Raw genomic sequence first — 121,896 nt, forward strand, 5'->3', positions numbered from 1 at the left:
TAGACACGAGAACGTTGGCAAGTATTCAGTACGAAATGCAGATTTACTTCTAATACAAACATGACTGTATTGCAGACAGGAAGCTACAACTTATCTCTAAATATCTTGTGCTGAGTGAGGGAAATGCGACAGAAACGTTGACTCCGCTAGCTGTATTCTTTCATGAAAAAGGTATCGAATAAACCATGGCCATTTTTCTATGCAACGCTTGCTCAGGCAAAATTTGCTTCTTCTTACTTTACTGGTGATGACTTTTTATTATCTACTGATATTAGGCTACTATGACTTAGACGGAAAAAATGCTTGAAAGGAAAGGGGGAGCCCTGTAACCTAAAACTTTACGATTAACCCTTCTTCAGGTAGTCTCCTCTTTTAATTGCACGTTTCAGACCGTTTTTTAATTTGCGCAGTATCGACAAACGACAGCATGCAGTTAAGTTAGTTCAAGGTCTGGTTATATATGTTGACAAAGGTTGCACAACTGAAGAGTTTGTAGAGAGACAGAGCTGAAAAAAGCGCTTTGGCTTTCTCTTGTGCATGCCAATACTCAAAGCTCTCCGTGCTTATAGTTTAATGAATGAATCTCGGCGGGCGAATAACATGTTTGTCACAACAGCTGCGATCAAGATTTATGGCGGTCTCGAATCTGCGTGAAATCCTTGTATAGTGTTGAGCTGACGTCATAAATATTTCAACGGCAAATGTATTCAATTAGAGTTCAGACCCGGCATCCCTTGGTACCGTGAAAACGCATTTCCGACAATCTAATCTGTGTTGAATTGCAATATGTGAAAGACAAATATGCATATTTCGTCCTCCTTTCTGGCTCTGGGGCTTAAGATTTCACTAATAAGCATAAAAATTACTACACTTTCAGTGCGTGAACAGCTGTACTTTACAAAAGATACTATTGACATATATTCGAAAGAAATAATTTAAAAGGACGAAGGGCGGTTTATGTTTCGCCGATCCATAAATAACAGCCAAGTAGTTGATTTAGGAAACCTTTAGAAATTGGGGTTTCTTTTACGGGAAAATCAATCAAGTCTCCTATAGTTTGAAAGAGTTTTGCAAACTGATCCAGCGTTTTTTACAAGACCTTTAATCAGTAGCAGCATTACTTGTAATTCGAGTAAAACAAGGCTGTGTATGAAAACAACGATGAAATGTGTAACAAGAGTCTTGCACTGCTCTCACACTCAATCAAGCAAGAAATTTCAGTCGGCCTTCACGCTTAACTTTTATAGTAATGCGTCTTTCTCAAAAGTAGTTTTTCTTCAAAGGTCAAAGGGATACATTTATCATATTTCTAATCAAATTTATCATGGCGATACCACTTCAGCAAAAAGACAGCCAACATTTACCTGTCATGAAAATTCGACAGAGAAAACTTCTTGGAACTAATCTGATTATGTGTTTGCCGTGTACGAATATTTAATCTGTCAATATCTGGAAAAGTACAAAATTTATTGATTAGTATTGTCGGCTATAGTATTTCCATCAAAATTAACTAGTCTAAAATGGAAACTGGTAATCCAATTCAGTTTGTTTAAATTTCCACTTTTGCCTGGCTCCCTGCAGTTTCATTTTTCTTCTGTGTAGGCTATTTATACATTATTTCTGGATTTCAATAATTTTAGCCCGAGGTGCTGTTTGATTTAAATATTTCATCTTTGTAGACGTTCCGGCTGCAAACGTTTTTGTATAACTTTTGAGGAAGCTGATATAGAGTGTTGGTGAGCCCGCCTTCATAGGAAGGGTATTACAATTATGCTTGAGAAAAATATACAAAAACTAAATTGTCCTCTCACTGATAAGCTTGATCGTAGACTGATTCTCGTGTGTTAACGCATATATACCATGCTTTGGCTAAAGATAAAGGAAGTTAAATAACTACAGTTATACTTTCACTGTACGTGTCAGAAAAAGAGATAACTATATGCACACTTCTTGTCAAAAATTGTAAGCAACTAAATTTCGCACACTGTTGATAAAATGCTACACTGGAAATATAATAAAACAGCGTGCTCATCAGAAGCCTCAAATTCACAATCACAGCATGTCATATTTACAGTCGCAGTTACTTTTTTTCTCTCCACAAATTTAAAATTTTGTGTCATTTATTGGACAGAAGTACCATAATAGGTTTTGGTAATGCAATGTACACACGAGTTTACGGGGCCAGACTCGACTATCGCATGGCTACATTGTATACTCCTAGCTCAATAATGCCATTGTATTTGATAATGTTACTGTACGTTTTAAAATATGAGAATAAAATGATGATGATATTTCTTTGAAAGGTATGGAAAGAATCCAGTTTATTTACTTTCATCCTTCTATCAATATCCTCACGATAAAAAAGATACTCCGAAATCTCTCCAGCTTTCATGAACATAACGCCAAAGATACCAGTCTCAGTATTGCCTCGAAATCCAGAGAAAAATTGTCGACCTTTGCACCAGCAGCACTTTCTGGTTTCGAAATCGGATCCTCACTCCAGCGCCAATACACCTGAATCAGGAAGATTTATTTATTCAGCTTTTGTTTTCGTGGGAACGCATATTTTTATTCAGATCGCTCGAATTTTATACCTTTTGCAAAATGCATTAGCAAAATACACAACCTTAGACACGGCTTTACTCATTTCAAGCAAAAGAACGTGTCAAAACATCTCGTACAGCATTACAGTGAAAATAAGATTACCTTTGTGATACTTCCGGCGGCTTTGAAGTTTTCATTATCCAAGGGTCGTGGGTAGTTTTACAATTCAGTGAAAGTGTCTGCTATCGGTTTTAGCCTGAGGGTCATTTATTTCAAAACAAAACAATGTATGTTATATGATGGGATATCGATACGACGATATGCAATATAAAGGGAAAGCAACTCCACACATCGTTCATATCATGGTTGTTTGCGTTTAGTGTATATTGTGTACTTTGTAAGAGTATTTTATGTTTTGCTGTTTTGTGTACGGAACTGATTAGCCACGGTGAGACACAGCTGTATATCTGAGTGTCAGTGCACAGTCTGTACTCCAGAGTGGAGAGACTGTATAGCTCTACGATCCTTGAACGCTATGTTTCGAAAGTTTGCCAGATTTTCATCATCAGTCGCCCAAAATTCATCTTCAGTGGATAAATTGTGTTGAGTAATTGATAAGTTGTATGTATTACCATAAACAGTAGAGAAACCTACTGTCTATGGTATTACTATATGTTGTCCCTCGTGAAGTTTGTTCTTTCACTCGGAAAACTCGGCATGTCTAAACTGTGTTTAAGGTAGTGTTCGTATTGTGTTTACTAAGATTGAAATATACATATATGTGGTCGTCAACATGTATTCCATAGTACGTTTGCGAACTCAAATATGCATCTTTTCAAAAACAACAAACGTCACAAACTAGAACACATGTACCGCACACCATGGTATGATTGACATTCATTCCTTACACCATTTTCCGTCGCGTGGAAAGCCCGATTCTTCAGATGAACGCTACCATTGTTTGAAAACTCACCCTGATTTAATTTGTTGAAAATTAACAAAAAGGTGTCTTTGTGAGATTGAAGTTCAAATGTCACCAGTTTCCTCCAAAGTCTATAAGTACCAACGCCGCGAGCGACTTCAATACTCTATAAGTTAATGGAGAAGCATTTCCAACGAGATTTAAGTTACGGCACGATACGGATAAATTCCGACTGGGCACGAAATACGGTTCATCAAATCTTGAAATTGCTCAAAGGGACCCTAATATACGATTAGACAATTTGCAATAATCCTCGTCGTAATGTAAGAAATAACGACAAAGACATATAACAGATTACGCTCAATTACACCGAATCAAGTCGGACAGAAGAGATTGGTTATAGAATGAGAATAGGCAGCTCGATGATATAGGAGATGCTGGAAAAGATAGTTAAAATTAGGCTAGGTACAAATATTCAGCAAATTGCTCGAATGGAGCTGAACGTCAGAGTAATCCTGAATCCTGGGATCCACATACTGTAACGACTACATCTCCCACGGGTGTGATGTTTGTAACGACCTTCTGATCGATGAATGTGTTAATGGTACATATCGTATCATCGCTGTCTTCTGTTTCGTTCTCTATTTGTTTACACGGTGATATCAGACTCGAGATAAAAGCAGAAACAAATAAAGGAACTTTCGTGGAAATGAAACAACGCCCGAGAGACGCAGTGTGAATGAACGTGATGGAAAGATTTGGTTTCACCACAAGAAACGTGATGTTAAAAAAATGACATCACAGACAGCGGGTCGGAAAATACATCGATGATGCGTTCGTTGGTGTGAAAATATTTGCATAATGTCACACTAATGGTCCTTTCACCACAAAATATTTTGTGCCATATCCCGGACACATCTACTAGGTACGCTTGGCGTACATGCAATTTGCGTGTTTATTTCCCTATACTTACTTTATAAGCAACTGGAAGATATTAACTTAATGCATATGACGACAGCTTAGTATAGGATGGAACCACATATTCCTTGATCTAAGTTTCGGCATTTCGCTTCCAAAATTATATTTCGCATCATGCGGACTGTCACGCAAACTAAAACAATAGAGGTAGGATTGTTAGAAAAATATTTCCTATCTCAGGTTTAAATAAACAGCCGTATGTTTTCGGTTTAGGTTACTCAAGTTAATGTTGGCAAACTGGAACAACACTTGTCATTCTCTACATTTGTCTCTCAATATTGTTGAAGTTTGTTTGTGCTACTCTCTTGAAAGTATGTCGTGGCACGTCTTTAACTTTTGTTCTTTTACTTAAGTAAGTAAGTAAGTAAGTAAGTAAGTAAGTAAGTAAGTAAGTAAGTAAGTAAGTAAGTAAGTAAGTAAGTAAGTAAGTAAGTAAGTAAGTAAGTAAGTACATGTGTAGGTAGGCAGGTAGGCAGACAGGTAGATAGGTAGGTAAGTAGGTAGGTAGGTAGGTAAGTAGGTAAGTAGGTAGGTAGGTAGGTAGGTAGGTAGGTAGGTAGGTCTATAGGCAGGTAGATAGGTAGGTAGTATTTAAGTAAGTGAGTAGGTATATAATATAGAAATAACGGGCGACGCGCTGACCATTAACGTTTATTTGTGGGCAAGGGCGAGAGGAAAGCCAAAAATTAACGGGCGAGGCTTGCCGAGCCCGTTAATTTGGCTTTCCTCGAGCCCGCGCCCATAAATAAACGTTAATGGTCAGAGCGGAGTCTGTTATTTCCATTATGTTATCAACGAACCGGAGAAAACCGTCAAAATTTGCGAAAATTTTCGGAGCGAACGACAACTGGGCCCCAGAACTGAGCAATACACGACGCACTGTCACGCGCGCTGTAAAATATTGGCAAATCCGGAGATATTTTCAGAAAAAAGTATCTCAACTTGGCCCACTTGTGCTCAATTTTATTTTGTGATTGATATATAATTTACGTTTGAGCTGTAAAGTAACGATACTTTAAGTTGTTAATCTTATTATTCATATTCACGGGCATGTAAACAGACCATTACTGTGTATTTGTGGTCAGTCACGTGGTTCAGCTCGACCAATCAAAATGCGACAGGCAGGGCATGGTAATATAATATAAGTTAGTCAGTCAATCAATAAGTCAGTCAGCCAGTCAGCCAGTCAGTCAGTCAGTACATGTAAGTAAGCAAATCATCATGCAAGTGATCTATTGCTCTTCAAGTCACTGCCTGCAAAAAGTGATTTCTAACTCTATGCAAGCAAACAGTTTCGACAGCTCTTTTGTTCAAGTTATGCTTCGAAGCAGGAGACAGTTACTAAAAGTTCATGTCCGAGTATACTTACATCACAGTCCCTGTGATAGGGACTGTGTTTACATGTATGAAAGACAAGTACATGACTGGGACGCCGAGAACTGAAACAATAAGCGACTGACAATCGTTGTCGAAGTGTAATGCCGTCCTTGACGGTAAGTCGGCCATTAGTATTGTCAATCGCGTAAACAATTTAGCACAGTGCTCTCAGACTGCAGAGAGCATAACAAAATCTTCTCGTATTTGCACGCGCTTCATTTGGCAATTACTGTCACCCGACAGACAGCGACTAGGCTGTGGAACCTTGCTCTCCATCCCCTTCCCCTCCACCCCATCATCTCTGTTGGAAGCTTAACTACCATATCATGATTTCCTCACCAAGTGCTCGAGTCCGTAGCGCTATACGATCGTCACGTGCGTCATCCTTTGAACATAGGGCCAAATACGTAACCTTTATACGTTGCCGTATTCCGAGTTGATGAACCCTTGATTCGTGTCATTGCAATCATTTATAAATATTTTTTCCGGACGATATATACTTTATGTATACCTTTGAAATCGGGCTCTCGTTCGTAGGAAGTAGGTGATCGACAAAAGAACACTCCTCGATATTGCAGTCACATGGATCACAGCAATCTGACATAATCATCAAATATCCGCATTTTCACTTAAACGAAAGCAATTTCGTCCAATCCGTTTCCGGGTCATGCATTATCTTTATAAGACACACCGCTTGGGGGAAATTTAACAGTGAAAGCGCCGCAATCAGGATCCCTTGAGGGTGATTTCCCGAGCGCTGTTACCCAGGTGAAACAACTTTTCGTAAAACATAGACATTGATTAACGATCTCTCTCGAAGCACATCAGTGAATGTTTACCGGTGTCGCACATCCGGGCCACAGGTTTAAGACGTTCTAATAAAGTTATAGGAGCTTCAAAACGGCGATGGTTTCAAACGCGCAAAATCTTACCGTAATCATATGGAATTAAATGATACGGCCGTGATGTCCCAAGAGTGCGTGGCAAGTGCATGTACTGTTAAGGTTCAATGAGGCTGCACTTGTGACATCAGCTGGCTCAAGGACGAAATATCTCAAAGAGATTATTTCATTACTGTCAATTCAGAAACTCAAGTGATGCTGACCGACTCTGATCGAATCCTTCAGGCTACTATTATAACCTGCCTCACACATCACACGTGACGCGCCCTATACGATTCAGCGGTAACTCGTCGATGGTGCACAAGCGGTCCGCATATCACTCGAATGAAACTGTCCCGGAACTACTTTCAACTTGACGACAACTGTATTTAAAAATGATCAAGTTTTACAATTTTCCATGAAATTTCCACCAGGTGACACTCTCCACCATGATGGACGCATAGAATCCTTCGTTTACGAAGTTTTGCAAAAAAATCTATAAACTGCATAAAGTTATTCAAATACACTCGTACGTCGGTCACTGACGAAACCTTAATTTTACCTGTTTCAGAGGTCAAGGACACATATGAGTGTCATTTGAAGATAAAATAAATCAATATGTATGAAAATTATGCGGGAAAAGAAGGTAATAAAACATTGTAGCCTCAACAAGGGTCTATATGCCCTCGAGGTAGATTCCTTGTCGGCGCTTTAATATATATTATAGTCCAAACAGGGGACTATATGTGCCCTAAGGCAGGTAACCATTTGCTCGACGTAAGGGGGGCAAATGGTCTCCAACCTCAGGGGTTACATAGTCCAACTTTTTGTCCATAATGTTTTTAATTTCACGGCTTTCCTTCATAATTGTCACTCTAACCTTTGGGTTTGTTTGCAAATGACAATCATATTCTTCATTTCAATGGAAAACTAAGATGTGTGGAAAAATAGAGCGATTTTCATCATGTAACCGAACATCGTTAAATCAATGTTACGCGGTTTATGGATTTTTGTATGCATAGTTTTCTGCACACCGAATTTCCTATGTAAAATATGTAATTTGATCATTTGAAATCCCGATGGATTTAGCGTTCGTTTTTATGGCGATCATAAATATTCACCTTCTGGCTGATTTTTTTTCAAATTCAACATTCATTTTATCTCCATATAGTTACATGGAGGTTGATTTTTGTAGATGCCACTTTAATGCCCTTCTATACCTATAGGCCTGCGACCTAGTCCCCCTTTGCGTTCGCCTAGGAAATTATACTTTTTAATGGCGTTGTAAGATTGGCACATATATTATATATATATATATATATATATATATATATATATATATATATATATATATATATATATATATATATAATATATATTCCTACTCGATAAAAGTAAGTGAAAGATACGCAGTTAATACAATGGCGAACTCATAAGGTCGCAATGTCTCTTTGCAACACGATGTCAGCGGCCGATAGTTGATATCGGCAATTAAGAAAAGATCTCACAAAATTAGCACAATATTGACGCCTGACGACCTTTTCAAAGTAGGTTTGCATTTCGATAGCCAACAGAATTTTAAGCTGTGAAGATCAGACGTTCGTCACTTGCACTTTTGCGATCATCAGCTAGGGATTATAACCGAGTTTTAAACGCAGTAAACGTACATGTACGATGTCTTTGGCACTGTTACGGTGCGTGCAAGCTTTAGCGCCTGGTATCTTGACGGCTCATTTGAAAACATCAATAAGAACATTTGAAAGTGCGTTGACTCCAGTGAAAGAAAACGTTGTTATGATTATGCAACCGCAGACAAGTCATGTGATCCTGCAGACGACATGCATACATAAATATACATTAAAGGTTGGCGGCATGATAAAAATATACATATTCTGAAGAGATTCTTGTTCTTTCATGCTGGGACTCTTAAATTAAGCCACTGATTTTCTGGGCTACCTCTTGTGAGAAGTACACTCATTTTAAAGCTCTTGAACTAAAAACATTTTTGATTCTCTCAGGTTTTTCGAAACGAAAATTTTATTATTCCCTAAGAGTAAACAAGGAGAAGGCGACCATTTTGACCTTGAAATATATGTAAGGCAATCTGTATCTCTGGTATCAAACTTTGTAAGGCGACCCCTGATTTTTATTCGTGATTTTGACTAGAAATGGTCGACAGTTTCATTCAGGAAAGTTTTTGCAAAGGTTTAAGTCTTTCACTTTCGAGGCGCATACTACCTTAAACAACTTAAGGCACGACAACGTGAACTCCCATCGAACCTGTGCACGGAACAACTCTTTACCTCACACGATCGGGACATACATTACGTCGATGAGTTTATGGGCTAAGGATGAATGAAACTAAAAGGATTGCAAAAGCTCGATCGAAATCCAAGAGGATTAAACCCCCATCTTCACTCTCAGTCAAGAATTAAGCATATGAAACCGTAAGTAGTCTATTCATAAATCAATGCCTTTTCAAATACCGAAAGAAGAAAGAGGCAATTTAATAGCTATGCAAATTTCACTGGATTTTTCATTGTTTTTCGTTCCGTTGGTTTTTATTTTTAAAAATTGAAATTTACACGAGTCATTTCTTGTTTTGTCGTTGTGCTGCGACACATTTGAAGGACTTAAGATTTAGTTTGACTGTCTCCCATCATGGATGCACGTGACCCATATACACCAGTAATTTGTACTGATGATCGACAATCTTGGATTAATTCTTTGGGTTAAAGATTGTTGGCTTATGCAATACATATACATAGTGACCAGACAGGCTTGCAGTCAATCTTGGCCACAGTATCCCTTAAATCATAAGATTACATTTCCAACATCTTAGAATAGATTTTTAAAAGGCATAAAAATAACTCAGTCAACTGAATCTCTGTATGCCTCGTCTTATTCACTATACGAGTAATGCACTTTATACCGTCGTAGGCCTAATTGTTGAAATTTCTCATTTCGCACGATTTCACTTAGTTTTTCCCGATGTTCAAAGGATAATGGGCGACAACTGTGTCGAGATCGGGCAGAGTGCCATCAATTTTCATTCACTTAATTGGATTGGGTTTCCTCGTGTTGAGTGCTGTACAAATATCCAGATGAATCTACGTATAGCGAAATCATACACTGATTAAAATCCACTCACAGCGTTTGACTCAGTCATATACCACCGAACGATGCCAACTATTTCATATTGTTTGACGGCGTAGAAAATACGCTGGAATACCAGGGAGAACAAGAATCTCTTAAGAATATGTATATTTTTATCATGCCGCCAACATGTATGCATGTCGTCTGCAGGATCACATGACTTGTCTGCGGTTGCATAATCATAACAACGATTTCTTTCACGGGAGTTAACGCACAACCCGTGTTAAAGGTATACAGTCACCTGTAATCTAAATATGCCCCTATGTAGTCAAAGAGGCGTTCCTCGGTATTCAAAATGCCAATGTGAGGGCGCTGTTTTTAAGAAGCAGCCACCCGCTTAAAATCTGTTATTGGTTAGATTTTCTCTTTCCATGGTAACTGTTGGAAAATTGGAACAGGTGACAGTATACCTTTAAGAGATTCTTCCATACGAATGCATCAATCTGAGCTTAATAAACTAGATAGTTTGGAGTTACTTGCACGCTCTACTATCTATGGGGAGATTAAGTGATGTATACATATGGTCAATTACATGTATGTATGTATGTATGTATGTATGTATGTATGTATGTATGTATGTATGTATGTATGTATGTATGTATGTATGTATGTATGTATGTATGTATGTATGTATGTATGTATGTATGTATGTATGTATGTATGTATGTATGTATGTATGTATGTATGTATGTACGTAAGTATGCATGCAAGTATGCATGCAAGTATGCATGCATATATATATATATATATATATATATATATATATATATATATATATATATATATATATATATATATATATATATATATATATATATATATATATACATATATATCGAAGTATACAGATGTCCTCGTGGGAAATAACAGTGCTCGATGCTAAAGCAGAGCGCTATAAATGATAACACAAAATTATTTCAAGTACAAAGTAATGATATCTGTTACTTAAGTTTCATGCATATATATATATATATATATATATATATATATATATATATATATATATATATATATATATATATATATATGGCATAAATCGCTCTGCCATACAGGCATTGAGTACTATTTTACACTGTATATATATATATATATATATATATATATATATATATATATATATATATATATATATATATATATATAAAATAGTACTCAGTGCCTGTATAGCAGAGCGTATATATATATATATATATATTATATATATATATATATATATATATATATATATATATATATATATATATATATATATATATATTGCCAAATTGGAAGTCTGTGTGATTGTAGTATTTCTGACATGAATATCCAACCGTAACTTCAAGTTTAGAAGCTCTGCAAATACACGGCAAGGCGCTATCTTAAATCATCCGATGTGTTTTTAAGGAAACCGGAAATTCTTTCATCTGTAAGCAACTTTCAGCATAGTAAATCTTGATATATTTGGTTTCTCACAATAACATGTTTGTATTGTAGTCAAGGGGCCGCGACGGCTGTTGTGAGTTTATCGTCATCAAATATTTCGAATAGCACTACCCAACGTATAAATAATGTATATCGAATTTCCTCCGTACAAATTACCTTAATATCGTTTCTCTTCGTCCCTTGGTCATGAGGTGTATACTTAAAGCTGCCACCTTGGTCCTTGGTCATGTTATTGAAATTGGTCTAAGCATGCAATAGTGGTAAAAGCGATTTTCTGAAAAGTAAAAATGTTGGGGCATATATCCACATAAAAACACCAAACTATTTGCTCAAATCAAAAGTTTTACGTTTTCTTATCCAAGAAAATGAATATGAGATTGAACCCAGTTTTAACATATCGCACATCTCACGTGCTATCGCGTCTAAAACTTGCTTTTTACTGTGATTTTAACTTCTGTACTGTAAGTCACGACTGCAAATCAAATAAACTACTGTCGCACCGCTTTGGAACTGCGGAATGCTTCTCCGCACACTATGCGTTAGAGTCGGTGTATCTGTACACAGGCAGCCACTTCGAATTCTGATCAGAACGCCGAGAAGTGAAGCAGCTGCCCCGCTGCAAGACCTAATATACCTAAATTGATTTTTCGCCGATAGCCACCACTAATCTTATACATTGCCCCCGCTAGTATCAAAAAAAAATTTAATGTCCCCAAGCATTATTTATTGCTGCATCCAGATTTTAAAATCACTAGAATATTCCTTTGCCATGATTGAACGTATTGGTATCCATTATCTCGTGCAGGCTGTATTCATGTGCCCCCTTAATGAACACTCTTCGGGTTGATATATTCTGGAAAATAAAACTCAACGGCCCGTGGCTATACCCAAGAAACTAATCTCGGTATATCTGGTCAGCGAGACGCCACAAAGAGAAGAGTGGGTAAATCGTGTACATCATATCTATAGTAATGGTCGAAGAATTTGAATGAAAGGCCGATTAAATGAAAGTTTAATGGTAAAAAAAAGCCGGACCGAGGATTAAACGTAGCATGTGTGTCTGGCTTTTGTAGGGAACGAACATGTCATCGACGATATAAGTTTGTAATACGGTAAAGCTAATTAGAGGTATTGAAAAATAGCGAATGACGCCATGTTGGTTTTACATCGTTTCGTTGTTAGACTTTTGTCGATGCGGGTGCAAAAGTACACGTGGCATGAAAATAATTTTACCTTGAGATAGATTTGGAAATGTTCTTGAAGTTGTAACCGCCATGTTTTGTCATGTTATCTATTCTCTCGGGAACAAAAAAATATGATTACATGTGGCTGTCCGTATGTCAGTTCGATTGATCCATCAATTCATACACCAGTATGTGTTAATGCACGGATGATATGTAAAACAGAACATCGAACGGAAGCTACCGTAATCTGTGCAGTGTGGCTATTATTGTCTTGCTGTACCAACAGTGGAAAAAACTAGTCGTGCCGATAGAGTTCAGTTATGTTCATGCCAATTGTTTGGATACATATATTACGTAATTAATTATCCGAAAACATCTGGCTCATCCGAAAACATCTGAACCTATAGCTTTTGTAATGCTACCAATTAGACAGCGTCCGTCACTAGGGATCATACTGTACTTTTGAATTTCAATTCTGCAAATGTTTATTGAACGTCCATATCCTCCACCCTCTCTCTGCTATAAAGCATCCGATGACGCGATTCGAAAATCTCGCCAGACAAGAACAAGCGATGGCCACGAAGTCACTTACGCAAATCCGCGGCGAACGAAAATTTGAAAATGTTTGAGTTTCGCCTGTGTGCTTCGCGCGGATTTGAATTTCATGAGCGAGTTTGCAATCGCTTGGTGCCGCCTGGAGGTTTACTCTACTTTTAGCTGTCACTGTTGTCCGATGGATTCAATGAAAATGTCTTCAATTTCCATGTCCTACGGTAAAGGACTTACGCGGAAGGAAATTCTCTGGGCGACGAGCTGTGTCAGGAGAATAACAAAACGTGCCAATGACTCGGCGGCGCGGCGTGGCAAAATGCAACGAATGAATGCGGAGACTTTTCATCGGGACGTGAACATGATCGATGGAAATGGGTAGTATATCGCTCCAAACATCTTACGTACGAAGATATGAGCGCGATTTGTGCATTCCGAGCGGGAAGCATGCGGGATGCAGTGAACTGTGAATGTCAACGACATCTGCATTACACCACGACAATTTAATTAGAAACGTCTAAATCGTCGCAAGAAACCAATTAGGGCAGATAGCTGTAGTCCTTTGACGCAGTATTCGTTGCAGTTCTTATCGATAATATCGTTGTTTTGTGCCAGTAGTATGACGAGAACGATTCATAGACTTTGATAGTAAACTTGTTTTCGGAGTATTTTCCGCGCATTTAAGGTAGTATGCGCCTCGAAAGTGAAAGACTAAAAATATTTTGCTCAAACTTTCCTCATAGAATATTTCAATCATTCTCTTTCAAAGTCAAGAATAAACATCGGGGATCACCGCGCAAATTTGGAACTAGAGAAACAAATTACTCAATAGATTTATCGATATTTGAAATTCAAAATGGACGCCATCCCTGTGTTAACTCTATGGAGAAAAAATAAAATTTTCGATTTTCGAAAAACTAAGCCAGTGAAAAGTTTTCTTACACCAAGAGCTTGAAAATGAACCCCCACAAGCGGTAGATCAGAAAAGAATTGAAAAAGTTTGGGAGTCCGAATATCTGTCCCCGAGGCGCGTTCTACCTTAACATACATTGTAAAGGGAAGCTTTCTTCTGTATATTTACAGTCAACGTTGCTTGCATTCTTTGCCCTGCTTCTTTTCCTAAGTTTCTTGGCGTAGCTTTCAAAAGGATTTGAACGAGAAGATTTTGTGCGTTACGCAAGACTGTGAGGCGTGCTTGTTTTGAGATTTTCTTTATGTTTCTTGTGCCTGTACGGTCTCCACTTGAAGCAATGCACGCCTACGAGCCCCGACATTGAAACACCTGACAAACTTTTGCTCATGACAAACTTTTAACCACTCTCTTACCAAACAAAGAATAAAATCTGGGTTCATTGCGCAAAGTTTGGAGCAAGAGATAAACAAATTTATACATGTACCTAATATTTACCGATATTTGAAGTTCAAAATGGCTGTTATCCTTGTGTTAACTCCATGGGGATAAATAAAATCTTCGATTTTCGATAAACTAAGATGGTCAACATTTTTCTTAATCCAAGAGCTCTAACGTAAGCCCCCAGAAGCGGCAGAACAGAAAGGCATCGAGTATTTTGAAAGTCCGAATATCTGTTCCCTAGGGGCATTCCAGACGAATATATGTCCCCCAGGGGCATTCAAGACTATCCAACATCATTTCACATCGATATTTTGCTTTAACTGCGTTTCTGAGCAATAACCGAGATAATTTGTATTACAACTGTCAGCCATTTATTGTATGCGGGGAACATTAAATTGGAATAGGACGACCGTAACGGCTTTCTTTTTGGGGGTAAAAGAGGGTGATTTTAAAAGCTTAAGTGCTTGGGTTTCACAAACTGCAAACCTGATTGTCAACTTATTTGGAAAAGCTATATATCTGATTCGGAAATTCCTGACGGAGGAAAATGTGACGTTACCATGACAACAAAAATCTCGACCATCCCCTCAATTACAGCGTTATCCCCGGTCTGATCAAATCTACGCCTGTCAGCAGGCTAACCTAGCTCTGATTTTAGTTTTTGGTTTTTAAAAGCGAGGAAACCCATCTTGTTACTCAACGCCTCGCACTCGCCCTTATCTGTTGAAGCAAAAACAAAGATAAAGTGGTCAGTAAATCGACGTTTTTTCGCGAGCTTTTCTTGCCGCATGGACTGCTAGCAGTCGCCCTCGCTCAGACATCGATTGCGTTTCACCTGCATAAACCAAGTATATCTCATCTGCCATGTCAATTGAACAGCGTTTCCACCCGTCCGTGCGTTACAAAACCCGGGGATAAAAAAGAACAACAACAACTGAATCAGATCGATTTTAAAGGAGGTTCTCAGCTATCACGAGACACTACTATATCCTAATGGAACACGAAGTAAAGTTATGAGTTCGACACATTTGATAACAGTGTGAATCGAAATTTTTGTTATCAATTCACCGTTGCTCGCTTAATAAATTTACATGACTCAGCATATTCACGCAATGCATTCGGATTGTCAAATGATGGTCATGCAGTTGTACAAAGATTTGAGTCCGCTTATGTCCCGCAGGACATAGGCTGACCAGAGAATTGTGAAATTCGACTTTCTAAGTTTTGAGAGCAAGAGAAAAGTAGGTGAAACACTATAGCTAACTTTTCACCTTCAATAGAGCATTTAAATCTGCACAAAGGGTTCGAAGAGGGTGACTTTTGAGTTTACAAAACATATAAAAAGCTGCATACCATTTTTTTCAACAAAACAGCAATTGTGATTTTATTCTTTCGCTGACGCATTGGTATCAGAGAAGTGACTGTTGGCACCATTAACTTTGCTATGCTTCAAGCGAACATGTAAAAACATACGGAACTGAGAGTTGTCGGTTATAAAAGCGTTGAAATTTTTTAATCGTGATCAAGCAAGAAGCTAATAGGAATATCAGCCCATGTCATTGTTAAGAGAGCTAGTTGATAAACTTTTATGAACATAAATATAAAATTTTTGCCAAGTTACGAAAAGCAGGATGCACATACATGTATACGAAAAAGTATTCCGGGAGAAATGTTTAGATTCCGACGTCTTCAGGGCAGTTACCAGAAGGGGGTAGCGAGAGAGGGCGTTTCCTTGGTCAAGGAGGTGTCAAAGTGTCATCACATGATTTAACAGTGAGGGAAAAGTCGATACAACAGTAAGTAACTACTGAAATGTTGTCATGCCAACATTGATGAACAACGACCATAGAACTACATCAATGGAGTATTCGTTGCCTAGGCAACATCATAAACAAGACAAATACAAATCTTGCATTAAAAACTCGATGAAATGCAAAGTATTTTAATCGTTGACGCAAGTGTTTATAAAACTGACTGAGAGTACTACCCAAGTTGCTGAGGGTGTCGCCGTTTTTTTACGAAGGAAGCCAGAGGGCGTAGTCTTCAGTGACAGACTGATTTCACTGAATTAAAAGTTTACTCAGGGGAAAGTTATTAGCAGCCAGGCCGGCACTTCAACGATTTTCCCCGTGTCGTATCGCTGATTGTTTCTCGAAGGTTAGCAGTGACATATACCTTTAGGGGTATAGATTTTTTTGCGTAATGGATCTTTAGGGAAGGGAGCTCATCCTATTCGTCGGATATATGACCTTCAGCTGTAGATCCCTGTGGTGCACAACTTTGTGTACTTACCAGATCGATGTGACCGTAAATAATCAGTAACGGTAGGCTTTGACGTGTCACTTTGATCAGGAATGTAATTTCACCATAAACAGTACACAATCATCGCTTTAAACCTTGTCTTGTCGATCACTATGGATGAGTAATCAACCATGTGTGAGCATACTGTATGTCATCCCGCAGCGCTACCGCGAGCTTGCACTTTGTCGCAAAATAGTGTCTGAGCTGACCGACACTCGGGGCGCTTGTCGGACCGTTGGGGCAAATTCCAATGTGCAGCGCGGGTGCTTTTGGGCCACAGAAGAGAATAAAGTGCGTCCATGCACTCGCAGAAGGCGATACAAGAATTTTATAGTCTCTGCGATGGTACAACCTGTTGTATTTGGAGGGCACAGGCGCTCGTTCGCTGGGTAGTCTGCTGGATCGATCGATTTTCTGCTGATCTATCGATCCCCTACTCGATCTGCCCGCCACTGCAAACTGAATACTCCCCAAATATTTATAGGTTGCAGTGGCGGCCAGATCAAGTACTGGATCGCTAGATCGAGCAGAAATCGACTGATTTAGCAGACAACCCAGCTCATGAGCGCCTGCGTTGGAGGGATAGTCGCTGACTAGCATACGGTAACACATGTACACGTACGTTCAGGAGCGACGTCAAATTTTAAATGCGCATTAACACGACGATATTCAGGACTCTGTGAAATATTTGTTGTTCCGAAGAACTGATGTAGACAGAGTGCCAGTCAAGCGATCGTACAGATTTTAAATGAAGTCCACGTAACTGCTCAGTTAACCTTTACTGTTACGAGGCAATGGCCACATCTATCTTGGTTAATATGCCAACGTCTTTATTTCCTTAGCTTGAAGATCTCCTTTCACTAAAGGACAAACAACAATTAAGAACTTATGATCCAAAAGTCGACTACTGGGCAGGTACGTGGCTGCGTAGCAACCGAAACACGTGTAGTAAGTCCCCATTTACTTACCAAAAAATGCGAGTTGACGATGTAAAATAACACACACTGAGAATGGGTGTTAAAGAGACAGTTTCAGAGCTGAAAACAAATATTGTGACAAGCACTATATACATGTAAATGCCTGCGCGAGTCACACTAGAAATTGCAAACGCGTTTTTCCCCCAACTCAAACGTTTTTTTAAACCGATTCATGCTCGTTACGTATTCCAGTCTCGCAACCTCAATGACTTCCGCTACGATTGATCTGAGCGTGGCAGTGCGAAAACAGTGTCATGTCAAACCAGCCAAGGCATGCTTCGTTAGTTTAAAGGTGGCATCTGGCCGTACGCCCTATAAATAACCAAGACATAAAAAGTGAGAGTGCTAAAAACAAGGCCATATCGATCCCCGCGGTCGTATTAAAGTAACAACACGCTTAAGCTAATCCGACATTGTAAATGTCCAGTAAAGATAACGTTTCTTTTATTTTTCCTTGGCCAATCATCATAAAAACGCGTGTCGGTCGAAAAAAATGGGCACAGCAGTTGTATGAGACTCTTCATGTCGTGGTAAAACACCGGCACAGAGTACGGAGAAAGAAGGAAAAACAGTAATTAAAATGGAAACACGGCTGACACTTAATCGAGACGCACTTTTGAGTGGCAGAGCAGAGATTAGAGTTCGCGAGCCACGTGATTGGCGCAAGGTGCCTCCGGAAAGAGACCGAAGGACCAGTATGTGTTTTTTCTTTGTGCGACCTGGATGCCAAACACGTTTTGAGATGAACGTTCAGCTGCTATCGTATATGTGCGATACGAATTTAGCCACAGAAGTTGCTGCTCTTCGGGTCCGCGTTCCTGCAAGAGCTTCAGCTGGTGCCAAGATTTATTTTGTACTCTCTCTCTCTCTCTCTCTCTCTCTCTCTCTCTCTCTCTCTCTCTCTCTCTCCTTTTCATTCATCATTAAAACTTTCCAATTGATGCCCCCTCTTTCACTCCCACTCTTTCTCTCTCCCCTCAACGATTTGTTATTTCAATTTCCCGCTTCGTCGCCATTATTTGTCACAGTGCTCAGAACTGCGATTGTAGCTAGACTTGTGACCATTTCTGGCATGTAATCATCTCCAAAATCCGTTGAAGACGACTTGTGCATGATTTGGTGACACGAACGAAACTGCTTCAACGCTTTAAAGTGACCCGAGACAACTTGCTGTAACCTACATGATGTCTTCTTATGTGTCGATTAAGTCAACACCTTCGTCCTTTGACGTCATTGCAAAAAAAAATTAGCGAGGTCATATAAATCATCGTCGCGTGTAATTGCGATCAATTGATGTACAATTCGCTTGGTAGATCGTTATTGCAAATACCGAACTCTGTGAAATCAAAATTTCTGAACTCGCATCAAAACGTTCATGCATAAAGAGATGACAATTTTGTGCAATAACCTTTCCATTGACGCCTGTCGATCAATTTTGCTCCCTGTTTTTCTTTTCTTCCCACGTTTTCTCTTTTGAAATCTTTCCCCTTCTACTTAAGCTGTCCCCGTGGAAAGACCTTATTTCTCATCGCTAAAAGTTTATGGTTGTCTTTGTGCAAATTTCTGTTCACAAAGTTTGTATTGTCGACAGAGTTTAAAACAGCGACGTGACTGTCAACTATGAGAAAAGATATTCGGTACAAAACTGTTCTGTAATATTTAGTTCATCGCGATTAAATGTGTTTTGATACACACCTACAAAACAGCATGTTCTTGCAAGGCATTTACAATTTGACTGTGAGTGGTTCGACGTTTTTTACTTGACATTTAAATGTGTCCTGTGCCTGAACGTATTGGCCCCTTCTGTTTCAAGAATCATGCGACATATCGTTCGTGCAGTCTTTATTTCACTTACTTCCACCTGATCGATCGGTTTCCCGTCCCCGCACACACATCGATACTCAAATTAGAGGGTAAAGACAAACTGTTCACATGATAATGATAGGAGACACACTATTGATTCGGAAATGCTCTGGGGTACCCCCCCCCACACACACACAAACTCGTTTAACAAGGTGAAGGTCTAGATGATGAAACTCGCACGTAACGCCAATATCACTTTCTTTGCGTGTTGTGTCCCAATTTCCGCACCCTTCAAACGTGAATACACGGTCTGAAATTTCGGTTCTCTCGCAACTGTTTTCCGCTGGGTGTTACAGTTGTAATGTCGCACGGGTGTGCTACACTAGTCGATTTTCTTGCGCACTGGTGGGCCACATAAGAACGTGACGTACAGTTTGTGTGCCGTAACTCATCGATGTCTTTTAAATGATTGAACTAATAGTGGGGACTGGGCGTGACAAGTTAACAAAACTAAGATACTGTAGAATACCTCACGTAGCTGAGAGAATGACACACTTAATGATGCACAGTTGCATAACTGTGATGTAAACAGAACCAATTATTCTTATACTGTCTGTTGTATAATGTATGGCATTCTTCATAAGATTAGCACAATATGATGTAATAATGTCATCTTTTTTCTGTAATTGGTGTAAAAAATCACGATGGGCGAGTGGCTCTGCAAAGCATAACAAAAAATTGAGTTTGCCATTTGTTACAGTTGTCGGATACCAAGCCGTTGAAAGAACTTTCTTTTTCCCACGTGATGTTGACAGCTTGCCCGATTTAATCCCCTGATACTACCGTCAACACGTTACAGATTACATCGGTGTGTGGCAAAGCGACAAACAGGTCGGGTAGCAAATGCGTGATGTTGTTTTCACCGGAAAAATTACATACTGAAGGGGAAGAATAAAAACAGACTTCCCCAGTGGCACTTCTACTGCCCCCTATGATGATATATTGCCTCCTCGAGGTTCTTTACGCCTACTATGTATCAGTAAGCAAGTATTATAAGTAAGGTTAAGTGCGTAATTACTAAGCCAATCAATCTACCATTCCTTCAGCGGCGGCCGATAGAACCGGGATCATCCTGATGGTATTTACTGCATGAATATTTAAGTAAAAAAATACTTACAAAACAAATTTTCTGACTCAGTATACCTACATGAATATTTATAGCTTTCAAGCGGAGAGTGATTTATCGGTGGCGCATAACGCCGTAACCCATACACATCGGCAAATTTACAGTTCCTGTGTTCAGAATAATATTTTAAGTGCTTTCCCTTCTGATGGTCTACTAAATCACAGTGTATCAGTTAAACCATTCAGTCATGCAAATTAAAAGTGAATATGATGTGCGCACATTGACAGTTTCTCTATTGAAACAGGGCATGTAGCCACCTCGGCGAAATGTGAGATGTTTTGCAGTGCTACGCCTGTCGTCCAGTGATGTGTGAAGGCTGTTCTCAATTTCAGACCCGATGGGGATGGAGGAGGTGCCTGTGGTTGTCGCGTTCCGCGGGAGCACCGAGTCGCGTCACGGCAGCTTCGCGATTGCGATTGGTGACAGTTTCATTTCTCGGTTCTGGAGAACGTATCTTAGTTCTGAAGGTTAGGAGCGCTTGATGGATAGATACTGACAAGTATGCCGTGCCTGGCGTACTAATGTTACGTTAGGTCATTGAAACCAAATTAGCCAGGGTAAATGACAGAACGATAACAATTTACATTTTTTTCACCAGTTGGAGTGGATTTATGCATTCTGAGACCTCGTACTTTTGCTCTCTTTATTTCCCCTACCCTTGGAAATCAATTTTTTGCGATGCACACACATTTACACAAGATGAAAATCCTGAATCCCTATTCTCTATACCACACGAGCTTCTAGTGTTCTTGTTAATCTCCAAAGAACAATTCCACACTTTCAAAGAAAACGAGATCATCACTTCAGCAACCGTGATGGAGTTTGCCTGGAACGTAAAGAATGTTTTCAAATGTTCTGGACACACAACGGTTGCGAGAGCCCAGCAATCAAGAGTTGTAAATTTGTCATGGATCGCGATCTTCAGTGAACGAGATAACCGGCCGAATTTCAATTCTGATTTGAAATGTACAAAGCGGGGGAAATATGTTAACAAAAGATCGGATGCATTACGCAAGTCAGTGAATTGTCTGTATGTGTGTATTAGCAATACTGAGTTCGGTGCAAACGTTTAACACTGTCTACGAATCACTGATGCAAAGCCTTGACTACAGAGCGTGACGTGACATTCTTGCAATCAATCGCAACACTTGCACTGACATATTTGTCAAGAAAAGATTCTTTTTTTCAACACCACTATGAGGATGTCAGCGAGCTCATCGCACTCTATGAATGTACTCACCCCCAAGAATCGGTGCCGCTTAACTGCAGACAGATCAGCGTCGCCGCAATTACCAGATACTCTACTTGATAATTCGAAAACATGTTCTATCAGGTGAACTGGGTTGCTTTTGTCTCGTTGTAATCTGCGCTGTGTGCACTGTCTAGCCGTCCACACGTGGTAACTTGCACCTGGCTGGCGTACTCGTATCCACGGCTGCCTCGCTTACGCACACTGACCGATCCGGGCTTCAAGCACGGCAATTCATTACGACAAGGTAACAAGGTAATCGGATGCGTGCATACGTCAATCTCTGCTCACGTAAAAAAACACAACAGACAAAGCCGTCGTTAACGCGGCTACAAACCAGCTGTAATTCGTGAAAGCTATACGTTCCACGGTGTAGCCCTACAGTATATCAGCTTCGCATTGCCACGCCCTCTATGCATCATTATGAAAAACGTAAACAAAATGTCAGAGCCCACGATTAAATAGCGAGTTATTAAATTGCAAAATAGTCTGTTGACAAATCACAGGGTAGGGTATGGGAGCTTGTGCGGTTTGTATTCTCACTCCTACGCAATCCTTCCTTACTTCAATGCTTGAAAATGTCTCTGTACACGCATTGAACGATTCATATATCTATATATTAAATAATTGTTTATCGATATGGTAAACGATCATATCGATGGCTCAGAGCGAAGGCCCATTGTTCATTTTATAGTAAAATGGTTTTTTCCCGAAATGTTAATCACTGTTTGCAAATACGCTATTTCAGAATATCAAAAGCACATAAAATATGCACGAAAATTTAAAATGAAATGACAGTGTAAAAAGTCTGACAAGTTACTTGTTTTTCAGCCTTTTTAACCAGTGCTCGAACTGTAGAAGTATGTAACGTCACTCTTACGCATGACTATATATGCACAAGCAGTACCTTATGTGACGATGCATACCTTACATAAAGATATATTTCATAAAGATATATATATATATATATATATATATATATATATATATATATATATATATATATATATATATATATATATATATATATATATATGGAATGCATCGTCACGTAAGGTACCCCTTATGCATATATGGTATGTCTTTGTTCATAAAACCATAACTCTAGTTTCACGCATTTACGATCTTCTGATTGCTCTTTAATATCGCTATTTGTGACTGAAAGTGAACGATGCTACTTGTACCGTAGTCGGGCGGTACCACTTGGTAGTAGGTGGGTCAAAAGTAAAGTTTACATCTCTTACACATGCCTGGGTATTCCCTTGGGAATACACATATGCGTGTTTTCATTGGACTGCCGGTGTTCTACAGTTAAGGTTAAGAACTCGGACACTGGTATAGTACTCAAAGTATCATAGAGAGATATATATATATATATATATATATATATATATATATATATATATATATATATATATATATATATATATATATATAGAGAGAGAGAGAGAGAGAGAGAGAGAGAGAGAGAGAGAGAGAGAGAGAGAGAGAGAGAGAGAGAGATTTGTATGTCAAAAATATGGCGATTCGCTTTGTGTATATTAAATCAAATTGTGACATTGCAATATACGGACAGTTAAAAAAATATGCTAGCATACATACGTGTAAATACCTCAATAACACAGCGTTCTGTCCACATAATTCGAAGGTGATTTTCGGGGAGTTATTAAGGCCATGCCAAGCCTTCTGCCGCTTGCCGACAACAGTGACTCTGAAGAAGCTTTTTTCGTGTGTCTATCGTCGCTCTATAGCCGAAGGACTGCGCAAAACTGTTTCATTTTGTAATTTGGAGAATCGGTATGTATAAATGCCACTCGCGAGTGCGTTCAAGTGGCCCGCATATCTGACGCCGGCCTGCCTTTCAACGACATTAGCTAAGCATTGTCGCGCTGGAGACTGGCTCGGGCTACCTCCATGTTCAGCATACAACATCGGCATCAAATGAACAGTCGGTGTCCATTCACCCAGTCCGGTTCTAGCCTGCCACGGCGATTCATTTACGAACCCCTTTGGGAAAAAAATTTGTACATGTTCTTATCGATTTTCTCGGTCGATCTATTCATGGAAATGTGATAAATGCAAGAAGAAACGAGGAGAGCCAGCCCGGGCGTCTTTATCAGTCCGAGTAAGTTGTTAGTCTCAACAATGGCACAATGGAAACCGACCGCTGTGTAAACTATAGGGTTGCGTGAGAATAGGTAGTATGGTCACACGGGTGATTTATCTACATTGAAAACGTTATTTACACAATTTGATGAAGTCGACATAAGTTTTTCATAGCTTTGCATGTCAAATCCAATTACTCTCTCTTGGTTTGTTGGTCAAACATACCGTAGCATAATCTATTCGCTAGGAAGTATGTTTCCTGATAAAATTTGCCGTCAGTAGTTTCCTAAACCTTGTTCGATTTCGATATACTTCATTGATTGTGATTTATCTACGGTGCTCTACATTACATGGAATTATCTTTGTCTGTGTCTGTGTCTGTGTCTCTGTCTGTCTGTCTGTCTGTCTGACTGTCTGTGTTTGTTTGTCTGTCTGTGTCTTGTCTGTCTGTCTTTCTCTGCCTGCCTGTTTGTCTGTCAGTCTGCCTTTGTCTCTCTCAGAGAGAGAGAGAGAAAGATAGATAGACAGGCATGCAGAGAAAGACAGACGGACAGACAGACACAGAGAGATAGAGAGAGACGGTCTCTCTATGTCTCTCTGTGTCTGTCTGTCTGTCTGTCTGTCTGTCTGTCTGCCTCTCTCTCTCTCTCTCTCTCTCTCTCTCTCTCTCTCTCTCTCTCTCTCTCTCTCTCTCTCTCTCTCTCTCTCTCTCTCTCTCTCTCTCTCTCTCTCTCTACTATAAATCTCCATAATTTCATGGAGTATCGCATCTTGCTCACAAGAACGTTTTTACTGACATCCAGCAGTAATTTTCCCATATAAATTATCACGGGCCGAATGAATTCAATTATCCACACATTACAAGCATCTGATTTAATTGAATCTCCAGCATAAATATGGACTTCAATGAGCAAGCCCCCGACCGTAATGGAAGTCGCGCGAATAGTATTGGAAGCGTCACTAAATGGATACAGCCGTTATCAATTCCTTTTTTTCCTTTACTCTCTTCAAGAAGTTAAGCATGCTCTTTTCAACGATCTAAGACGGCCGTACCGTCTGATGCACTTAATAGTTGCACCTTAAAATGTGTATAAAAAGATTTAAGGGTTCAAGAAACACCGCAAAAAACTAAGAGTCAATGCGACAAGCAAAGAATTAGAGAAAAGAAAAAGACAGAAACGTACATTCAAATGAAGCCAGATAATTTGATTTGCTGTATGTGTCTCTTTCGAAAATCACATCAGGGTCATCTGTGATGTTTGTGATGACTGGGTAAAAATCGTCCTCTCAAGATGTCAAATCCTCGCGCTATCGGATTTTGAATGTGCCATAATTAAAGGTATAAGTCAACTGTAATCTAAATATCCCCATATATGGTCAAATTGCGTTCCATGGTAGTCAAAATGCCAATCTGAGGGCGTTGTTTATAAAAGGCGCCCACCCGCTTAAAATCTGTGATTGTTAGATTTTCTCTTTCCATGGTAGCTATGGCAAAATTGGAATAGGTGACATTATATGCCTTTAATCGCGTAATAACGGTGCATGTTGCGGGATCGCTACAGTACCGTCGTTCGGTATGTGGTTCTCCTCGATCTAATGTTTTACCTTCTGAGACTAAAAATTCAAAGGGTCTTAGAAATAAAACGGTTTTGTGTCAAATTACGCATTTCTAGTAGCCATGGCAATTTGATACATCAAGTAAATGCGTTAAAATGCCAAATTAATTTAGCGAGGTTCTTAACTTTGTTTACAGGGTACAAAAGTCTTGAAACTAATATGAAAAATTCGTTTTACAACTAAAACTTGCATGAAAGAAGGTAAGGGCAGGACATTTGTTTTCAGAATAAGATAATCATGCATGAACAGGGGCTAAGTATGCCGTGATACTAAATACGGCTGTCGCTCAAGGCAGAGCCAAGAGCACATCACAAAACAAAGCTGTATTTTTAAAATAATATTAACTTTGAAAACTGAGTGTATAAAGGGACGTTGGTAATTCGTTTATAAAACTTGAGTTTATTACCGTTACAATGGCGCCTGTATCGATCCAGCATACTCGAGTAGGTTACAGAGGAAAGACGAAACTTTTAATGTTCAATCACAGCATATATTTTACGAGAATTCGCCTACGGTGAGGTCATTCCTATTTTATGGACATCATTTTGCATTTTCATCGGGCTGTAAAAAGAGCGGAAAAATTGCATTTATTGGACAGAAATATGGCTCACTGCCCATCCAGGAATCGTAAAAAGTAACTCTGTTGATCAGAAAGAAAGAAGCGGCTCCGGAAGCCTTGCGTCGATAGAGATCTGAGAAAGTCTCTGTCTTTCAAGCAATGAATGGCTGGTGCGCCAATTCTTGAATCTAACAGGAAGCCCCTGTATCAGTTTATGGTGCATAGCGCTGAAAGATGACGCCTTCAACAATTTCCATTTACACCATTTCCAGCTATGCAGCGTAGACAAATCTCCCCGTAATTGCTAAATCTGGAAGTAAATCATCAAGAGTTCACGGGGGAAATGGGGGAAAACTTTTATCAAGTCCTCGTTCCAAAACAGTTACATAAATCGTTGATTGCTTCGGTCAATTAAGCCCCTGATTGAAAATCCACTCAGCGTAAAAAAGTGGCCTGAAACTTAATAACCTTGTTTACTTAAGCCATCTATCGGCGACTTTTCCCCCTCAGCTATCGGTCGCTCACGCTCCGACGATGACGTGTAAAGTAGTTTCTGACAACTCCGTAAGCTTGCAGCATCCTAAGTTGACATGTTGGCATATGCATATGCGAGATTGAAGATTTTCGAATGACTGGTGTGACACGCTTTGTTGCAAAAGCACTTACGTCATGTCTGGTCGTGTTTACCAAGCGTTTCAAATATTTGAACACCAGTAATAAATGATTAAATATAAAATAACGTATCGACACATCACTGTCCTGTCGCGTATTTGCATTCCACGGAAGCAAAAATGATGTCCATTGAAATTATGAGTTATTCCCTCATTTTTATAACATTTGCGTTGTAGCACTTCGATTTCCAAATTATTTGGATGACTAACACGTCTTGAAAACAAGTACTGGAGAAGTGCAACTAACACAAAGACGTCATTTCGACAGATTTCAATCCATACCAAATCTCAGATCATTGAAATGATCTGATATTACGAAAGATCAACTTTAGATTCGCACGATGTCATTCACCATTATACGGAGAATGCCATGTGTGATTCACCATTTGTGGAGAATTTTTGAATGGGCGGTAACCGTGATTGCACGACTCATCAAGATGAAGCATAGATTACCGACGAATATTTACAAAGCTGTTGTTAAGAAATGAGGAACATTAAAGATGTCATAAAGTGGGTCATGAATATATGACAGATTACCATTAGTAATAATATATTTTGCACAAAATAAAAAACGTCGTTCATCAAGCTCTTCATCCACTGTTCCTTTTAAGTGACTACTACAGATTGTGTTTATAGTAGATACGAGTACCCTGCTTATGTATCAAGGATTCTTTTGAACCAAGACAAGTTTCAAAAGCTTGTTATCTTAGTTTGAATTTGCTAGGTACTAAAGGTAGAATGCCTTTAGCTACAGTTATCAGACGAAGAAGACATATATTATGTGACTTCATATAGTATTAAAAAGAACTGTTCCTTTATATACGTATTTGCATTTTCTTGCATATTTTTGTGAGGTATGTATTATTTTCACGATATCTTTCTGTCTGAAAATTATTTTCAGTAATTCTGCATCTTAATGAAAGTGTCTACATTTGAATAAGGAAATAATTACAGAAGTTAATAATAACAAACAAAGAATGCTAAATATATAGTGAGTACTATATATTTCCAAAGATATACTCATTTATGTGCCATAGTAACTGTCTTATAGGCGCCGGCAATTAAACGCCGCTTCATGAATACGGACCCTTCCTTTATTATCTGATGAAATTCATTTACTATTCGAGTTGATATATATCGCATTATGGCTACAGATCGGAAGAACGATAATGGACATGAAAAAGTCGCGCGAACTACTCTCAGTTTATGCTAATCTCCATCGCATATTTGGATAATTTGTGCATTTCCTTCCCAAGGAGGAATGTAGGGGATGTAGCCCATGCGTAACTTGATTCATCGAATCCCCTGCAAGCTTAGATGACCTTTAACCTTAGTTTTTCGGCGGAAATAGCGTCGTCCGAAAGCTTTTCGGTCTTCGAACCGTCTTTTCAAACTGGCTCGTTACGTTCAATTTGCTTCGTACTTGATCATTATCTCTCCATTGTTTACAGTACATTCCTTAGGCTTTTAGTTTTCCGTCATTAACTTTATGGATTCCAGAGTTTTGTCCATCATTTGCTAATATCCAATATTAAAGATTGACATGATCGGTCAGCGTACAAGTCACCGAAATATGCTTTTAGGTTTTCTTAATAACTTTATTGTCATCGGTTTAATATAGAATATCAAGATATTTAGTTTTTCTTTGATTTCTCTCTGGTCGGATTATTAAGATTGTGACAAAGTGGGGGTCACACTATGCGTTGTTGTATTATAACGAGTTGGAATAAAAATCTATAGAAAAACCTATCTATTAACAAATATACCAAATACATGTACGATTTTGAACACGATTCACAGAAATTGTGTGCATCGATATGGAAGGTGAATAAACTTGATAGAAAGGCAGGCAAGACTTAATTATACTTAAACGCCAAAATAACTTTCAAAGTTTAAAGGGCATGATATTTACTGATAAATCGTATACGGATAAATCGTACTCATATAAATGCATATGCACTACCGTACATGCCATCATGTATACCGTATATACTACTAAGTTCTGTCTTATATATATATATATATATATATATATATATATATATATATGTATATGTATATATATATATGCGCAGATAGATAGATATACAAAATAAAAGAGCGACAGATAGAAAGATAGATAGATAGATAGATAGATAAATAGATAGATAGATAGATTGATTGATGGATGAATAAATGGATGGATAGATGGATGATAATATTATATTTCTTAGAGCAAAGAACATATAGCACAGGATACTCTTTCATCAAAAGGTTTTATTCGTCGTATGTAAAATATTTACGAAAGGATAGGCCTGAGAAGAAGAAAAATGTAGTTACTCAGACAGTTTTGAAAAGCTTTTACTAGACGTCCTTTACCTCTCGATGCATTCTGAGAAAAATATCGACATTATAAGAAAATCACTGTTGCTTAAAGTCAGTTGGTTGTTGTACTTGGGAGCTAGAAAAACCAACGTGTATATATATATATATATATATATATTATATATATATATATATATATATATATATATATATATATATATATATACATTTTGTATACATTTTGTATACATTTTGTATACATCTATATATTTATATCTATATTTATATCTTTATATTTCTTCTTTTTTCTTTCTTTCTTTCTTTCTTTCTTTCTTTCTTTCTTTCTTTCTTTCTTTCTTTCTTTCTTTCTTTCTTTCTTTCTTTGGCTGTTTATCGCAAAGAAGTCATCCTCGGCCTCTATCGATAAGGTACCACTAGGCTTTTCTCTCTATTATTTGAAACGCAAATTTCTGACAGGAGCCATAGCATTGCTCTTTCACTAAACCGTCAAGCAGAGGTCTTTGAATAATGCATTACCCGTGCTCGTTTTTTGTGAGATAAGATCCCTGTCGTGCAGTTTACGTAATTCAAAACATTAGATTGCAGTCTGTTTCCAAGACAGGGTTCGATATGAGCATGCTCTGACATGAAATGCAATTTAAAGTCCCAAGCTTCAATAAGTAAAATTACTTCAGCAGGGTTATCTTTTGTCAGATTCACTTTCCTTTGCAGTGATTACATTTTGCGAAGAGACCAATTTTCCTGTACGAGCCAATAATGTTTTTCTTGTGGCAGCTAATTTACTAGCGAAAGATAAGCACGGACTCAGGAACATGCTAGAATGGAGATAGCGTTTCACGTCCACCAATGTATATATGATTACAGTTCTCACTTACAAAGTCAATTCGGACTTATCAATGATATTTTAGAACCAGAAGCGCAAAGTCCCATTGTCTGTATCTTTTATTTTGTTTTTTGAAATAAAATTACGTACAAAATGTGGCCACGTTTCATACTGAACATTGGCGAAGAACGTGTGACTTACATGTAGGTTTGAACAATGGCCGCCGCGAGCGAATGCACAATAAATGTGATCAAAGCCGTCGTCAAGATTTGAAATCATAGCATTTGAAGGAAAATGTGGCTCAATAACGGGATCCAAAGACATTTCTCTGAAGATTGGATAATATATTTTGATAAACAAGATGCAAACAGACACAGGTAACGAGGCTTTAAAAGGGGTTTAGTTTTAGTACGACTGTTGCAACTTTCACTGCATATAATCTATGCCTACAGTAACAGAAGGAATATTGCGAGAGTGTTGATTGGAGAATTAGGTATGTAGAAATAAGGATCTTTTTAAGAGTTTGCAGATACGTGATGCATTGCGATTTTATTGCATCCGGGGTCAAAATAGAGATGCTGCGTGTACAATATATACACACCTAACTGCCAGCATGAACATGTTAAGTTTGAAAACGAAAATAAAGGATAAAAAATATTCAAGTTTAGTTGAGAAGACAGGCTCATAAGTCTGTTTATTTATATTTGAGAAGGGAGAGTGTTTAATGGGGTAGCTTCTTAATAAGTGACTAATTTCATCTGTTTATTCCTAGATATCAGACTAATCACTCGTTGTACGTATATTTCAGAATGGTTTCAGATAAGCAGCCCCTAGCGACTTAGGAAATGGTAATTCGCTAAGCTCATTATAATTGGTCAATTCAACGTGAAGTATACGAAAGGAATGAAGTCTGTGGAAAGAGAATTTAATGGCTGGGAGAAGACGTGGTTCAATCGACGCTGGCGTATTCAGTTCCTGTAAGCCAAGTGTGCTTGGATGAGAGAACAAGTCGTTGACGGTTAATACTTGTCACTGAACTGGTATATGAAGCTCTTGTAAAAACTCGACCAATGTAATTTCATAAAAAGTAGAAATATCATGTTTTTCCTGAGCTGCCTTTCAACATGATACCATCGGAAGGTCATAGGTCACTAGCTATGCATACGTACGAGGTAACGGAAACTTTTCAATCTCAGAAAGACAATAGCATACATTTCCCATGGCAGCCACGCTTAATGAAGGAGATAAGCTAGCTGAGTGTGATTTCTGTACGTCAGTGCATGGTCAATGTATTCTTACATGTATTATGTTTTCCCTTCAAGTCTGGCCATAAAATGGAACAGAACTTTAAACGATAGGATACGCTACGGGATAGGCTGCATGATAAGATCAAATCTATAAAAGAATGAAATAATATTCATCATAGTAAACATTATTGTCATCATCATAGTCGCCATCGTTGTTGTGGTGGTTGTAGTCGTTATTCAAATATATCATAGATCTTTTTAAATAACACAACGAAAGGTTACCGAAACGGGGAACTATGTCCAGAAGATTTTCCAAGGCTTGCACCCACTCTTTACAAGTGGATCCTCCCAATGAAACACTACACTTATTCTCTTGAAACTAAACTTCATTCGCAAGATTAAAGGACACGAGGTCCATACTGACCTAAGGTAAAAGTTTAACACTATGGTTTTGTATTTATGTGAATTATATAAAGGACACATGATGGTATATCTGATGTGCTGTTATTAACTTGGGAAAACGTACCATTTGGTACTGACGTGAAAAAAACACCAAATAATAGTTATATTGTCAGGTTTTCCACTATCGGTTATGGTTATGATGGCTATTGACTAAATAAACGGAACAATTTACATCTACATGTAATACACTAATTATAAGAAGCATTCCAATACTGCAAATTGAAGACCCTTATAGTGCATAGCTAGCAAGCATTGTGCATGTGCGCCTGGGTGTATACGAGGGTGTCAGTTACTGACAATTGTAGAGTCAAGCTCATATGCATGGCATTCGTGTGAACACGTTGATGGTAAACGGCCATATCTAGAAGACGTCGATTTTGCGTTTAAAGTCTAATCTCGATAATGTCTTAACTGAAGTAATGTCGTCAATATTTCGGTGAAGATAATGGCTGTAGGTCATGATTACCGTGCACTAGTCTCGGAATTAACAAGAACCATCTATGTGTCGCCGGGGCTAGCAAGGCCATCGCTATTGCTGCTGAAGTTGACTGACAATGCCAGAATGTAGCCATGGTCTCAGGTGAATGTAAATCAACACGTTTTCGATCAATATTGCTGCCTTAAATTTCATCGCGTGCCACTTTTATCTTAACTGGCGAGGACTTTGTTATCGAAAATGGGAAACGTAAAATGTAAAAACCGAAAACCATATAAATCTTCATTATATATTTACAACCGCCTGGCAGGGAACATCTATAGATTGAACGGTATTGCCTTCGAAAGTACGAGTGCATTTAAAAGGGACAGTATTTATGGGAGTTCTTGGAATGATGGGGTCAATTTAATGACGGTACTGGAATTCGTGTATATTCTTTTCTTTAGACGGAATGATCAAAGAATTGTGCACTTTACGTTGGAAGTTCGTGTTTCGATACCGCTCTTACTCACTGTCGCTGAAATGAGTCCTATTGTCAATTGGATTTCAGGTCACATCAAAATATTCTTTTGAAACCGGTTTGAATTTATTGCTCTCTCTCTCTCTCTCTCTCTCTCTCTCTCTCTCTCTCTCTCTCTCTCTCTCTCTCTCTCTCTCTCTCATATCGATTGCCCAGTGCAAGAGTGACGTAACTCATGTTTTACGTCTTGTTGAGCGGGCAAAATGTAAAAACAACAGTCTTATAATGATGACGCTATACAGGAATAGTTAGTTCATCAAAATCAGAAAGTCGACCTGCCACTCATGATGCGTTACGTCCTTTTTGCTCAAAATGCTAGTGCAAGATGAACGTAAATCCACAGTTTTTTCAATTTACATAAAAATTACTACATAATTATAACATTCATTTATGACATTTTATACATCTATGACATTACTCTTTACCCATAAAACCATTTACTAAAATCAAATTGAATTTTAGAGTTAGAGGGTTTTTAAAACCTTTATTCCCCCTAACTCAGTTTGTTGAGAAACTGAGTTACGTCTTTCTTGCACTTGGCAATCGATATATCAGTATACTACACGTGCCTGTTCTTTTTCCATGGTGACGGAACATCATCCATTCATGTTCTAACAAAATGAAAGTATGCAATGACTTTGGGCAATGATATGATAAACAAGTTGAAGTTCAGATTAGCTTCTTCACCGGCTATTTTGATTGCTATTTTTATAGTCGGTGTCCCACATCTCCACTTTGCACCTACTCAAAGTTTGTGCAATTTGAATAATGGATAGGCGAGTTGCTCATTTCCTATTTCTGTGCATCAGAAAAGGGGTTTCGATTCCTCCACGGGTAATATGTTGCGTCGATTTACTTGAATTACATTGATAAGAATATCATTCCAATACTCACAAGGGAAAGATGCAAATGGAATTAAAGTAAGGATTTTTCCATGAAACTAATTCATGGGAGTGCCTTCAAAATGTGAAAGATACCATTGGGCAGGTTGCCTCTTGAAATAAGGTCTTTAACCTGATGACCATAATCATTAAGGTATCCCGTATCACTCGTCAAACTTGTGTTCGTAAACAAGAGCAAAACTCATGAAGATAGAAAGATGTTCTGATGATTTTAGAACGATAATATCAAAATATTTTCCCGACTATTATCACTAAACATGAATTTATGGAGATTTGACTCACGTCCAGGAATAATCATATGTATACCCTTTAGATTGGATATTAAACATCCAGTATATTTAAGGTAAACGCATATCGCCATGAGTGACCATCGGGGACTGAGCGTGTATGTATATACGTACGAACATACGTACGCACGTAATATGCTTGTAATAATGTGCAACATACGACCGCTTTGGAAGAGAGTGGAAAATAGTTAGACCATTGCTAAAATCGCAAAAAAGGGCAAAGGACGCTTTAACCTTATTATAACTTAGTGGGTCATTATTTATATGACTCTAAAATTGTGGCTTTACTCTAAAACTCAGTCTACAGTTTTAAAGTTCAGTTTAGTCGCCATGGTTACAGCATTCATTCACATAAGTTATAAATGAACATTGATTGTCATGTATGTATGTATGTATGTATGTATGTATGTATGTATGTATGTATGTATGTATGTATGTATGTATGTATGTATGTATCTATCTATCTATCTATCTATCTATCTATCTATCTATCTATCTATCTATCTATCTATCTATCTGTCTGTCTGTCTGTCTACCTATCTATGTATGTATTCATGCATGATTGAATGCATATATGTGTCGCATTTTTACGAGCTGGCGCTGTTCTGTACTTTAGTTGTTCGTCATTAGCGGTTTAGCGGTACTAGGTACCTTTTGTTTTTACCTTAGACTGTCAGCATTTTCTCTTTTTTCCTTTCAACTGCTGCTCGTAGTGTAGCCCTCGTTCGTAATTCATTGGTTAAGGGTTCGAATTAGCGGACGGTGCAAAGTTGACGCTAGAATTGGCGATGTTGTAGTTGTCTGTCATAGATGCTAAACTAAATACTTACTATATGTGAACTCGTCTTTGTTGTTGATTGTAAACTGTTTCTGCAGTTGTATGTGCTTCTTTCCCACGCTCTGCGCCGCTTCAGTCGGTAGTAATTTACTCATGTCATTGTTGAAATATGAGTATCTGTCTCTTTGCTTCGGTACATCTATTTGTCGCTCTCTGTCTCCCTGTGTACGAGGCGGAATGTAACATAATTAATTTACACAATTAAATGTAACGCTTAGTTGGAGATATACCAGATGCAAAAAGTGCTAAATGTAAACACAGACACGTTTACACACAGATATTATATATATATATATATATATATATATATATATATATATATATATATATATATATATATATATATATATATATATTATATATATATATATATATATATATATATATATATGGGTGTGTACCTATTTTAACTGTTTCGCTTTCTATCTGAGTAGAGGTGCAGTTTGTTTGTCTATACTTATCTACCAGTCTGACATCAAGGTTTCTCTCCCTTTTTTACATCTACCTCTATCGTTTTGTCTTTCTGTTTTAGCTTCTCTTACCCTTTCTAAAAAAACGTTGTCATGCTTTTATTAAAATAATAATTCCATGTAACTTGAACACCTGACAATTACTATTGCTTTGGCGCTATTACAGTAAGTTATAAGTCAAACCCAAGAGAAAAAAATGCTGGTTGTTGTGAAATATCATATCCAGTCAGAAAAGACGGACGTCACTGCTATGAAATTCGATGCGGGTAATTTGGTGCATTTTGACAAGCTATCGATTGGAAACTCTATCCTCAATGACACTTGTAATCACAAATCGCATTACGCGGACGGAGAAAAAAAAATCGCAGTTAGATCAAAGGAAAGTGGTAGCATAAATCAAATTTATCCGGGCTTATGATCGGTTACATTAATAAAGCAGGTCACAATCAGAGAGCGCCAGTGCGTTGGAAGCCGTAGATGCATAACGTATGAAACAGCGTTACCAAAGGTATGTGGGTAAAAGTGGCTCGGCAATAATGTTTTTCTGGTGTAATTAGTCAAAGTGGATTTTTGTCCAAGGACAGGAAATGTTATTGATGGTTTCTGGGTCATGCCCATCTATTGTGCGACTCTAATATGTTGACCGACCCTTAACATGATGCAAACAAGCGAAATTAGACAAATCAGTGACGGGGAAGAGTTGAATCGCCGGTCTTTTCACGTCGTCGTTCCGACACAGAAATTTATTGCCGTCATTAAATATCGTCGCTGCGCTGTCTGGCCCCACGCCGTAAATCACGGCAAAACTCGTAGGCGTAAGGTATAGACCCTTACTACAGTAGTGAGTCGATCTGAAAGCACCAAATCACTTCCATTCACAATCCACTGAATTACAAGAAGCATAAATAAATAATACTGACAGTAGGGTTATATTAAGGACATTGCAATGATTACAATCTTTCGTTATCTTGAAATATGAGGAACATGTTCACACATCTAAACTAGCCTGCATAGTCCAACTTACATACCGACTACTTGCTTTAAGGAAATGTAATAAACAAATTATTCTGTTTCGACGTCTCGTTCAAAATTGTCGGAATTTATAGGGAGTGATGGATCAGTTCCTGGGATCCAATCTTAATCAACAACCAGCTTTAATTTCCCTGAATTATTTGGTACAAATGTAGGGGTTGTGTATTGTTTGAATATTTCATCAAGTTTGAATAGTAGCCATCTAGTATCTCCTTGTCGTTACCTATATCTATTTCAAGATACATGTAATCATTTGTGCCCCATGCTTGTGTCCCCCACACGCCGCAGTCTGTTCTCTTCATCAGTTCTCTGTAATGGCTCCCTCTTTCACTGTGTCTACTTGTCTCTCCGTTGTTGTCGTACTCTCTGTGGATGTAGTTTGTCCGTCTGTCTGTCTGTCTGTCTAGGATGTATGCTTAAATAATATGATAAACTGTTTGCAACTTCACAAACTTTGTTCGATATAACATTTTGATATAAGCTGATATTTTAATTCCTTGACATCACTGGTGGCTGAGTGTGTTTAACTATAAAGCCCTGAGCGGCCTTCATCTTTCTGTCTCTCCCTGTCTCTCTGTCCCTCTTTCTCTGTCTCTGTATCTCTGTCTGACTGCCTGGTCTGCCTGCCTGCCTGCCCGCCTGCCAGCCTGCCTGTCTCTGTTTTTCTGTCTGTCTGTCTGTCTGTCTGTCTGTCTGTCTGTCTGTCTGTCTGTCTGTCTGTCTGTCTGTCTGTCTGTCTCTCTCTCTCTCTCTCTCTCTCTCTCTCTCTCTCTCTCTCTCTTCTCTCTCTCTCTCTCTCTCTCTCTCTCTCTCTCTCTCTCTCTCTCTCTCTCTCTCTCTCTCTCTCTCTCTCTCTCTCTCCAGCTTGCCTGGCTTAATTGCCAATCTCAGTTTTGCATTCGTGATACTGATGAATGCAGAGCTGTATACACGAGTGAAGATTAATAAGCCTTACTTATTTTCCGTGTCACTGATAGGTCAGCGGGATCTAGCGTGCCAAATTGATTCATTCAATCAGTTACGCCATTAAGAAAATTAGCAGGTGATTTACAGCCACCTATTTGGCCGCCTTTTCCAACAAATTCCTTCTCACTCTGAAGTCGCAACTGAAATTAGCTTAAAACAAGTACCAAACACAAATGTTTCATGAAAACTCAACTGTTCAGGGAACACATACACGGGACAGAACGCTCAACACATGCTTATTTCTCACTGCCAGTAGCTCTAGCTGTCCCGTCGCTTTAATTATTTATAAAGACACATGATTCCGAGAATTGAGGGTAAGCATAACCACTCAACTATACCAGATAAACACCATGTCTCAAGGAAAGGGTATCTGACGACCATCTAAAGGTTTATTTAGATGATGACTGTCATGGGGGTTGCTTTGAGCGACTCATGATCATATAGGGTGTTTTTGAGAATTTCGAGTTTAGCAATTTGATTTGGGTTACCTACTTTCAGGTTCTTTTTAGTAATACCTTATGTCAGATTCAGTTGAGGGGTTCTATATACTTTCTGTTATTTTGTAAGAATATCCCTTATTTTGTGTTTGGCGACATTCATCGCAAACAGGGAAGGCGACAAAAATGTCAAGAGTAATGCAAAGTTTTTGTTGAAGGCAGTAGACGGGTTAGCTTTATTTTGTGAGCTTCCTTTATAATTTTACCAGCCTGGTGGAACAAAAGTTGTATCAATTAGGTAGTCAAGAGTGTTTCTAACTGGTTCTAATGAGGTTACAAATTGTATGCACCAGTGTTGATATAGCTAAACATGATCTTGTCCTCTCTTTAAAACAGGTGTAGTAAAAGTTGTGTTCTCCGCAAAGATCATAATCTATGCAAAACGCTAAAGCACGCATTAAGGCGCGTATAGGGCTCTCCTGTCTGCACTACGGCCTTCTTGAATACTCTACACTAGCTTTGGAGAAGCCGTCATCAATGTACACTCTTACTCGTTGATGTCAAACAGCTGCAGCTCGGAACGCGGTGTGCTTTCACTACACCATTTGCATAATGGCCTCTACGCGAAAGTACCTTTTCGGTTATGTATTAAATAAAAACTTTTCAAGAAAGAAATTATTTAGGGTTAATATAATCCGTGTAATGTAAATCCAAGGCCGTATCTCCACAAAGTGGACTGGAATTCAGAATCTGCCTGGAATTAATTCCAAATGATCCAAAAAGGAAGCTGGAAGGGGATGTAATGGAATTTGAGAGTGCCAGTAACTAGATCTGAACCTGAGGTTACAGAATATGTGAAGGAATATGTCATTTTCCCCTTTATTAATGTCTCCGTCAATATGACTTTTCCCAACACTTTCGACGTGAAATAATCTATGGGACCTTCGAAGGAAAGTGTTTTTAATGAACCCTTGCGACAGGGGCCTTTCATCAGACCAACCGTATTTAGTGAAGTTCAACGCGGCCATTCCTTTGCCGGTCAGGGTGAAGGTTAGAATATATAGTGCGCAAAAGCACAGTCCCTCTATCACGCCACGTGGATAGAGGGACTGTGGCAAAAGTAAGTACGGTAAAAGAGTTGTGTCGTGGAATTTCTTGTAAAACAGTTGCCAAATCCAAAGTGACTCTTTAAAAAGAAGCGTTGCACAGAGATGCCGTGTCGGCAATTTGCAAACGGGGTCGCGGTGATAGCATAGGCTCATTCAAGGTAATTTCTCACCTTGCCAGCTTGACCTAGTTGCAGCCAGAGACTTGCGGAGCAGTGTGGGAAATCGAACAAATGAGAATTAAACTTTTATGTACGCGGTGCCGATCGTGAAGACAGATGTAAATTTAGTGCCTTTGATTTTAATGTATTTTCGGGCCATCATGATGAATCAACGCTGATCGTGCATACTTACACAAATGGAAGCTGTGGTGATGTATCGCCGAATATGCAACTTCTTTTTGAAGTGGCGCCCAACAGAGAAAGCAGAAAAGGTTTTTGGCAAGGTGCGTGCAAGTGAGACCGATGAAAAATGCAACGTCGGGACGCTCACGACATAATTATAATCACGCAATTTGAAAGCGAACAATGAATTCATACTTGCTTTCGGCGAATGACGTACATTTCTGATCCACGGCTTTGCTTGCCTCGATTTAGTTTCGGTGTCACGAAAAATGTTGGTATGGACGACGGACTCCCACCGTTCTGCCCGGTTGTGTTAATTGGCGAAAAAAGTACAAAATTAGTCTTTCCTACGACGCGGGAAACAAGTATTTTGATAGGTCGACAAGGCTGAAAAATACTTGGCCCACTCTGAAGTCTTTTTTTCCAAATCACATGAGAGGGCTGCTTTATAAACCTAAAGGGAGTCCCCACTACGAAAACCCTAATCGCAACCTGTTAGTTTCAGCGAGCTATATGCATACGATATCACTCCAACATCCACCGTCCATCAACCCGTGAATGATGACATCAATAAAATCTGCATTCTTGATGAACGCAATGATTGATATCAAAATACAGAGTCACGTATCCCCCGTAATGATCAATACAAGTTGTTTCGACGTTCTGAAGCAGACGAGTGCGGTATTTCCATTTCCGATAGGTAAAAATGGGAACAAAATGTTTAACGAAAGAGAGTTTTGTCGATTCCCGGGCATATTCTGACTCAAAGCCGGGATTTTAACGGTGCGTTCTTTATGCGAACTTGATTTTGATGGAGAATCATGATAATGAATGTACTACGCATGAATGTTTGTAGCCCAACGCATTGCAATGATAACAAATTAGCCGGAGATATTGCAACTCGTACGGCGATCAAGATATGTATTATCTAACTCACAGCAGAGCTAAAACTAAATAGGAAGTGAGATCGTATACTTTTCATTCAAAAAGCGCCGCAGTGATGAAGCACTGTACCCGAAGCGGCACTTGCGTTGAAACCGTACAAAATCGCAAAACGCAAATGTTTAATTAAACGATGTACGACGCATCCACGGTGGCCACCTCATATACTGCGCACTTAAAGAAACATCAAACCCTTTATCAGAAGCACGTTGCGGTCGTCAGGAATTATGCCGCCGTGGATCATCCAAAGTAGCCTATATCTCCTTAATTGTACCTTACTAAATGTGTGTTGTTATCGCTCTTCATAGGAGATTTCGATCGTTCGAGAATAAAATATCCCTCGGTTGGAAACGTGCACACTCGAGTACGGTTATTCTAAATTAGCGAGACTAGTAAAGTACTTAATCCGTGGAAAGATTAAGATGTTAATGTATTGCTGTCGGCGAGGTATATGCTCTTAGGGGAATGAAAGGGGGATAATCTGGTGATGACGTTCAACCACGACAAAGTTCACTTAGCTGAGTGACCTATACTTTCAGAAACTCCGTTCTTACGATTTTTGTGCCCACGCCATTGAAAGTGGCAAGACCAGGGTACGTAAATGATAACGCATAATGAGCGGCGTTCCTACATTGACCTATCGCCACTTTCGAGTACGTATACGCTTTTTGAACAAAAACAAATCGATAGGGTTGTGGTCCGTGATCGATGTCTAAGTCATGTAGGGATATGGGAACGACGATATCTGTCCATAATGGGGTGATACGAAAATCTGACGCGTTGCATACGTGACCAGATTGTACAGTAGAGCGTGCCTCATGTACGAAAGGTAGCCGTCGATGTTAAAGGGTGAAGCCTGGAGGTCCTGAGGCGGGCATGTTTCAATTTTTCTGTTGACAAGCATTCATTTTGCCGATGAGTCAAAAGTGGTTCCTATTCTCACGAAAAGATTCGTGAGACTCTGATATCTGTTCCACCTTCAGACCCTCCTACAGACTTAAGTTGTAATCTCAGTGCTTTCGAACCAGTATCCATTGACTTTGTTGAGAAACTCATAGGTTCACTACCCACTAAATCCTCAAATCATGATCCTATACCAACAGTATTGCTAAAGCAGTGCGTGCATCAAGTATCTCAAGCAATCACATGTATCATCAATTCTTCACTAAATTCTGGTAAATTCCCAAACCCATGTAAATCAGCGATTGTACGTCCATTATTAAAGAAATCAACCCTAGATAAAAATGTTTTGAAAAATTATAGACCCGTTTCAAACTTAACATACATCTCTAAGTTGATCGAGAAGTCCGTTTTATTTCAAATTAATTCGTATCTGTGCAATAATAGTCTGTATGCCAAATGTCAGTCGGCTTATCGAGAGGGACATAGTACTGAGACTGCACTCATTCGAGTCCAAAATGACGTACTACGGGCTCTTGATCGCCGGGATGATGTTGTTCTAATTCTTCTTGATTTGTCAGCTGCCTTCGACACCATCGACCATAATATCTTGATACATAGACTACGTCATCGGTTTGGTATTCACGGTGCTGTCCTCAACTGGATTACTTCATATTTACAAGGCAGAACAATGAGAGTATGTGTTGGGTCGGTGATGTCGGAGGCACAATCGCTTGCTTGTGGTGTTCCCCAGGGTTCTGTCCTTGGACCTGTTTTATTTAGTTTGTATATAGCACCCCTTGAGGACATTATAGATAACCACGGATTACAAGGTATGTTTTATGCTGATGACTCTCAGCTGTACATTGTTTGCTCGCGTGATTGTGTACCAAGTGAACAAATTGAAAACTGTGTCAGTGAGATTCGTCAGTGGATGCATGATAACATGCTTGTACTTAACGACAGTAAGACTGAAGTTATAAGATTCTCCTCTAAGTTTGGTAATGGTAACCAACCACGAGAGTGCGATGTACAAGTCGGAGGTGTCAGTGTGCATTCATCATCTACAGTGTATGACCTTGGTGTCACATTTGATGCTTCAATGACCATGACATACCATGTTGCAAATTTGTGTAAAACAGCGTCTTTTGCTTTATGGAGGATTAGTAAAATCCGAAATATTTTAGACCAGGGATCAACAGAAAAATTAGTCCACGCTTTTGTTACTTCAAGGCTCGACTACTGTAACAGTCTTCTTTATGGACTGCCAAATTATCAAATTAATAAGTTACAGGCTATTCAGAATGCCGCTGCACGGTTAATCACTAAAACAAGGAAAACAGAACATGTTACACCATTACTTAAGAGATTGCACTGGCTCCCTATAGAGAAACGGGTTGAATTTAAAATAATTTGTTTGACTTACAAAGTTTTAAATAATATGGCTCCTTCGTACCTAAGAGAGCTTTTACAAATTCGCTCTTCTGGCCGCACTCTTCGCTCTTTTACAGATGGAGCTTATACCCTTTATCAGCCTATTGTTAACACGGCTTTTTATGGAGACAGGTCATTTTCTACAAGTGCTCCAAGGTTGTGGAACAGGCTGCCTTTTTTACTCCGTTGCAGTGAGAATTTTAACATTTTTAAATCAAACCTTAAAACTTTTTTATTCACCGAATGACTTTTTATATCATACATTTTAAATGCCTTTTCACTTTTTATCAAGTTATGTACAGCGCTTTGAGATGTGTTTACATGGAAAGCGTTTTTTTTCAAGAAATAAATATTATTTATTATATTTATTCCATTCGCCGTCAGTATGATTGTAAGTTTTGATCCCAGTATTATAGAAATTGTGATCCTTATACTGTTGATGGAGATGTCAAACAATCATGTAACTCTTGTCACCGTTAGTTTTGTCCTAAAAACAGAGACAAGGCGCACACATCTGTCCTAGCTGTTCTCCAGGAGTGACGAAATGACGCCATCTTTAGTAGTATAGGCAGGATCAAACGACTGAATAAACCGTTTGCATTGCGAACTTATCAGAAAACCTCCTTTGTAGACAAAACTTTAGTAAAAATAAATTTTGCGAGTCAGCACGTGACCGCAGTTATGCAAATAGTTGCGCGGGACTCGCATCTTGCACTTGACGAAAGGTGCCCTATAAGGGAAGAAAACAGCACATGGTCTTTGTACTAAAATATTCCTCATTAGTGTAGAATTTAGAGATTATAACAGTTGAAAGTAATCTTGGACAGTATCTCATTTGAAATGGTAAATACTTTGGTTCGCATTTTTTTCTCAAATACTTGTATTTTTCAAGCGTTTTGATTCCTGCAGATAAAGGTCAGTTTTACAAGAATACTTCTCTTGCATGAAATGGATAGTGGATGACAACGTGAAGTTTCATCACTTGTCGATGTATCTCCTGTGGAGCCACTTAACGCCCCTCTTCCGGTGAGTTGAAACCTCAACGAGATCATGTCATGGGACTGTATTCCACGACAGAACATCGAATTCTCATGTAATGGAAGAGATTACATCTTCACAAGATGAATTCAAGCCCCCACTGAAAATTGTTCCTTTTGGTTGCACAATAAAGTTCACGATTTCAAAGAATCGTAACGTTTCGTACATTCGCGAGAGAACCTCGGCCACAAACTAGCCATACTGTGATTGGAGCCTGTAAAGAAAAGCAACTACTTTGGCGAAGTTTGGCCGTATATACCTCCATGCATCATGGAAGACATTTCGACTTTCGCTGTTTCCCAAAGGAAGGTGCATCACGGCAAATATACATGAGAGGTACTGGTTGATTGATTGATTGCTTGATTCATATTACACTTTCATTGAGCGCCCGAGTTACTCTACAGTAATTTTCATGCCCGTTGGGCTCACGCAGGGAAATGCATATGAGACTAAAATCACAAAAGCAATAAAAAAGAACATGGCAAATTACAGGTTTATATAGCTCTTTTTATATATACTTTCAAGTCACAATCGAGTAGTGAAAGACTGTTTTTCCTTTAATTCCTGTTGGAAAGACATTTTGCACTTTGGTGCCTCGAAAATGAAACTACGTTGACATGCTTTTGAAAAGACATTTCGGTACTTAGCAACCCTAGTATAAACATCCAGTATATAATAATGATGTGCATATACATAGCAATGGAAGGTAAATAAACCGAACAATTATTGCGGACAAGACCATCCGTTAAAATTGCCTCAGCGAAAAGGTTCGGTGTCTAATCGACATGACATTGACCAAACATATGCGCTACCAGAATCACGCAAGATTTGCCAAAGTTTACATTTTTTATGGGTCACATTCAAATAAAATTAAAAAACAAAAAACAAAAACAAGTTCCCGACCGACCTTCACCATTTCCTTAGGGCATGTGAACGGAGTGATGACAATAAATGTTCAGCAGAGATACGTACATATAAAGTACGTTTTTCGAAAAGTAAAACTCTAGCAATATTCGAACTTTTAAATTACACAATCCGTCAACAATTGACAGCACTCTGACATTGGCCAAAATACGATACTGCTTGGTTATGTGCAAGGCAGTCTTCTTGGAAATACTGTCCACCCACCTAAGTCGTCAGGAAAAAAAACACATTCAATATGGATTTCCATAAAACAAAATTTCATCAAGAGCCATGCCACGCCTAAATAACATTTCCACTTTGAGCTTCGGGGAGCAACACAGTAGATACTTATGGAATGAGCTAGTTACAGATCAGAATACTTGTAAAAGGACTGATAATTCACAATTGTCTATCATACTGGAATATCATACAGGCACATTTTTCCGCGGAAATATAGACGCTATATATATACGTACTGTCATAAGTGCTGGCGCCGTCGACTACCCTCTGATGTTTTTCATACCCTTTTTTCCTACGAGTCAATCATTGAAATCCTTAAAGTCGTAAAGATACTTGTAATTTCAATTGGTATTGATTAAAGTCACTTTGCACGCATTGACCTGCCAAATCTCCGGAGTTAACATTTTCTCTGAATCAGTAGCTCCCAAATGGAGTTTTTGTGTGTTGCAGTTGCATATTTAATCCGGGGATATTTTTATCACAAACCTGAAAATATGGCAAAATCCAACCTGATGGAATACTTGAAAAGGACTTCAGGCCGGTTAAAGGTTTCAAATCGTCTTACATTCTCGCGAACCAAGTAACATGTACTAGGCTGTTGATGGGGTTTCCACTTAATCTTCACCGGTGATCCCTGCTGACAAAGAGCTCCTTTTCCGGCTTAAAATATAAACAACCAGTCTAGAAAGGAAAATTGAGTGCCCAAAACTTAAAGAGATTTATTAACAAAAAAGTGATCAAATGGGCGAGCGTAGGACGAATAAACCTGCTGTCATGGTAACCACGTTACTTCTATATAGGCGTTGGAGTCGCCATCTCTATGTCTAGTCCAGTGTCATCGAATTAGATGCAGAGGTCGTTTGGCTTTCTTGAACGCTGGTTAATGATTGGTCAACGAAGTACAAACACGGTACTCTGGTCTCATACGTTACCGTGCATTGAACCGTCCCAATAGCTTCAGTGGAAATTACGAAAAACAATATCTGTGAGGGAAAAGTTGTGAACAAGCATTTGTGATAAATAACACTTTAATACTATTTAAGCCAAGGCAGCACCAAACACCGTTGCCATACTATGCGCATGGCAATTACATTACATTACATTACATTACACTACACTACATTACATTACATATTCCTTTCCATTGCCACTATTCATGCGCTTCTTTAGTAAATATTAGATTTACGAAATGACGTCATACTTTTTACAAGTCAACACATACCTAATACTGATATCCATATTCATATGAGACCAAAACAATTTCATCACTAGTTTCAATATAACTACAGCGTCAGTAATTGAAAATGTGTGAATTTACAGGATAGCATTTCCGATTGGTTAGTATCACATTTCAACATTTGATTTCCTTAGTTGAAACCACTGAAAGATATATTGTTATGTTGTTGCTTAAAAGGGTCAGCATGAAAACCTTGAAAATGGTGGTATTCCATAAACGCTGATATTGTTCAGTTTTGAAGTTCAGGTTATCGACCTTTTGGGGGGAAGGTGGGGGCACTGGGGGGCTGTATCAGCAATCATAACATTTGACATGAGAGAAAAAAATTCCATATAGCACAGGGCATTCGAAATGTCTGCGCGATATTTCCGTAATAGACCTGGACAGAAAACTGGCAGATTTTTAACTTAAACTGAATTGTTTATTCATTACCTATTCCCTGACCACGTCATCATATGTAAGATAGACGGCGTAACGCTAATACACGATAACACTAGAGAACGTCTGCTAATCGTATCATCGCACTTGTTCAAATATCATTGCTTTGTCAGCCAAACACTTTACAATTCTATTGCACACATTCCTATATATGTGAGATGGGCTGCATTTTGTTATCATTTACAAAGTACAGTGTAACATGCGTAATAGGTGCATTACGTCTGGTATTTGTGACTTTTGTGTGTGTAGTTTTTTTTACAGCTACTGTGTAGACTTCTTGCGCGTCCCTGTAGTGTATATTCCGACATTCTTTCCACGAGTGAAAGTCCCTCCTCAGCACATGAAATATATTCCTAATCATAATCATTATGATCATCATGATTTAATGAAATGACGATCATACTATATATATACACAGTATATTCACAATAATTTGCATGAAATTCCTGAAGCAAACGGTAGCACATTATTAGGAAGGCATTGAAGTACACTTTTGTTTATCGTCGCCTTTTATAAAATCACCTCAACTGTCACAATTTCTCTGCACGCACCAATGTATTTTTGTAAATCGAATCCTTGCAGTCTTTCGTGCATTAAGGCTTATACCCCGTGGCAGTCATATGTCTCGTCTGCTATCAGTGAGCCCGAGAGCATCATTTGTTCAGCGGAAGACAAGTTGCTTTATCTACAGATAACCCACTTGATCCTGTACAAACAATTCCCTACTTACAGTATGGGCAGCAACAGAGAAGTGGATCAATAAAAAGAGTCTATACGCCCACAGATAAATGTCTCTCCCTGGTAAAAACACATCAGAGACGACCCCTTTGAAAGAAGACAGGCGCGTTTAGGTAGTTCGTCTAGCCTGGCGACATGTACCGAAGCCTCGCTTTCCCACCACTGTGGTTGCCTGTCATGTTTTTTCACCGTAACCGAGGAAACTTTGAGGTAGTTCTTCGTTTGGTTGTTGACTATGATCAACCATGCTACATAAGCGGTCTACAACCATGAGTGGCGCAGGCAACGTAAGGCTGCCTTATTCAGATTACCTGCTCACTGTGTCCTCGAACAAAAAATGAGGGCGTGAGAAACGCCTACTATCAGGAGCAAATAGGACCGGCAGTTGGTTATTTGAAAGCAGACCTTGGACTTGTTTTACTTACTAACGGAAATAACTATTCCTGAAGTAAACGCAGATTCCTTATACGTTATCAAATATTGTATGCGTTTTTGCTATCGTGAAAATCTAGGGAAAATCCTAAGTTAAGAAACCTAATGCGCCACTTTAATTTTACATACATGTCTTGCTTGGTTCGAAACAAATAATGAGATGGGGAAAGGAACTGAATGGCGTTGATGTATTTAAATAAGACACTCTGCTTGACACGGTATCTTCTTTGCAACAACTTTGGCATGTTTCCAATAGAGCTTGAATGAATCACATACTTCCTTTCTGCGGCTGTTGGTCCCTCTGTTGACTCGATGAAAACGGAGAGATAGCGACATCGATATTCGTCCGTTCACCCGCAGACCTCTTTGTGCCATTCGTCCTCTGCATCAGTCTAGTCAATCGATCGATAGTGGAAAACGTTATATCTCAACAACACTCCCGTGTGTGTTCAATCTCGACGGTAAACGAAAGTGCCCCGGTTGAAAGTATCCATCAACAAAGGATTGGCGACTTGACCAGACTGCCAATATTGACTCAGATTGAGTGATAGCATAACTGACACCCGCAAAGCGTCATTATGCATACATATTGACCGATCTTCTGAAACAGAGAAGGGTTTTCCTGTTTTTGTTCACATAGATCATGTTCCGTGGCAATCATGACAATAGTGATACAAATGGTGAATCGTAGATTCGTCCAGACTGGGTTGAAAGCGCAAATTTATGGTTTTCTCGCAGTGTTTACATGACCCTCACATTTTCTCTGAATATCCTGCCAAGTTCATGTTCGAGTAAATCATTTCTCCCGTAGCAGTATCCTAAGTCAAATACCTGCAGCCTATAGGTTATCGACTAGAAATTGTCACTTTCACGCAGCTAGCCAGGTCAGACCATCGACATATAGAGAAACGTCAGACGAACAGATGATAAAACACTTCACCCATAGCGTTATCACAAATACAGAATCTCTGCTTCATTTCACGGACAGAAAGGTCAGCCTAAAAATATTCTTTAAATGGAAATTCAAAACAAAAGTGAAAAAGTGGAAACAAAGCTTGAATATTAAAACTCTGACCAGTCCCAAGCCCCCAAGCTCCAATGATCCGTCCCGTACTATGGTATACCAGCAGATTTAATTTGCAATCTTTCGAATGTATTTATGTATTTAATATTGAAACATTCCATGGAAGCATTGTTCCATGCTCCACAAGGGAACTTAGTTCCTTTAATTTATAAACAAACAATGAATCTACAATTATCGAAAAGCTGTGCGTTTTACCCTGCTAAGTTGAATTTTAAAATCTTACGTTCATGGTTAGAAAACAATAAATACTACTTGAAATCTATTCATTTTAATGTGAACAAAAATGACAAGGATGGTATCGTTCATTCAACATCCCAGTATCTTTTACTGATGTATAGTAATATAACCTTTGCAGATCTAGGCATAATGAAGGCGTATCTGATCCGGATCTCGTAGATATACTGGAGGATATGAAGATGAGGAATGGTGCTTTATTCAAAATAGATAGATTAACGTTGTTTAATATAATATATTTATAATATAGTAATATAAAATAATAATGTAATAAATGTTATTTCAATGTTTAGATTCAGTACTGTAAAATCCTACAACACTATATCGGTAGATTTTACCGGGTCTACGCTGGTGGTAGAAAAATGCATAACATCACAAAGCTAGGTGTTTGTTATTTGGGAAATTTTTCGGGGACCAAAACAGCTGGTTGGATGAGAAAATTATAAAGGTGTTCCTACGTGTACAATATCATACGGACAGACCTTTCATAACACACATTTTGTGCACTAGCTATAGGCTGGGCAAAATCTAACGGCCACGTTTGGCACGGTTACAAAAAACACAAGGGAAAAAAGCAACGAGGACCAGCTGAACTGAACAAAAGCACACTCGACGAGTTGTTCTCACGTCACTAGACGTTAAGTGTCGACTCCGGAAACGACGTCAGCCGCATATTCTCTGCTAAGTCGTCAGGTCACCACTTGCGCATGTCCTATTTATCCAAACAGTTGTATTTTTTATCTACAAGCCATGAGTGGTTTAGCGTAACGGCAAGTTTTTACCTTTCCGTGCTCAAGTCAATAATTTGCACCCGGAGTGAAGCTCTTTGTAGCTGTTGGTCGGGTCCAACAGTAAAGTGGCTTATTTGAAATGCGAATGCGAATGTCTAAGAAAAGCAATATGCAAAACATTTTACCAATTTCAACTTTTGTAAATTTCCTGTCTTAGTGACAGGTCAACGCCGACGTCGGACGCGCAGTGTGCAAACGGTTGCTATAGGCACTCTGGAAAATGGTCAAGTGGCGACCTAAATGTATCATGTAAATCACACACAAACATACAGGTCCATAATTGACAAGACTTGAAAATATGAGTCAAATGCCTCATGCAAGTCTAGAACGAAACTTGTGTGCCCCCGTCTCTCAGAACGTGTCTTTAAAATTGAACAGTCACGGGGAAACTAATCTTACACTATGCCTGTATCGATTGATGTATAGAACGGCTAGTAATGTGCGTATCCGAAGCTAGATACAATGACGTCGAAATTACTAATCAAATATGATAACTCGAAACACGCCTCACCGCTTCAAGGAATCTGCCATTAGATCTTGGGAGGGGGGTTCAGAAGTATTGCAGGGCAAGAGTTGTTCGAGATTTGAAAGCTACAAAATTCTGTGCCCCGTCGGAATTCTAACCACCCTTAAAGATATAATTGTCCGTCCCTTAGACCTCTAAACCACGGCAGACAGCAGGGAATCCATAGAGGGCAGAACTATGACGTCATCTCACACAGACCACTTCTCATTGCAAATTGAAAAAACCCACCTTTCCTATGGTTATTGTAAATTTGAATATTATAAAAGCAACGTTGATGGGTGTGATCATGTTGAAACTTGGTTTTATCGGAGAAACTAGTCTCAAATACTTTACTCAACGTACAAAATATATCACGAAGTCTAGATTTGAAAGTAAGTTCCAATTGCTAACGAAAATAATTCGAATTACACTATTAATCACGTTAAAACGAATTAATTCAATTTCCCGCTACATTAAATGCACACAAGCACACCGAGGCTTCCCATGGGCTCAATTTAAAGTTGCCCGCATTGTGTGTAAATTCTATTAGCATCGTTCGTTATGCCTGTACACTTACAGCGCGATTTCACCGCAAACATTAGGCAGTCATTTATCGCACTGAGAGAAAAAATAGAGACAGTCTCTATTCCCTTTTCAGTCACGCTATACAGAAGTAAGCGTAATGTTATACCTCCGACTCTAATGCAATCACGGTTCCTCTTGTGTGACAATTCCAATTAATGTAACATAAAACACCCATATTGTGTACACGCCCTAAGGGTTGTCATGGAAGCCACGCTAGGAAGTCTTCGAAATAAATTGCGATTACTGGCCTTATGTGTCCCTTGGAAATTTCAAAATTAAACTTCACATGTTCCTTTTTTCCCCATTTATGAGCCAGACTAGCGTAATTTGAACTCACAGTACGGAATATATATTTCTCTGTGATGCCCAGACTTGTGCTCAGCTGTGACACTCAAGCTCGACAGACGTAGAGGGCGCTCGACCAGACAGCAACGCGTGAGACGTCTGGACATGTCGCGAAATGATGGCAAAAGAAAACGAAGTTGCGATGCCTGACCGTAGAATACTTTTAGGTTTGGAAACTGGTGGATAGAAAGGTTGACCATTTATCAAACTACGCCGAAAAACACATCAGTTAATGAACTTGGCCTTACTAATGATGAATCGTCTGTGGAAAGAATCAAGATGCACACAAGGTTTTTGCAAAAAGTTTCTACTCAACAACAACAACTGTTTGAACAACAACAACAACAACAACAACAACAACATTAATAATAATAACAATAATTATAATAATAGTAGTAGTAAGAAGAAGATTTTTTTTCTGCTGTTGTTCATTCAATAAAATATAGTTATGTAGGACACACTGCTAGCAATAACAAATAGTGTCGTAATGATGAGAAAGAGACTTGTAAAATTGTTGCCATGGGTAGAATTTGAGTTCGGACTCATACTACAAAAAAAAGTTAACAGTCCGAATTTATATGGTGACTATTCCATGATATCGAAAAAATCTCTAATTACCGGGAAAATGATAGATGCAACAAGTAAACATACTTCAGAAGCGCACAAATATGGCGTCATGGATAAAGCAAATTAAAAGATGACAGCCACAAGAACCCAGACTTTTTTAAAATCAATTATATAATAACCCTAAACGACTGCGAGTTACGGTCGAATTAATAAGATTATAGGACTTACCAAACACTGTTAACTTCTTTTTTATTCCATATCTCGGGGGAGCATAAAAGTGTTACCATTTCTGGAATGCTGTACAAAACCACAGTACCAACAAAATTTGACAGATGTTTGCCCTAATCTGGTTCTGAATACAGGAAGGTTAAGAATATTTTTGTCTTTGGGGACATGTTGGACTGAGTACTATAAGCATTATAAATGGAAGACTTATAATTTCAATCTCACGTAAGTCTGCGATTTGGGACTTGTGCGTTATATCAAAAATATAATCTCATGTTCTTATCGCAGCTTATCGTCACTCCAAATATAAATAGGATAGTCATTAGTTAGCCTAGAGGGGTCTGACCATTCTGTGTGTACAGACTTCCTACATACAATGTAATTCGTTACCGTTGTTTTCCGTTTAATCACATATTGAAGCACATGTTGTCGTTATCCTGCTCGATCTTTTTACAAAGTGATGTCACCAATACTATTCGCATCTTCAGTGTTAGTAGCGGTGAAGTTGTTCTTCTGAAACTTCTCCAAGAGCATTCGACTCGATCCACGCCGCCATAAAGTTCTGAACATTGCAGAGTTACTGAGTGGAGGCCCGTAAATGTATCGTGAGCCATATGTACAAGGCTTGTTCACGTTTGCCCGATATGCTGATAGATATTCAGAGATAATACTCTCAAAGTGTGCATGTCCTAAAAACACTTTGTTCTTGGTCATTAAACGAGAGACAATCATGTCAGTTCTCTTTTTCTCTGTTGTCAGTCTGTTCGGTTGACCTCTCTATTTAAGTCCATCCCAGGTCAGGTATGATAAGTTACACAGACTGCACTCGTGGCCTTTGCCCTCTGGAATTTAACCTTTCAATTCTGTTGACTCTAAGCCTCGCAAGACAGTGCTTGACCGGTCAGATTTTGAAAAGTACAGATCTATAAGAACGGCATTCACGGTTCCTTAGTGACATCAAGATTTCATCTAACGTTGCCATGCTTCTTAATTAAGTTTGTGACATTTATCACGTAATATTAAGTTTTTTTTCAATGCCGTTATTCCGGGCTCACATATATGTGCTTCGTTCGATATATGGGTCCTCTATGATTATAGAGGTGATGCCAGGCTTTGCGGAAACCTCAATACTTTTAAAGACACATTTGGTTTACACTTAGTGAGTCGTGATACTATTCTACACCGTCCTAGAGGGTCTTTTTACTTACTTGTCAGAATAGACACTCCGAAAAAGATAGAATTAACAACATATAATTATAACAATCTTTGTTGTAACCACATTACTAAGCGCAATGATATGTAACGGTGACTGGCGAGGGAGATGTATAAAATAAACTCACGACTGGGTAGACACGAAAAGGCTACCACGCAATCGTGAATTACTTTGGCCATTGCTATGGTAACAAGTGATGAAAGGCCCGGGGGCAGTAGTTGGCAAGTTCTAAGAGTTAATGTTTATGAAAACTGTAACACCTCAGATCTAATCTCATCTCTATGTAATCAGTTTATTTGGCAAAGCAAGTAAGGGCAGGGCTACAACGGACAGTCGCTGACTCAGAGACCCAATTATTCACGGCTTGGTTTTTAAGAATCAACGTGCCAACCGAGACAAGTTTGCGATAGGAAACGACTAAACAGAAACAATGATCATCGAAATTCTATGCAAAAAGCTATTTGATGCTGCATAGGCTTGAAAGGAACACAGAAGCTGACAGAAATACGGGAAGCATTTGTTCAAAAAGTGTTCCTGGCGTACATCATGATAGTACGCTCCTCGAAAGTGAAAGACTTTAACGTTTTGCTCAAACTTTCCTTTGTTAAACTATCATTCATTCTCTCATCAAATCAAGAATAAGAATAAAATTAAATAAAATTAAACTAAAATAAAGTTTGAGCAAATTACCTCACATTTTGGACCGATATTCAAAATGGCCGCTATTCCAGTGTTAACTCTGGGGATAAAAATAGAATTTTCTATGTTCTAAAAACTAAGACGGCGACCTGTTTTCTTACTCTAAGAGCTTTAAAATGAATCCACACAAGTGGTAGATCAGAAAAGAATTGTAAAAATTTGAGAGTCCACATATCTGTTCCCGAGGCGCATTTATTAAGCATTCATCTTCAAATTGCTGTATACAGAAGGTTTATACAACAACAAATATGGTCGAAAGATCGGCCATGGCGATAAGAAAGATTCATTTTGCTGATATCGATCACTGTGATAGTCACCATGCGATTGTAATGGAAACATCTCTCGCCTTTTGAATCGGACGAGTTAGTGTTGCCGACTTCAATTTGTTGTATAAGTTCCAAATATGAGTCATTAATACTTTGATCGATGGAATAACTTCTTTTAGCCGTCATACTTTTGCAGTGACTTTTATGAATGGCACTTATCTGGTTTGATTCAGGTGAGATTTTCAGCCATGTTTTGTGGTAACAAACTCACGATCGGTCGGAATTAATCGAAGTTACAAAGTTAGTATTCAAACATACCAAATCACTGAAACGTAAATTTAACGAGGCGAACAGATTGTCGATAGTCCCCCTTGCCTTCTTTGCCTAAACATTACAAGTAGCCAGCGTGGCAATGGCCTTAAAATATGGTGCACGAAGTAATAAGCTTTACCCCGCAGGCAAGAGCTGAAGGCTAGAGGGCGAATGGTAAATTCTGAACATACTAAACAGAATTCCCACTCGTATGAGGTCCACAGCGGCACAAGCGGCTGTCGACAGTCTATGAGGGGAACTACGGGTGGGCACCCGTCCCGGATGCAAATTCGAATGAACATTCCACACTATATAAAATCAGGTGAAGGACAACGAGACACAGATTTAAAATTATCTTGTCAGGGGTGTCATCACAGATGATTGGCCTGTGAGATAAAGTCAGATGATTTACGGCCGGGAGTCCGTGATAAGGGAGTCGACTACGACCCTGTGGCTGCCTGTCAAACTTATACGCAAACCACAGCAGCACTGGCTTTAAAATTGTTCCGCTGGTAGACATAATGTTATGATGTATGGTATCAACGGTCAAGAACATCATGTGTCCGATTCGACCTTGTAGATCACTGACTGCACATATTTCTTTATTTATACATGGTATCACACAGTGCCATCGGAAAATTTGATTTGACATAATTCTGATTAATGCTATATTTTTTATCCTTTTGATATCAGACTGCAGAATGATCATCGCAGGATAGCTTTGAGAAATATGCACCGACGGGGAACACAATGGACGACGAACAATGGGCACTATTATGATGTCATGCAATAAATCAAAATAAATGACAGCGACCTCAGGGACGAAGGAGTTCAGCTGACATCACTGATACGACAGGGGGGTTGGTCCACATTTTGCCAGTATGCATGCGAAATAATCTTTAAAAATCGGCCACTGAAGGAGTTTTTTCTCGTCGTTGCTACAGTTCATATGGTCCCTCACTGTAGTCAGTGCTTGGTATACATGGTGATTTGCGGACCGCACGCCCACCACTTTGGTTACGCTGATTTTCAATGGTGGTTTACTTATCGGAGCAAGGCAATGACCGTTTCGCTGAATTTAATGTATTATTTTACAAATGCCAGTGACTATGCGAAATCTTCTGGACGAATATACTGCCTGTCCGATTTTCAGACCCGCCCAGTCACCTGATAGTCGCTTTGTCATTCTTTGATTATCTGAAGACTAAAGAATGCTATTGTTCTGGAATATGTAAGACAAGCAAATATGTATTCTCGGCAGATTAATACGTCTAAACTAAAATAAAGATGGCGTTCCTTCACATTCATGGAGTCTTAATCACTATATCTGACTTGTCACAGCGCGTTTGGTTTTGCTGCGCGTCATCGTCATTACCTGATGATTCGTGTGCACCTTAAAGTTGAATGCACCTTGTTTGGTAGGAAAGAAGAAAAGTTGCGCGCAATTATGTAAAAAATTCAGTGGCCTGTGAAGCAATGCCCCTCATTTTTCTTGTAAAGAGAGATTACTTCCAAAGAGATAAAATGGATGTTGCCGCAGCGACTGTAACTATAGTAACGTTTTTTAACAATAGAGGAGGTCCGTAACGACAATTTCTGTTTAGCAGGGTGAATTGTCGCCCCAGGTACGAATGAATGATTAAAAAGGGAAGTGACGAAGCCGTGCCACACAATTGGCGTTCTACGACGATATTCTACAGTTTGGGTAAAAGAGTAATTGAGACGCAAATGTTTTTGGAATCATGGCAGGCGTCAAGCTTTTCCCTTTCTGACGTGTCTATACGACAGGATTCCTGATAATGTTCAATATAAACGAAACACAACGCCGACAGAGTTCACGTATCAAGGCCTATCGAAGCCGTTGTTAATGGGTGAATTAAGAGCAAAATAACATTATACAAGTTATGCAAGTCTTGTCATAAAGGTAGAACGCGCCTCGGGGACAGAAATTTGGACTCTCAAATTTCGACAATTTTTTTCTGATCTACAACTTGTGGGGGCTCATTTTAAAGCTCTTGGAGAAATAAAAACTTTTACCGTCTTAATTTTTCGAGAATCCAAAATTTAATTTTTACCCCATAGAGTTAACACAGGGACGGCAGCCATTTTGAATTTAAACTATGGGTAAATTTTAGCTTATTTGTTTCTCTATATGGTTTCAAAATTTAATTTCCAAGGTGGTTGCCCCCCCCCCCCGATTTTTATTCTTGATTTTGAAACAGAATAATTGAAATAACACTTGAGGAAAGTTTGAACAAAAGTTTAAGTCTTTCACTTTCGAGGCGCATTCTACCTGAATCTAAAGAAGCCTGAGATGAAGGGTCAAATCTCTGATTAGCTGAGCAACTATCTAATTAACTGAGGTTTCGGAAATCTAAAACGAAGTGATATCAACAGAACAACAAGAAAGAAAGTATTAATTGTCGCAGTTTTGAGAACAAAAGTATCGACAAGGTAGGTATTTTACGTTTTACATTATTTATTTATTTATTTATTAACTTGTTTGTGTGTGTGATTATTGATTTGCTTGTGTATTTTCACGGCTACTTTTTGTCTGTGAATTTTCTCTTTAAAGTTAATGATACTTTCAATGGAAGATATACATGATAAATGTTGCAAGTGATGACGATCGCAACAAATTTAATAGGGTAGCAAACTTGTGACAATTGTGTCAGAGAAGAGTGTCAATTTACAGACAATTGTAACAAACTGCCGAAACACCAGGATTATTTTCAGTTGCCGTCTGGTTATTGCATATGACTTTCACAGACATTCCTAGCGGCGGATCATAGCAATTCTAGGCCATTGAATGAAAATCGCAACAAACACTCGAACATCAACAATGCAATACGGCTTTGAAATAACAATGGAGGTTGTTATTACAAAATTATATCATTGATCTTTAGTTAGAGGGGGAAACAGGACAATTAAAGAGTAAGTGCGTGGTTATCGATGTCGGATGTGTCGAGGGCGTAGTTTAAATCGAGCAGATTTACATTTTTGTATAATTCTTCTATCCAGCACTGCCAGGCTACACCGCCACAGAAAAGCTCTCCTTTGCTCCGCATTGGCGGATGCAGTTGAGGGGCTAGGGGCTTTAATGACTGTGGGCACTAGTTCTCATATTTATTTCCTGCAATGTGTTATGTCATCGGTAAGTCTTGCTCTTTGCTTGTCAATACAACGTTGGCCATTCGAGTATGTCCTTTGTTAGGTGTGGATATCGTTAATGATATCACTTAATTAAATTCCATGTACATCATTGTATGCCTGCGTCAACTCTTAGTATGCCATTCTCCTACAAGTCGCCGGTATTTTCAATTAAACACGATTGGAACTAACAATTGGATCTTCATATTTTTCAAATTTCTCAAAAGTGTTAGGTGCCCTATAGCTGAATGTTGCAATATTACAAATTACTCATCAAACCAGTGTTCAACTTAAAAAGAAAAGTAGATGAGCTTACATTTACAGATGAAACAGACATTACTTCACCATCAAATTATCCCAAATTAGTTGCAATTGTGTTATTAAAACCACTTTCCCATGTCTTTTTTTCTGAAATCTTCAAGTATCTCAGAACGTCATGTGACGAGTGTCTACACCAGTGGTCAGCTACGTGGATTTTAGGGGATGGTTGACACCTGGTTATCTCGTAGCGTCGACTTATGATTTATGGGGTTGTTTTGATGATAAAATGTGTACCCGTCGGTGTCATCTCCCATGCTTCTGTAAGACATGATGACACGAAATTGGCTTGAGGACGCTCGGTCTACAATGCGATCACCTGAGACGCCAGAGCCAATGGAAGAGATTTTAAACAGTGAAGTATAGAAGTAACGCATGCAAGCATAACCAGTGTTTCAAAGCGCTGCCGCAGTTCAGTCACCACCGGACCGTCACACGGCCCTAATTTGAGACACCGCCTTCGTTGACGTTCACGGCTTAAGGATGTCTTCGGGAAAGACGCCCGCGCTGCAGATATGCATGTCTCTTGTTGCAATCTGCTGTGTCGTCGGTCCCAAGTTCACAGGTGAGCGCAAAACTAGGGTTCAAATTCGGACAAGTCGGAAATTATGACGGCAAAATATACCCGTTTTTTAAATAATTGCAAATATCGTGTCATTTCCGAAGTTCATAATTATATTGTGACAGACGTTTTATGTATCATAGTCAAAACATGGGACTATGTCCCCGAGGGTAGGTGATCATTTTGCCCGACGCATTGAGGCAAATGGTCGCCTGCCTCGGGGGTACATAGTCCCTTGTATGTGCTATATTGTTTTAATTACATACTTCTCTTAAATAGTCTTCACTCCAATATTTTAGGTTCACATAAAAATGACAATCATATGATTTATTTCCATATTAGACAAAAACATGATTGAATGGAACTAATTTGGGATAATTGGCTCTTCATATTTTTCAAATTCCTCAAAAGTGTTAGGTGCCATATAGCTGATTGTTGTAATACAAAAAGTGTATAACTTAAAAAGAAAAGCAGATGAGTTTACATTTACAGATAAAACCGACATTACTTCACCATCCGATTATCCCCAAATTAGTTCCAATCGTGGTAAAACCTGTTGAAAACTATAATGATTTTCATCAACGAGCTGCGCATTGATATATCTAAATCACTGTAATGCAGTTTATCGATTTTTCCATGCATAATTCTTTAAAAACAGTTTTTCCTATGTGATTTATGTAATTTGATCATTTTAAATCCCGTCATCAACATGTCACAGTAAAGATGTCGTATTTTTCATGCCATTGGTACAATTGCCGTCGTAGAGTCGGGTAACAGGTAAAATTGCTTGAGACTGGCCACTTTGTACACTGAGAACTTTGTCTCGGCAACGCCTCCTGAATGTAAGCAAATGCAAATTTGTCATTTTTTATCGATACTATGGAAAAAAGCTCAAAGTCTACGATGCACGTGCGCATAAAACTGTCTGTTGATCAATGATAACGAATATGTCATATGATGATCCCATGTTTATACTAGCCCGGACAGGACAGGACAAGATAGGGCACTGAATAATGTTCAGCCCCTGATCTTCAAATCACCTTGCAGGGCATAAAGTACCATATTGTAAGGTCGCTGTCGTGGCCCGAAACGATCACTCTACCTCTGTATACAATGCCGTCCAAGGACTTCTCTTGTGTAATAAACGCCCTAAAATTATGAGGAAATTCTCACTTTCGAGAGCATGCCTTTAAATGTCCTCATTTCCTTTGAGTCGAAAGAATGTACCCATGCAGCAAGAACCCTCGTATCATTCTCGGAAAAGTTTAATTAGGAGCATCAACTTCGGAACAAATCATCTAGATGGACACAAATTACAAATGAACACGAGGTTTAAAACAGAAGTAACAAATAAAAACCAACACTGATTAAAGTCTATCGTTGACAAATTACGAATGAACACTTGTGGTTTAAAACAGAAGTAACAAATAAAATCATCATTGATTAAATACTATCGTTGACAAATTACGAATGAACACGAGGTTTAAAATAGAAGTGACAAATAAAACCAACATCTGATTTCATGTCATCATTGTACCGTAATTCAGATCGGAACATAGCAAAGACATATATAGATAGATATGAAGCTGTTTCATGAATGTAATGCATCTTGAATTATACAAAGTTCACAATTGCTGAAGTCAGAACGATTATATATTAGAAGTACAGTTAGGAAAGGCTGTCAGCATTGGTGGATTTCGCGCGTCGTCTCTTAATATCATACAGTGCTCAGCCCCAGGTGTCGCACCAGAGGTTAAATAAGAAGTTTATTTCCATCTGAAGATGCACAGTCGGCGTTTACAAGGTCAATAATAGTATTGATTCATGACAAGAAAGAAAAAAATAGAAATAATTGTCACTTTCTATATACCTTAGTAGTACCACTATGCATTGCGTAAACAATAAATTCAAACACACAGTTTACTTGGTCACCCTTTTATGCGCATATGCAGTTCACGTACGCTTCAAGTTGTCACAACCGGACAGGTATAGATTTCCTGTTTAATTTGTCAAAAAGTTTGACATAAATGGCAATTTTTGTGCATAACATTTTTGCATTTACCATGATAACAACCCACCCACTGTATTCTATAGGGGACATATTATACCGTCGTTAGGCTGCGTTAACAAAAAACGGTTGGGGGGGGGGGCTGGAGGAATTCAGGGGGATTCGAAAATTTTGGGGGTAGTAGAGGGGGGACTTGAAAATTTTGCTCTACCTGTAGGGGGACTTGAAAATTGTTGGTTCCCTTTTATGTTTTACATTTTCCAATTCCAAGTTTTTGTAGGTAATTTAATGAAAAATGAATACAATTTTATGTCATCAACATGTTGTAATATTAGTAATAATTTAACAAAATCTAGAACCATTTTGTCACATTTCATGACTTTTATCTCGAAAAAATCTAAACATGTGTGATTTGTCGTAAAATAAACAAACGAGCCTAGTAACAGGACAGAAGCTGCAACTGTTAATGATTTCTGCAATATTTTTATGCAATATAACAACTACAGTTTCTTGCTATGTCCCTACATCATGCTCAAACACACAATATTTAGTTTGTCGACAAAGCCTGTGTATATAAATTGTATTAGGTGATAATTTACAATTAGAATCCAGACTGACAGTCAGTTGTCAGTGATACAAATGCATGGTACACATATACAGGCTGTGATAGCAAGCTGAATACTGGACAATTCAACATGATCTAGGGAGTAGAACAAGAACGCAGTTGTATAAACTGAAAGTGCGACCGTGTGTGACTTGTTGACGTATTCGACATAGCAACAACTGGTCCGATGGAATAGATGAAAAGAAACTGATTTCTGATGGCGTATGCCTGACTTCTCTTATGTAATAAACGTCCTAAAATTGTGAGAAACTTCTAACATTCGAGACTATGCCTTTAAATGTCCTTCTTTCGAATTCCTTTGAGTCGAAAGAATATACCCAGCAAAAATACTCGAATCAATCTCGGAAAACTGTAATTAGGATCATCAACTTCGGAACAAATCATCTAGGTGGACACAAATTAAAAATGAACACGAGGTTTAAAACAGAAGTAACAAATAAAATCAATACTGATTAAATGCTGTCGTTGTCAAATTACAAATGAGAACTTGCGTTTTAAAACAGAACTGACAAATAAAATCAACACTGATTAAATACTGTCGTTGACAAATTACAAAATTTTTAATGAACACGAGGTTTAAAATAGAAGTGACAAATAAAACCAACATCTGTTTTCATGTCATCATTGTACCGTAATTCAGATCGGAAATAGGAAAGACATATATCGATATGAAGCTATTTCATAAAATGTAATGCATCTTGAATTATACAAAGTTCACAATTGCTGAAGTCAGAATGAGTATATATTAGAAGTACAGTTAGGAAAGGTGGATTTCGCGCGCCATCTCTTAATTCTATACAGTGCCCAGCCCCAGGTGTCGCGCCAGAGGTTAAATAAGAAATTTATTTCCATCTGAAGAATCTGATGCACAGTCGGCGTTTACAACTTGGAAGGTCAATAATAGTATTGATTCACGACAAGAAAGAATAAAATAGAAATAATTGTTACTATATACCTTAGTAGTACCACTAGGCATTGCGTAAACAATGAATTCAAACACCCAGTTTACTTGGTCCCCATTTATGCGCATATGCAGTTCGCGTACGCTTCAAGTTGTCACAACCGGACAGGTACAGATTTTCTGTTTAATTTGTCAAAAGATTTGACATAAAGGCAATTTTGTACACAACATTTTTCATTTACAATGATAACAACCCACCGTGTTCTATAAGGGACGTATAATACCGTCGTTATCGTTGTCATTGCACTGAACTGAGCTGCCTAAAGTCCAGTATTGCAAGCTGAAAACCTTTTTGTCTGAAAACTGGCAATTTGCATCTAGTTATGGACACAGAGGGCGCGTTTATAAATTTGCGTTCAATCCCAGCATTCTTGGCGTGAGTCCTTGTTCATATGCACGACAGTTTTCTCTTTCTTTTTTTTAGGCGTAATGATATTTTGTGTCTATTATGAAAAGGAAAATATGTTTACTGGCTAATGGAACTAATAGATTTTATTAATCGGAGTTAAAAACTAATACTTTGCATGTTTCGTACTTGTTTCTTTACAAACACTAAAAAAACATGGCGGCGCTGGTCAATTTAGTCCGGTACACTTCCGGTTACTCGCTTAGTATATTGATCTAGCGCATGCGTAGTCAGTTAGCTGCTGGCACGATACACCACTCTTCCGGACCATAATGGACAAAAGCAAACTTTGTGCAACATGACAGAGAAGGCAAAGCCAAGTATATTAGGGAGCGTTCAGTTATTATGGCCGCGGTGGGCCGGCAAATTCTTCCTGCGCATCAGTCAAAATAAGTGAACCCCCTTACCCATTGTACCAAAAAATTGATGACCCCCCTTTCAAGATGACAAAAATTTAATGACCACCTCCCCCCCCCCCCCCATTGCTTGAGTAAAGTTGCACACACAAACACCTCGGGGTATGGAGCGATAGAATCCCCCAAAAAAGAGCTTAGATTTTTTCAAATGACCTTCCTTACAAACTCAAAAGGTGTTGATGCTCAGATTTCCCCTTCTGACTTGCTTATAATTTTGAAATTACCCCTCAAAGGGGTTGGACAGAAATTACTGGTGGAACGCAATATTTTTGCGCAAGCGTGTGTGTACAAAATTTTGATATTTGGATTTAATTAAAAATCAGCTGTTGATAATGTTGATTCACTATACATGGTATACATATATTTTCTCATACATGTATGAGAAATCTATGTAGTACTTTTTCAATGCAAAACTATATCTATGCATTTATAGATATTTGATAATTTACATAAATGTACTTAAATGAAATAGGGTTGTTACAACTGGCATGTGGACAAAAAGTTTGACCTTAGAATTTCACCAAAAATGTTCATCCACTATACATGGAGTCAATGATAAAATTGTGAATAATTTGTTTTCCAATGGTATACTTGGTATACTTGTGCATATACAGACGTTCAATAATTAACATAATTGTACTTGATTAGAATATGATGATTATGTGTACAAGAAATCTGATTATGGAATTTCACTGAAAATGTTCATCCACTATACATGGGAGTCTATGAGGACAGTATGAATAGTTTTTTTCCAATACAAAAATAGGTAAACCAATGTATTTATGTACTCTCGATTATTGATATTAATGTACTAGATTAGATTAGATTAGGGTGGTAACAAATGGATGTGTTTGCCAGAAATTGGATTTTGGAATTATACCAAAATGTAGATTCACTGTACATGGGAGTCTATGAGGAAAATATGAATAATTTTTTTCCAATACAAAACTATCAAAATCTGTGTATTTAGAGACATTTGATAATTCATTTTAAAGTACTTAGTTAGCCTAGGATGGTTAAAGGTTGATATGTGTGCAAGAAATTGGATTTTGGAATTTCACCGAAATGTTGATCCACTATACATTGGAGTCTATGAAAAAACTAGGAATAATTTTTTTACAATGCTAAACTAAATTAATTTGTGCTTTTATAGGTGTTTGATAATTAATTCAAATGTACTTGCTTCAAATAGGTTATTTAAAGTTCAGATGTGGACAACAATTATGATATTGGAATTTCACCTAAAAGTATTATTTAACTTTCCATGGTACTAGTAGTCTCAGTACAGGTTAAATAATTTCCCTGACAAAACTTGCTATATCTCTAATATGTAAGTAATAGGAATTGTTCATTGCCCTCAGTTCAGTGAGCTTGATTTACAATAAGACAAGCCTCAGAGTTGTCAAGTCAAGATGTTCATGTGACAGATAATTATACTTTTGTTCAGATTTACAGGTGAATAACTGCAGAGGATGAAATCATGCAACGAATCATTTTATCTCCCAGAATATTTATGAACACTGAAACTGCTTTTTGATGGGACGGATACTTATGAAAATTAAGTGACCCCCCTCTGAGCTGTTTGAAAAACACATGACCCCCTTTGCAGTTTTCAAATTTGAGGTGACCCCCCTGGATTTTGCCGGCCCACCCCCGGCCATAATAACTGAATGCTCCCTTATGGGCTGGAAAGTTTGCTTCAGTCTATTATGGGCCGGAAGGAGGTACATTATTGATATTTCTTATATACTTTTCGCAATGCTAGTGAATGTACAGATGTAGCAAACAATGCTGGATTATCGGATACGTAATCAGTAATAAATGCGGGATGACGTTACAAATTTCACCGGTATTGACAAAGCTAACGGATAGGTCTCCAGTCTACCACTTACAGAATTTCATAGTGATTTGTTGAATCATGGTATTTGACCAAAATATTCCAAGACAAGAAATTGACCTTGTTAAGCTAAGAATTCTCTAGAGGTTTTTTAGCTCAGATACCCCGTAAATTATACATTTTTCGGAAAGTCTAGATATAGAGGAACATTTTGGTTACCATAATGTCAACATTATTTACATAACTATCACGTGACAGGTAATTTGCATTACCTTTCAAAAATCGGTTTTCCCTATGTTTTGTCTCAATGCTTTGAGATATGTGGCTGAAATTTGTGTGAGTGCAAGCTGTCCTTAGGATCTTCCACAGTCCGTCTCAGATTTTTTAAACTTAAACAATTTTTTTGCCAGAAAAACTAACAGAGCGGTGAATTTAACCCTAGTTGATTTCTTTAAAGTGTGTGCTAAAAAAAACTAAGCAAGATATAAAAAATCTGAGACACACTTTGGAAGAGCGTTGTAACAGCTTGCACTCCAGCAAGTTTGAGTCAGATATTTTGAAGCATTGAGACAAAACATACGAACAACCGATTTTTGAAATGTTATGCAAATTACCTATTACGTGGTAGTTCTATAAACAATGGTGACAATGTGGTTATCACAATGTTTCCCTATATCTAGGCTTTCAGAAAATGTATAATTTACGGGGGTTCTGAGCTTATCAATCACCAGAGAATTGTTAGATTAAAAAGGTCAATGTCTTGTCTTGGAACCTTAAGGTGATGCTAGAATCGTTTGCATCCCAGTTATGTCAAGATCACACTGAGACATATTTTTACCTTTGGTCAAAAAAATAAATTCGATGATTATCAACTTTAGACAAACATATTGACTTGAGGGAAACTTTCAATTTCATTAGCAGCGACGCCTTGTTACGTGAGCTTGTAAGGTCGGGTACAGATATTCAGACTCTCAAACTTTTACTTCTTTTGGCCTACCACTTGTTGGGGCTCATTTTGAAGCTTAAGCTTATGGAATAAACGGCTTAGTTTTGTGAAAATCGGGAATTCTATTTTCCGCCATAGAGATAACACACGGATGGCGGCCATTTTGAATTTCCATTACCGGTTATTTTTCACGTTTCTCTAGTTCTCTGGCTCAATTTTCAAAATGACCCTCCGATTTTTATGATTGATTTTACTGGTGAAAAGATATATTGTTAAGTAATATTGACAGCGAGGTTTGTAGGATTAAGGATACTTGCTGACAACTGCTACTAGGCGGCGGCCAAAATATCACAGAAAAAATACTCAGTAACATAACGATCCTCGATTACTTTATTAATGCATTTCTGGAGTAAGAGTGCCAGTATTGGCAACGCCACAACACCATGATCATCTGAAGCAAAATACTTACCCGTAAACCGCAAAAACAACGTTGAATTTTTCAGACAATTTTCCCCAACTCAGATCTCAAATGTTTTTTTTTTTTTTCAGTCACTCCCTTCTGCATTCCACTACCATCTGATTTCAAATGATCACTTGTCGAAATTATTGTCGTTGACATTATGTTTCGAAAGAGCAAGCTTAGGATTTGCCCTGATTCAAAATGCTTTTCTTATGAGCTGATAGCTAAGAATTCATATCTAATTATTTTGCAGACGCCCAGTCGTGCAATGATCCTCGTCCGAAAGTGTCGTTGGGTAAGTAAGTCTTGAGCGAGCGTCCAACTATATTTGTCTTGTTTCTCACCGCGCGCGTGTTTAAGACTGTCCCATTGCACGCGCCTTTGCTATAAGTATGCCTCGTACTATGTGACAGTACAATCAAGGTGAAGTTGAGCCCGGTTACGAAACACATCCTCGAAGGAATATTATGTGTTTTAGATCATACAAGGGACTATGTTCCAAAGGGGTTTGTGACTATTTGCTCTCTTGACGTCGGGCAAATTGTCTCCTGCCCCGAGGGTACATAGTCCCTTGCTTGGGCTGTAATGTTTTATTTCGTCCCTCTTACATAGTTTTCACCCATACCTGGTGGGTTTATTTGCAAATGACAATCATGTGTCTTATTTTCATGAAATACGAAAATCCGTTAAAAACATAACGATCTTAATCATCGAAGAGCGCATCGATATATTTAGATCACTGTTATGCGGTTCATCGATTTGAGCGAATATTTTCTATAAAAACGCATTTCCTGCGTAAAAAAATGTAACTTGGTCATTTCTTTAAATCCCGAAGTTTTCAAGTGCAAGTTTAAAATAGTTCTGGGTCCATCTCAATCAAATAATGACTATGCGGTCCGCTACGTCAATTTTCAATAGAATCCTACAGGGCGGCAATGTTCGATATATGAAGCATGTAATAAAATGATTCTTTAATTATAACATCATGATGTGCAAGCCACAGCGATAACTGTACGTTCTGACGTCAGATTTTCCGGACGTTACTTACACAGGCTAAATATACAATGGTAATGAATGGGCAAGGTTATCAAGCGTCTTGTTATTGCGCATTGTTCCATGTTGCATTAAATATTTTAAAATCAAATACTTTAAATCTGAAGAAACGTTCACCTATGTGTTCTTTACTTACGACGATCAATCAATCACTTCATCCGTCCTTTCATTCAATTCAATTCATTCTATGCTTTTTGTTTCTTTCTTTCACAGAGGAGGCAACATCAGGGTGTTCCTTTGACAGGGAACATTGTGATATTTTCGGTTTAGATTTTCTTTGCACACAAAGTTATGGATTTATTCATCCGTGCAGAGGTGATGGTAACGACGTCATGTGTGTATCACCGGACAGAGAACTAGCAGCGCCAACACCCGCCAAGACTTTGAAAGTCTTAGCGTACAATGTATTGGAACTGCGTTACGTCTACGCCCAGAGCGGACAACGCGAGCGAACATGTCGCATTCCACAGAAAATATTCGACCATCATGCCGACGTCGATGTGATTGTGTTCAATGAAGCTTTCATGGGTGGCTGCTTCCCAGAGGACGGTATATCGTTCCGTGATATGCTGACTCAGTATGGTTTTGCGCACTTCACGGAGACAGTCGGCACAGAGAAATCCCTCCTACCTATTCCTTTTCCTCCGGATCTCGGGAACTTCCCTCCGACTGGCCTGCCCGACATATCCGCCGTGGAAAACGGGGGTATTTTTATCGCCTCTCGTTGGCCGATCCTCTTCGAGGCCCAGATGGTCTTCAAGGATGGTCTAGTCGGCATCGCGTCTAACAAGGGTGTCGCCTACGCAAGAATAGAGAAAGAAGATGGAAGTGATACGAGGTACTACCACGTTTTTGGGACTCACCTGCAAGCTGGGTTTGATGACGGCATAGGGGACGAAATACGTAACGCGCAGGCGAGGGAGATGAAGCAGTTTGTGGAGGAACAGAATATACCCGCGAACGAGCCTGTGATTTATGCCGGTGACTTTAACAACGACCTTTACGGCGAGAGTGGTCGTTGGGACCAGATGCTTCAGATCCTGGAAGCGAACATGCCTGAAATAGTAGGAGACCTGAACGTGACCCTCGACTACGCGAACAATGACGTCAGATCCAACCCAAGTCCCGGAGGAAAGTGGATCGATTACGTCATCTACAGTAACCAACACGTGATGCCGAATGAGGCCAGCCAAGAATCGATCAAGTATACCGCATCTGAGCCATTCACACCATGTATGGCAGCTTTACCGATATCGGAGAGGGACGAGCCGATACAAATAGGTCCCATAGAATTGCCCATACCCATAGAATTGGGCCAATATCGCTACCACTACGAAGAGAAGTGCCTTGATTCCTGGAATGTGACCGACCTGTCTGACCATTACGCCGTATTGGGCGTCTTTGATTTCAGCAAACCCATCGACCCGATCCCAAATCCTACTCCCCCACCCATGCCAGGTAATATTTAAATTCATCAACATCACTTAAAATGAAACGACCGTGTTTTGAATTTTAACCTTTTTGGAGTCAGATTGTATTTTTCCGCTCGAGTAATCATGGTAGAGGGCAAGCAAAACGATATTGCTGAGATGGCAGTGGTAAACATGTGGTGTGGTTGTTTTCGGCGTGTGAACATCACTCTTGCAAATTAAACTCCGAAAAGTGTTTTGAGTTTATTAAAAGTACAGGTAAAAGTCATTATCTACATAATGGAAATGAAGATTCGACTAAATGATCGAGCGAATATTTTTGTACAATCGATAATTTTTTTTCAACTTTCGCTTCTTATCCCTTTTGTTTTAATTTTACACAGAGGAATGTAACGATGACAGACCACAAGTTTGGCTAGGTAAGGCTTGGTTTTTGGTCCGTTTGTTTGCCACTTTATCGCATGATATTTGCAGATCTTGAAACATGAAAAGAAGCAATCTATACTTTTACAATTAACAAGAACACATTCACTTGATATGATTTTATTTGTGCAATTTTCGTTGCAATTTTCTTGCAGGATATGCTACGGACGAGTGCGATTTGACACCCGATCACTGTGCGATGTTTGGACTAGAGTACGTCTGCAGCGCCCCCTACAACGTATGGGACAACTGCTATGTCAAACCTGGGCAGAACGTACTCTGCGCTATTCCCGACATAACCCTACCCGACCCGACACCGGCAACTACCTTCAAGGTGTTGGCGTACAACGTCTACGAGCTGCGCTATCTGTACTACCAGAGCGGTCAGCATGAACGCACGTGTCGTATTCTTCCTGAGATCTTCACTCGCCATGGTGATCTGGACGCCATCATCTTCAACGAAGCCTTCATGGGCGGTTGTTTCGCCAATGACGGCGCTTCTTTCCGGCAAATCATGGATTACTATGGTTTCCGATACTTCACCGGCACCGTCGGAGAAAATCTGATATTACCGCCGGAAAACGGTGGTGTCTTCATCGCCTCGAGATGGCCGATAGCGCGGTGGGACGAAACCGTCTATGAGAGCGTGATTGCCCCTTCTGACGATGCGTTTGCGGCGAAGGGATCAATCTATGCAGAGATTCACAAATCGGTTGACGGGTCTACCAGAAAGTACCATGTCCTTGGCACCCACTTGCAGGCCGGTGACAGTGACCGCGGCGGGAACGAGGCCAGGGTCAACCAAACCAAAGAGATGCACCAGCTGATGCTCAAGCAGAATATCCCCAGGAGCGAGGCTGTCATCTATGGTGGGGACCTCAACAACGACTACTACACCAAGCCAGACTACTTAGCAGCTATGCTTGAAGCGTTGGAAGCCGACTTGCCGCCGATAGAGGGAAGCATCAACGTCACCAGTGACAGTTGCTATAATGACATAAAGTACAGCGGTGACGACCCTGAAGGATGCGCTAGAAACAGGAATTGGTTGCCCGGCAGCTGGATCGACTACGTTCTCTACAGCCACGCGCATCTCGAGCCTGTATCAGCCACCCAGGAGTCGATAAAATACGCCGACAGCAGTCCGATGAGTGTTTGCATGGATGGTATCAGGCCACTGGGAGGACATATTTACCCGTACGACCCAAAATGTAATCAAGCAAGAGAAATCACAGACTTGGCAGATCATTATGCTGTTCTTGGAAGGTTTGATTTCGGTACGTATCGTAAAAGTAACGATGACACACCGATGTCTGTTGAATGTTTTCAAATCATGAGCCTTCATTATTTACATGAAGGGGCGGTACGATTTAAGAAATGTAAGATATGTAAAAGTTACCCCCAAAGTATTACTCCCCCCCCCCCATTCATCGATTGCAAAATATGACCACCTGTATAAAATGATCGATCTGATTGGGTTGATAAATTTTCATATTGAACAAACTTTCCTAAATAGGAATATACATCTGGATCGACTAGATCAAAGTTGGGTAAACATGATATCTACTGAAAAAAACCCATTGATATTTAAAGTCATTTAGCGTTTTTATTTAAGTGAATTACCAATTTTCATATTTAACGAACTTTCCTAATTTGGGATCTATATCTAGAATGACTACTTTATCAAAGTTGACGAAACTTGCTATGTTCATTAAAGTAACTATGGTATAGCATTTTTGACAGTCTTTTAGCGTTTTGACTAATTACTAATTTACATATTTTAGAGAACTTTCCTAACTAGCAACATAAGACTCGAATGGTGACTATAGCAAAGTTTATGAAACTTACTGTGGATATTTATAATACAATGATATTGTATTAGTAAAAGAGATTTCGCGTTTCTATATCAGCATATTAATTATTTGCATTTTTAATGAACATTCATAATTGGAAGCACGTTAAATCGAAAAGACTGGACCAAAGTCGATGAAAGTACTATGTATCTTGATGATAAAATTATATAAAAGTAGTGAAAGACATTTTGCATTTTGCGTAAGCTAATGTATAATTTGCATATTTAATGAGCTTTCACAGTTTGGTGTGTACATCTTGAAGGACTCGACAGTGTAAAGTGGTGATACAATGACAGCAATCAAAGAAATTTAGTATTTTTATTTCAAGTAATGACATTTTAGTAAAATCAATGATTTTCGGAAATGACCTTTGTGAATATTGTTCGTAACGATGTTGATCATAACAGTTTCTATCAAGTTGCAAATTTTTGCCATAAGATTCAATTTACAGACAACAGCCATATGTACTTAAACACGGGAGCATTTTCTATTCGTATCTTGTTCTTTTCTGATAAGTACGTGTACGCGTACGTACACCGCGTATATGAAGCATGCCTATAACAACGAATATTTGTAAAATTGATAATTCTAGCCACTCATTGCTAGTTTTGAGGTTCTATCTCTATGCGATCGTAGATGACAAAGGAACAACAACTTCAACGATCAAAGAACTTGTCCAATATTATACTAATTAATTCTGATTGTTGCAGGCATAATCGATGCTTACAAAATGTGTTTTTTTCTTCACCGTTCATAGATGTCCCTGAAGTTCCCTGTTATGATCCTCGACTGCATGTGTGGTTGGGTAAGTAAAGCTCGAGCACTGAAATTCCCTTTGAAATAATAAAAATTTATGTTGAGTTTCCGGGTCAGTAGAAATCTTATTATGCCTGCTTGTATTACTATACACATCGTCTTTTTTCACCTGTGTGGTTGTATACATAAACACCCTGACTTGTTACGATCTATTTCACAGGTGACGTGACTTCAGAATGCAATCTCGACGCTTCTTACTGCACCATGTTTGGCTTGGATTACGTTTGTTCCGAGGACTATTCCAACAGCCATCGATGCGGTGGCGTAGGGGTGACCGATGTCAACGTGCTGTGCGCAATGCCAGACAGGGTTTTGCCGCCCCCTACACCAGCCACGACCCTGAAAGTCTTGGCGTACAATGTGTGGGAGCTGAGCTACGTCTACTATCAGAACGGACAGTATGAGCGAACCTGTCGAATTCCGCAAGAAATTTTCCAACGCCACGGCGACGTGGATGTCATCGTATTTAACGAGGTGTTCATGGGCGGATGTTTTGCTTCTAACGGCATGTCTTTCCGTGACATACTAAAAGAGTACGGATTCAAACATTTCACCAAAACTGTCGGTGAAGATAAATCCCTCCTGCCTTTAGATCCGAGCGAAATACCCCTGCCTCCAAATTTACCTCCTGATTTTACAGCAATAGAAAATGGCGGCGTCTTCATAGCATCTCGTTGGCCAATTCTCGCTGAAGCCGAGAAAGTATTCGTAAACGCTGTGCGGCCATCCCCTGATGCGTTGGCCAATAAAGGCGCCATGTACGTTAAAATCGAGAAAGACGATGGCTCGCTAAAGCGAGTGTATCACGTCCTCGGCACTCATCTTCAAGCAGGATTCGGAGAAATGGCGAAGTATAAAGGAGACGAAATTCGTGCCTTGCAAGCCCAGGAGATGTTTGAGCTCATGAAGGAACAGAATATACCCGCTGACGAGCCTGTCATTTATGCAGGAGACCTGAACACGAACCTGTATGGTACTCACGACAGATGGGGCCAGATGTTGGAAATTCTTCAGGCTAATATGCCTGAAATTGTTGGACTCTTGAACTTCACATACGACAGGGAAAATAATGACGTCAACCGCAATCCACAACCCGGGGACGGGGGGTCCTGGATAGATTATGTCATATACAGCCATCAGCACTTAATGCCGAATGAAGCCAGCCAGGAATCGATCAAGTACGTGGCTTCGGAGCCGTTTGTACCGTGCATGGCGGCCATTCCCATAGCGATGAGAGAAGAGCCGCTCCGGATCGGTCCTATCGAAATTCCGATACCCATCGAGCTTGGGGAGCACCATTACGCGTACCAGCCAAGATGCCGTGATTCTTGGAACGTCACCGATTTATCAGACCACTATGCAGTCCTGGGAGTCTTTGACTTCAGCTCTCCTTTGGAACCCATGCCACAGCCCCCAACACTTCCACCAGTTCCCGGTAAGTAGAAAGGAACTTGCAGGTACTTTGCCGCATAACAAGTGACTAATTAAATAGTAAAGTAAAAAGAAAACGCCTAATCCCAAATATTAATATGACTGATACTTTGTAGTTCGACACATGTGACAAAAACTATTCAAGTTCCTAAGTTACAGACATTGGGAGTAACCTTGCACAATCGGAAATCGCCTTTAAGACATATTTCCTTGACACGTTGAAGTCGGGTCAAACATGATGTAGGATAATTAAAATGGAAATCACAAGTAAAACTAGTTGTGTCGCGTTCGTCTCACTGCGCAAACTCCATCGTAGAAAGTCAGCCAGAGCTGACGCTTGGCAATGACGTGACATGAGGCCATAACCTGACACTTTCCATCAAGGAACTGAACATGCACACAAATGACACATGCGAGTAGTAGCGATTGATCGACTTTCAGTTGATTTATCAATTTGAAATAAGTCTCGATGGAACACGCTAGGGGAACAGAAAAATAAAAAGCACTTTCATTTTGAAAACACAACGGGACTAGAGAGCGCTTACTGTTGTGTTTTCAACTTGAGAAAATAAACAATGCCTCACATGTTTCTTTCAAAGTTGTCACTAATTGTAATTTTAACTTTTCGTTACTCTTATTCCGCAATACAATAATTTGCACTATAGTGATTTTCTTGTTTTATTCTTCATTGCAAAAGCAACAGGTTTAAAGTTATCTCGAGCAAATTATAAGAAAATCTTTACAGTTTGATTTCTAATGTGTATATTACAATGAAAAATATAAAGTTGACAATTATAAAGTCATCTATGCTTATCTATCAATCTATTTTTTTTAATTTTTTTTTGCAGAGGAATGCACGTCCGGTAGCAGACCTAACGTTTGGCTTGGTTAGTTACATCACGTATTAATTAATTCAGAAACTTCATTTAAAAACACATATACTTGAAAAATTTGTTTCATCCATTGTCCTTTTCAATTTATATTAACGCAATTTTCGCAGAGAAATATACCAAGCGTCTCAGGGTTCATTATTCTGTCTCTGTCTGTCTGTCTGTCTGTCTGTCTGTCTGTCTGTCTGTCTGTCTCTCTCTCTCTCTCTCTCTCTCTCTCTCTCTCTCTCTCTCTCTCTCTCTCTCTCTCTCTCTCTCTCTCTCTCTCTCTCTCTCTCTCTCTCTCTCCAGGGTACGCCACGAGTGAATGTGATCTGACCCCATCGCATTGTGAGATGTTTGGATTGGAGCACATCTGTACTGCACGCTACAATACAGTAGATCTCTGCTACGTCTCTTCTGGTGAGAACGTCATGTGTGCCGTACCCTATAGAACTGTACGCGACCCGACACCCGCGACAACCTTCAAGGTTCTGTCATACAATGTCTACGAGTTGCGCTACATCCTCTTCCAGACCGGACAACGCGAACGCACGTGTCGAATTCTTCCCGAGGTATTCATCCGGCATGGCGACATCGACGCCATCATTTTCAACGAAGTGTTCATGGGTGGTTGTTTTCCAGATGATGGCGCATCCTTCCGAGAAATCTTGGACTATTATGGTTTCAAGTACTTTACGGCCACGGTCGGCGAACACCTCATTTTGCCACCAGAAAACGGCGGCGTCTTCATCGCGTCCAGGTGGCCGATTGTCCGTTCAGACGAGACGGTGTACGAAAGCAAAGTAGTCCCCTCGCGGGACGTTTTGGCATCAAGGGGTGCTGTCTATGCACAGATCCGTAAGTCGGTCAACGGGGTGACCACGAACTACCATGTACTAGGCACACATCTGCATTCTGGTGATGACAATCGCGGAGGGGATGACGTCAGGCTGAACCAGACGAAGGAGATGCACCAGCTGATGCTGAAGCAGAACATACCCAGGGGCGAAGCTGTCATCTACGGAGGAGACTTCAACAACGACAAGTACACCAAGGCAGAACATCTCGATGCCATGCTGACAGCCCTAGATGCCGACCTGCCCGCGCGAGTGGGAACCATCAACGTCACATTCGATAGCTGCTACAACGACATCAGGTACGATGGGGACGACCCGATGGGATGTGCGAGGGATCACAACTGGCTGCCCGGCTCCTGGATTGACTACGTCCTCTACAGCCGAGCCCATCTCCTGCCAATGCTCGCTACGCAGGAATCGGTGAAATACGTCGACAGCGACCCCTTCGACGTGTGCATAGATGACCTCAAACCGCTGGGCGGACACATCTATCCATACCAAGATAGTTGCAATTCTCCAAGAACCATCACCGACCTGGCTGATCACTACGCAGTACTGGGACACTTCGAGTACTTCAAAGAGGAAGAGGTGTCATCGTCTGTAAAACTCATGTCTTCGCTAGTTTTCCTCGCTATGTCCGCCATTTCTGCGATGTTTTCGACCTAAAATACCAAGAAATCTTACTTAATAGCATTCATTTCAATCTGTGAATATAGAGGCTTCCTTTATAACCAATATTTTTTTAGCATGTAAATTCAGATATAAACGGTTGACTATAGATAACCCGGATCAGAAGATACGAAGGAAACTTCAGACGAATCTGTGGTTACATGAAATTGACGTAGTATTGATTATATCCTATAACCTCAAATTCATGTACACATTCATTATTGTACGGGCTGAATGCACAGAGTAGAGACGGCAGACTGTGTTCATTATCATCAATAAATCCATACTTTGACTTTTTTGTGTAATTCTGACCATCATTTTGAGATCATCTGTACCAGCACGAATCCGATTTCGACATACCAAACATGTACATTCATTTACATGTAAAACGATAAGGCGGATGATTGTTCTAGAATGTGGTGCAACGCCATCAACAACAGCATGACCTGGTACCGGAAAGAAGAATTGAGCTCCCGTCTAGTTCAGTATCGATGCGAAGAAATTTTGAGTTTAACGGATGAACAAGTGTATCACGTCACATGCCATTGCTCTTCTAGTATCTTAAAATTCCGAGTCACTGGTAGTGTTTGAAAAACAGAGATGTAACTGTTGCGGGTAGACTCAATAAGTTCAACCTGCAGAATGTCTACTTTTCAAGTACATTAAACCTTCAGAACAAACACAAAATCCACCTTCAATGAATTTCCAGTATGATTACCTTCAGCAGAATCTATGAATTTGACAGCTTTAGCTGATACAGGGATTTGCAGTTGTTTACTCCTCGCCTTCGAAGTGAATTTAAATTTAGTCTTATATAAATGACACAATCTTTCAATACAGACATCAAATAAAATCGTAACTGCTGCAAATCTTGTGGTGATGTCATTTCAAGCTTCAGCTGAAGTTTGTAGCACGGATTGTATGAATACGCGATTCTTGTACCCTGCATATGCAAAGCTACTGTGTGTGACATCTTTCAACCACTTTACACCACACGTGTTAAATTGTATCAAGAAATCAGAGCAAGCAAGTGTCCATTTAGTTGGTTATTTAGTGCACGAAGGACGCAGTTCACATGAAACAAACAATGCTTATCAAGCAAGTATAAGAACTTGATGAGAAGATGTGGAAAATGTAATTACAGTACAAGGATTTCATATTGCTGTATTGTGTGTTGTTGTGGCGCCCCCATAGATATTAACATCAAATGAAACTTTTCGAGTTGATTCTTTCTGAAGAGACAATTATACAGGTACTTGAGGAATTGTCCGTTTAGTGCCCGACCTTAAATTACACAGCTGGCTGCGTACAGCTGCAGTCTAGATTAACTTTTGCGTTTTTGCAACAATTTGAAACAGTTACGTTTACTTCCGCGTTTCCCTAGATTTGCGCCAAATCTGTGGGTATGTAAATGTAAAACAGGGTAAACTCAAGCGATAAACTTCAGCAGACTGTCACGTCCACGGTTAATGGTGAGGTGATCGTGAAACTGAAGCAAAATAATACTTTGGCAGATTGTTGAGCAGATCGGGGGTTAACGCGGTGACGAGCCAGTTGCTGTTGCGTACGCCAGAGAAAACCTAAGCTACTATAGAACCAGTCTACTCTGTCATTCTGAAAGGTGACGAACTTCATTAAAAGTTTATGAAGTTGAAGGCCTTTGAACAGTAGGTATATATGAAGAGTCGTTATATCTCAATAAAGTTTCATCGTGCTATCTTCAATAGAAGACTTCACGTGCCGGCAAAACATTGGTATTTTGACATACTCTTTCGGTTGTGAATCAGAAACAGTATATTTTGTGAACTTCATGTGTAAAACAACTATTTATGTTGCATACACTTAGCACACCCGTGCTGATTTTCCATCGATGTGATTATTATCAGTGTTTATTCGACTCATCAACTATCTTGTCCATCGGGGCAGTCGGTAAATGGGTCACACTGATTTGACATTGGACACACTTTAACAACAAAACAGCGATAAACCAAATGCACGACTACTCACTTAATCATATGACAACCATCGATAAGAAGTACAGCGAAGCGATTGCAAGGGAGGGTGGGCATTGTTGCTCGACCTCCAGCAGGTTACTGATAATATCTAGTCAGAATTAGAGTATCACATGGAAAACATTTTATTTGCAAAGATTGATAGGTTTCATTATGCATGGTTCATTACATGTTTGCTCAGTGCAGCAAGGTCCATAGACTTACCCTAAATGCCTGTACAAAGGTGTCTGCTGCCGTACGTCCGTTCACGATATAATGTGAAACAAGTCCCCATTTTCGGGCCCTCTGCTGAAGCGTGTTTCAAAAATAATTGCCGTAGACGCTTCTTCGGCCTTTCATCACTATATTGGAAAGTGATGACACAATATTGGTGCACAACTAGTTCAACAGTCTGCTTTACTACAAAAGTACATATATAGACATCTGCACATCAAAGGGCCAGTAGCCGTAACTTTTGGTGATTGTTTCACTATTTTATTTTAATGTCAACGACAATTTCTTTTGCTGCCCACAAAGCATGTTGAGATACACAGTATTCAGTTTGCACATGTGTATTAAACTGCATTGTAATTGTTGACAAGTGACTTCTTTTCCGGATTAGAATTCCAATATAAAATATAACATTGGATTTTACACGTGTTGACGCTATGCTGACAGGCTAAATAGTTGGTGTTTTATCCGTCATCTTAAGAAGTAATATTTACAATTCTATCATCACAACAAACAATGATACAACCAGCTGCCTGCTGCATCCATCTTTACCAGCCTTTCGCCTGCTTGGTTCAACCAAGACGCCTGAGAAAAATAAATGGCCCTGCTCGCTGATACCTTGAAAAGTTGCTTGCCGAGAAACTGCTTACAAACAAGAGCTTGTTTTCCTTTCATCGTTAATTTAGGGAGGCCACATGGTTTGTTTGTTTGTTTTTTTGTTTGCTGATATCACATAATATATGGAGGACCGGAATGGACCATCAGAAGTTTCATATGGCATTTTCTTCCCGTCGAAGGTTTTGAGTTCGAGGGAGGGTAGAATCTTAGCGAAATAGCAGTATACTTGTTGCCAAAAGCTTTCACTTTCCCATCAAAATTTCTCTTTCTTTAAAAATTCTTTGCATATTTAATTATTCTACTAGCAAACTTTAATTTGCTGTCCAGGGTTTCATCACTGTTTACCCGCCCTTCCAAGGATTCATTGGTCACTAACCGACAATACACATGAAGTCCCATCACATATCCCTATTCAGGGTGCCCATCACATATCCCTATTCAGGGTGACGAACTTTTTGCAACACAATATTTGCATTTGTATCCGTTGCCAACGCTCCGATAACCTGCTTACGAATGTAAACACATACACAATGTACACAGGTCGAGGTGCACAAAATCCCTACACTAACATAGGCCATAAAACTGTACGCCACGTACCAGTAGGTACCGCCGCAAGACACGGTCGTTCTAATGGTGAAACAACGGTTGTTAAAAGATCCCGCCCACTATCTTTGCACGTCCTGTCAAACAATTTGTATCAGTTAGACACACATGATCCTCATTATCGAGACAAATTGAACATTGTGCCGATCTCAGGCCACATCTGGTCCATTCGTCTACTGTACTTATTTCGAATCACACAATCTCTTCTCCTTGTCGCAGACTCACGATCGCGCTCTCCGAGATGTCGAGACTCGTTCGGGCTTCGACGTTTCTGCTCTCGCTTTCTGTTTTCTTGCCAAATTTGCCATTAAACAGTGAGTATGACTTTCACATCATTTTATGTCGAGACTGAGGGCATTTGGCCAGCGCTAAGCTGTTGCAAAAATTACTACTATCTCGGGATATATTTATATCTATCAAGAGTGAAGGAGTCCGCATACAAGCATTGATTTCAACGACTTAGTGTTGTGAAAATCGGGAATTGTATTTTCCGCCGTTGGGATAACACAGAGATGACGGTCATTTTGAATTTCAATTAATGGTCATTTTTTGCATTTGTCAAATTACCAAAATTTGCATGGTAACCCTTCCATTTGTATTCATGATTTTCAAAGAGAATGGCTGAAACATATTTATGCAGTAATATTGACAGACAGGCTTTTAGGATTAAAAATGCTCGCTAGCGCTTCTCTATACATGTAACCGGCGGCCCAGATATCACAAATATACCCCTATCACTATGATCCTCGATTACTTTATTAATGCATTTTGTGGAGTAACCGCGGCATTGGCCACCCCACCATGACATTCGCGATATTCCCCAGTAAACCACAGAAACAACGTTGAATTTTGCAGGCGATTTTTCTCGGCCTACTCTCCCCTACTCCGATCTCAAATGGTTTTTAATTCATTGTACTGCCCGCTGTTTTAAATACCAGCCTGTCGAAATTAGAGTGGGTGACATTATGTTTCCAAAGATCAAGGCTTTGCTCTGATTTAGAATTCGTTTCTTCTTAACTTGATAGCAAAGGATTCATATCTAATTATTTTGCAGACGCTCAGTCATGCGATGACCCTCGTCCAAAAGTGTCGTTAGGTAAGTTACTGTAACGTAAGTCTTGAGCGAGCGTCGAACTGTATTAAACTTGCTTTCGTTTCTCACAACATACCTGTTTAACACTGTCCCATTGCACACGCCTTTGTATGAGTACGTATGTGACCGTACAATCAATGTGTTCATTGAGCGGCTAAGAAACGTGTCCTCATGAGAATATCATGTATTTTAGATCAAACAAAGGACTTTGTATCCAGGGGTTGGTGAGCATTTGCCCTCTTGAAGTCAGGCAAATGGTCTGCTGCCTAAAGGGTACACACACACACAATATATATATATATATATATATATATATATATATATATATATATATATATATATATATATATATATATATATATATATATATATATATATATATGTATATATATATATTGGAGACACAATATACAGTCGCATGCAAAATCACCTATCCACAAAACGCGCAAAAAACAAACAGGATCCGGTACCAGTTCATTTCAATTCACCAAATCACCAAATAGCCGACTTCAAAATAATCGGACTTGAAAAAACATAGAAGAGTAAGTCATATAGACTAACATGAGAAACATTCTGATTAAAAAAACTAATTTGGGATAATTGGATGGTGAAGTAATGGCGATTTCATCTACAAATGTAACCTCATCAGCTACTTTTCCATTTATGTCACACACTTGTTTTTACAAGTAATTTGTAAATATTGCAACATTCAACTATAGGGTACCTGACAGTTTTGAGAAATTTGAAAAATATGAAAATCGATTTATCTCAAATTAGTTCCAATCATGTTAGAACGATTTTTATCATCGAAAGGAGCATCGATATACTTAGCTCATTGTTGTGCGGTTTATCGATTTTGTATGCATATATTCCATAAAAAGTATTTAGTATTTCCTGTTTAAAAATGCAATTAAGTCGTTTTTAAAGCCAGAAGTTTTCAAGTTAAAGTTGAAAATAGTTCAGCCCTCTCAATCAAATAATGACTATGCAGACAGCTACGTCAATTTTCAATTGGGTCCTATGCGGTGCGCAACGTTTGGTATATGAAGCATGCAATTAAACGTTTCCTTCATTATTACTATTACATCATGATGTTAAAGCCACAGCGTTTACCGTAAGTTCTGGCGTCAGATTTCCGGATTTACCAGCACCGTCAGACTAACCGTCGAATGGTAATGAACAGACAAGGTTATCAGGCATTTTTTGCGCATTGTTCCATGTTGCATATTTTAAGGTTATGCTCAGAATTAAACGTTCATCGTCGGATGTACTCTATGTTCGACGATCAACCAATTACTTCATCCGCCATGGTCCTTTTCATTCAATCCATGCTAACCTTTTCGTTTATTCCTTTCACAGAGGAGGCAACATCAGGGTGTTCCTTTGACAGGGAACATTGTGATATTTTTGGTTTAGATTTTCTCTGCACTCAAACTTATGGACGATTTCATCCGTGTAGTGGTGATGGTGATGACGTCATGTGTGTATCACCGGACAGAGAACTAGCAGCGCCAACACCCGCCAAGACTTTGAAAGTCTTAGCGTACAACGTATTGGAACTGCGTTACGTCTACGCCCAGAGCGGACAACGCGAGCGAACATGCCGCATTCCACAGAAAATATTCGACCATCATGCCGACGTCGATGTGATTGTGTTCAATGAAGCTTTCATGGGTGGCTGCTTCCCAGATGACGGTATATCGTTCCGTGATATGCTGACTCAGTATGGTTTTGCGCACTTCACGGAGACAGTCGGCACGGAGAAATCCCTCCTACCTATTCCTTTTCCTCCGGATCTAGGGAACTTCCCTCCAACTGGCCTGCCCGACATTTCCGCCGTGGAAAACGGGGGTATTTTTATCGCCTCTCGTTGGCCGATCCTCCAAGAGGCCCAGATGGTCTTCAAGAATGGTCTTGTCGGTATCGCGTCGAACAAGGGTGTCGCCTACGCAAAAATAGAGAAAGACGACGGAAGTGATACGAGGTACTACCACGTATTTGGGACTCACCTGCAAGCTGGGTTTGCTGACGGCATAGGGGACGAAATACGTAACGCGCAGGCGTGGGAGATGAAGCAGTTTGTGGAGGAACAGAATATACCCGCGAACGAGCCTGTGATTTATGCCGGTGACTTTAACAATGACCTTTACGGCGAGAGTGGTCGTTGGGACCAGATGCTTGAGATCCTGGAAGCGAACATGCCTGAAATAGTAGGAGACCTGAACGTGACCCTCGACTACGCGAACAATGACGTCAGAGCCGACCCAAGTCCCGGAGGAAAGTGGATCGACTACGTCATCTACAGTAACCAACACGTGATGCCGAATGAGGCCAGCCAAGAATCGATCAAGTATACCGCATCTGAGCCATTCACACCATGTATGGCAGCTTTACCGATATCGGAGAGGGACGAGCCAATACAAATCGGTCCCATAGAATTGCCCATACCCATAGAATTCAGCCAATATCGCTACCACTACGAAGAGAAGTGCCTTGATTCGTGGAATGTGACCGACCTGTCTGACCATTACGCCGTATTGGGAGTCTTTGATTTCAGCAAACCTATCGATCCGATCCCAAATCCTACTCCCCCACCCATGCCAGGTAATATATAAATAAATTCATCAACATTAAATACATGAACAACCGTATTTTGAAGTTAACCCCTTTTTAGAGTGAGATGTTTGTTTTCGAGTAATCATGGTAGAGGGCAAGCGAAAAATATAAGGAAAAGATTGTGCTGAAATTGCGATCATTACAATTATGGTAAACATGGTAAACGTGTAGTGTGTTTAACTTGTTTTCAGCATTATTGAACTCTTGCAAACTCCGGAAAGTGTTTTGAGTTGTAAATAATACCCGCCGGTAAAAGTCATTCTATACATAATGAAAACCGAGTTTCGCTAAATAATGGCACGAATATTTTTGTACAATAGATTAGTTTTTCAACTCTCGCTTCTTTTTTTCTTTTTGTTGTAATTTTAAACAGAGGAATGCAACGATAACAGACCACAAGTTTGGCTAGGTAAGGCTTGATTTTTGGTTCAATTGTTTGCCACTTTATCGCATTATCCTTTGACGAGCTTGAAGCATGAAACTATCTTCTGTATACTATTAAAACTTATCAAGAAAACATTCACTTGATATGATTTCATTTGTGCTTTTCTTGCAGGATATGCTACGGACGAGTGCGATTTGACACCCGATCACTGTGCGATGTTTGGACTAGAGTACGTCTGCAGCGCCCCCTACAACGTATGGGACAACTGCTATGTAAAACCAGGGCAGAACGTACTCTGCGCTATTCCCGACATAACCCTACCCGACCCGACACCGGCAACTACCTTCAAGGTGCTGGCGTACAATGTCTACGAGCTGCGCTATCTGTACTACCAGAGCGGTCAGCATGAACGCACGTGTCGTATACTTCCTGAGATCTTCACTCGCCATGGTGATCTGGACGCCATCATCTTCAACGAAGCCTTCATGGGCGGTTGTTTCGCCAATGACGGCGCTTCTTTCCGGCAAATCATGGACTACTATGGTTTTCCATACTTCACCGGCACCGTCGGAGAAAATCTGATATTACCGCCGGAAAACGGTGGTGTTTTCATTGCCTCGAGATGGCCGATAGCGCGGTGGGACGAAACCGTCTACGAGAGCGTGATTGCCCCTTCTGATGATGCGTTGGCGGCGAAGGGATCAATCTATGCAGAGATTCACAAATCGGTTGACGGGTCTACCAGAAAGTACCACGTCCTTGGCACCCACTTGCATGCCGGTGACAGTGACCGCGGCGGGAACGAGGCCAGGGTAAACCAGACCAAAGAGATGCACCAGCTAATGCTAGAGCAGAATATCCCCAGGAGCGAGGCCGTCATCTATGGTGGGGACCTCAACAACGACTACTACACCAAGCCAGACTACTTAGCAGATATGCTTGAAGCGTTGGAAGCCGACTTGCCGCCGATAGAGGGAAGCATCAACGTCACCAGTGACAGTTGCTATAACGACATCAAGTACAGCGGTGACGACCCTGAAGGATGCGCTAGAAATAGGAATTGGTTACCCGGCAGCTGGATCGACTACGTTCTCTACAGCCACGCGCATCTTGAGCCTGTATCAGCCACCCAGGAGTCGATAAAATACGCCGACAGCAGTCCAATGAGTGTTTGCATGGATGGTATCAGGCCACTGGGAGGACATATTTACCCGTACGACCCAAAATGTAATCAAGCAAGAGAAATTACAGACTTGGCAGACCATTATGCTGTTCTTGGAAGGTTTGATTTCGGTACGTATCATAAAAGTATTGATGACACACCGATGTCTGTTGAACGTTTTCAAATCACGAGCCTTCATTATTTACAAGAAGGGTCGGTACGATTTAAGAAACGTAAGACATGTAAAAGTTACCCCTGAAAGTATTACCACCCCCCCCCTTCATCGATTGCCAAATATGACCACCCGTTTAAAATTATTTATCTGATTGGATTGATAAATTTCCATATTGAATGAGCTTTCCTATATAGGAATATACATCTGGATCGACGAGATCAAAGTTGGCTAAACTAGCTATCTATTGAAAAACAATTGATATTTAAAATCATTTAGCGTTTTTATTTAAGTTATTTACTAATTTGCATATTTAACCAACTTTCCTAATTAGGGATATATATCTGGAATGACTACTTTATCAAAGTTGACGAAACTTGCTATGTTCATTAAAGTAACTATTGTTTAGCTTTATTGACAGTCTTTTAGCGTTTTTACTAATTACTAATTTGCATATGTTAGAGAACTTTCCTAATTAGCGACATAAGACTCGAATGGTGACTATAGCAAAGTTTATGAAACTTACTATGGCTATTGATAATACAATGATATTGTATTAGTGAAAGAGATTTTGCATTTCCACATCAGCATATTGATTATTCGCTTTTTAATGAACATTCAAAATTGCAAGTGCGTTAAACTGAGAGGACTAGACCAAAGTTGATGAAAGTGATATATATATATATATATATATATATATATATATATATATATATATATATATATATATAGATGATAAAGTTATATAAAAGTAGTGAAAGACATTTTGCATTTTGCGTAAGCTAGTGTATAGTATGCATATTTAATGAGATTTCACAGCATTCATTGTATTCATTGCTTCGCTTCGATAAAGGTTGTGTGCGATGTGTGACAGTGAGCGTACGAGCGTGAGTGCTTCACGAATTCTGCAGTGTGTGGAGTGGTCGCAGTCAGAAAAATTGTGACATATTAGCAGGATTATTGAACCAATCTTATTTGAGAATGGGGATTTGGCAGAACGGTTTTGTCTGTGGCTTCTCTCAACTAGGTGACTTGGTACCGTACGTTGTGAGTTCGAACCCGATTAAAACCACCATAATTTCACAGTTTGCTGTATACATCTTAAAGGACTCGACTGAAAACAATTACAGTGTAAAAATTAAAAATGATGATACAATGACAGCAATCAAAGAAATTAAGTATTTTTATTTGAAGTAATGATACACTTGTGAAATAAGTGATTTCCGCAATCACTCTTTGTGAATGTTGTTCGTGATGATGATCATAACAATTTCTATGAAGTTACAAATTTGTGCCCTAAGATGCAATTTTCAGATAACAGCCATACATACTAAAACACGGGAGCATTTTCGGTTCATAGCTTGTTCTTCTCTAATTAGTACTGTTACGTGTACGCATACGTACACCGCGTATGTAGCCTTTCTCTACTTTTGTTGCATAACAACGAATATTTGTAAACTTGATAATTCTGGCAACTGACTGCTAGTTTTTTAGATTATATTTCTATACGATCGTAGATGGCAAAGGAACAACTACTTCAACTTGTCCGATATTTCATTAATTTATTCCTATTAACGGTCGATTGTTGCACGGATAACCGATGCTTACAAAATGTGTTTTTTTCTTCACCGTTCATAGATGTCCCTGAAGTTCCCTGTTATGATCCTCGACTGCAAGTGTGGTTGGGTAAGTAAAGCTCGAGCATCGAAATTCACTGTGAAAGAATAAACATTTCTGTTACATTTCCAGGTCTGTCGAAATTTTATTATGCCTGCTTGTATTCTGTATGTACACATCGTTTTCTTTTTCATCTGTGTGGTTGCATACATAAACACTCTGACTTGTTACGATCTATTTCACAGGTGACGTGACTTCAGAATGCGATCTCGACGCTTCCTACTGCACCATGTTTGGCTTGGATTACGTTTGTTCCGAGGACTATTCCAACAGCCATCGATGCGGTGGCGTAGGGGTGACCGATGTCAACGTGCTGTGCGCAATGCCAGACAGGGTTTTGCCGCCCCCTACACCAGCCACGACCCTGAAAGTCTTGGCGTACAATGTGTGGGAGCTGAGCTACGTCTACTATCAGAACGGACAGTATGAGCGAACCTGTCGAATTCCGCAAGAAATTTTCCAACGCCACGGCGACGTGGATGTCATCGTATTTAACGAGGTGTTCATGGGTGGCTGTTTTGCTTCTGACGGCATGTCTTTCCGCGACATACTAAAGGAGTACGGATTCAAACATTTCACCAAAACCGTCGGTGAAGATAAATCTCTCCTGCCTTTAGATCCGAGCGAAATACCCCTGCCTCCAAATTTACCTCCTGATTTTACAGCAATAGAAAATGGCGGCGTCTTCATAGCATCTCGTTGGCCAATTCTCGCTGAAGCCGAGAAAGTATTCGAAAACGCGGTGCGGCCATCCCCTGATGCGTTGGCCAATAAAGGCGCCATGTACGTTAAAATCGAGAAAGACGATGGCTCGCTAAAGCGAGTGTATCACGTCCTCGGAACTCATCTTCAAGCAGGATTCCGAGAAATGGCGAAGTATAAAGGAGATGAAATTCGTGCCTTGCAAGCCCAGGAGATGTTTGAGCTCATGAAGGAACAGAATATACCCGCGGACGAGCCTGTCATATATGCAGGAGACCTGAACACGAACCTGTACGGTACTCACGGCAGATGGGGCCAGATGTTGGAAATTCTTCAGGCTAATATGCCTGAAATTGTTGGACACTTGAATTACACATCCGACAAAGAAAATAATGACGTCAATCGCGATCCACAACCCGGAGATGGGGGGTCCTGGATAGATTATGTCATCTACAGCCATCAACACCTAATGCCGAATGAAGCCAGCCAGGAATCGATCAAGTACGTGGCTTCGGAGCCGTTTGTACCGTGCATGGCGGCCATTCCCATAGCGATGAGAGAAGAGCCCCTCCGGATTGGTCCTATCGAAATACCGATACCCATCGAGCTCGGGAAGCACCATTACGCGTACCAGCCAAGATGCCGTGATTCCTGGAACGTCACCGATTTATCGGACCACTATGCAGTCCTGGGAGTCTTTGACTTCAGCTCTCCTTTGGAGCCCATGCCACAGCCCCCAACACTTCCACCAGTTCCCGGTAAGTAGTATCACAGGAGACCATTGAGTAAAATGCGGGAACTTAGGTACATTCAGGTTAAAATTCGCATAACAAGTGAATAAATAGTAAAGTAGAAACTACACGTGATTCCAAATATTGATATAGCTTTGTAATTAGTCATATGTAAGAAAATCTATTCAAGTTCCTAAGTTACAGACTTTAGGAGAAACGCGGCGCAATCGAAAATCGCCTCTAAAAGACAGCTTTCCTTGACACAGTGAAGTCGGATCAAACGCGATGTAATCAGTTCGTTACCACTCTAAATTTGGAGGGTCATTTGCGCAATCGCAGATTGGATGACCTCGGTGAACTTTGATATGCGCATGCGTATTCAATCCCAGAATGCATCAAACAGATTACAGTGGGAATCTATGTACGTACGTGTTGCCAACGTTTATCTGATGCGGAAATGGACTATGACCGGCCACAGTGCAGCCGGGTTACGAATTACAGTCAACTCGCACCTTTCCCAACCCGCCCAGAACCAACTCGCCCGATACCAACTCGCCCGATTCCAACTCGCCCGATGCCAAGTTGCTCGTTGTTTGAGATGTAGACCTAGTTGTAGATTCCATGTACACAAACACGATGGCCCGAGGCCAGCTAGCTCTGCCCATGTGGTGGGAGGCCGTATAACGCCAGTAACACACAGCCCTGCCATGCAGAGCTAGAGGCCAGCTATTTTCATGCCGAGCCAGTAACTCGTAAAAGACGGTCCTACTGTTCCTAAAGACATGAGCCAGTAACTGCAGTAACTTTCCCTATACGTAAAGAAACCGAACGAAATTTATTCTTTCAAGAGATTTGCAAAACATGAAATTCGCAAATAAAAACTTTTCCGCGTTGGCACATATTTCAAGCCCTAGCCGCACCTATGGTTCTCAATGTTAGAAATATTTGTTGTAGGCTGTTTTAAGAAATAAAACTTTTTTTACGTACCAAGTACTCATAAAAATTGCAAAATAGTATCGGGCGAGTTGGCATCGGGCGAGTCGGTATCGGACGAGTTGGAATCGGGCGAGTTGGTTCTGGGCGGGTTGGAAAAGGTGCGAGTTGACTGGTACCCGGTAGGCTAATAATGCCGGGACCGATCACTTAGTGAAGGTAAATAGGTTGTTTACACACCAATTTCAAGCTGATTTAGACCTCAATGTTCGCTTTGCCGTACATTTTCGTCCGTGTTCATAACTGAGCGCCCATTCATTGGTTAATTCCCGGGGACAAGTCATTGGTATTATCACTGTATGTACTATAATGATGAAGTTTCAGAATGCGAATTAAGTTGAACTTGAAGGCGACGTGCAAAGTAACTGATTTCACTCCGTGCCCAATGTGTCTAGGTCGGTTCTGAATGTGTGATATACACGTGTTTGACTAACAGCATTGTATCTGTATTAAAACCTGTATCTCGAGCATGCTGAAGCTTAACATATTTACGATGTGGTTTAACTTTATAAGGGACAGTGGAAAGTACGAAGTCAATGTCAACCCCTACCCACGTACTACCCTAGTGTGGGGTATTTGGAAATAATCTTATGAAGCTTGATAAATGCCTCAACCCCGGGAAAGACAACTTGGAAACGTTCAGTCAATAAACATAGCTCTTTATCAAAAATCTGCACTTCCAAAGTCTTTGAACCATCCACAGATCGGCGATCATCAATTTCGCTGGCTTGACCAGGCTAAACGAATACAATTTGGAAGGGTAGCCGATTTTCAAAAATGTCCCCCAACGTCCCCCATCAACGTAGCTCAATGAAACTGCCATCCTTTGTTCATCTATATTTATCGATTGAATAACTTGAATGACATTGCTCACAAACACATAAGTACGCGAATACGGGACATTTTTGAACTGCAGGTGCTTGACCTGTCACTGCCGATACTGAAAACATTGAGGTCACGATCGCACTACGTCAAACAGAAAGCTCGAAAAGTTGGCAAATTACGACTTATCATGCTCTCTTGCTGCCATGATGTTGTAGTGAGGTTAGTCACGAGGTTAACCACGACCGAATTTTCCTAACTTGGCCTTGCATAGCGTTAAAACAAAGGCCGAAATTAGCCGATGTCAAAATCAAAACACGAAGACTTCGAAGTCAGTGACGTAATCGAGTTGAGATCTGGGCATGCGCAGTCGTTTGGAAACGACCCTCCAAATTTAGAGTGGTAACGAACTGGTAATGGCGTTAAACTGGAAATCACAGGTAAAACTAATTTGGTCACATTCATCGACCAGAGCTGACGGTCTCGTGTTCACGAAAGTGACGCCAACGTGAGAACATTACCTGACACTCTCCAGCAAGGAACTGAGCATGCTCACAAATGACACTCGCGATCGAGTTGTAGCGAACGGCTTTCTTTGATTTATCAACTTGAAATAAGTCTTAATTTAATACGCTTGGGGAACAGAATTATAAAAACATGTTCAGTTTGAAAACACAAGAAGATTATAGAGATCTAATTGTTTTGTTCTTAACTTGAGAAAATAAATAATTCCTCAGAGTTCTTTCCAAGTTGTCGCTTATTTATATTTGGCGGACTCTTATCTTTCAATAAAAGAAATTGCACTATAGCGATTTTCTTGTTTTATTCTTGACCGTAAAAGTAACAGGATTAAAGTTTTCTTGAGCGAAACGTAAAGTTGGTTTTCTAATGTGTGTATTACATTATCTAATATAAAGATGACAATTATATAAAGTCATTAATGCTTTTCTATCGATCTGTTTTCTTTTCAGAGGAATGCACGTCCGGTAGCAGACCTAACGTTTGGCTTGGTGAGTTACATCACGTTTGAATTAATTCAAAAACTTAATTTAAAAAAATATATACTTGCAAAATTTGTTTCATACATATTGTGTTTTTCAATTTATATTAATGCGATTTTCGCAGAGAAATGTTTCACGGCTCTCTCTCTCTCTCTCTCTCTCTCTCTCTCTCTCTCTCTCTCTCTCTCTCTCTCTCCAGGGTACGCCACGAGCGAATGTAATCTGACCGCCTCTCATTGTGAGATGTTTGGATTAGAACACGTCTGTACTGCACGCTACAATACAGTCGATCTCTGCTACGTCTCTTCCGGTGAGAACGTCCTGTGTGCCGTACCCTCGAGATATCTGCCTAACCCGACACCCGTGACAACATTCAAGGTGCTGTCATACAATGTCTACGAGTTGCGCTACATCCTTTTCCAGACCGGACAGCGCGAACGCACGTGTCGAATTCTTCCCGAGATCTTCAGCCGGCATGGCGACATTGACGCCATCATTTTCAACGAAGTCTTCATGGGCGGTTGCTTCCCAGATGATGGCGCATCCTTCAGGGAAATATTGGACTATTATGGTTTCAAGCACTTTACGGCCACGGTCGGCGAACACCTCATTTTGCCACCAGAAAACGGCGGTGTCTTCATCGCGTCCAGGTGGCCGATTGTCCGTTCAGACGAGACGGTGTACGAAAGCAAAGTAGTCCCCTCGCGGGACGTTTTGGCATCAAGGGGTGCTGTCTATGCACAGATCCGTAAGTCGGTCGACGGGGTGACCATGAACTACCATGTACTAGGCACACATCTGCATTCTGGTGATGACAATCGCGGAGGGGATGATGTCAGGCTGAACCAGACGAAGGAGATGCACCAGCTGATGCTGAAGCAAAACATACCCAGGGGCGAAGCTGTCATCTACGGAGGAGACTTCAACAACGACAAGTACACTAAGGCAGAACATCTCGACGCCATGCTGACAGCCCTAGATGCCGACCTGCCCGCGCGCGTGGGAACCATCAACGTCACATTCGATAGCTGCTACAACGACATCAGGTACGACGGAGACGACCCGATGGGATGTGCGAGGGATCACAACTGGCTACCCGGCTCCTGGATTGACTACGTCCTCTACAGCCGAGCCCACCTCTTGCCCATGTTTGCTACGCAGGAATCGGTGAAGTTTGTCGACTACGACTCCTTCAATGTGTGTATAGATGACCTCAAACCGCTGGGCGGACACATCTATCCATATCAAGACAGTTGCAATTCGCCAAGAACCATCACCGACCTGGCTGATCACTACGCAGTACTGGGACACTTTGACTACTCCAAAGAGGAAGAGGTGTCATCGTCTGCAAAACTCATGTCTTCGCTTGTTTTCCTCGCTATGTCCGCCATTTCTGCGATGTTTTCGACCTAAAATACCAAGAAATCTCATTTTATAGCATTCATTTCAATCTGTGAATTTTGAGGCTTCCTTTTTTACCAATATTTTTCAGCATGTTAAGCCAGGTGCCAGGTATATAGACTATAGATTTTCCCCGGATCACCAGATACGAAGAAATTTACTGATCAATCTATAGTGGTTGCATGAAATAGACTAAGCATTCATTACATCCTGTAACTTCAAATTCATTTACACGTTCATTTTTGTAGGGGGCTGCATGCACACATGATCAACAATAAATCCATACTTTGATTTTTTGCTTAGTTCTGACCATGATTTTAAGTTCATCTGTAACAGCAAGAATCGGATTTCGCCATATATCAATAATGTAAAATAATTTCAAACGATACGGCGGAATTGTTCTAGAATCTGGTGCTACGCCATCAACGACAGTGTGACCTAGCACCGCAAAGAAGAATTGAGCTACCGGTCTGGTCAGTATCAACGCCAAGAGTTTTTTGAGTTTAAGGTAGTATATGCGCCTCGAAAGTAAAAGACTTAAATTTTTGCTTATACTTACCTTAATGACTAATTTAAACATTCTCTTTCAAAATCAAGAATAAACATCAGGGGTCACCGTGCATTTTTGGTACTGAAGAAACAAATTTACGTAAGATTTACCGATATTAGAAATTCAAAATGGCAACCGTCCCTGTGTTAATTCTATGGAGAAAAATAAAATTTTCGATGTTCAAAAAACTAAGACGGTGTAATGAGCCCCCACAATTGGTAGATCAAGACGTAATTGAAAAAAGATTGTCCAAAGTTCAGTCCCCGACGCGCCTCCCACCCACGGATGCACAAGCGTATCGCGCCACATTCCATTGCTCAGACTCTCATGTTGTATCTTAAATTTCAGAGTCACTGTTTGAAAAAATACATTAAGCCTGCAGAACAAACACAAAATCAGCCTTTAATGAAATTCTAGTATGATTACCTTCAGCAGAATCTATGAATTTGACAGCTTTAGCCGATACAGAGATTTGCAGTTGTTTACTTCTAGACTTCGAGGTTAATTTAGTCATCACACAGTGCACACAATCTTTCAATACAGACGTGGCGTAGTCCAATAAAATCGTGACTGCGGACACTCTGATGGTGACGTCATTCCAGGCTTCGGCCGAAGTTTGTAGCACGGATTGTATAAACGTGCGATTCTTGCGACCCGCATGTGCAAAGCTACTGTATTTGACACCTTTCAACCACTTTACACTACACATGCTAAATTGTATCACAAAATCAGAGCAAACAAGTGTCCATTAAGTTGATTATTCAGGTCGCGATGGACGTACGTTCAGGAAACAAGCAATACTTATCAAACAAGTGTAAGACCTTGATGAGAAGATGTGGAAAATGTAATTAGAGTTCAAAGTTTCATATTGCTGTATTGTGTGTTGTTGTTGCGCCCTTATAGATATTAACATCAAATGAAACTTTTTCGATTTAATTGTTTCGACAATTATACACGTGTACTTGAAGCATTGTTCGTTTAGTGTTTGGCCTTGAATTACACAAGTGGCTGGCGTACAGCTGCAATCTTGATAACTTTTACGTTTTGAAATACGAAAAGTAACCTTCGTCCCTAGATTTGCGCCAAATCTGTGCGTACATAAATGTAATTACAGCGTAAATTTAAGGAATAGACTTCAGCAGAGTGGAGCGTCAACGGCTAATGGTGAGGTGATCGCGAAACTGAAGCAAAACAATACTTTTGCTAGATTCATATGCAGAGTGTTGAGTAGATCGGGGTTAACCGCGATGGTCAGCCAGTTGTTGTATTCATACGCCGCAGAAAAGCTAAGCTACTATGGAGCCATTCTACTCAGTCATACTTGAAGGTTACAAACTTCATCAATAATTAATAAAGTTTAAGACCTTTGTACGGTGGGGCTATCTGAAGAGTCATGATATCTTAATTAATTTTCATCATGCGATCCTCAGTAGAAGACTTCACGTGTAGCAAAACTTTGGTATTTTGATATACTCTAAGACTTTTGGTTGTGAATCAAAAACAGTATATTTAGTGTTCTTCATGTGTAAAACAACTAATGGCGTTGCATACACTTAGCACACCTGTGTTGATTTTCCACCAATGCGATATGACTTTTCCTCGCACGCCAAGCTTATCAGTGCTTATTCGACTCATCAACTATCTTGTCCATTGGGGCAGTCGGTAAATGGGTCACATTGATTTGACATTTGACACACTCAACAAAGCCAGCACTTAATCATATGACAGCCATCGATAAGAAATACAGCGAAGCAATTGCAGGGGAGGAGAACGCCGGTGTTACTCGACCTCCAGCAGGTTACTGCTATATCTAATGACAAAGTATCACACGGAAAACATTCAATGCAAAGATTGATGCATTACATTGAGCATGGTTCATTACATATTGGCTCGGTGCAACAAAGTACATTATCTTAAATGCCTGTATACAATTATAGTCTGTGGTCGTATGTGAAATAATTCCCCACTTTCGGGACCTATGCTGGAGTGTTTCTAAAATTATTGTCGTACTAGCTTCTTCGGCCTTTCATCACTGTGTTGGAAAATGATGACACAATTGGTACACTGGATCCAACAGTCTGCCTTACTGCGAAAGTACAGTTACGGACAAGGACACAGCAAAGGGCTAGTAGCTGTAATTTTTGACGATTATTAGTCCCCAGGGACATCGTTCGGGGGAGGGGGCAAAGGTTTGGTCACACCCGTGCGTCCGTCCGTTCATCCAAATTTCTCAGAGATGCCTGGAGCGATTCCATTGAAACTTTATACAAGGATTACTGATTACTCCTGATATCATAAACATGCACTTTGATTTGTTTTGTGATGCGATCCAATATAGCTGGCACGCTGCCATTTACAATGGCACTTAGCTATATCGTTTAAATTAATTGCTGATTTGCATGCAAAATGATTTTTGTTTTAGGATTTATGTCCAGAAGCACTGCATCAAACTTAATGTGATGAGATATGGTACAGGTGATAATCTGTCAGTATTATAAAAATGTAAAAATGTTTGTCAATATCCATGCGATTAATTACTAATTGACTCATTTAATGACCTGTTGTAGTTAGGGTGGCAGCCCACATTGGTTTTACGTTGTCATCGCCATGGAACTCATTCTCGGTCATTAAGCCCCATCTGTATCACAGTATTTTTAAACTCAGACCCAATTAATGAACAGGACTCTATTCTCACCGAGGACTTGCAATCAAAGTACCCATTAACAAGTTGGGACTGTGTCATCAACGATGACTTGTTTTCACCATTTTTGTTTTAATGTCATCTGCAATATCAAGATCTAGTTCTACCCACAAAGCACGTCGAGATACACAGTATTCAGTCTGTAAACCCAATCTGCACATGTGTTTTAAACTGCATTGTTATTGTTGACAAGTGTCTTCAGGTCCGTATTAATATTCCAGTGTACAAGATAACATCCGATTTTACACGTGCTCAGACGCTGTGTTGATGAGCTAAATAGTTGGTGTTTCAACGTGCTTTGGGAGTAGAACAAAAATTTGCGATTGACATACAAAACAAAAATTGTGAAAAAAAATCATTAATGTATCAGCTACAGGCCTTTCAAGGAGTCGTCTTCATTCATTTTCACCAAAGGGCTGATGATGAGAATAAATGTCTTTTCTTGGGTAAGTCAACATTAGCATTTCTCTGTGGACGAACGTTCTGGTGTTTAATTATTCATAATCGTTAACAACAGCAAAAGCATTTTAACATTATTCACCACATGTTCTAATGTTTATCCAAATCTAAAATTAATAACAAAGTAGCAAACACATGATATCTGTTGGATTCATCCAAATTTAATGTCCCCGTTAATAGTACGATTTTTTTATTTCACTTGTCCTTAGAAGACTAAAAAGCTGCCAAAATGTACGACAGACAAAGTTGGGGAAAACAGCTGTGACCTATCGACATAATGCCAACCTTCTTTTGACAGGGGCAATTCACAGTAATGAATTACCCCAATAATGTTCGGGATGCACATCGTATCAGCTTTAATGTATCCTGGGTCTGTTAATCAACGAACTGGAGTTTAGAAAATGTAACAGGAAGTGTTTTACATGTAAAGAATGCACCATTAGTAAGAAAATATGCCAAGTTTGTTTGTAAAGAATGAGAAATTCTAATGGGAGCGTGACAAATCTTGGCAACTAGTCCTACTCCATCGCCTAGACTATACTCTTCCTCGAACAAAATCTTCTTTTCCCTCTTCTCACAGCTCCCTTTGCTCCTCCACCCTTTTCCCGACAACGAGATTCGCTCTCCCGTTGTAAATGCCAATTCCTCCCTGTATTAACTTAGAACGTTTTGCTCCTGCGATACTTTAATCCCTACCGTGTGACCACCACAGCGAAGGTCATCTTGAGAAAAATACTCACAATGCTATCGTCACAGACAGTGGTACACCCAGCTGTCTGCTGAACTACAGCATCCATCTTTACAAGCCTTTCGCCTGCTTGGTTCAACCAAGACGCCGACGATGACTGAAAAATATACGTCCCTGCTCATTGATACCTTAGAAAGTTGCATGCGACCGAGAAACTGCTTACAAACGGTAGCTTGTTTTCCTTAGTACATCGTCGATTTAAAATATTGGCAACAAAGAAGTACTGGTTGCCAAGAGCTTTCACTTTCCCATCAAAATTTCCATTTTTTCAGAAAAATCTACAATTATAAATAATGTACTGTATAAACGCACAAAGCGTCCTCAGTGTTACAATGCAGATGAAAATGTATTGGTTACCTACCCTTTACTACGTTAAAAAGCTGGCTGCAAATTCTGTAGCAAACTTTGCTGCCCAGGATTTCCCAATTTCACGCCCTTGGTCACTAACGCCCAATGCAAATGAAGTTTCCATCACATATCCCTATTGAGGGTGACGAACTTTTCGAAAAATAATATTTGCATTTGTATCCGTTGCCAACGCTCCTATAACCTGCTTACGAATGTTAACACATACAAACAATGTACACAGGCCCAGGTGTTTAAGTCATGCACAAAAGCCCTACATTCTTAATAATTAGAATGCTAACATGGGGCCATAAAAGTGCACGCCATGTACCAGTAGGTACCGCCGCAAGACACGGACGTTCTAATGATGAAATAACTGTTGCCAAAAGATCCCGCCCACTATCTTTGCACCTGCCAAATAATTTGTATCAATCAGACCCACACCATCCTCATTATCAAGACAAATTGAACATTGTGCCGTTATCAGGCCATATCTGGTCCTCTCATCTATATGGGTTATTTCAGATCCCACTGGCCACTCCATCTCGTCTCCTTGTCGCAGGCTCACGATCGCGCTCTCCGAGATGTCGAGACTCCTTCTGACTTCGACGTTCCTGCTCTCGCTCTTGGTTGTCTTGCAAAATTTGCCGTTTAACCGTGAGTATGACTTTACACATCATTTTTATGTCGAGACTTGAGAGTATTTGGCCAACGCTAAGCTATTGTTAAATTCACTACTATCTCAGCAATGTGTTTATATTTATCAAGAGTAAAGAAGTCCACATACAAGCATTGGTTTCTACCATATGTGCTCTTCAATCGTGGGTATACGATGGTACCTCATCCACTTGCATGTTTCCAATGGTACCTCCTCATTCATTTGCATGTTTCCAATGATTGTAATATGTAGTGGATACTACATATTACGAAATAAGTCTGCAAATTTCATGCAACGAAAACTGAATTCGAAATGACTTTAACCCACGAGTGGAAAAGTCTTGAAAATGTAGAGTAAAGTTTGAGTTTTAGCGAAAGTTTGTGTTGTTAAAAAATTGAGGTAATCAACCTAAATATATTCTGTCCGACATCGAATAACCAGATATCTTATAAGCACCAATGCCTCACGAGGAATTGTCCCGTCAGTGTTTGTGTTGGCGTTTTCGTAAGCAAGCACGCCATTCACAAATTGTAGGCGTTCCACTTGGATCGTCTTAGTTTGTGAGGTAACGTTTCGTCAAGATTTCCTTCGGACGGGGAGCCCAGACAGACCGCTTCATGGCCATGACGCAGTTTCTTTCTCCACCGAGATTCCAAATGCTGCGGAAACAAGTGGAGTGGCCCTTTCAAACAAAGGTCGACGACAGCGCGTCGAACTAAACACCCCCCTCCCGAGTGCGTCTGGTAGATATTGAGACTGATTTTAGTAGGAATTGCTTATAACATAATTATGGCGTTAATAGTGAATTTGTAATTTACCCAATGCTGCCGTCCTCCTTTGTACATATATTCTTTGAAGACAATCCGTTTATTTATCAGATAGGACCTGATTAATCGTATAACCAGTGCCATCGTGTTTTCTGCGGCACTATCTGTCGGTTCTCGTCATTTCGACAGTCTAAGGTTAATTGATTTTAGGACTTTAGCTCCGCTTTCAATGAGGTTGAGCTTATCAGATAGGTTCATTGTCCGTCGATGTCGGTCGGCTGTCGTCCGTCAATTTAAGTCAGCGTCTCCAACACCACTGATAAGAAAATGTAAATTTTTGTCCATAAGTACCTCGGGATGACCCTATTTAGATTTCTTAAAATGGTGGAATTTGCATATACAATTTTTGGGGGCGTATCTTTTCTTTTTTGATCATTACGTCATCTTCTGTGGTACCACTGATATGATAGCTTTGAAGGTTAATATATAGCTTTCATAGGATGTCCCTATTTCCATTTGTTCACTCATTTATCTTTTAAATATTATTCATTACTTCTTATTCAATGGTTATCAAATTTTGCATGTATGCTCGTAGGTAGGACCTTATTCAGCTTTCTTCAAACTATGGCAAAATTTGTATAACAATTATGCATTCACTTTTTCGTCATTTTTCTTGCATCTTGGTAATTGACATTTTCCTCTGATGCCACTCATCTGATAGCGTTTGAGTTTGTTATGTAATTTTCTAAGGGTTGTCGAAATCAGTAGTTTTAGCTACTATTCATTAAAAATCGTCATCTCTTAAAATGCCGACATCAATCAGATTTCGTTTCTCCTAGCCAGTAGACGCATTTCGGTCTTTTTGCACCGTCGGTGACAATCGTCGTTTTCATGGGATATAGGCTAGAATATTTACACCAAAGAATAGGACATTCATGTTAAGGGTTCAATGTTTGTAGCAATTTCTGTGAACTGTGCCGGCGAAAAAATGCGCCATTGCACCGGAACTGTCAGAACTGACCATATACTAGTTTCTCTGCATGTTATCTAAGTTGATGCACCCTCATAGTGCAAGACTGAAGCAATGAGTCTGCCGACGAAGAAAACTAACCAGACTATGAAACAGTTTGAATTGTCATTTGGACAGTGAAGGTGTCCTCTTATTAGTGTGATCTACTCAGCCTCTCTCTGTGTTATGGCCAGCAGAAGCAGTTAGATAGTGTGATCAGAGCTATAGATAGCCCATAAAACCTAGAGAGAATTAAGTACACTTGACAATATAATCATTGTGTGGCGTGGAAACGTCGCGGGGTAATGTTGACATTAATCAAAATGGTTTTAAAAGGCGTAGCAGTGGCACCGTTGCCGGGACGGATTCTTGGAGTTTGCCCTTCCTTCGCGATAACGAAATTGAACATCGCCCCTCGGCTGGCAGTGACAGTCTGCCAGGGATGCATACATTTTGGAATTATCGACAGACTGTCTACTCTTGTCATAATATGCTTCTTCTCAAGAAAATGTTAAGTACAAATGCAAAATATCTTTAAGAATTATGGCAACACCAAGCACGACAGTGTAGTTATCTCTTCGGTGCAACACGTTGTGTACAATATGCAATTGCAATGTCATCATCGACAAATGAATTGTAAGTCTGGACTGATATTCAGCTATTAAAAATTATCATAAAAATTACACAAAAACTGACTAATACGTTGACGATAGCAATTGGATACAGGGCACTCAGGCTGTGGCGCCATCTTGGGAGTAGAAAATCACATTGTGACTGCGTTTTACAAACAGGACAACAAGGCTACTCTAAAAGTTACTGCTCATTTTAGTTTTAAAGACAACGTGACAGCTTCAATGGCATGTACGTCAGATAAATACATTTGCCAAGCGTTCCTGAACTGTGTTGCTTACTACGGTGTGTACAGTATGTCTATAGTATGATACTCTCCTAGTTCTCGTTTAGGCCTGAACTCGAACTGTAATTAATAAAATTCAAGCCATGATAGATAACCTCCTCAGACAACTTTGTTGAGCAACCATACATCTACAGTTTGCTATTTTTGGGACCAAGCTGATAATATGCATATAATTCATTTGGATGTCTATAATCAGAATAGGTAAAATTGACATCATTTTTTACACTTTTGTAATCCGAAGGTCCTCATAGCAAACAGATGTCTGACATGTACCGCGTTCATTTCAATGTATAGTCGTGAGGCCCCGGCTGTACAGTGGGCAATCTTATGAAGTGAGTCAATTAACCTATATAACATGCTATTTATGTTGCTGGTTAAGTTTTTCATAAGCCCATCTTAGAGTTTTTGCTGTTCTAGTGCAAAGGTCACATATATGTATCCTTGCGTGAAAATCGATGCATCGTCTGTCGGCGTTTATTAATTCTCCTGTGTCCTCGTTTCTAATAGGTGCATTGTGCAGCGGAAACCCGAGACCACAGGTGTCGTTGGGTAAGTAAACAATACTAGTTGTTCTCAATAGTAAGCATTGCTCATTTATTTGCATGTTGTTTTTGTCGCTTTGGTTTGTTGTTTTTTGTTTGTTATTTTTGTATTTGCTTTGTTGAGAAAGGTGGGTGGGAGAACATGACTTCCAGGGAGAGGGTACAATGCCATGCTGAAATGCTTCTCTTCATTGAATTCACACCGGGTATCCCCGAAGCCTTTCCATTTGGAAAGGTGCTGGTAAAAAGTGACGTGCATAGTGCAGTCAACAGCTCAAGTCACCATACGAGGTTATACAGCTTGAACGTTCGATTACGACGACGTTCATTACGACAAAACATGTTGGCATCATGTTACAATGGTTTGCGTTGACCATTTGACATTAGACGAACCAAACATATTGTCTAAATCGAGGTATTGCCAACACTGCCAGGTGTAATTATCACTTATGTGGTAATCATAGAGGAATCAACTCTTCAAAACTTTAAACATTGACGAGCAGGAGATCAGACGTAGACAAAACAATTGAAACACCACCAGATCCACACACACCACGTCTACTATCCTAGGCTACATAGCAACAATCCGAGTTGTATTTTTACATAGTTCCGTCGCAAGAAAGTTTAATGTTTTGAGAAAATAATAGCAAGTTAAATATTAACAATGCATGAGTGTATGTTTGTCAGTTAAAGACATTTGAAAATGCGAAAACCCTTATATTTGTCAGCAAGCGATACGTCCTAGACAGCTAGCGGGCTGTGTTTGGATATGTGCGCTGGTGTTGTTTTGACTGTGTCTGACCTTCTGCTATAAACAATGTTTCAACTTCTGCAGAGTTGATTTCTTTGTAATTGACCGATAATACCGCCTGGATGATAATTCCGCCTAACATTGTTGACAACAGCTCTATTTTGACAATATTCGAAGTTCGTCTAATGCCAACGGGTAAACGCAATTCACTGTAAAGTTCTGTTTAAGTTTGAGGTTTACTACTGAGTGTACCACTTAAACCAATCTACTACCCTGCTGCATTTATCAATTTATATGGTCAGTAATTTGTTAGAGCTACCTGCATGCCATGACATTACTGAAAGAAACCTTGTACTTTAGACAAGAAAACTCGTATTTCTTTACTTTGAGCGATGTTAGATGGCAAATTAAAGTTACGATACGTCATATCATCTAATATAGGCAAAACGTTAAACACACGTCGAGCTCTTCGACTAAACTGCAAGGTTTTACGGGTGACATGATCATGGCAGCCCGTGATGATAGTCCATGTCGAAGATTAACAGTTGTTGAATGGCTCAATTCTAATGCAAGTGTGTCCTCCAATTTTGCCCATAGGTGACGCAACTTCGGAATGCGACCTCGATAGTTCCTATTGTGCAAAGTTTGGGCTAGAATTTGCCTGCACTGATAATTATGGTCCTCCTCACCGATGCAGGAATAAAGGAGAAAATGTCATTTGTGATTCGCCCGATATCAAACTACCCGACCCGACCCCGGCTACGACTTTGAAAGTCTTGGCGTACAACGTCTGGGAGCTTCGATATACTTACTATCAGAAAGGACAGTACGAGCGTACCTGTCGCATTCCGCAGAAAATCTTCGAACTGCACGGCGACCTTGATGTCATCGTATTCAACGAGGTTTTCATGGGTGGCTGTTTCGCTTTCGACGGTATTTCATTCCGAGATATGCTGGAACAGTATGGCTTCGGCTACATCACGCAAACCGTCGGCGAAGATGTCTCGCTTCTGCCAATCGCACCGGCCTTGCCTCCAAGTCTGCCGGAAGAAATTTCTGGGTTTGAAAATGGCGGCGTCTTCATCGCCTCTCGTTGGCCAATTGTCGCCGAAGCCGAGAAAATATTCGAAAATGCCGTTCGCCCATCCGCGGATGCGTTGTCCAACAAGGGCGCCGTGTACGTGAAGATAAGAAAAGAGGTTGATTCCGAAACGAGGCACTATCACATCTTGGGAACCCATCTTCAGGCTGGCTTTGGTGTGCAAGGGGATGGAGCTAGAGCAGCCCAGGCGAAAGAGATGCATACTCTGATGAAGGAGCAGAATATCCCCGCTGACGAGCCTGTCATTTACGCCGGAGACCTGAACACCGAGCTCGACGATGCAGACGGTCGTTGGGATCAAATGTTAGAGGTTCTCGAAGCCAAAATGCCCAATATCGTCGGAGAGCTGGATGTCACATACGACTACGAAAACAATGACCTCAGAGCCGAGCCCGGCGAAGGAGGAAAGTGGATCGATTACGTCATCTATAGCAACCAGCACGCGATGCCGAACTCTGCCAGTCAGGAATCGATCAAGTACGTTGCTTCAGAACCGTTCGAACCCTGCATGGCAGCTCTACCGATATCGCAAACAGACCCAGACGACGGCCTCCTGCCGATACCGATCGAGTTGGGCCAGCATCACTATTCCTACCAGAATAGCTGTAGAGATTCCTGGAACGTCACTGATTTATCCGATCACTATGCAGTGTTAGGGGTCTTTGATTTTACGAGCCCGATTGAGCCCGTCCCAAATCCGACACAACCTCCCATTCCAGGTGAGAGTCCGTTTCATGCGTCTATTCGGTAGGGTATTGCGTAATAGGGGGAACTAGCACGCTGTCACTGGTGTACATATAGCGATGGATCGTTACAAGAAAAGACGTTTGACCACGAATGAGTTAAAAACTTAGCAGTTGTCAAAATTTCCTCTCTCGAGATGTCAAACTTCGCGTGGTGAAAGCGAACGCTTTCAAGTTTCCTCGAGTTTACATGTTCTGTTTCGATGCGCTTATACACGTCTTCTGACTGTCTCTATGGGTAATAATCTGAAGTTTGTTATTTTCTTGCCCTCTCTACAGCTGAATGTGAGGATGATAGACCACAGGTCTGGCTCGGTGAGTCTTAAAATCACCTTTTGTTACAACATTTGATAGGCCTCCCTGCATCTGCTTATGATGATGATGATGATGATGATGATGATGATGGTAACGATGATGATGATGATGTTGTCGGTGTTGTTGTTGTTGATGATGATGATGATGATGATGATGATGATGATGATGATGATGGTAACTATGATGATGTTGCCGGTGTTGTTGTTGTTGATGATGATGATGATGATGATGATGATGATGATGATGATGATGATTGTTGGTGTTGTTGATGTTACTGTTGATGTTGTTGTTTTTTGTTGTTGTTAATGTCGTTGATGTTATTGTTGTTATTATAATTATTATTGACTTTGTCGTTCTGGGTTTCTTTTACCTGTATAGGACATACAACAAACGAATGTAACTTGACACCAGACTACTGTCAGATGTTCGGGCTGGAGTATGTTTGCAGCGCCCGCTACAACAACTGGGACTTGTGCTATGTCTTCCCTGGTCAAAATGTTCTATGCGCTATACCCAAGTTAACCCTCCCCGACCCGACGCCGGCAACTACTTTCAAGGTGCTGGCATACAACGTCTACGAGCTGCGCTATCTGTACTACCAGAGCGGTCAGCATGAGCGCACATGCCGTATTCTTCCTGAGATATTCACTCGCCATGGTGACCTGGACGCCATCATTTTCAACGAAGCCTTCATGGGCGGTTGCTTCGCCCACCAAGGTGCCTCCTTCCGGCAAATGCTGGAATACTACGGATTCAAGTACTACACAGGCACCATCGGGGAAGACCTGTTTCTGCCACCCGAAAATGGAGGCGTCTTCATCGCGTCAAGATGGCCGATAAAGCGATGGGATGAAACCGTATACGAGAGCGTGATTGCTCCTTCGGACGATGCTATGGCCGCCAAGGGGGCCATGTATGCGGAAATAGAGAAATCGGTCGATGGCGAGACGAGAACATATCATGTACTTGGCACTCATCTACAAGCAGGTGACACCGACCGGGGTGGGGACCAGGCGCGACTGAACCAAACCATTGAGATGCACAATCTGATGCTCAGGCAAAACATCTCCAAGGAGGATGCCGTCATTTACGGGGGTGACTTGAACAACAACATGTACACCAAGCCGGACCTGTTGGACGATATGCTCGAGGCACTGGAAGCCAATATGCCGGAGATCGTCGGACCGATCAACTGCACCAGCGACAAATGCTACAACGACTTGAACTACGACGGAGACGACCCGGTCGGCTGTGCCGAGGGGCGTGATTGGCTGCCCGGCTCATGGATTGACTACGTTCTCTACAGCCACGCCCATCGTCTGCCGTCATCGGCGTCGCAGGAGTCCATTAAGTACGTTGACGATGCGTTCCCCATCTGTTTTGACGGCATCAGACTGTTCAGTGGGCACCTCTATCCGTACGAAGAAAACTGCAGGGAAAACAGAACCATCACTGATCTGGCCGACCACTACGCTGTTCTCGGACGATTTGAATATGACTCCAACCCTAAGCCTGAGGATGAGGTGTCATCTGCCAGCGCAATGTATTCCTCTGTGCTCATGACTTTTGTCTCTCTTTTCCTTCAACGTATTGTGTAATGACTTTGTATGTAGATCTTGCTGTTGGACAGAATTTGTATTAGATAACACTTTTGTCGACTTTAATGTTGGTGTTTTTGCCATTGGGATTGGTTTAAGCTAAATGATTGGCAGAGATTAAATCATATAGACAGTGTACACGGTTAAATGTCACTTAAAGATAGACTATGTGGGTGACACTAAATCGTCATTTTAAAGAAGGCCTTAATGCAGAACTCTCATTGCGATTGTTAATTTGTTCAAATTTATAAAGTTAATGTGCTGCAGATCTGTGCAGAAATAACAGACCCCAGTTCGTGATAATATGACCGACCATGGTATCACTTAAGGTAGTATGCGCCTCGAAAGTGGAAGACTTAAACTTTTGCTCAAACTTTCCTAAAAGAATACTTCAATCATTCTCTTTCAAAAGCAAGAATAAAAATCGGGGGTCGCCGTGCAACTTTTGGTACTAGAGAAACAAATTACTCAAGATGTACCCATATTTGAAATTCAAAATGGCCGCCATCCCTGTGTTAACTTTATGGAGAAAAAGTAAAATATTCGATTTTTGAAAAAAACTCAGCCGGTGAAAAGATTTTTCTTACACCAAGAGCTTTAAAATGAACCCCCACAAGTGGTATATCAGAAGAGGATTGTAAAACTTTGAGAGACCGAATATCTGTCCCCGAGGCGCGGTCTACCTTAAAACTATATTAACAATATCGATTTTATGTTCTGAGGTCTACATTAGTGATTTTTGGATTCTGAGGATATGTACACTGTCGACTGTTATGAGATAATTCTGTTTTAAATGTCTGGTGCAAGCTTTATTTGAAAATGGTTTCAAAAGTTGACTTCTTTGAGGTAATATGCGCCTCGAAAATAAAAGACTGAAACTTTCGTCAATGAAACTTTCGACCATTCTCTTAAATGGTTGCCACCCCTGTGTTAACTTTATGGAGAAAAAATAAAATTTTCGAAAATTAAGACGGTGAAAATCTTTCTTTAATCAAGAGCTTTAAAATGAGCCTCCACAAGTGGTAGATAAGAAGAAAATTGCTGAAATTTGAAAGCCCGAATTTCTGTCCAGGAGGCGCGTCCTACCTTAAAAGTCAAAACAGTCAAAATGTAAGTCTGTTTCATTGATTTTTCTCTTTACAAATTTTGAGGACACTGCGTTAAAGAGTCTTGAGCAATATATCCTGTCACATCACGATCTGTATAATTGCAATGTTCGTCCTTTGTTAGATTCAGTTTCACTTTAGCTGTCAGTTCAGAGCTGCATTTTAGCATACTTCATCTTGTTTCATCATCAACTATTAAAATATATTCAAAGAGAGGTCTGTCTTTTTGTATAAGTCCTTCAAACAACTTCAAAACGAAGACAAAGTTTGCATGGAGGGGATAATGAATCCTTGTGTACAGAATTTGAGCATGTACTGGCGTCGGTCAAATTACTGTCCCTCCACCACATGGAGGGTCTGTCACGTAGTCAAATGAAATAGAACGTCGCAGGGTACGCTGTCATAGTTCAGTTTTGATCATACAAACATATTTAATCGATTGAATAACCACAGATTGGTCAATAGGATTACACTGTGACTTATCTGTAGGTTCTGATTGCCTGAGAGAGTACCAGCCTCCACAACGTACTTCTGCCTGTTTGAATTCCATACAAGCAGTGAGCTGGGAGGATTGTCGTTAGCTGGCACGATGTTATTACCTGTGATTCTAAACTAGACAAGGTGGCGAATAGGTACACGATGCAACACAGGAAAATACCGAAACTGGAGAAATGGACTTACGTTCCTTTTTGAATCTGTAATATTCCCTTTAAAAACGCATTTACCATAGCGAGTACACACACACACACACACACTCTCTCTCTCTCTCTCTCTCTCTCTCTCTCTCTCTCTCTCTCTCTCTCTCTCTCTCTCTCTCTCAAGTAAAAATTACAGGAGGATACAGCAGCATGTGAACAAGCGATCAGGGGTTGCATCTAACACTTTGTTGATTCATAACAATTATTGAGTAACAAGGCCTTGTACACTGAGCTGCTTTTGACTAGCAATCACGTCATATCTTGTTATTTTCACAAAAACAACTATTTTCGTCCTTTGCTGAGTCTCTCAATAATGCCGGACCCTCTCAGATTATGCTCAATGCCATCAGCTCCAAATACAGAAGTTTATATTTTTGGAATGTTGGACAGATTAGACGAACAAAGTGGTAATTGGTTATCTATCTTTCGATTCGGCATGTGATTACGACATGGTAGTAAATGGAAGGGTGACATCATCATTATCGTCGCTTGGCTTTTATTCTTGCGAATGTAGTTATCTGTATGTTTCATGTCACCTTATCTATGATGGAAGTATTATCGTCAACAGCACGTCTGCAACCACAAATCCTTCTTAAGTAGCCCATGCACATTTATTATCACAAATTGGCACACCCCATCGTTGTAAACAGGTGTGATTTGCACAGTGAGTCAATTTATTTAAACTTGGTGTGACTTGCCCTGATTCGTAGGCTCCCCGCCGTCTCGTCTGTTACGACTGTTCGCAACGTTTCATATTAAGTTTATACGTTTCAAGTGTGTCGAGGAATCAATCGGGGTTTGGAAAACACGGCTGAACGCTTACTTGCATAACGCCAACAAAGTGAGGTCTGTAGTAGATTTCCTTATTGGTTATTGTGGGGTTGTGTGCATACCCTTCCAAACTTTGGCCCCTGTTAGGAATTATTTCTGTGTAGTTGATGCCCCCAAACGTATTAATGGAATGTATTCTGCTCGGATTGACCGTACTTTTAAGGGGCGTATGTTCGATAAAAATAGAAAAAACTCCGCCCTACGAAAAGTTAAAGATAAAATTCTTATCTTTCGAAAATGTGAAAGCTTTCGGGAACCACGATTTTTATCGCATTGGACAGAAATGCAGAAGCTAATAGGATCAAAACATGTTGTGGGTTATGAGGAATAGCGATAATTTCTTCTTGATCAAAAATGTCACCAAACTCACCGTAATAATACGCATGTCTATTCTCTCTGGGGTCGACAAAAGATTTCGGGGGCCCGGGATAATAGCATTAATTCGAATATTTAATGTTCATATTTTTTGTGTAGTTAATGATATCAAAATGATGAACGACCAACTAAATTTTTCACTGCTGATCACATTACAAAACAACGTTAGTGATAAGCCTACTCACATCAAATCTGTTATGGCATTTTTATATTTATATTAGCTATCTGAACAGATTATTAGTCAATAAAATATCATGTACGAGTGGATTCCACTCCATCGCTTATTTATACAGCCAGTTTAATTTACAATGGCAATATATGTACAAGTATGCAAACACTTGGGTTTTTACTAAATTATCGTTGAAATGAACTTTTAGAAAGTGACGTACGGTGATAGTACATGCAACTGGCGTTTGCTGAAAGAAAAAAATATATAAAGTAAAACCAAAGAGTGTGCAGGAACTTTTGTAACATTTGAATTATGTCTATACACCCCCTTGCAGTGATGTCACTGCAGCGTTGATGGCGATCATGATCATATGTATGATGCAAAGTTGAATAGTTGCTTTTAGTAAATGGTAGTTTAATTCTATGGTACATATTCTATAACAATGATTATTCGCAATTCACTTTTATCCGGACCGCATTAAGGTAGAATGCGCCTCGGGGACAAGGATCGGGGACTTTCGAATTTTTAAAGATCTTTTCTGGTATACCACATGTTGGGGGAGGGGGCTCAATATAAAGATCTTGGAGCAAGACAATTTTTTACCATGACGGTCTTAGTTTTTCGGAAATCAAAAATCCTATTTCCCCACACAGGTACCAGAGGGACGGAGGCCATTTTGAATTTCAAATATCGGTAAATGTCGGGTAATTTGTTTCTCCAGTACCAAATTTCGCACGGTGACCCCCCGATTTTTTGTTCTTGTTTTGGCGAGAGAATGGTTGAAAGTTTCATTGACGAAAGTGTTAGCCACAATTTAAGTATTTCACTTTCGAGGAGCATACCACCTTAAGCGAAGACAAAAGCAGACATTGCATGTACTACGTGCCATTTTAAGCCGCTCGATATCACTATCAAGCCAGAGAGCATCTTTTACTGGGTGCATTCGAAGGACAAGGACTGAGTCTCATACGTCGGCGTGGACCGTTATCAAATGTTTGGTTATCAACGAGCAGTGTGGTTGAAGATTCTCCTGATACTATGACCCGACTGCATTTATCTTGACCTTGTCCTTGATAAACACGGTGTTCGACGTTAAGTTTAACACATAAATATTAAGCACGATAGCAACGTAGCCGGGTGAATTTAAGTCCCCTTGCAGCTGGTTACCACAGTGAGGTGCGACCTAGCGAACTATTCCACGGGGTGTATTGCCCACTGCTTATCTTGACAACGAGGCCAATCTTCCGTTATCACCTTTGATTGTATTATGTGATTGATTCTCTGGATATGGCGATTAGGAGCATTCTTTCCCTTCTTAAGCTATTCCAATACATCAAATACCAAAATGATCTCTGCACCCATCTGAGGGTTTCATCAAGGCCAGACAGATGGCAGATACTGTTCTCAGACTTCAGACCCCGTATCTGATCGGTTGAAATGGTGTTAATGTGATGTGTGGAAAAAGCTGCTTTCTATAGTATGCTGCATGTAAGCCAAAATAGGATGGTACTCAGACTGAACATGTAGACAGTGTTGTTTGTTTCAACAAGTCTTGCAAAGGAAATTAAAGACGCAAACAGAATTGAACGAATATTGACTTAAAGAAAGAAGCCGACCGGGGAGGCGGTGAAGAGAGAACCAAGAACAACAACAAATTGAAAATGATGGTTTGGATGCTTATACGTCGGTGGTGGTGGTAATGGTGGTGGTAATATGATAACGATATATGATAACAACGACGACAACGACGACGACGACGATGATGATGACGCTGATGATGAAAATGATGATGACGATGATGATGATGATGATGATGATGATGATAGTGGCAACGAGGAAAATGTTGATAGTTGAGGCAGGATGGAATGGACGACATAGAAATGATCCTGTAAGTGTTTATAAGTGAAAACGGTACAACTCGAAATTTTCGTGTACATGTTACAACAGACTCCTTTTGGTCAATTGAATCCGACACGATAGAACTTTACTCACTGGAATTGAGAAATCACACCCCGTGTTAACATCGATGCGACCTGAAGTTCCCCATGACGCGTGTACACCTTTCCATTCAATATATACCACATCGGAATGTTTACCATGCGCCCTCCATACCGACTTGACTCATATACCATCCCTAAATGTATTTATAGAATTCGAACTTAGGCTTTTTAATTTATTGTGGAAATGTTTTGGAGGTATGGCTTACTTAATCCCCACTGTAAAGTTAGGCATTTATTAGAAAGCAACTCGAAATTGATGTGACAGTTATGATTTTTTTAGTGTCCAAGCCATGCCAGACTCACACTAACCCCGGACTTTGTCCATAAGCCGATCTCGGCTTGCACTCCGCACATCAGCACTAAAGTTCAGGCGTTATCTTAGGACTTTGTCATACCATACACCACGGAAGATAGATACCTGCAAACGACCGATAGTGGCCCTTGGCTGATTTGTGCGGCAGCAAAATGATGTGTCGCAGCAAACAAACCCTGCACTTAATACTTCTTCTTTCCTCTCTTGCGGGTAAGTTGACCAGTTCATAATTACAAAATATTTTTGGTGAATTTTCTCTGTACATGACAGGAAGCTGTGGTATCTATGACGTTTTATTACCCATGAACGCAAGCGTGGTATTTTGTTCAATAATGTCCAATTTTCTGTCAAAATAACGCAACGGTCTATCGGTCGCATAATGAACTTGATCAAAATCCTTCACCTATTTCACACTCATCCACACTTTCCAGAAATTTGCAAATCCGTTCTTCCTTACCGTGACACATAGTGTAGATCCACCATGATCGGCCTCGTTTTAATAATAGACCGTGTCGAACTAATAATTCCATTGTTCATCCATCATGGCTGATCATTGACGTCATACTTTTAAAAATCAGAAATGCAGGTTTTGTTCTTGATACTGACATATCACCAAATCCGACGAACAGCAACACCTCTGCGGAACAATCAGACAAGCGAATTAATTAGATAAGGTGACCTCTTTTCACAAGAACTCTGACCTAGTTTAAACCGTTTTGATCTACATTTGTCTGCACAGGGTTGGAGATGACCAAGATGGTAGAATCTGAAAATGACTGCCAATGTTTTACATACAATATATATATATATATATATATATATATATAATATATATATATATATATATATATATATATATATATATTCCCAATTTATGAATGAATTATCTCGATGCAGCTTATTGCAGTTGACATTGCGAATGCTGATAGGCATTGTAAAGGGTGGTTTTACATTTTGACGTGTAATATTGTTCGTTCGAATATTCATACGTCAGTTTATGCATTTTATCTGATCTAGAAATCCTTGGCAATGAATGTAGCGACGACAGGCCACACGTTTGGTTGGGTAAGTAAGTCACTAAGTAAGCTCAGTACACATCTCTCAGTGATACAAATTTGACATTTTACTGGCAAAATTTAGTTCAGCGATTGCACTCGTTTAACGTCACTATATTTAGTTCAACAAAAACACATTCTTGTGGATCAAGGAAAGCAATATCTGTACTTTACCACAATCCATTGCCCACGTACATTAAAAACATTAACGTTGTTGTTTGTCGTTCGTTTATTCTTTTTCATAGTATCGCCTCTTTTGTCCATTGCTAAATGCGCCAAAAATACACAAACTCCTTTCAACTAAATATGAGAGGAAATTTAGAATTTGCGTTAATGCGATATCGTATTACCACTATGCAAGAAACGCACTAGTAGTACGTTCCTGCACACTAAGCAAAGATCTCACATTTGAGAAACGTGTCCTCAGCAGTTTACCAAAGTTGATACTTCACATGTCAGATGATTTTGTCAATTTCCGATTTGAGAGTCACTAAAATTGCTAACCAATTTGCTGAAAAAAAAATTACATTATAACGCAGGTTATGCGACTTCTGAATGCGATTTGACGGAAGATCACTGCGCCATGTTTGGATTAGAATTCGTCTGTATGGCAGACTACGTCGAAGGTGACGACTGCTACAGAACAACAGGACAAGAGCGGAAGAACGTCCTCTGCGCCTCCCCAAAGAAGCAGCTATCCCCGCCCTCACCGGCGACAACTCTGAAAGTTCTCGCGTATAACGTCTGGGAGCTGAGGTACTTATATGCTCAACAAGGTCAGATAGAGAGAACCTGCAGAATCCCACAGCAGATATTTGAGCACCATGGTGATGTCGACGCGATCATTTGGAATGAGGTCTTCATGGGCGGTTGTTTTCCGAATGATGGCATATCACTACGTCAAGTTTTGAATCAGTACGGATTCGTACACCACACGAATCTGATTGGAAACGGTACCAGAGACGTGTACAAACAACCTGAAAATGGCGGCATCTTTATCTCCTCTCGCTGGCCCATCGTGAAAGAAGAAGAGTGGATTTTTAAACACACGACTCGGCCATCTCCGGACCACTTGTCATCGCGAGGGGCAGCCTACGCCAAAATTGAGAAGACAGTCGATAGTGAAACAAGAAAATACCACATTCTTGGGACGCACTTGCAGGCGCACGAGGGGGATCGGTATGCGGAACAACGGGCCCTCCAAGCCAAGGAGATGCACACTCTGATGAAGAAACAAAATATTCCCGTGGACGAGGCTGTGATCTACGGAGGGGACTTGAACACTGACATGTACACATCTCCCGATCAATGGGATCAGGTTCTTCAGATTCTAGAAGCTGACATGCCACCGATTGTTGGACCACTCAACATCACCGATGACAACCAGAACAACGATCTCATCCACCCAAACGATACCAGCTGGTCCAAGTGGATCGATTACGTCATTCATAGCAACCAGCACCTCATCCCTAACAACGCCAGTCAGGAGTCCATCAAGTACGTAGACAAGCCCTTTGAGGTGTGCATGAGGAGCAGTTTGCCGGCACGACGACACACCTATCCGTACGAAGTGATGTGTCAGCAGTCCTGGTACGTCACCGATCTCTCCGACCATTATGCAGTGCTGGGAAGATTCGATTTTTCTGAACCAACCGATCCCATATTGAATCCAACGCCAATACCTTTACCAGGTAGGTCACAAATTCTCATGTGTGCGGATCTTAGAAAAAATACCATTTGCTCTCTCCTGAATGATGCTGAATACATATCAAGTGATACTCTCTTACCGTATTCGTCGTAAGCTTCGTCAGGATTAATTTTCTGCACAGGTAATGAATTATTGCAGAGGATCGAATTCCGGTCGTCAGTAAAATACCTGTGAGAACACAAAAATCTGTCTCTTTTTTTCATAGTATGTTTTCATTGAAATCAATGTCTTCACGGACTTTCTTATTCATTTGTAAAGTACGGGCTATTAGATTGGAAAAGTTAAAGATTTTAATTTCACTGATAAATGTGCATCAGCCATGGCAATTGACTATTTTTTTAATTGATAAATCGGTTATGTTTATTAACTGTTTAATTGATGAACGCACACCAATTTTTCGATTGTTATGTATTTACACAAAGGTATCTCACAATACAATTCTCTGTATGCCAACTCCAATCTTGTTAAAGTTTCTTTCCGAGTATACCACTATAAATCATGATATTGGGCCTAAATTATTTTGACTTGAGTTCAGCGTGTGGATTGACTTTACATTCGCACTCCTCCAACTACATGTAATATGTACATGATTGAAACCGAAAGTTTAAACTTTTTCTAAAATATCGTTAAATGAAGGCTGAAATTTAGCTATTTTAGAAATTCAAAATGGCCGCTATTTTCCTTGGCTATATCTGTAGGAAAAATTAAATTTTGGCAAGTTTCACAATTCAAAAATTTCGTAAGATACATATGCTTAAAAATGAGTCAATGCCAGCACAGGACAAGTCAGTATTTGAGAAAAAAAACATCATTTTGCGAAAAATTTTCCCAAAAGCACATTGTACCTTCAAGTTAACTTATGTCCGATAACTTTAGATGCACATATTTGTTCAAAAAAGACATGAATGTGTTTGAAAACAAGAATGTCAACACCAATTTCAGTATGACTGGCTAAAAGTTAATCATTTCTCCCTGAATACACTCACCGTACGTTTACGATTATTATTCCCTGTATTTTCAGCTGAGTGCAACGTTGGACAACCCAGCGTTTGGCTAGGTAAGTGAAAAGAATACCAAATTATAGTTTCCCAATCAAGGCAATGCAACACTCGACTGACCAATAATCGCCTTTCAGATGAAGATGAATATTTACATTTGATGCGAGACGTAATACACCCGTGGCCACTTTAGTGTTGATTAAGCCTGTCTGGTGCAAGCAGAAATTCTGTTTGTATAAACGAAGCAAAGTGGTGGTCGATGTAATAAATGTAAGGTTCACTATCGGCACCCCACTGTTAGGATTGAGATAACGTTCTACTAAAATGTCTCGCCTGCCCAATTCAAATCGATCACAACACTGCACTGTAGACACGCTGTAAGTCTGCACTCCGACAATGAACATCAATAACAACGGTCGCGAATATCATAGGGGCAAATCCTTCAGTGAGGACGTAGCAAGCTTGATTGTTCAAAATATAAGAGATTGTGGTGGCAATCCAGCATCTGGCGAGGTACCACGAGGAGCTTACAAAGAAACAAGCAACCGTTTTAAGATAAGCGTGGAGGGAGCCAGAAAAGTTTGGAAGAGATGTACATGTATCAGGACAGGTTCCCTTCAACCGGGATGAGAAAAGTGTCGTTCATGGTTACACACATGTGAATACATGTACATGTAAAACGCTACCCCGACTGTACTTTACTCTTACCTTTTCTCTTGTACCAAGTGAAATTGGAGTTTTATTCACGGGTTTTAGGAAAGAAACATGGCTTAGTGCAAGTGAATGTTTATTTCGAAAGTTTTGCAGTCAAGACGGGCGATGTCTGTAATTTAATTGCTCACATTTTCAAAGTGGCATTTTCTCAATTCCCGCGTCTGAACAGAGTCTGAACACGACACTTGCGATGCACGCTGTAGTATCGTTGGTATTCATTCACTGCAATATTGAAATCAACACAAAATGTGTGATGTTCTGTAACACTGACTACATTTGAAACACATGAATTTTAGCAGATACTGTGTACTGATAGGGCAAATGCTGTGGTCAACATCATTTGTATACAGTGTATTTTATAATCACTCCCTAATTTCAGGCTAATCGGCGTGTCCACGGGGTACCGATAGTAGGATCATTATCACCACTGATACAGGGTAAAGTAACCGTTTTATCACCCTTCTGCAGACAGAATTTCTGCTTGTACCAGACAGGCTTGATCGACACTAAAGTGGCTACGGGTGTATACACTTTCACATGCATATGCAAAGCATATCTAATGTCTTACACAGGTGTTTTACATTTTACTTTCCCTCGTCCCAGGAAGGGCAACCTCGGAATGTAACCTCACACCAGAATACTGCGACATGTTCGGCTTGAAATACGCATGCTCCGCTCCATACGACATCTGGGATGTGTGTCACTTCAAGACCGTCACTGGTCAAAATGTGCTCTGCACTGTCCCAGAATTCACTACCTGGTCCCCAACACCGGCTCACACGTTCAAGGTGCTGGCGTACAATGTCTGGGAGTTGAGATATCTGTACTACCAAAGTGGCCAACACGAGCGCACCTGTAGGGTACTGACAGAGATCTTCACCTGGCACGGTGACGTCGACGCCATCGTCTTCAATGAAGCTTTCATGGGAGGCTGCTTCCCGAATAATGGTGCGTCCTTCCGGCAGATTCTGGAATACTACGGGTTCGTCTACCACACAGAAACAGTCGGTGACGACACGCCAATTCTTCCCCACCCAGAAAACGGTGGTGTTTTCATTTCATCCAGGTGGCCAATACTAAAATGGGAAGGAACAGTGTATGACAGTTTTGTAATTGGCTCGGAGGACATGCTGTCCGCCAAGGGTGCAATGTATGCGGGTATCGAAAAGACGGTAGACGGTGTAACCGCCAAATATCACGTCCTCGGAACTCATCTACAGAGCGGGAAAAGAAGCATGGGAGGGACTGAGGTTAGGCAAGAACAAGTTACACAGATGCGTAACCTAATGCTAGCCCAGGAAATACCCGAAGACCAGCCAGTCATCTATGCCGGAGATTTCAACACCGACTACTATACACGTTACGATGAACTTGAGGTCCTCCTGGATATTCTCGATGCAACGACGCCTCCTAGAGTAGGCTCCATCCGGTACACGACAGACCACGAGCACAACGACATCAAAGCGCCGAGCAATGGGACTTCCAAATGGATCGACTATGCCATGTACAGCCACGCACACCGCCTCCCAGTGACAGCCACTCAGGAAGCCATCAAGTACCTGGCTCCTGAGCCGTTCACAGTCTGCATGGAAGAGGTGACGCTATTCGCTGGCCATCGGTATCCGTATCAATGCGACAAAACCAAGACCATCACTGACTTGTCGGACCACTACGCTGTCCTCGGCTTCTTCAGTTACGCCGATGAGTATACATCTGAAGCAGTTAAAATGCTCGCCCCTATCATTCAGATGGTCTCGGCAATTTCTTTCATCTTCTTACACAACTTGTTGTTCTGTTAGCCAGAATTGGCCCAAACGAGTTCTAAAAAGCCCAACGATGAAATAATGATTATCGTTGTTAAACCCATACTGAAAGCTCATCAGAAGACTTTTACATAGAAATAACTATTCTCTGATTTGTCTATTCACTTGCCATTTGATGAAAACCATTCATTTTACTTACCAAGTTAAGATATTGATTGCCTGGACTCTCCCGGGGAAACACTAGATATCGGAATGTCATGCACATGCCGGAGATTTATTAAATTCGTGTAGATTTTTGAACGGGAAACTTTCACAGAAATAGAGTTTTGAAAAAAAAAGGTTTCGGCCGAAAATGTTGACTTTTGATCTCCAACAAACCTTTTTTTGTGGTAATTTGCAGTGTGAACCGCCTCAGGTACACCTTTCAGAGCTGCGTCAATCGCAATTTCCGATTTGACCCATACAATGTTCACTCAAGGAGAACGTAACTTCCTTATTGTATGCAATGCGTTTGTATGACTGTAAACTTCCTGTTAAATTGTATAAGGCCAAAAAAAATTGATTTTTCTGGTCAGCGCGCGCATCACTTTAAAGTGTGCGCGTCAACTCTTTTAAGTTCCTGTTTTTCATTTGCCCCTATGGAAAAAAGGGGAAAATGTATCAAATTCCACCAAAAATAAAAAAATTGAAAAAAAAAATCGCGTCACCGCATCATTTTTGCCACATGTCAATGGCCAGAAACAAACCTATTATTTTTTTTGCCTAAGTACATTAAAAGCAGCTCATATCTACGATTTCCAACTTGAATAGACCTCTTCTTCAGTCCCCGTGACAGTATGTATGTATGTATGTATGTATGTATGTATGTATGTATGTATGTATGTATGTATGTATGTATGTATGTATGTATGTATGTATGTATGCATGCAGTGTGTATGCAGTGTTTTGCTCATTTCATTTATATTTCACAAAACTGCTCGCTTCAACTTTAGGTTGCCTGGTCATTTGATAAATGTAGTTAATCGGGTCAGTTGGTAACATGTAGTTCCACGTCAATAGAACCTTTGTTCGAACAGAAAAGACACGCCTCAAAGTACACGATCTCGCAATGAAACACACTTACCACTGCTGAAAGCTTTCCCCAGCTCCAGAACAACTTAAGGTAGACGTTTGTATAGTTTGACAGGGTCGAAACAAATCACCATGGTCTTTTTCGTGACATTGGTTTTGTCTGTGCTTCTGTCGTTTGTTTCACCGATTCTTTCAGGTAAGTGTCACGATTAAAATTTCTCAATATCTCTACTGGCGACCTTGAGAAATAGTAGCCGTGCCCACTGTAAGGTTTGGCGAACTCACGAAATTCCATTCTGTCAAGTGGTGTAGAGGTGAGTATTAAGGGTCTTCTTCCGCCCTGTCAGTTTAATAAGACACATGATAACAGCCTCTCGATGGGCGATCCGATGTTATACATGTAGCAGGGCTCTTTTTGAACAGGTCAAAGCAAATTTGACAATATACAACACATCAATCAACGACACACATGCAATGTTATACTCAAAGCAGGATTGAATATCGATTTCTTTTCGGTGTGCAGAGTTAGAACAACAATTTGTTTTCATTAAACGAGCTTAAACATATTATCGACTTGGAACTTAGACTATCAAGTACATATAATGGCTTTGCAAAGATTCTCCCTATTACATGATTTCACCTCTATGGTTCCGCGCATTGTTGCAACTGAAGGTGCAACCTGGAAGAGAAAGTATCAGTATAGACATTGGACGGCAAATGGAGTTCGGGTCAACCCGCGGGCGAGAACCAACTCGGCTGTAACCAACTCAGTCTGAGGTAAATTCTGCCTAAAAACTGATACGGCCTAAATCGAGCAAGGCCAAAAATCAACTGGGACCACGCCACTCTCAGAATAGCATTATTCCCCCGCGATGAGAACGGGTGGGTACTGATCAGGTTGGCCGGTGGCCAGGTTGATTTCAGGCCGACAGATCTTCAGCCGAGTAGGTTTTAGGCTCGGCCCGCCGTGTTGACTGTGAATCTTTCACAAGTGATGACAGCAGAACACCTATAGTAAGTGCTTGGATCGTCATAAAAGGGATTAATCTGACAGTTAAAGAATACCCACATTTTTTCGGAGTAAAGAGAAAACTGAACATAGCAAGGTTAAAGATGTTATTTGCCGCCGTTGTACAATGTACTTTCAGTATAGAGGTTTATTACAAGTTGTTTTAGACATAGCATCGTGTAACACCAAATGGATACAAGGTGTATCATGAACGATGGCAGTAGTCTAATGTACTATTAGTTGTTGCGGAAACTAGTTTTAAGAGGGTAAGGTACATCGCGAGGGTAATTCAATTCAATAATTAGTTGTTCTCGAAATTAGTTTTATGATCTCGTAGTTCTGTTTTGAGTTTTATCCATAAGGTAAGAGCATGATCATGTCATAGTATGATATGGTTATATATATACATATATATATATATATATATATATATATATATATATATATATATATATATATATATATATATATATATATACTGAAATATAGTGGTGTTATTATGATAGACGCCACCGCTAGTATCAAAATCAACAAAAAACACGAACACGAAAGCAAAATAAGTGACATACAGTTTCGTTATTGTCACGCAAAAGTCTAATGGTTTCACTCGACCAAGTTTAACACTTTCGTGATTTTACATTCAATTAGGCATATCTGCTGATAAATTGATCGTATGAAAATACAAAAATGTAAGATCATGCCAACGACGATGAGGGCACTACTGCCTCCATAGTGCGAAGTAACATTACCTCACATCACTTCACTTCACACTTGTCTCTAGATAAACAATTCTGTTCATAATTTTACAACTTACGTTTTCTCCTTATTATCATTCTTTACAGTTACTTGCCACATAGACAGACCTCACGTTTGGCTTGGTAAGAACAATCTTTTCATATGAAAAATAGACACAGAATTATTAAAATGAACATTCGGATGATTATCGATTTGCAACAGAATAAGAATACTGCATCTTTTAAAAATACATGTGAAAATTACTGGCTTTTCTCAAACAAGATCTTCCTTTTTCAACTAGGGAAGGCGACGCCAGAATGCGATCTCACACCAGAATACTGCGACATGTTCGGCCTTGAATATGTATGCTCCGCTCCGTACAAAATTTGGGACAGATGTTTCTTCCGGACCAAAAGTGGCCAAAATGTGCTCTGTACCATTCCGGAGTTACGCGTTTGGTCCCCAACGCCGGCTCACAAGTTTAAAGTTTTGGCTTACAACATCTGGGAGTTGAGATATTTGATTTACCAGAGTGGGCAACGAGAGCGGACTTGCAGGATGTTCACAGAGATCTTCGCTCGGCACGGTGACATCGATGTCATCGTCTTCAATGAGGTATACATGGGAGGCTGTTTTCCAGACGATGGCGCGTCTTTCATTCAGATTCTGGAGTATTATGGATTTGTGTACCACACCGGAGTGGTCGGCGAGAATAATCCAATATTTCCCCACCTTGACAATGGAGGTGTTTTCATATCGTCCCGGTGGCCGATACTGAAATGGCAAGAGACGGTGTACGACAGCTTTGTCTTTGGCTCAGCGGATATGCTGTCGGCCAAAGGCGCGATGTATGCGAGTGTAGAGAAGTCGGCATACGGCGTTACCGCCACATATCACATCCTCGGAACTCACCTGCAAAACGGAAACAACAGGCGGGTATTTGCTAAGGTTAGAGAAAAACAAGCTGCGCAGATGCATAGATTAATGCTGGAACAAAAAATACCGAAAAGCGAACCAGTTATATTCGCTGGAGACCTTAACATTGGTTACCAGTCAAGGTACGGCGAACTTGAGATTCTTCTAGACATTCTCAGTGCAACAATGCCTCCCATCGTTGGCTCCATCAATTGCACTCATGACTATCAGAACAACGACATCTTAGCACCGAGCCAACGGACTTCAGAATGGATCGACTATGCCCTCTATAGCCATGCACACAGGCTGCCGGTCACAGCCAGCCAGGAAGCCATCAAGTACGTGGCAGCCGAGCCCTTCACTGTATGCATGGACAAGATTAGACTATTTGGCGGTTATAGGTATCCATACCAGTGTGACGAAACAAAAGTTATCACCGATTTATCAGACCACTACGCTGTTCTAGGGAAATTCTCGTTTAACGATTCGGAAGGCATATTTTATAAGTCTTCCACCGTTCCATCTCAAGATTCGCATTACTTCGATCTTCAAGTTCGAGCTCGGTTATTTGATCATTTCATTAAAGTGAACGTAACGATCTGACGGCTAAAGACGAAATTATCTTTACTTGATATACAATTCAACAGTAACAAGGCGGGAATAAAGACCAACAAACTGTACAATTTTGGGTAGCATTCTAAAAGAGAGAGAGAGAGAGAGAGAGAGAGAGAGAGAGAGAAGAGAGAGAGAGAGAGAGAGAGAGAGAGAGGGGGGGGGAGAGAGAGGGAGCATATATAGCCCTCATATCACATGATCATAAAGACATGAAAATCATGAAATTGCCAACATTTCAAATATATGACTAAAGATGTGACGGATGTTAACAATTCCACCCAAGTTTTAGGATTCAAGTGCAGAATTTGGTATCTTTTTCGTCTAGTATGAACCTATTTGGTAAAACATGTCTGTTGTAATGACTCCATAGAGCAGGGAGGCCAATTTCTACGAGCAATGTACAGTATTACAGAGACTTGAAGGAGTGATTTTGCCATTATAAATGATCGTTGCCTGTACTATGCGCAGCGAATACGGACTGACACTTTTGACAATGTTGATACTATTTTTTGCATGATGCCTCTCATGTTTGCTCATCAAGGTAATAAAATACTGGACCCCATCTAACCAATTTTTACAAATCAACATAATTCCATGGGCTCTCAGTGCTTCACAGAGCTAATAAAGCTCCCGTAAGAAAACCAAATTATTTTCATGAGGACGATTTACATATACCCAGGGTTCTTCAGAAGCGCTGGTTAGACAACATTTCTTGGTTTTTTATGTATTTATCCTGAAACACTATATATTCTTCGTTTCAAAATGTCAATATAACTGTCGTTTATTCTGTGTTTTGACGATAGTCTTGTGTGTATTGAACAATAATCATGTAATTATGACAATTGTGACAACAGATTAAACATTGCCGATTACATTCGGCTTTCAATCTTGTCCGTTTGTTCTCTTCCTGTTGTAACTGAGCTCGATATACAAGTGGCGTCTACACTGTCTCCATCGCAGTGTTAATATGGTGTTTCGTTTAAAAAATATCTACCTAGGGTTTACAGGGCTAGCCTTTCATAAGATGCACGGGCTGAGCTTGGAATGATACAGTCGGGTTTCGTGTGTGAACTTATCACAAGCATGTTGAATTCTTCACCCAGCTTAGAGTTTATAATATATACATTCGAAAGACTTGGTAGACGTTGGCTGACACATTTTCTCCAT

The 121,896-nt window shown here is 39.9% G+C and overlaps 6 protein-coding genes across 6 annotated transcripts in view; 5 read left to right on the forward strand and 1 right to left on the reverse strand.

Moving 5' to 3' along the window:
• The window catches only part of LOC139131219 (glycine receptor subunit alpha-2-like), a 110,867-nt gene extending 87,101 nt beyond the window's left edge, over nucleotides 1–23,766 (reverse strand). The window contains exons 1-2 of the mRNA XM_070697194.1: nucleotides 23,496–23,766; nucleotides 21,875–22,166 (exon numbers count right to left, since the gene is read on the reverse strand). Coding sequence (XP_070553295.1) covers nucleotides 21,875–21,957 — 83 coding nt within the window. The 5' untranslated portion in view covers nucleotides 21,958–22,166; nucleotides 23,496–23,766. The remainder of the gene's footprint in view (nucleotides 1–21,874; nucleotides 22,167–23,495) is intronic.
• A 34,116-nt stretch (nucleotides 23,767–57,882) lies between these two features.
• On the forward strand, nucleotides 57,883–76,121 carry LOC139131220 (uncharacterized). Its single transcript, XM_070697195.1, has 9 exons — nucleotides 57,883–58,192; nucleotides 66,102–66,143; nucleotides 67,115–68,359; nucleotides 68,715–68,750; nucleotides 68,910–70,031; nucleotides 71,365–71,412; nucleotides 71,584–72,858; nucleotides 73,703–73,741; nucleotides 74,036–76,121. The coding sequence occupies exons 1-9, from the start codon at nucleotides 58,111–58,113 to the stop codon at nucleotides 75,247–75,249; spliced, it is 5,103 nt and encodes a 1,700-aa protein (XP_070553296.1). The 5' UTR covers nucleotides 57,883–58,110; the 3' UTR covers nucleotides 75,250–76,121.
• Nucleotides 76,122–78,668: 2,547 nt separating this feature from the next.
• LOC139131221 (uncharacterized) lies at nucleotides 78,669–91,752 on the forward strand. Its single transcript, XM_070697196.1, has 9 exons — nucleotides 78,669–79,009; nucleotides 79,750–79,791; nucleotides 81,148–82,392; nucleotides 82,778–82,813; nucleotides 82,961–84,082; nucleotides 85,762–85,809; nucleotides 85,986–87,260; nucleotides 90,020–90,058; nucleotides 90,249–91,752. The coding sequence occupies exons 1-9, from the start codon at nucleotides 78,937–78,939 to the stop codon at nucleotides 91,460–91,462; spliced, it is 5,094 nt and encodes a 1,697-aa protein (XP_070553297.1). The 5' UTR covers nucleotides 78,669–78,936; the 3' UTR covers nucleotides 91,463–91,752.
• Nucleotides 91,753–96,718: 4,966 nt separating this feature from the next.
• On the forward strand, nucleotides 96,719–105,968 carry LOC139131223 (uncharacterized). Its single transcript, XM_070697197.1, has 5 exons — nucleotides 96,719–96,910; nucleotides 100,111–100,152; nucleotides 101,494–102,717; nucleotides 103,021–103,056; nucleotides 103,435–105,968. Exons 1-5 carry the CDS (start codon nucleotides 96,838–96,840, stop codon nucleotides 104,652–104,654), a joined length of 2,595 nt encoding a protein of 864 aa, XP_070553298.1. The 5' UTR covers nucleotides 96,719–96,837; the 3' UTR covers nucleotides 104,655–105,968.
• A 1,757-nt stretch (nucleotides 105,969–107,725) lies between these two features.
• LOC139131224 (uncharacterized) lies at nucleotides 107,726–117,189 on the forward strand. The gene is made up of 5 exons (XM_070697198.1): nucleotides 107,726–110,356; nucleotides 111,164–111,211; nucleotides 111,741–112,892; nucleotides 113,931–113,966; nucleotides 115,225–117,189. The coding sequence occupies exons 1-5, from the start codon at nucleotides 110,299–110,301 to the stop codon at nucleotides 116,418–116,420; spliced, it is 2,490 nt and encodes an 829-aa protein (XP_070553299.1). The 5' UTR covers nucleotides 107,726–110,298; the 3' UTR covers nucleotides 116,421–117,189.
• Nucleotides 117,190–119,757: 2,568 nt separating this feature from the next.
• On the forward strand, nucleotides 119,758–120,717 carry LOC139132168 (sphingomyelinase C-like). Its single transcript, XM_070698559.1, has one exon. It carries the CDS (start codon nucleotides 119,758–119,760, stop codon nucleotides 120,715–120,717), a length of 960 nt encoding a protein of 319 aa, XP_070554660.1.
• The last annotated feature ends 1,179 nt before the right edge of the window (nucleotides 120,718–121,896 follow it).

Source organism: Ptychodera flava, chromosome 4, assembly GCF_041260155.1.
Source record: "Ptychodera flava strain L36383 chromosome 4, AS_Pfla_20210202, whole genome shotgun sequence".
NCBI lineage: Eukaryota > Metazoa > Hemichordata > Enteropneusta > Ptychoderidae > Ptychodera > Ptychodera flava.

Bases quoted from the DNA above. Each gene is read 5' to 3' on its own strand.
- LOC139131220 (XM_070697195.1), top strand. From the start codon at position 58,111: ATGTCTTCGGGAAAGACGCCCGCGCTGCAGATATGCATGTCTCTTGTT. The intron at 68,751-68,909 runs GTAAGGCTTGGT...ATTTTCTTGCAG, and splicing joins CAGACCACAAGTTTGGCTAG to GATATGCTACGGACGAGTGC. The intron at 70,032-71,364 runs GTACGTATCGTA...CACCGTTCATAG, and splicing joins TCTTGGAAGGTTTGATTTCG to ATGTCCCTGAAGTTCCCTGT.
- LOC139132168 (XM_070698559.1), top strand. From the start codon at position 119,758: ATGTTCACAGAGATCTTCGCTCGGCACGGTGACATCGATGTCATCGTC.
- LOC139131224 (XM_070697198.1), top strand. From the start codon at position 110,299: ATGATGTGTCGCAGCAAACAAACCCTGCACTTAATACTTCTTCTTTCC. The intron at 110,357-111,163 runs GTAAGTTGACCA...TATCTGATCTAG, and splicing joins TCTTCTTTCCTCTCTTGCGG to AAATCCTTGGCAATGAATGT. The intron at 113,967-115,224 runs GTAAGTGAAAAG...CCCTCGTCCCAG, and splicing joins ACAACCCAGCGTTTGGCTAG to GAAGGGCAACCTCGGAATGT.
- LOC139131223 (XM_070697197.1), top strand. From the start codon at position 96,838: ATGTCGAGACTCCTTCTGACTTCGACGTTCCTGCTCTCGCTCTTGGTT. The intron at 96,911-100,110 runs GTGAGTATGACT...CGTTTCTAATAG, and splicing joins GCAAAATTTGCCGTTTAACC to GTGCATTGTGCAGCGGAAAC. The intron at 103,057-103,434 runs GTGAGTCTTAAA...TTACCTGTATAG, and splicing joins TAGACCACAGGTCTGGCTCG to GACATACAACAAACGAATGT.
- LOC139131221 (XM_070697196.1), top strand. From the start codon at position 78,937: ATGTCGAGACTCGTTCGGGCTTCGACGTTTCTGCTCTCGCTTTCTGTT. The intron at 82,814-82,960 runs GTAAGGCTTGAT...CTTTTCTTGCAG, and splicing joins CAGACCACAAGTTTGGCTAG to GATATGCTACGGACGAGTGC. The intron at 87,261-90,019 runs GTAAGTAGTATC...TTTTCTTTTCAG, and splicing joins AACACTTCCACCAGTTCCCG to AGGAATGCACGTCCGGTAGC.